General features: G+C 58.6%; 12 protein-coding genes, 1 long non-coding RNA gene and 1 pseudogene across 28 annotated transcripts in view; 3 read left to right on the top strand and 11 right to left on the bottom strand.

The window, feature by feature from the left end:
• Positions 1–1,116: 1,116 nt before the first annotated feature.
• LOC138392280 (uncharacterized) lies at positions 1,117–6,379 on the bottom strand. Its single transcript, XR_011234913.1, has 3 exons — positions 6,190–6,379; positions 4,239–4,356; positions 1,117–1,532 (listed from the first exon to the last, which is right to left on the bottom strand). It is a non-coding gene; the product is annotated as an uncharacterized lncRNA (long non-coding RNA).
• A 12,458-nt stretch (positions 6,380–18,837) lies between these two features.
• LOC138392416 (lupus La protein homolog) lies at positions 18,838–31,198 on the bottom strand (annotated as a pseudogene).
• A 277-nt stretch (positions 31,199–31,475) lies between these two features.
• Positions 31,476–39,412, top strand: GCGR (glucagon receptor). 4 transcript variants are annotated; one of them, XM_069482999.1, is made up of 14 exons: positions 31,476–31,558; positions 35,214–35,361; positions 35,479–35,581; positions 36,367–36,474; positions 36,552–36,673; positions 36,755–36,861; positions 36,938–37,094; positions 37,169–37,328; positions 37,402–37,462; positions 37,707–37,776; positions 38,070–38,158; positions 38,287–38,425; positions 38,502–38,543; positions 38,895–39,412. In XM_069482999.1, exons 2-14 carry the CDS (start codon positions 35,302–35,304, stop codon positions 39,120–39,122), a joined length of 1,446 nt encoding a protein of 481 aa, XP_069339100.1. In that variant the 5' UTR covers positions 31,476–31,558; positions 35,214–35,301; the 3' UTR covers positions 39,123–39,412. The 4 variants fall into 4 exon arrangements, with proteins under 4 accessions (XP_069339100.1, XP_069339099.1, XP_069339097.1 ...); XM_069482998.1 differs by having other exon boundaries at positions 35,217–35,361; XM_069483000.1 differs by lacking the exons at positions 31,476–31,558; positions 35,214–35,361; positions 35,479–35,581 and adding an exon at positions 35,623–35,702.
• Positions 39,413–44,321: 4,909 nt separating this feature from the next.
• MCRIP1 (MAPK regulated corepressor interacting protein 1) lies at positions 44,322–53,064 on the bottom strand. Of its 2 annotated transcripts, none has more exons than XM_069483002.1 (5): positions 53,060–53,064; positions 47,311–47,365; positions 47,092–47,207; positions 46,367–46,468; positions 44,322–46,209 (listed from the first exon to the last, which is right to left on the bottom strand). In XM_069483002.1, the coding sequence occupies exons 2-5, from the start codon at positions 47,316–47,318 to the stop codon at positions 46,145–46,147; spliced, it is 291 nt and encodes a 96-aa protein (XP_069339103.1). In that variant the 5' UTR covers positions 47,319–47,365; positions 53,060–53,064; the 3' UTR covers positions 44,322–46,144. The 2 variants fall into 2 exon arrangements, with proteins under 2 accessions (XP_069339103.1, XP_069339102.1); XM_069483001.1 differs by lacking the exon at positions 53,060–53,064 and adding an exon at positions 48,875–50,975.
• Positions 53,065–53,621: 557 nt separating this feature from the next.
• Positions 53,622–54,574, bottom strand: PPP1R27 (protein phosphatase 1 regulatory subunit 27). Its single transcript, XM_069481803.1, has 3 exons — positions 54,385–54,574; positions 54,125–54,275; positions 53,622–53,816 (listed from the first exon to the last, which is right to left on the bottom strand). The coding sequence occupies exons 1-3, from the start codon at positions 54,572–54,574 to the stop codon at positions 53,693–53,695; spliced, it is 465 nt and encodes a 154-aa protein (XP_069337904.1). The 3' UTR covers positions 53,622–53,692.
• Positions 54,575–59,110: 4,536 nt separating this feature from the next.
• P4HB (prolyl 4-hydroxylase subunit beta) lies at positions 59,111–70,416 on the bottom strand. Its single transcript, XM_069483003.1, has 11 exons — positions 70,200–70,416; positions 69,155–69,361; positions 66,682–66,815; positions 66,361–66,498; positions 62,276–62,380; positions 61,961–62,086; positions 61,496–61,696; positions 61,278–61,398; positions 60,990–61,171; positions 60,767–60,853; positions 59,111–60,049 (listed from the first exon to the last, which is right to left on the bottom strand). Exons 1-11 carry the CDS (start codon positions 70,348–70,350, stop codon positions 59,969–59,971), a joined length of 1,533 nt encoding a protein of 510 aa, XP_069339104.1. The 5' UTR covers positions 70,351–70,416; the 3' UTR covers positions 59,111–59,968.
• Positions 70,417–76,962: 6,546 nt separating this feature from the next.
• ARHGDIA (Rho GDP dissociation inhibitor alpha) lies at positions 76,963–79,566 on the bottom strand. Its single transcript, XM_069481804.1, has 6 exons — positions 79,505–79,566; positions 77,964–78,181; positions 77,775–77,858; positions 77,468–77,544; positions 77,327–77,390; positions 76,963–77,224 (listed from the first exon to the last, which is right to left on the bottom strand). The coding sequence occupies exons 2-6, from the start codon at positions 78,151–78,153 to the stop codon at positions 77,025–77,027; spliced, it is 615 nt and encodes a 204-aa protein (XP_069337905.1). The 5' UTR covers positions 78,154–78,181; positions 79,505–79,566; the 3' UTR covers positions 76,963–77,024.
• A 12,772-nt stretch (positions 79,567–92,338) lies between these two features.
• Positions 92,339–95,987, bottom strand: ALYREF (Aly/REF export factor). Its single transcript, XM_069481806.1, has 6 exons — positions 95,739–95,987; positions 95,100–95,231; positions 93,557–93,704; positions 92,896–92,959; positions 92,632–92,803; positions 92,339–92,524 (listed from the first exon to the last, which is right to left on the bottom strand). The coding sequence occupies exons 1-6, from the start codon at positions 95,973–95,975 to the stop codon at positions 92,510–92,512; spliced, it is 768 nt and encodes a 255-aa protein (XP_069337907.1). The 5' UTR covers positions 95,976–95,987; the 3' UTR covers positions 92,339–92,509.
• Positions 95,988–96,139: 152 nt separating this feature from the next.
• On the top strand, positions 96,140–100,089 carry ANAPC11 (anaphase promoting complex subunit 11). 4 transcript variants are annotated; one of them, XM_069481807.1, is made up of 3 exons: positions 96,140–96,268; positions 96,968–97,094; positions 99,876–100,089. In XM_069481807.1, the coding sequence occupies exons 2-3, from the start codon at positions 96,986–96,988 to the stop codon at positions 100,019–100,021; spliced, it is 255 nt and encodes an 84-aa protein (XP_069337908.1). In that variant the 5' UTR covers positions 96,140–96,268; positions 96,968–96,985; the 3' UTR covers positions 100,022–100,089. The 4 variants fall into 4 exon arrangements, with proteins under 4 accessions (XP_069337908.1, XP_069337909.1, XP_069337911.1 ...); XM_069481808.1 differs by having other exon boundaries at positions 96,140–96,258; XM_069481810.1 differs by lacking the exon at positions 96,140–96,268 and adding an exon at positions 96,287–96,437.
• A 2,886-nt stretch (positions 100,090–102,975) lies between these two features.
• Positions 102,976–103,437, top strand: NPB (neuropeptide B). Its single transcript, XM_069483178.1, has 2 exons — positions 102,976–103,221; positions 103,309–103,437. Exons 1-2 carry the CDS (start codon positions 102,976–102,978, stop codon positions 103,435–103,437), a joined length of 375 nt encoding a protein of 124 aa, XP_069339279.1.
• A 1,256-nt stretch (positions 103,438–104,693) lies between these two features.
• PCYT2 (phosphate cytidylyltransferase 2, ethanolamine) lies at positions 104,694–111,868 on the bottom strand. Of its 5 annotated transcripts, XM_069483004.1 has the most exons (14): positions 111,712–111,868; positions 110,060–110,148; positions 109,372–109,533; positions 109,101–109,167; positions 108,344–108,428; positions 108,125–108,169; positions 107,759–107,812; positions 107,228–107,366; positions 106,926–107,008; positions 106,548–106,625; positions 106,199–106,264; positions 105,960–106,025; positions 105,626–105,714; positions 104,694–105,396 (listed from the first exon to the last, which is right to left on the bottom strand). In XM_069483004.1, the coding sequence occupies exons 1-14, from the start codon at positions 111,798–111,800 to the stop codon at positions 105,285–105,287; spliced, it is 1,224 nt and encodes a 407-aa protein (XP_069339105.1). In that variant the 5' UTR covers positions 111,801–111,868; the 3' UTR covers positions 104,694–105,284. The 5 variants fall into 5 exon arrangements, with proteins under 5 accessions (XP_069339105.1, XP_069339108.1, XP_069339107.1 ...); XM_069483006.1 differs by lacking the exon at positions 107,759–107,812 and having other exon boundaries at positions 104,695–105,396; XM_069483008.1 differs by lacking the exons at positions 110,060–110,148; positions 111,712–111,868 and adding an exon at positions 109,624–109,817 and having other exon boundaries at positions 104,695–105,396.
• A 1,039-nt stretch (positions 111,869–112,907) lies between these two features.
• Positions 112,908–119,079, bottom strand: SIRT7 (sirtuin 7). Its single transcript, XM_069483015.1, has 10 exons — positions 118,941–119,079; positions 118,736–118,873; positions 118,543–118,647; positions 116,446–116,516; positions 116,277–116,349; positions 115,510–115,608; positions 115,202–115,438; positions 114,979–115,059; positions 114,688–114,794; positions 112,908–113,584 (listed from the first exon to the last, which is right to left on the bottom strand). Exons 1-10 carry the CDS (start codon positions 119,031–119,033, stop codon positions 113,386–113,388), a joined length of 1,203 nt encoding a protein of 400 aa, XP_069339116.1. The 5' UTR covers positions 119,034–119,079; the 3' UTR covers positions 112,908–113,385.
• Positions 119,080–123,451: 4,372 nt separating this feature from the next.
• On the bottom strand, positions 123,452–128,317 carry MAFG (MAF bZIP transcription factor G). Its single transcript, XM_069483016.1, has 3 exons — positions 128,156–128,317; positions 124,119–124,182; positions 123,452–124,031 (listed from the first exon to the last, which is right to left on the bottom strand). Exons 2-3 carry the CDS (start codon positions 124,152–124,154, stop codon positions 123,579–123,581), a joined length of 489 nt encoding a protein of 162 aa, XP_069339117.1. The 5' UTR covers positions 124,155–124,182; positions 128,156–128,317; the 3' UTR covers positions 123,452–123,578.
• A 2,815-nt stretch (positions 128,318–131,132) lies between these two features.
• The window catches only part of PYCR1 (pyrroline-5-carboxylate reductase 1), a 4,115-nt gene continuing 2,539 nt past the window's right edge, over positions 131,133–132,708 (bottom strand). For 4 of the 5 annotated variants that reach the window (XM_069481814.1, XM_069481815.1, XM_069481812.1 and 1 more), the window contains 2 exons: positions 132,531–132,694; positions 131,133–131,644 (listed from right to left, as the gene is read on the bottom strand). In XM_069481814.1, the coding sequence (XP_069337915.1) occupies positions 131,479–131,644; positions 132,531–132,694 (330 nt within the window). In that variant the 3' untranslated portion in view covers positions 131,133–131,478. The remainder of the gene's footprint in view (positions 131,645–132,530; positions 132,695–132,708) is intronic. The other variant, XM_069481816.1, reaches the window with a different exon arrangement.

Raw genomic sequence — 132,708 nt, forward strand, 5'->3', positions numbered from 1 at the left:
GCTTCTGGACCCCACAGGGCCACCTCTTCCCAGCAAGTACCAGGTGCTGCAGGCCCCCCAGTGTGAGCGAGCCAGGCTGGGCATCTGCGGGGGCAGGGGCACCCTCCCCCACCGGCTCTGGGGGTGCCCCTCAAGGGAGCCCCAGGCCGTGGGCCCTGGCCAGTCGTCCAGCAAGCCCAGGACAGGCCAGGCAGGGGGATGGGCCGGTGGTCACACCCAGACGCCACCCTAGGCCCGGGCAGGGAGACCCCTGGGGGTGTCAAGGGTGTGGGAAAGCGGCTGAGGCGGCAGCAGTCACACAGCTCTGCCCCGAAAACTGCTGCATCTCAGCAAGTCTGTCGTCTGGGGGGAGGGACCCCCACCGCTTCCCTGTCCCAGGTCAGCTGGGACCATACAGGGCAGCCATGGGTTCCCCAGCCCCACAGACCCTTCCGCGCCCCCAGGGTTAGTTGGAAGCAGGTCTCAGACATGGTGTCATTTACATATGAATTGTAAAGCACATGTCTAAAGATCTTGTTTTTCTGTGGGAGGTGTTCCCCACCCTGTGACCCCCCAGGGAGTGACATGTGAGGCCCTGACATCCTCGAGCCCCACCCCCTGTCACATTTACCCAGGCACCACGTCCCTTCTGTTAGGAGCTGCTTTTATCTGGACCAGAGTCCAACCGGAGCTGTCAGGTTTTCACGGGACAAGGCCCAGCTTGGAAACTCCCACTGGTCAGGTCCAGCGAGTGCGGCCCCGGGAGGCCGCTGCCGCCTTGGGAACTAGGCGAGCCCGCAGGGGCAGCGCTGGCTGGCACAGCCCACAGGCTGCACACGGGGCCACGTTCTTAGAGCTGCTTTGATTTGGCCACGGGAATTGTGCTCTCTCCTAGCCCTTGGGAAGTGCCCACTGGGGGACAGTGCCCGGTCTGGTTTGGCAGGGCCAGGCCTGGCAGCCGCCCCAGCAGGGCAGGGTGCAGGGGTGGGGTGGGAGCGGAGGGCGCCAGGCAAAGCTCCTGGCCAGCCCAGCCCCGGAAGCTGCTTCCTGGGAGGCCAGCAGGACGGGGCAGCAGGGACGGGGCAGAGGGCAGTCCCTCCCTGGAGCGCTTACTTCAGGGGCCCCCGCACTCTCCCTCTAGGGGAACCATCCCCCAGCCTGCAGGTCACGTGACCCTAAGCTGGAAGCCAACTGAGTGCCCCTGGGGCCCTGGGGACAGTTCCAGACCCTGCACTCAGCATTTCATAGTCAACCTCCGCTTTTTCCCCAGTGACTGGGGCTTACCCAGAGTTAGCACCATCACGGTTTATTGTCTTATTGTTGAGATGTTCCCGCGGGGATGCCAAGCCACTCAGATGGGGAAAGGACAGTCTCTTCAACACATAGTGCCAGGGCAGTGGCTGGACCTTGCCTCACACAAGGCAGTGCCCAGGCTGGGCGTGATGGCACCTGTGGTCCCGGCTACTCGGAGGCTGAGGCAGGAGGCTCGCTGGAGGCTGCAGTGCGCTGTGATGCCGTCACTGCTCCGGCTGGGCGGCAGCGAGACCTCATCTCTTAAAAAAAAAAAAAAACAGTTCGCAATGGATCATGGCCCTAAACGTAAAAGTAGAAAACCTGTAGAAATAACTGAGAGCCACCCAAGTGGGAGCAGTCAGGGGCTCTTCCCTCAGCGTGCTGTGGCAGGGGTGTCGGCCACCGCCATTTGCATTTGGCTGAGGCTTAAAGGCAGGCTGGGGGCGGGGGTGGAGAGGTTCATGGCAGGGAAGGGACAGTGGGGTGAGCCCAGCTGGGGGCCGGGGCCAGTGATCGGGTGGCGCCCACGGGTGAGGGAGCGAGTTGGGCTTCCCGTGCTCGGGCCGGGGTCGGAAGGGAAGCTGGTGGTCACGGACCGGGTCTGGTCACTTTCTGCCTGTTGCCACAGAGGCTGTGTGCCTTCCTAGACTGGTTGCTCCAGACCGTGGGTCCATTTTGTTTTATATCTTATACACCCATTGTCTGTTTGTGTATTCACTCAATCAAAATCTTAGAAGGTGGCCGGGCGCAGTGGCCACAACTGTAGTCCCAGCTACTCGGGAGGCTGAGTCAGGAGGATCGCTTGAGCCCGGGAGTTTGAGGTTGCTGTGAGCTAGGCTGACGCCACTGCATTCCAGCCTGGGTGACAGAGTGAAACTATGCCTCAAAAAAAAAAAAAAGGTAACATTCTGAATTATTACATATCTTAGAGGAAAACAGGTAAATCTTGTGACCTCGGATTTGTCACAGGATTCTTAGACACTAAAATCACGAGCAACAAAAGAAAAAATAGATACATTGTACTTCATCAAAATAAAAACTTTTGTGCTTCAGAGAATGCCACTAGGAAAGTGAGAGACTCCACACAATGAGGATATCTGTAAGTCGTACCTGATAAGGGACTCACTATCTAGAGTATATAAAGAACTCTTTTTTTTTTTTTTTTTTTTTTTTTGAGACAGAGTCTCACTCTGTTGCCCGGGCTAGAGTGAGTGCCATGGTGTCAGCTTAGCTCACAGCAACCTCAAACTCCTGGGCTTAAGCGATCCTACTGCCTCAGCCTCCCGAGTGGCTGGGACTACAGACATGTGCCACCATGCCCGGCTAATTTTTTGTATATATATATTTTAGTTGTCCATATAATTTCTTTCTATTTTTTTTTTTAGTAGAGACGGGGTCTCACTCTTGCTCAGGCTGGTCCCGAACTCCTGACCTCGAGCGATCCACCCGCCTCGGCCTCCCAGAGTGCTAGGATTACAGGCGTGAGCCACCAAGCCCGGCCAAGAACTCTTAACAACAAAAAGACTTTGTCTCAAAAAAAAAAAAAGAGTCTCACTCTGTTGCCTGGGCTAGAGTGCCGTGGCGTCAGCCTCGCTCACAGCAACCTCAGACTCCTGGGCTCAAGCGATCCTCCTGCCTCAGCCTCCCGAATAGCTGGGACTACAGGCATGCGCCACCATGCCCAGCCAATTTTTTTTTTTCTGTATATATTTTTAGTTGTCCATATAATTTCTTTCTATTTTTAGTAGAGACGGGGGTCTCGCTCTTGCTCAGCCTGGTCTCAAACTCCTGATCTCAAGTGATCCTCCTGCCTCAGTCTCCCAGAGTGCTAAGATTACAGGCGTGAGCCCCTGTGCCCAGCCCTTTTGCCATTTAAAAAATATTGTCGTTCGTGACCAGCCTGAGCAAGAGCGAGACCCCACCTCTACTAAAAATAGAAAGAAATTATATGGACAGCTAAAAATATATATAGAAAAAATTAGCCGGGCATGGTGGCGCATGCCTGTAGTCCCAGCCACTCGGGAGGCTGAGACAGGAGGATCGCTTGAGCTCAGGAGTTTGAGGTTGCTGTGAGCTAGGCTGATGCCACGGCACTCACTCTAGCCTGGGCAACAGAGTGAGACTCTGTCTCAAAAAAAAAAAAAAAAATATTGTCAACTGGGCACAGTGGCTCACGCCTGTAATCTTAGCACTCTGGGAGGCTGAGGCAGGAGGATCACTTGAGGTCAGGAGTTTGAGACCAGCCTGAGCAAGAGCGAGACCCCGTCTCTACTAAAAATACGAAAATTAGCTGGGCATGGTGGCACACGCCTGTAGTCCCAGCTACTCGGGAGGCTGAGGCAGGAGGATCGCTTGAACCCAGGAGTTTGAGGTTGCTGTGAGCGAGGCTGACGCCACTGCACTCCGGCCCGGGCAACAGAGTGAGACTGTCTCAAAAAAAAAAGAAAAGAATTTGAAAAAACATTTCTCTAAAGTTAAAAAAATGACCAATAAACACATGAAGACACTCATTATAAGTTATTAAGTAAATGCAAATCAGAACCACAATGAGATACTGCTTATCACATGGTTAGGCCGGCTAAAATCAAAGGATAGGTAGTAACAAGGACGCAGAATGATTGGAGTGCTCCTGCTGGCTCTGTGGCGAAGTCTGGCAGTTCCTCAAAATGCTAACCCGGGAGTCGCTGGGAGGCCAAAGCCTGTTGACTTCTGATTAGCCCCAGGCCAGGAATGCCTCTGAGACTTCTGCTTTCACAAGATCCTGCCCTTAGGTCAAAATGACCTGGGTGTCACTGTAAACACAGGCTCTAAATCCCATCCTTAGGCAAATTCCTGCCTCCGCAGGGCTGAGGTCTCTGTCCCTGCCTGTGGTGTGTGAGTCCTGGGTCTGTGGGTGACAGTGCAGCAGCCACCGTCTCATTTCCCCAGCGCCCAGGACACGGCCTCTGTTCCCGGGTCCCTGTTACCTGTTGCTGAGAAACCGGGTTTGCCGCCACTTCCTTTGGTCTCAGTTTCCTCTGCCACTGAGGGTGGGTTTGCACAGACCTGCCCACCACAGACAGTCCAGGAAGTCCACTCCCAGGACTACACCCAAGAGGAAAGAAAACATGTTTCCGGAAACTTGTAAACACATGTTTATAGCAGCATTTTTCTAATAGCCAAAAGGTGGAAACAACCCAAATATTCATCACCGGATTAACAGATAAATAAAATGTGGTCTATCCACACAACAGAGTATCATTTGGCCATAAAAAGGAATGAAGCTCTGGCCGGGCACAGTGGCTCACGCTTGTTATCCTAGCACTCTGGGAGGCCGAGGGTCAGAAGTTCGAGCCTGAGCAAATGAGAGCCCTGTCTCTACTAAAAACAGAAAGAAATGATCTGGACAGCTAAAAACATATATAGAAAAAATTAGCCAGGCATGATGGCGCATGCCTGTAGTCCCAGCTACTCGGGAGGCTGAGGCAGGAGGATCGCTTGAACCCAGGAGTTTGAGGTTGCTGTGAGCTAGGCTGACGCCACTGCACTCACTCTAGCGTGGGTAACAGAGCGAGACTCTGTCTCAAAAAAAAAAGGAATGAAGCTCTGATACGCACAACGGGAAGGGACCTTGGAAACATTCTGCTCAGAGAGAGAACCCAGACACAAAAGGCCACGTGCTGTGTGATTCTGCTCACGTGAATATTCAGCGCAGGCAAATGCACAGGTCGCTGCTCTGTGGTTGCCTGGGGGAGGGGTAGGCCTGACCCACTTGGATACGGGGTTTCCTTTTGGGGTGATGAAGATGTTCCAAAATTTATAATGATAATTGCACAACTCTGAATTACTGAAACCATTGAATTACGCACTTTAAATGGGTGAACTGTATGGTTTGTGAATTTATATCTATGCGTTTTTCTGTTAGACCAAAAAAAAAAAAAGCAAAAACAAAAACACCAGGCAACACAAGCAGAGCAGCACAAACGAGGCCCCTCCACGCCCGCCACTCTGCGGCAGCTGGTTCAGCCTCTGGGACCACCAGCCCGCGGCTCCAGGAAATGCACGGAGGCAAAAGGAAAACTGTCAAAATGGGATCATAGCACGTGTGATAGTTTAGAATGTTAAATGAAAACATTAAATATGTTATTCACTATATAAGAGTAGCTGGGACAGGAATGGGCCACCACACAAGGCTAGTTTTCAGATTTTTACGTAGACGAGATCTGGCTCTATTGCCCAGGCTGGCTGAGAACAGGTGTGAACGCCACACCCAGCCTACGCTCGACTTTAAAGAGAGCATCTGATCAAAGGAAAACGTCAGGAAAACAGCGCAGGCTCCCTGCCAACACTGCCCACACCGTGCCCGACGTGGCGGAGGGCTGGGGACACTGGCCAACGTGTGAGGACACCTTTGTGACCTGCAGGCCCCGCAGAAGTGCTGGTTCCCGCCCTGTGAACCAGCCCTCAGTGGAGTTTTGGGTCCTTGAGTGAGGCTGGTGGCTTTGGGGACAGTCTGGGGACGAGGCCAGATGTGGAAATCAGCCCAAAGGAGCACAGAGGGGCTGGGGCAGGTGCAGGTGGGCAGCTGGGGCAGGAGCAGACCTGCTGGGGCCGGGCAGAGCCACCGGTGTGTTCCCTGCGCCCACTGCACTAGAATTGCTGACTCTATAAATAGGGCTTGGGTTTTGGGCTTTGTTTGTTTTTTGAGACAGAGTCTTGCTGTCTTGCCTGGCTCTAGAGTGCCGTGGTGTCATCACAGCTCACAGCAACCTCCAGCTCCTGGGCTGAGCCTCCTGCCGCGGCCTCCCAGAGCGCTGGGACCACTGGCCAAGCCCCCGCGCCAGCCGGTTTTGTAAAGTGCCTCCCAACTGCACTGCAAACCCAGACGGCACGGTCTCCGCCGCACCCCCAGGCCCCTGCCACAGGCCCTGCCGTTACCTGGACTCCACAAAGGGAAAGGAACACAGTGAGGCGGAGGAAGGAAACTCTGGTCTTCAGAAAACTATTTCCAGAGATGTTAGTTCCCAAAAGATGCTGGAAAGCCCGGGAAGAGCAGAGTGAGGCGGTTCCGTTTTCTCCCTCTGTCCTCTTTCACCTGCAGACAGAAGGTGGCGTCTGACGGACAGCAGGTGTGCGACCTCCCCCCCACTCCCGTCCACCAGCTGAAGACCCCAGACAGGGCCCTGCACAGTCTCAGGGCGCAGCGCCTCCCTCCAGGGGCTGCCGTGAGCCCGGCTCCCCTCCCGTGGGCCCAGGACGCCGCCCTGGGGCCGGCTGGGGACCTGTCTTCCTGCCTGGCCCACAGCCTGTGACGTCCCCCGCCACACTGCTCCTTCCCCTGGGTCAAGGTCAAGCCCCTCTGTACCTCCTCACCCTGCGCCTCGGAGCCCTGGGCGGGGTCCTGCCTGCCTGGCAGCCTGGGCACGGTGGCTTTCGGTGGCCTGCGCCCCGGCCACAGGGAGCCTGGCGCCGCCGCTGCGCCCCCGCCGGGCGAGCCGGGCAGGCGGCTTTGCCCACTTGCGTTCCCGCGAGGCCCCAGGATCACCTGCCGACTGCTTCGTCATTTCTTTAACGAGGACGAGTTGTGCCCTTCGGTCTGTGAATTAGGAATATTGTAACCACCTGGGACAAAACGCAGCGACCCTGTGTGTTTCCTGTAATCCCTCCCCTAACCAACGACCCGGGCCTTCACCTGTTACCGCTGAGGGTTTTTTTTTTGTTGTTGTTGAGACAGAGTCTCACTTTGTTGCCCAGGCTAGAGTGAGTGCCGTGGCGTCAGCCTAGCTCACAGCAACCTTAGACTCCTGGGCTTAAGCGATCCTACTGCCTCAGCCTCCCGAGTAGCTGGGACTACAGGCATGCGCCACTATGCCCGGCTAATTTTTTCTATATAGATTTTTAGTTGTCCATATAATGTCTTTCTATTTTTAGTAGAGATGGGGTCTCGCTCAGGCTGGTCTCGAACTCCTGACCTTGAGCAATCCACCCGCCTCGGCCTCCCAGAGTGCTAGGATTACAGGCGTGAGCCACCGCGCCCGGCCACCACTGAGGGTTTTTCCGCAGGACGAGGGAGCTGAGGCTCTGAAGCCCCAGGTGCGCTCCCGACACCAGGACGCGCCCCCACGGCCCCCAAAGCCGAGTCTCCACTAGCCTGGCTGGGGGGGCAGACTTGGGGGGTGTCCCTCGCTCTTCTGACAAGACGTCTGCACATTAAACATTCCTTTCTTCCTTGGCAGCTCTCGTCTCGATAATTGCACCTTTGTGCGATCGGTACCTGGACCTAGACCCGACCCCCTTGTGGCTTCAACACCACCCTGAGACGCTGCTCCTGATCGTCCCCAACACGCTCCTGCTTCACTTCCAGGGTTTCCGCCCCAGAAACACCTTCCCTGGGTCTTGGTCTCCACGGCCCACGCCCCTGGCCTCAGCCCTGACTGCGTCCCCCTGCGCTCACTCCCTAACTTGACTCGTGGCAGCCTTGGGTTTGTCCTCGATGTCCCTAGCTTACTTCAGGGCTCCCAGGCTCTGGCCTCCTCTCTGAACAGCTGGCCTGGGCGTCGGGACTGGCCCTGGCCGGCTGTGGAGGTTCCTTCTCTCCCTCTTCCCTCCTCGTGTCTGGTCCACCCTGTTTGCACAGACACCGCCCCCCTTTCCTGGTCCTGCTGAGTGTCCAGCCCTTCCCTGGCCCCGTGTGGCCAAGCCCTCGGCTCCTCCACACTGTTCCTGGGCCCTGCTGCCCTCCCCACGCCAGGGCACAGCGCCGGAGCCACCTGGGCTCCCTAGAGCAGGTGGAGCTCAGCCCACGTGAGTCCCAGGAGCCAGGGCGCCAAAGACCACGTGAATCTTTATAACAACTTTATTGAGGCATAACTGACATGCAATACGCTGCATATTTACAGCATGATGTATGATTTAGACATTAGCTCACACGCACGACTCGGGCCTATTGGGAGAGAGGGCACCGGCTCACCCCTGAAGCCGCCCCACCCCCGTCCTCAGGCAACTCCTGGTTAGCTTTTATTACCGCGGATTACTTTTCATTTCCCATAACTTTAGGTAAATTCAGTCACACAGTCTGCCCCCGTGTCTGGCTTCTCCACTCAGCCCGATTGTCCTGAGGTTCACTCACGCTGCGGCGAGCTCACTTGTCCTCGTGGAGGAGGTTCCACTGCTGGCTGAATGGCCACAGTTTGCTCCTCCGCCATGGGCACCCAGCTGTTTCCAGTTTGGGGCGACTACAAACAAAGCCACTGTGTGTACAAGTCTCCATATGCACACGCACTTTCCTTTCTCTTGCTAAATACCCAGAGTGGAATGGTGTTTTCTTTTTTAAGAGACAGGGTCTCTCTCTGTCGCCCAGGCTGGTCTCAAACTCCTGGCCTCAAGTGATCCTCCTGCCTCGGCCTCCCAGAGTGCTGGGATCACAGGCGTGAGCCACCACTGCCAGCCTGAAATGGTATTTTAAAAATACCATTAAGAACCTACTTGGAGCCGGGCATGGTGGTGCATGCCTGTAGTCCCAGCTACTCAGGAGGCTGAGACAGGAGGATCGCTTGAGCTCAGGAGTTTGAGGTTGCTGTGAGCTAGGCTGACGCCACGGCACTCACTCTAGCCTGGGCAACAGAGTGAGACTCTGTCTCAAAAAAAAAAAAAAAAAAAAAAATATTCTCTTCAATGTCACCTTGAACTTTAAATAAAAAAAAAAAAAAAAAAAGAACCTACTTGGGGCCGGGCGTGGTGGCTCACGCCTGTAATCCTAGCACTCTGGGAGGCCGAAGTGGGTGAATCACTCGAGGTCAGGAGTTTGAGACCAGCCTGAGCAAGAGCGAGACCCTGTCTCTACTAAAAATGGAAAAAATTAGCTGGGCGTGGTGGTGGCACCTGTAGTCCCAGCCACTCGGGAGGCTGAGGCAATAGGATTGCTTGAGCCCAGGAGCTTGAGCTTGCTGTGAGCCAGGCTGACGCCACGGTGCTCTAGCCTAGGCAATAGAGTGAGACTCTGTCTCAAAAAAAAAAAAAAAAAAAAACCTACTTGGGAGGCCGAGGCGGGAGGATCACTCAAGGTCAGGAGTTCGAGACCAGCCTGAGCAGGGGCGAGACCCCGTCTCTACTAAAAATAGAAAGAAATCAGCTGGACAACTAAAAATACATAGAAAAAATTAGCCAGGCCTGGTGGCTGTGCCTGTAGTCCCAGCTACTCGGGAGGCTGAGGCAGGAGGATCATTTAAGCCCAGGGGTTTGAGGTTGCTGTGAGCTAGGCTGACGCCTCTGCACTCTAGCCTGGGCAACAGAGTGAGACTCTTTTGCTTTTTTTCTGGAGACAAAGAACCTACCAAGCTGGTTTCCACAGTGGCTGTGCCGTTTCATACTTGGCGAGTGCCGTGGGGTGGCCCAGTTGCTCCACACTCACCAACACTCGGCGTAGTCAGTCTGTAGCTGTGGCCGTTGTAGTAGCTGTGTCGTACTCGCTGTGGTTCCATTTGCATTTCCCTGATAACTAAGAACGTTGCGCACCTTTTCATGTGCTTCCTCATCCACCATCAGTGTAGCTTCTTTAGTGAAGTGCTGTTCAAATGCTTTCACCATTCATTTTAAATTTGATTGTTTTCTTACTAAGTTTTTAAAAATATAACCCCAGCAAACAATATCTTTCAGTATATATATTTACTTTCATTTCCCTTGTGGGAAAGTTTTTAACTAAAATTTCAATTTATTTAATAGATCTAGGGCTACTCAGTTTGTCTACTCCTTTGGGAAGCTTTGGTAGTTTGTGTTTTTCAAGGAATTTGTCATAAAGTTGTTCATAATATTCCCTTATTATCCTTTAAGTCACTTTTTTTCTTTTTTTCCCTTTTTTTCCCCATGTCAGACAGGGAATGTGCCGATGCGGTGGCAGGTCTGAGGGAGGCACGGCTCAGGCACTGGGCGGGGGGGCAGAAACCTACCTCCCGGGTACAACGGACACTGCGGGGCACAGGCAGGTGCCGGCAGCCGTCTTGTGACCATGAGGCAGGTCGGCCTCAAGCTGACGCGGACACGGTGGGAGACAAAGAGGAGAGAGAACTAGATCTTTGGTCGTGCATTGGCTGAGACATCCTGCTGCCTCTCTGCACGTTTAGTTATATTTTTTCTAGTATCTTCTTCTGTCTGCTCTACTGGCTTTGGGCCTGAGTTTTACTTCCTGGATTTATGGTGTGTGCCTGTGCCACGGTGTTGGTTTTGCTCCTGTGTTTGTCGATTCCTGGGTGTCTGCGCTCCTTGGTGCCTTCCCGGCTGCCCGTGTTAGGGACACGAGGGTCTGTGCGAGGCCCCCCACCCCTGCAGGGCGGAGATCCAGCCCCCATGTCTGCATACACCTGCTGCTTTGGTCCCGGGTAAACACCGCCACGGCCCAAAGCCCACCGCTCTGCCCAACGGGGCAGAGGCCACTCGGTAGGGCACAGCCACGTGACCCAGTTTCGGCCAATGAGATGTGAGGGGACGTCCCCCTGGGGGCTTCTGGGAAGAGCATCCTCACCCAACAGACAGACACGGGAGGGGAGGCCCCGCTCTTCTGCTGGGCGTTCCGTTTCGATGTGGGATTTGCTGCTTCCCTTGTGAACCCCCGACGTTGGCCCTCAGTACTGGGGACATTTCATTTCTCTCCCTGTTCGGCTCTTTTCTCCTGTCGCTTTGTGCCCGTGTCCCGGGACACACCAGGTGGATGCTGGGCCTGTCTCCAGCCCCCAGGTCGCCCCAGCTCGCGACTCCAGCCTTCCGAGGGGTCCTTCCGGCTTCCGCCGCCCAGGTCACTCGGCAGCGTCCGTGTGGCTCGTCCGTGTGGCTCGTCGGCCCAGCGCTTTGGGGGGTTTGTTTGAATATTTTTTCACGGTCAATTAGAATTATTTCTTTGGCTCAGATCATGGATATGCCCCCACTAGGGTCTGCCTGAGGGTGTCAGTTCTTTCCAGGAAAAGTCTTTTCAGGAAATGCTACTTAAAGCAACAAGGCATGTCCCTTCACAGCCATCAGATGAGCATAAGATGTCAGTTGGTGTCCGTTGCTGGCAAGATGTGACGCAATGGAAATGTGCTCTGTGGGGGTGTCAGTGGCGAGACCTCTGGAGGGGGCGGCAACAGCTGGCGGAGCTGAAGCTGCGCACACCGCAGCCCCCGGAACCACACGCAGGGGGACGGAACCACACGCAGGTGCACCGCAGCGCACGCGTGTCCAGCAAGAAACCACAGCGAACACCGACAAGTCAAGGAATTACATCCAGTTACATCCACAATCATAATAGGAGATTTTTTTACATAAAACAATTTAATAGAGAAACAATGAATTACATCCGGTGCGCCCAGCCTCTGGTAAGGAGCACAGACCGCGCTTCCCCCAGGAGTCGTGTAAGGGCGGGAGGGTGAGAATCTCCAACACCCTCTCCCATTATTTAAAAGAAACCCTCAAAGATTCCAGGGGTTCACGTTCTCCTCCAGGTTCAGTGCTCTCTGTCCCCAGGAGGGCCCTGCTGGGGGTGCAGCACAACAGGCAAGTTCAGAGACATTCGTGAGTCACACAGATTTTTAGAAATTATCAAGGATGTAGAAGATTTGAACAAGACCCTGAGCTTGAGCTCCAGACGCACCCAGACCCTGCACCCAGGAAACCGGGACGTGCATTCGCATCAGACGCCCACGGACCCTTCGCCAAAACTGATCACGCTTTCGTGGCAGAGGGCGTTAGAGAACTGCCTGTACCTAAACAGGACTGAATTGACTGAATAAAAAGAGAATTGGTTTTCCCTAAAGAATATCATATGTTTAGAAGCTAAAACAAACACCCCTGAATAACCAAGCCGCCGAGGAGAATTATGAACATTTGGAACGTCCGACAATGAAAACAGGACACATCAAAGTCCACGGACTGCAGCGGAACCGCAGGGAAGTGAAGCACTCGGCTCACGGGCATTGATTACGAAACCGAGGGCCCCAGGAAATCCAACTTGAGCAATTAGTAAAGTACCAGGGTAAACCCAAAAAGAACAGAAGGAATAAAATAATAAAGATAACAACAGAAATGAATGAAATAGAAATCAACAAAACCCAAAAAGTGGTAGTTTAAAAAGGTACAGAAAAGAAACCTCTATCATGACCACTCAAGGCAAAAAGAGATGACATAAATCATCCAGAACAGCCCAAGCAAATGTTGCAGACTACACAAGAGAACACTACAAACAACTGGAGCCAACACATTTCAGTGGTAAGATGAAATGGATACTGTTCTAGAAAACGCTCAGACTGAATACACAAACGGTAAACGGACAACGGCTACATATGACGACAGAATTCTGCCCCTTGGCCTCTGCAGCAACCAGCCCAGAACGGTCCGGACTTGGTCAATAACGGCCAGCTTCCCTCGTTTTTGTGCTCGCTCCGGGGACCAGCTGGAGAAAGCCCAGTGTGCACCCCAAACTGATCACATAGAGCCCCACTTGTAGGGAGCCCGCCACAGCATCCAGTCAGCCCCGGGAGGCACCCCTGCCGCCTTCCCTGTGCCAGCTGCAGCTGTCCCTCCTCCGCCTGTCCCCGGGTCCCTGCCAAACGTAAGTGACAGTGGCCGACGCTCTCGTTGTAGCCAGCTCTGAATACATAGGCTCTGTTCTCATTCGGGTGGTTTTTGCTCATATCCACATACAAGTTACCAGAATTCACACACACCCCTCCAACACCAGATCTGGCTGCTTTTACAGGTGAATCTTTTTGTTTTGTTTTTCTCTCTCTCTTGTTTTTTTGTTAGCCACCATAGTGCTGAGGAATTACAGGTGCATGTGTACTAAATGTTCATGGAACAGAAAAATTCATGTCTTAAAATTTTCACAGAAGGCTAGCATGATCTCAACCCCAAAATGAAAATTAAGAGACCAATCTATTTCATGACTATAGACACAGAAAGCCTAAATAAACTATTAATAAATTGAACTCAGCTGCATAGAAGAAAGAAAAATTAGACCTCAAGATCACGTTGAGCTGATATCAACATTTTGCCACCAGGAAACTGACGTCATCTGCATTACACATTAAGATTAAAGGACGAAAATCTGTGACCATCTCAACCGCTGTGGAAGGAGCATTTGAAACAATTCAATATTCATTTGCTATTAAAAAACTCCTTTTTTTTTTTTTTTTTTTGAGACAGAGTCTCGCTCTGTTGCCTGAGCTAGAGTGCAGTGGCGTCAGCCTTGCTCACAGCAACCTCAAACTCCTGGGCTCAAGCGATCCTCCTGCCTCAGCCTCCCGAGTAGCTGGGAGTACAGGCATGCGCCACCATGCCTGGCTAATTTTTTTCTATATGTTTCAGTTGTCCAGCTAATTTCTTTCTATTTTTAGTAGGGGTCTCACTCTTGCTCAAGCTGGTCACAAATTCCTGACCTCAAGCGATCCTCCACCTCAGCCTCCCAGAGTGCTGGGATTACAGGCGTGAGCCACCACACCTGGCCTAAAAAAACTCTTAACAACTAGGAGTACAGTAATCCCCTGGTCTGATAAAAGGCATTTCCTTAAAAGATACCGCAAAATTAAAAATCCATAAATTACAGAAAACATACACGTTTGATTATATCGTATTTTTAAAACTATGCGTGACAAAAGACTCCATAAACAAATATACACACAAATAACAGCCCAGAGAAATGTTTGCAAAGTATATGATAAGTTCCTATTGTTTTAGGATTCAGATTGAAAAAAGAAGTTCTAGCCGGGCACAGTGGCTCACGCCTGTAATCCCAGCACTCTGGGAGGCCGAGGCGGGTGGATCCTTTCAGTTCAGGAGTTTGAGACCAGCCTGAGCAAGAGCAAGACTCCGTCTCTACTAAAAAATAGAAAGAAATTAGCTGGACAACTAAAAATATATATATATAAAAAATTAGCTGGGCGTGGTGGCGCATGCCTGTAGTCCCAGCTACTCGGGAGGCTGAGGCAGGAGGATCGCTTGAGCCCAGGAGTTTGAGGTTGCTGTGAGCTAGGCTGACGCCACGGCATTCTAGCCCAGGCAACAGAGTGAGACTCTGTCTCAAAATAAATAAATAAATAAATAAGTTCTTAATATACTAATTGCATCTACAAAGTACTGAGAACAACCTGATAGAAAAAAATGGGCTAAGATTATAAATCTTTTATGGGTTATAGACCCTGCATTAATCAAGAGTCTTTAGATTACATGGTGCAGAAACCCGGTTCCACTGACTTGTACGAGAGGAAATGTATCGGCTCACGTAAGCAAAAGGTCCGGGTGCATTAGCTCAATCCAGGTGCTCAAAAGATGTCTTCCCTTGTCCTGTCTCAGCCCAGCTTCTCCCGCATGACTTCATTCGCAGCAGTCCCTCCTCCAGAGGTGGCCACGTTCTACCAGCTCAGCTTCCCCAGGGAGAGGGGCAGGGCAGAGCCCCTGCTGACTTCTCCTGACCCCCGAGCCAGGAGCCAGCTGCCTCTCCGAGTCACCCTCAGCCGTTCAGGACAGGTTAGCTGGCCACGCCTGGGTTTCCAGCCTCCCTGGGACTGACAGTCCCCAAGGAAAACCAGGAGGCCATTAACAGACTGAGGGTGGCGGTGGGAGGCAGGAGGAGAGGATGGAGAAGGTTCCACAGGCAAAAGAGGAGTCCTGCCCGGCGCAACCCAACTTAGAAATTAAAACAGTTCTGGATCCTATCCCTGCTCAACGAACTTATTCTTTCACCAAATGATTGGGAGTATCTGTGTGTGCTCCGGAACCCAGAGAACCCACCCTCCGGGGCCCTGCACCTGGCCTGGCTTAACTTGTCACACAGCTCTGACCGAGGAGCAGGAGCGGGAGGAGAACCCGGGCAGAGGACAGGGGCCACCGAGGCCCCGCAGTGGGCGGGAGGGTGGCAGGCCTGAGGCCAGGACAGCTGGGGCCGTGTCCAGGGACTCAGCAGGGCCGGGGCCACGCAGTCAGGACCTGTTAGGGGGTCTTGATCAGGGTAATGGTGGGGTCATATTGGGTATTATTATAAAAGGATGCCCCTGGCTGGCAGTTAAACACAGAGTGACAATATGACCCAGTGATGCCACTCCTGGGTACGTACCCGAGAGAAATGAAAGCATGTTCACACAAAAAGCTGTGCACGCCATGTTCAAAGCGGCTCTATTCAAAATCAACAAAGGTGGAAACAACCCAGTGTGTGCCAGTAGATGAAACATAGACTAAGTGTGGCAGCGGCAAACGGCTATTCAGTCTGGAAAAGGAAGCATGTGACAACGTGGAGGGACCTTGCAGACATGCTACGTGGAATAAGCCGGCACAGGACAAATACTGTGTGATTCAGCACACAGGTGGCATCTAGCGTAAGGACATTCATAACGCAGAAGCCTATCGGTGGCTGCTTTGGGATGGGGAGGTGGGGATGACAGCTAACGGGTAGGGGGAATTTCTTTTGAGATGGGGTCTTGCGATGTTGCCCAGGCTGGACTGCATCTCCTGGACTCAAGTCATCCTCCTGCCTTAGCCTCTTGAGCAGCTAGGACTACAGGTACGTGCCATTGTGCCTGGCTTGGGGGTTTCTTTTTGAAGTGATGAAATGTCCTAAAATTGTGGTGATTCCTGCATAACTCTGAATATACTAAAACCCACTGAATTGTACAGTTTAGACGGGTGAACTGTCTGGTATGTGAATTATGTCTCAATAAAGCTGTTTAAAAAAAGACACCCTTGGCTGGGGAGGACTGCAGTATGCCGGTGACTTGGCCAGTGCTCCCCACTCCCAGCCCGGGCGCCCCCGTCCTGCTCTGGGTCCAGCTCTGAGGTCCAGAAAGGCACACAGGCTCCCCTTGGGGGCCCCCTGCACCCTGCAGAAGTGAGGTCTTGGTGGCACAGAATGGGCGCCCTGGTCAGAGTGGAGGGTGAATCTGGGAGGCCTGGACACACAAGTAGCAGCCCTTCCCCATCCCACCTGCCGCCACCCAGGTGGCCCAGTGACCGGGAGACAAGGGGAGACCGAGGTTTGTCTCAAGGGGCCGCCCAGGGGGCTACCGGGAGGGGGACATGGGGTCCGAGTGGGAGGGACGAGCGACTCCAGAGAGAGGCCCCAAGCTGCAGGCGACAATTTGATATAGGGACTGAGTCGTCCTCCCCCAGTGTCCCCAACCCCCCCGCAGAGAAGTCCCCAGAGGGTGGGGTGCAACCGGGCAAGTCTCTGGCATCTCGGTTCCAGAGACCTGGGAGGCCCCAGGCAGGGGTGGGAGGATGTGAGGACACAGATGAACAGAGGGGAGAGGCTTATAGGACGCTCACCAGAGTCACCACCACCCAGGCCATGACCAGCCCCAGGCAGCATCTCCTATCCCCTGAGCCACCACCCTGCCACGGTTCTTTCCAGCTATTTCCTAAGCACCTACTGGGTGCCGGACGCCTCAGCACAGGTGGGAACCCGAGGACGAGGACAAGATCCTTCTCTTCTGGAGCCACATTCTGAGCCAGAGACCAGCAAATATTTAATAAAATCCGTTTCCACCCTTGCTGGGACCTGCAGCTGCCTCCTCGCTGCGGCCCAGGGGGGCTCTGGAGGGCGTGAGCCCGACCTCTGTCCTCCCCAGCGCTCTGTCCCCTGGTAGATGCGGAGTCCCTGGCGCGGCTGGGCCCACCCACCCTTCATCCCACATCCCGCATCCCGCATCCCGCATCCCGCATCCGGCATCCCGCATCCCGCATCCCGCATCCCGCATCCCGCATCCGGCATCCCGCATCCCGCATCCCGCATCCCGCATCCGGCATCCCGCATCCCGCATCCCGCATCCCGCATCCCGCATCCGGCATCCCGCATCCCGCATCCCGCATCCCGCATCCCGCATCCCGCATCCGGCATCCCGCATCCCGCATCCCGCATCCCGCATCCCGCATCCGGCATCCGGCATCCCGCATCCCGCATCCCGCATCCCGCATCCCGCATCCGGCATCCCGCATCCCGCATCCCGCATCCCGCATCCCGCATCCCGCATCCCGCATCCGGCATCCGGCATCCCGCATCCCGCATCCCGCATCCCGCATCCGGCATCCCGCATCCCGCATCCCGCATCCGGCATCCGGCATCCGGCATCCGGCATCCCGCATCCCGCATCCCGCATCCCGCATCCGGCATCCCGCATCCCGCATCCCGCATCCGGCATCCGGCATCCGGCATCCGGCATCCCGCATCCCGCATCCCGCATCCCGCATCCGGCATCCGGCATCCGGCATCCCGCATCCCGCATCCGGCATCCCGCATCCCGCATCCCGCATCCCGCATCCCGCATCCCGCATCCGGCATCCGGCATCCCGCATCCCGCATCCCGCATCCCGCATCCCGCATCCCGCATCCGGCATCCCGCATCCCGCATCCCGCATCCCGCATCCCGCATCCGGCATCCGGCATCCCGCATCCCGCATCCCGCATCCCGCATCCGGCATCCGGCATCCGGCATCCCGCATCCCGCATCCCGCATCCGGCATCCGGCATCCCGCATCCCGCATCCCGCATCCCGCATCCCGCATCCGGCATCCGGCATCCCGCATCCCGCATCCCGCATCCCGCATCCCGCATCCGGCATCCCGCATCCCGCATCCCGCATCCCGCATCCGGCATCCCGCATCCCGCATCCCGCATCCGGCATCCCGCATCCCGCATCCCGCATCCCGCATCCCGCATCCGGCAGCCCGAATCCCGCGGCTGATCAGACACCCCACCTTCACTCCTCGGCCCTCCTGCCCCCACAGGCCCCCTGTCTGCCCTGGTCCCCACAAGTCCAGTGGGATTTGCTTCCACTCTGTGACACCACCTGTTTTTTTAATTACATGCATCTTGGCTGTGTCCCCTCTCGAAAGTCAGCCCACAGGGAGCAGGGCCAGGGGTGTCTTCTCTGGCTGTGCCCCTCTAGCCACGAAGCCCGTCCTTCCTCTGTGTGTCGCCTGCCATGGCTGACCTTAGTGGAGCTCACAGTCAGCCGTTTGCTGAGGCAGGGACGAATGCAGGCAGGAAGGAAAGAGGAAGGAAGGAGGGAAGGAGGGAGGGAGGGAAGGAGTGAGTTCGTGAGCAGGTGAAGCTGGGAGGAGAAGCTGGGACGGGGGGCTGGCGGCTGGGCCCGCCGGGTTGGCCAGCAGCCACGAGGAAAGCCTGTCACTCCCTGCATAGCCTCTGGGTGGCAGCCATGTGGTGCCAATGGGCCAGGAGTGCCTGGCGCCAGGGGCAGGGGGAGGCGGGCAGGGGTGGGATGGGAGTGCTGCCGGCAGGGCTGCGGCAGGGGCCCCCAAGCCAGCCTGGCCCTGGGCAGGGATGTGGCTGTCCAGAGTTAAACAGGGGCCATTCTGCTGATGGACCTCAGGTTTGGGGGCCCGCCTGGCAGAGGGACCCCTGCACCCAGCCACAGCCTGTTACAGGCAGTCTGGGGACAGCCGACAGAGGAAGAGTTGGCTGAAGTGCTCTGGGTGTGGCTGGGAGCAGCGGTGGTCTGGAGAACGTGACAAAGCTACAAAGCTCTGTGGCCCTGGTCTGGTCCGAGCCAGAGGAGGAGCCCACAGAGCGTCAGAGACGGGGCCAGGCCCAAGCGGGATAGAGCCCAGGCCTCAGGCTCCCCAGCCCAGTGTTTGCTCCACACCCTCGGCCCTTTGGGAACCCAGCCCGCCCCAGGACCAGGGTGACACTAGCTTCCACTGGGCACCTGGCCCCGGCACAGGTGGCAGCTCCGCCAGCACCCAGAGCGGGCGGCACGGCCCTGGGCGCCAGCGTGCCACTGTGCCATGGGAGAGGAGGCAGAAGCCAGAACCCGACCCACGGGGGGTCGCCAGCCCGAGGAAGGGGACGATCAGCCCTTGGGGAGGGGCAAAGCAGGGTGCTGGGTGACCCAGGAGGGGTCCCAAGGGTGACATCTGATCGGGCCTCACAGGACGAGCAGATGACCCCGTGCAGCCCAGAGTGGATTCTCGTGGGTTAAGCCCGAGCTGGAGGAGGAGAGGCCGGGCCAGCCAGACCCTGGGGCCCGTCTGTCCATCTGTCTGTCTGGACTCCCTGCTGGGCAGTGGGCGACAGAGGGGTCGACAGCAGGGAAGAGACCCCCAGAGCATGGACGGGAGGTCCGGGCTGCTCTGGTGGGGAGGGGTGTGTGGGGGGGTGGGATTGGGGGGGCGAGGGAGGCCCGGCAGAGGGCGGCCTCGGAGCTGCCGCAGGCAGGTGCAGACCGGGAGGGTCTGGCTGCGTTCCAGTGTGGGCCCCGGGTCTCTGCACCGCCTTCAGCTTCCGACCCCCCAGACCTGCGACGTGGGGGTCACCCCAGGGTGTCCCAGTTCACCCTCAGGGCACAAGCTGGGTCCAGCCTTGTTTTCCAGATGCCAATCCAGGTCCGTGGTCAGGAAGCTCACGGGCCACTCTGCTCCCAGCACCCAACCCCGAGAGTCCCCCAGGGAGAAGAGTCACAGGGGCAGCCACCACTGCCTGTCACCCCCAGCCAAAGCACAGGCCATGCCTGGTTGCAGGGCACCCAGCACCCCGGTGCCCACCTCCCATGACAGGTCCCTGTGCTGCGGCTCAGCCCCAGCCCACGGGAGCCCTGTAGGCGCCGCAGACCGGCCCCAGTGAGGACAGGCGGAACCCACTGTCCCTTCCTGTGAGTGAGTTCCCCATGCTGTGGGGTGACAGTTCACCCTGCTGGGCCTACTGAGTGGTTCCCAAGGAGCACCCGCCCCTTCCTTCCTCGGTGAGTCTCGGGGTGAGACCCGGCACCCAGCAGAGCAGCTCTGCGCCCTCAGAGTCACCCACTCCAGCCTGCAGCCTGGCCGGGCGTCTTCCCTACCCTCCTCCAGCCAGGCTGGGGCGGGGGCCTGGGAGCCTCCAGGGACAGAATTCCCTGGGTTCACCCCACTCCCTGGCAAGACACTTGCACACACGGCCCCACAGCACAGGCTTCCTCGGTGCCTCGAACCCCCCACTTCCCCTTCCTCCTGCCCAACAGGCCCCAGGATGTCTCAGCACAGTGTCTGCATCAGCAGACGGCATATGATCCCGCTGGTCTCATTTGGGCAACTCAGGACTTCTGTTTGACGGTTGGGGGAGGGGAAGATCTCCCTGATTCTGGGGAAGTGTGTGGCAGACGGTGCGGATGACAAGACTGGCACAGTTGCCTGAGGATGACGGCAGCACACAGAGTGGGCAGAACACAGAGAATCCCTGGGAATCCCAGGGAGATGGAGTCAGAGCCCTGATCAAGCCTCTCCTGAAGCCGGGCTCTAAATCATTCCGTGTGGGATCCATTTGTCCTTCCAACCAGTTTGACTTGAATTTCCAACAACTTACAACCAAAAAATATCTTCACTGATACTCGGTTTTCAAACAGCAGAATAAGCCGGGCGCGGTGGCTCACGCCTATAATCCTAGCACTCTGGGAGGCCAAAGCGGGTGGATTGTTTGAGCTCAGGAGTTCGAGACCAGCCTGAGCAACAGCGAGACCCCGTCTCTACTAAAAATAGAAAGAAATGATCTGGACAGCTGAAAACATATATAGAAAAAAAATTAGCCGGGCATGGTGGCGCATGCCTGTAGTCCCAGCTACTCGGGAGGCCGAGGCAGGAGGATCTCTTGACTCCAAGAATTGGAGGCTGCAGGGAGCGAGGCTGGCGCCACGGCACTCTAGCCCAGGCAACAGAGTGAGACTCTGTCTCCAAAAAAAAAAATCTTCATTTGGATAACAACAAAAGAAGACAAGCTAAACAACAAAAACTCTTCCTTTCTAACAAGTGGCCATTGAAGTGGACCTAATTCGGTTTTCATTTTAAAATCTTCAAAAAACAAAGGCAGTTTAAAACCTAATTAAAATGAATAAAAAATGTGTTCACTAAATTGGTCTTGGGCACCATGTTCTGCAGTTCCGAGCAGGGCCTTGTCTGAGTCTGCACTCGCGGCCCTCACGGTCCAGCCACACCGTCTGGTCACGTGGCAGTCACTGCGGAACTTCCTTGTCCTGCCCTGAAACTGCGCTTTGGCGTCTGCAGAGCCAGGCTGGGCTGTGCCCCCACCCTTTAGATCTCTGACCTCTGATTTCCTTGGTTGGAGACTCGCTGGTCTTCTGTGCGTTTGTTCAAGGCTGTTTCTCCACCCTCCGTCTAGCGCTCCCCGAGTCTCCCCGCTGCTCCCTGACTGTGGGTCACCATTATGTTCTCCTAAACAGGATTGGCCCCTCTTTGCTCCTCTGGCAAAGTCCAACCGCTGCTTCTACCAGGACTGGAAAACAGGATGTGAAAATCTCTACAGTCTGATCACCTAAGTCACCCCCAAATTTCGGCAAGCATCCAGCCTTTTCTTCTAAAGATTTCATTTCAGCATCTTCATCTAACTTTTTTCTTCTTGCTCTTGTTTAGCTCTTAATTTAGCTTCCACTCTATTTTGTTTTCTTTCTCCATTTTTTTTTTTTTTGCAAAGTAATCTTCCTTGAAAAGTGTGAGCAGGTCCGTGTCTTTGTACAAAAATTTTTTTTTTTTTTTTGAGACATAGTTTCACTCTGTCACCTGGGCTAGAGTGCCGTGGCGTCAGCCTAGCTCACAGCAACCTCAAACTCCTGGGCTCAAACCATCCTCCTGCCTCGGCCTCCTGAGTAGCTCTAAGTACAGGTGTGCACCACCAAGCCCAAGTAATTTTTCTATTTTTAGTAAAGATGGGATCTCGCTCTTGCTCAGGCTGGTCTCGAACTCCTGACCTCAAGCGATCCTCCCGCCTCAGCCTCCCAGAGTGATGGGATTATAGGTGTGAGCCACCTCGTCCGGCCCATGTCTTTGTACTTCTGGCCAAGGGTCTCTATGGACCTCTTGGCAGATTCAGTGCCATCAAACACAGCAAATACTGGTCCCTTACGTGCAGTGTGCAATGTTCTCGTCTGCATATTTAGGGCTTGACCTTTATCTTCTACCCATTCTTTTATGTCATCAAGGGCTGCATCGTGGGGAAGCCTTTACTATAAACAGATCTGCTTTTATGTCATTTTTATGCTCATCAGTCAGTTCAGGGAGGGGTTTGCTTGGAGACCTTCTGATTTTAGTTTTATCTTCACTGATTCCCATGAGTTCTGCCTTGGATTTGCTCAGCGCCTCCACAATTACATTAGAGTCTGCTGTGAGGCAGCTTAACCTGTTGGATTTTATCATGGTCTCCAAAGATACCCAGCCTTCATCCAATTTGATCTGTTCCTTTAAACGCTTGTCCCCTGGCAAATTGAAGTCTCCAAAATAATACTCAATTTGATGACAGGCTTTGGCCTCCAGAGCAGCCATTTTTTCATTATCACCACTTTCAGCCACTGTGGCCACTGTGAGGCCCTGGTTCCGAGAGCCACACTACAGGCTCACAGCAGCAACGCCGGGACCTCCCAGCGTCCCCGCCTGGCCTAGGCGCTCAAAGAAGATGGGGGCTGTCCTTAACCACCTCTTTAAAGGACCTATCACCAAGTACAGACACTTTCTAAAGGACTGAGGGTTAAGGCTTCGACATACACTTTTTTTTTTTAGAGACAGGGTCTCGCTCTGTCACCCAGGCTGGAGTGCTGTGGCGTCAGCCTAGCTCACAGCAACTTCACACTCCTGGACTCAAGCGATCCTCCCACCTCAGCCTCCCGAGTAACCGGCACTACAGGTGCGCATACCACCAAACCAGGCTAATTTTTAAATCTTTTTGTTGAGACAGGGTCTTGCTATGTTGCCCAGGCTAGTCTCAAACTCCTGGCCTCAAGCAATCCTCCTGTCTAGGGATTACAGGCGTGAGCCACAGCTCTGGGCCAATACACAAGTTTTGAGGGGACGCCAGGGGCCTCTGGGTCTCACCACAGGCCCTACTGTGCGGGGGCTTTCTGCCTTCCGGGCAGCCGACGCCTAATCCTTAGGTAACCATCGTCCCCATGTCCCTCAAACGCAGGAGACACGGCTTGGCCAGTGAGTCCCCGTCCAGCCGTGCCCCTGGCCGGCCCACCCGGGGGGAGTCGCACCTGGCCAGCAGCCCCCAAGTGGGGAGCGGGTGGGGAAACGCCCCTGACGAGGGCGGGCGTGGTGGGCAGAGCCCAGGGAGGAGAACGGTCCACGTGAGCTGGAGGCTCTGCTCAATCCGGACACAGCTCCTTCCAGGGCTCCTTGCGGGACCCTCCCTGTGGGACCCTCCCGGGCTGCCTGGACGCTTCCTCCCTTCTCCCTGTCCCCTCCCAGTGGCCTGGCTCCAGCTGCACAGAAGGGACAGCAGGACAGCAGTGTCTGTCCTCAAAGGCCCGTGCCACCTGCTTCCCGTACAGCCCCGAAGACCCAGGTGCGGGGGCTGGGCCTTGTCCGCCCCACAGCCCTGAGCCGCCTGGGGAAGCAGCGGGTGCTGCGAACCTCCCTGCCACCTGCCCCCCGCCCCACTCGGTTGAGGGCTGGAGCCAGGCCCCATCCAGGCTGGTGGCCCCGGGGCCCCTTCCTGCTGCCACTGTCTCCCTCTAAGTGGGCTGATTTGATCTAGCCGTGGTGGACGGCACCTAATGTGACTTTGCAGAGCCTGAGGACCCAGACAATGGCTTGGGGCGTGAGACGCTGGCCAGGCAGAGGCTGGGGCACAGGCACCCCCTTCGCGGGAGCGTGGGGTCACTCAGGGAGCAGATGGGTGGCCGTGGGGGGGACTGCATTTCCCTGGGAGCAGCCCTGCTTCCCGCAAGCCGGGGCCAGGCAGTGTAGCACACGCCAGCCGTCCCCTGGGACCAGGCTCCAGGGGTGAGGGTGGCCCTAGTCAAGCCACTTCACCCCCAGGGCCTCGGGTGCCCCATCTGTAAAACGGGGTGGGGACTTGGCCCTCCGCCGTGACCGGCCCCTGGGCATGGTGTCCACTCTGGTCGAGCACACAGGCTCTGGCCTCCAACCACCTCCACCTGAACTGAGGGTTCTTGGGCAAACTTGAGTTATTCAATTTCTCTGTGCCTCGGTTTACCTTCCCTGAAACGGGCTTGATGGGCCTCTGGCCACCCACTTGTAGGAGGATTGCAGGAGGGCCAGTGGGAGGGGCTGGCCAAGGCCTGGCCGCAGGGAGCAGGGAGAACACTGCGTTTCCGCCCGACCCCCCACGGGCTGATGCTCTAGGAGTGGCAGCGGGCGGGGTTAGGCCCTGGGAGCCCCGGATGCTGCCTGGCTTGGGGCCAGTCTCAGGGCCTGGCTCTCCCACTCGGGGTCCCGGACACACTGGGCCCACCACCTGCCCTCTGCGGTGGGGCGGGGGCATGTGCCGGGCACCCGGGCCTCGGTGGCACCAAAGCCTCGGCTACCTGGGAGGGGAGCGGCCTTGGTGGCTGCGGGCAGGGAGGGGTGGGGGATGGGCTGGGGGAGCTCAGGGGGGCCGAGGCTGTCAGGGAGGAGGGGCTGGGGGCGGGCAAGGCCGGCGGGGGGCAGCGTGGGCACTTCCTTTGCAACAAGGAAACAAAATCAGGAGGGGGCTGCAGGGGCAGGTCCGGGGTGAGCCCGAAAGGATGTCAGGGAGGGTGCGCGGGAAGGACCGTGGGCGGGAGGACCCAGGGGCCAAACTGCCCCCACCCCAGTTGCTGCCAGCTGGCCAGTTCTGGGACAAGGGCTGCGCCCCCCGGGCAGGCCAGGGGAAGCAGCGTGAGGATGCAGGGTCCTGTCCTGGGGCCTCCGCGGCCACCTCCCCCGGCCCTGCACGGACCTGCGCTGCTGGCGTCCTCCCCGCTCTGCCAGCTGTGCGGGGCCGGCCGTGGACAGAAGCGCTGCCCCAGCCGGGCCTGGAGGGGTCCGCGCTGCTCCCACACGGCCAGCCAGTCTCCCGGGGGACCCTGCAGGGGCCGAACACCCAGGGGCTTCCACACACACAGACACACAGACACACAGACACACAGAGAGACACGGACACACACACAGACACACAGACACACAGAGAGACACGTACACACAACCAGACACAGACACACAGAGAGACACAGAGACACAGAGAGACACACAGACACAGAGACACAGACACAGAGACACAGACACACACACAGACAGACACATACAGACACACACACAGACACACACACAGAGATACAGAGAGACACAGAGACACAGACACACACACAGACAGACACATACAGACACACACACAGAGACACACAGACACACAGAGATACAGAGAGACACAGAGACACAGACACACACACAGAGACACAGACACATACAGACACAGACACACAGACACACAGAGATACAGAGAGACACAGAGACACAGACACACACACAGAGACACAGACACATACAAACACACACACACAGACACACAGAGATACAGAGAGACACAGAGACACAGACACACACACACACACACAGACACAGACATGCAGACACACAGAGATACAGAGAGACACAGAGACACAGACACACACACAAACACACAGAGAGACACACACAGAGACACACAGACACACACACAAAGACCCAGAGAGACACACACAGACACACACACAGGCACACACAGAGACACACAGAGAGACACACAGATACACGGACACACAGAGAGACACGGACACACAGACACACACACACCGATACACACAGACAGACATGCGCATGCTCTGCCAGAACAAGCCATGGTCCCCAGCCGTGGAACGGCCCCAGCCGTTCCAGGTGTGGGGGGAGCAGGCCCCCTCCACCTGCAGGTCAGGCCAGGTGCCCGGGGCTGGTTGCACAACCGAAGGGCCCAGATGGGAAGGAAGGTCCCCCTAGAGAGGCTGCAAATCTCTGCCTCCGGCTACCGGAACTGGCTCTGGCTGGGAAAGCAGAGCTTGTGGGCTGGCCGCCCGCAGGTTGGGACCTCCGCCCAGGCCTGGGCTGGCTGCGAGTTCTCTCCCATCAGGAGTGACCCAGAGCCTCCGAGTGCCTCACGCCTGTGATCCCAGCACTCTGGGAGGCCAAGGCAGGAGGATCACTTGAGACCAGGAGTTTGAGACCAGCCTGAGCAAGAGCAAGACCTCATTTCTACAAAAAATACAAATATGAGCCACGAGTGGTGGCACACACCTGTAGTCCCAGCTACTCGAGAGGCTGGGGCAGGAGGATCGCTTGAGCCCAGGAGGCTGCAGTGAGCTGTGATGACGCCACTGCACTCCGGCTGGGATGACGAGGGAGACGCTGCCTCAAAGATTTTAAAAAGCTATGAAAACAACACATGCACACATTTAAAAACAACATAGAACCCAGTGTTGGTGAAGATGCGTAACAACTGAAACACTTAAATTCTGCTAGTGACACTGAAAATTGGATAGTAATTTTGAGGAACAATGTGCCAATATCTAGGAACATAGGACTGTATCTATTAAGGAAATTGAACTTGTAGTTAAAAACTTTTCTATATAAAGACAACTGCAGGCCCAGATGGCTTCACCAGGGAATCCTACCAACAGCTAAGGAGGCAACAGTATCAATTCTACACAAACTTCCAGAAAACAGGAGAGGAGGGGACACCTCCCAGCTCGTTCTGTAAGGCCAGCACTACCCTGACGCCAAAACCAGACAATTTCCTTATTACGAGAAAATAAAATTACTGAAATATCCTTAACGGACACAGATGCAAACATTCTCAATCAAATATGAGGAAGTCACAGAAATGGACCCACAACGTAGACAGCCAGTTGACTGTCCCCAAAGGCACTAAGATAACAATGCAGGGAAGAAAGGACAGTCTCTTCAACCAACAGTGTTGGAGCAACCGGATCCATCTCCCCAAAGACGAAAGAAAGAAAGAAAAGGAAGCCCGGTCGCACCACATGCAAAGTCAGCTCAGCACAAAGCGCGGACTTAAGAGCCGAATGGTGAACTTGAAGGGGAAGAGCCGGTGGGAGCAGCCCCTGCGGCCATCCCATCGGTCGGGCAAAGATTATCGCCGGAGGCACAAAGCGGACGCACGAGAGGACGGGACACTGGGACTTCCACGACGTTAAAAGCCGCTCGCTGAAAAACCCTTAAGAAAATGGAAGCGCAAACCATCGAAAGGGAGAAAACATTCACCAAACAAATACCCAGCAAAGCACTTATATCTAGAATGTGTGAAGAGCTCTTACCACTCAAGAACTTAAAAAACCAAGCCAACTGTAAAAATGAGTGATGCATTTGAACGGATGATTCACAAAAGAAGACACACAGAAGGTTGAACGTCATTTGTCATTGGGGAAACGCAGATCGGAGCCACAGGGAGATACCACCACATGCCTGCTAGAACAGACAGAAGATCCATCACACAGACAAGCCCCCGGCATCCTGCGAGCCCAGGAGCAGCCGGAGCCCTGGCCACGGGCTGCCGCAGAGGGGGCGGGAAGAGAGCTCGGCGTTGTCTGCGACGCTGCACACGCACCAGACCCCCAGCCCCCTGTCCTGCTCCCAGGTCTTCACCAAAACACACGCTCACACCAAGACCTGTTCTCAAACATTCACAGCAGCATAGTTCATAGTTCCAAAAGCCAGGACAAAATCCAAATGTCCGTCGACTGGTGAGGTGAGAAAGAAAATCGGCACCTTCATAGAGCAGAGCACTACTCAGCAATGAAAAGAAGGGAAACTACTGTTACACGTTGCAACACGGAATAATGAATCTATACATTATAACAGATTGTGCTATAAATTATTATAATCTATATATTCTATACATCATAATGAATCTCAAAAGCACTATGATAAATTTTAAAAGCCAGATACAAAAGGCTACATATTCCATTCAAATGATATTCTTTTTAATTTTTTTTTAGAGATGGGGTCTTGCTCTGTTGCCCAGACTGGAGCGTGGTGGCGTCATCACAGCTCACTGCAGCCTCGAACTCCTGGGCTCAGGCGATCCTCCCGCCTCGGCCTCCCAGTAGCTGGGACTATAGGCGCCACCACATCCGGCTAAGATTTTCGTTCTATCTTCTGAGCGATTTCCTCATTTCAATCTTCCAATCCTATTAGACTTTACAAATCTCAGATGCTACATTCTAGACTGGCAGGGCCTCTTTCTTGCTCTGCTTGCTTTCCGGTCTAGGTTTATAGTGCATCATGTTTTTGCTTTTCCTTAAGGATAATCGGAGTGGAGGAATGTTCTTGACGCTTTCCTCTGTTCCCTGCACTCGCTGTGTCCTCCCAGGTCCTCTTGTCCGGGCGTTGTGGGGCTCGCTCGTGCATCTGTGGGCTCATGTTCATTCACACCTCACACGGAACAGCGAGGCCCTGGGTGCCCACGGCTGAGCAAACTCCGACAGCCCCAGGCACGGAGTGCCGAGTGCCCACGCGGCGATGTCGGGAGGCCTCCTCACTCACCCAGGAAACACTCGGTCACAGTTGTGGTGAGAAAAGCTGGTTGCAAAACTGTATCAAAAGTAAAAATGGTCTGGGCGCGGTGGCGCACGCCTGCAATCCCAGCACGCTGGGAGGCCGAGGCGGGAGGATCGCTCGAGGCCAGGAGTGTGAGGTTGCTGTGAGCTAGGCTGACGCCACGGCACTCTAGCCTGGGTGGCAGAGCGAGACTCTGCCTCAAAAAACAAACAAAAAACAAAAGTAAAAATGTACTGACACACAGTAAGGAGACCTGGAAGGAAATGCCCCTCGCGTGGCTGTCTCTGGGGAGGCCGCCCCTCCCGCCTGCTGTCCTGGTCGCACATCTCCTGGCCCTGATGCAGCCCTCACCTGTGCTCCCTCCGCCCTGGCTTCCTGGCCACCCCTCCCTTCCCTACGCAGCACCACCCCCACCAGAGCGTGAGGGGGTGTCTGACGCACTGCGGTTTAGGGATGCCTGGGTTAATGTCCTTTGGCTTTGTCCCCAGAGTCCCCGGCAGACAAACCTGCGTCCCAGGGGTTCTGCAGCCTGCCCTGGAGCACAGGGGACCCTGGCACAGGCGGAGGGCAGACCCCCAGACTGCTACGTGGGAAGGCCCAGCCCCTGTCATCCCAGCTCTGCTGTTTCTACGTCACCAGTGTCAGGGAAAACCTGAGCTGGGCAGTAGTCAGCCGGTGAAAACAGGACCATTGTCATAGGGAAGAGACCTCAGCAGAGATCCGGGATCACTCTGAACCCGGCACAGACAAGTAGGGGTTTATAGCCGAGGGACAGGTGGGGGCAGCGATGGAAAATCACCAGGAGGAAACATCCGGGTCAGGGGTTCTGGCCAAACCCACCCGGCAGGGTTCCTGGGAAGGCAGGCCTGGGGCAGGCATGGCTGGGGGCGCTGGGGGCGGTGGAGGCCAGGGCCTGATCAGATAGTGGGGGTGATCAGATATGGAGGGCACCTGCGGTGTTCACATGGGCCTTGGAGAAGGCTCAGAGCCTGCAGGTCATGAGTTCAGTTGTGTCGCTGGAGGGGCCCAGCCCAGGAGAGCGCCTGCCCGCGGCAACCTGAATTGGTTCTTCCAAGTCTCTTCCTGCTGGCCCCAGACCCCCACCTCCCAGCGGGCTGGGCCTCTGCCAGCCAGGGATTGTCTTCAGGCAAACAAGGACACTGGGACAGATGGGCCAGGACCACTCCTTTCTCCACCCCACCTCCGGGAAGAACCTGTCCTTTCCTTGAAACTACCTCGGTGCAGGAGGGCCTGAAGCCCCGTCTCCCCCCAGCCCCCCACAGTAGGTCATTGTGCAGAGCCTAGCCCACCCCTCACCCCTCCACCCTGTTCACAGCAGGGGGCCGAGGCTGGAGTTCCCAACATCAAAACCACAACCCCCACCACCACCCCGCGCCCCCAGAGGGCAGGGGCAGTGAGAGGGGCTGGGTGGTGGAAAGGAAAGAGGGTGGGAGCCGGGGGGCAGCCCTTACTCAGGCAGAAACAGATTTTTATGACCTTTGCCTTCTGACCTTTGCCTCTGGCCATTGCCTGAACCAAAACAGCACCCCATCCCCCCACCCTGCAGGGTTTCGGAGGGGCTGGTAAGAGGGGGATCTGGAAGGCAGATGCTCCCCCAGAGCACCCCTCTACTGGAGCCCTTAAGGGTGTGGGTGGCAGCAGGGGAGGGACCCCGCGGGTTGGGGTTGGGGCAGCCGGACCAGCTTCAGCTCTGCTCTGGGGGCTCGAGGGGGAGAGGCCCATGGGTGGGGGCACGAGTTGTGGGGCACCACAGGTTCCAATGCCCCTAAAACAGAAGGGACAGCATGGGTGGCAGTGGAGAGATGGCTGGGGATGGGGGCAGGATGTGCAGATGAAAGACTGAGGGAGAGGAGGGGAGTGGGGGAGAAGAGGAGAGTGTCCATCTGGAAGTCACATCTCCAGGGAGAACTTTCTAGAAAGAGGGCATGACCATCAGTGTCCCAGGATGCTGGGAGGCCAGAAAAGACGAGGCTCCAGGGCATGCAAAGGGTTGGTGACCCTGCGGTCACTGGCGCAGAGCAGGGACTGGGTGGGTGTGGGGTGGAGCAGTGAGGGGCTGGCAGAGGCTCCCTGGGGGTCTGGCCACAGGGGAGGAGGAGTGTCCTCCTGAGGGCGGCTGGGGAATCCCGGCTCAGGCCTGCCCGGTCCCCTGGAAGGTCCCCTGGAAGCGGGGACAGTAGAGCGCTCACTCTTCTTGGCCACAGGACCAGCAGGTGGAGGAACAGTGGCAGGGGTTAACAGTGGCAGCTAGCTGGGGGCAGGGGGCTGTCGAATGGCAGGTGAGAGGGGGCTTGCCTGAGGGGGCTTGTGGACACAAGCGAGAGGCCTGAGACCCGGGATTGTGGCACAGAAAGGCTAAAGGGCTCCCCAGGGGGCAGCCCAAGACGGGCGACCCCCGCTCCCCGGCCTGCAGCCCAGCCCCCACCGCTCTGCAGGGGAAGAGGCCCCGTCACCCAGGGGCCAGGGTGGGTGGGGGTGTCCGTCCTTCCAGAACATCAGGAAGGCAGCGGGGAAGAGGCGGGAACGCGGGGCAGCGAGGGGAAGGGGCGCCCCCACCCTCGGCCGCGCCCCCTCCGCACACCCAACGCGTCCCCGCGGGGAGACGAGGCCCGGTGACCGCCATCTGCCGGGCCGGGGGTCCACGGCGAGGGTCCACGGGTCAGGGGGCTGCGGGCAGGGTCCGCGGGGCAGGGTCCGTGGGCGGGGTCTGCTGGGACACGGCAGTGGCGCCGAGCGCTCGCGAAGGCTCCCCGCGGGGGGTCTGCAGGGCCACGGCGGGGCGGGGCGGCTGCGCGAGGGGCGGGCGGGGACCCTCGGCTCGGCTGTCCCCCCCGCCGCGGGGCCGCCCCCGCGCCCGCCCCTCCCCATCCCCCGCCGCGCAGCGCCGCCGCCGGGAAGTTTGCGCGCGGCTGGCGCGGACGCGGGCGCGGAGCCGGCGCCGACCCGACCGGGAGCCGAACTGAGCGCGGAGCGGCGCTAAGCGGTGAGCACCTGGCGGCGGCCGGAGGGGACGCTCCGGAGCCGATCGGGCCGGGCAGACGGCGGGGCGGGTGCGTCAGGGGCCGGCGAGACGGGGAGCGGGGAGCCGGCGGGGGCCCCGGCGCTGTGCGGACGGGCTGGGGGCCGCGTGTCGCCGTCCTCACCCCGTCGGAACTTCCGTTCCCAACCCTGAGATGTACCCTCCTGGCTCGGACGGTCGCCCGGTCCTGCACGTCGGGCAGACTCGGGGGGCTCAGCCCCTCCACTATCCTCACGTCCCCGGGAGCGCGGCCTCGGCAGGGGATGTCGGTGGCCGCCGGCGCTGTCCTGCCGCCACACTCCGCGCGCGACTCGCCCCTCCCCATGGGCGCGCAGGCCGCCCGCGGGTGCGCCAGGAGGCGCCTGCTCCGGCTCCGACGGGTCCCTGCGCCCCAGGGCCCCCCAGTAGTACCCGAGTTTGCTCGGGCTGGGATGAGGGGTGTCTGCACCCCGCCTGGCCGGCTCTTTTTCCGCAGCCCACACTTGTGACTTTGACCCGCAGCGAGCGCTGGTCACTGCCCTGCCCTGCTCAGGCCTCTCCAGCGCCCCCACCCTCGGCCGCGGGGGTTTATGCCCCGATCCCAACCGACTGACCTCTGACCTCTCAGCGCCCGCATCCTCGGAGGACCGGCTGGCCGGGCTGTTTTTCCGTCCGCCTGTGTTGGGGGCATGAGGGTTGGGGGTCGAAGCGCACCCTGGCCCGCATCCCAGGCCTGCCCCGCCCCCGCGGGGGAAGGACGCAGGAATCAGGCTTTGTCAACAGCCTGTGGCCACTATCCACCTCCGGGCCCTGACCTTCCGCTGCCTACTCTGGTTTCACACAAACAGCCCCCCTCCCACCTCATAACCCTCAGGGGCTCCCCAAAGCGTCTGGGAAGTCCCTTCCCCAATCACTGGGATCTGGTGTGAGCTTGGGGAGCTCCACCACCACCTGCCTTGGCCCATAGTCTATCCACCCGTCCTGGGGGCCCCTGCCCAGCTCCAGGTCTGTGGGGTCCCTCAGCCACCCCCAGGGGAAATTGGTGGGGCATGGCCCAGCCTCAAGCACCTGAGTCATGGGTTCTGCCAGGGCTGGCACGGGCACCAGCTCAGCAGCAACCCTGCTGTGACAGGTGGCCCCAAGCCCCAGTGACTGGTGTGTTCCGTGGGGCCGGGCGCTCGCTCTGAGCAGAGAATAGAGAGGAGGGGTGTGTGGTAGGGGACCCTCGAGGAGCCCCAGTCCTTGGCGGCCCACAAGGGAGCTCGGACACCTGGTCCCTGAAGCTGTGTCGGGGGAGGGTAGTAAAGTGGAGAGAGGCCAGGCCTGGTGCTGCGGCCAGCGGAGCCGGAGTGCCACCTGCATGTCCACTGCTTCTCACCCCAGGGTTGCAGTCACCCACTCAACAGACACCTATCCTGGGCCAGGGGCTGCCTCTGGGCGTCAGTGTCCCCCTGTGCGGGGCTGTACGTGGTGAACAGATCCATCATCACTTCTTCCCTCAGGGTGGCAAAGCCCTGTCCCCCGTGAGTGGGTTCAGTTCTCAGTGATGGGGGCTCGGGGATCTCCGCTGGGAAGCCCAGTCATTTGCCCCTGGTCCCAGGACTAGAACTGGGGCTCCACCATGTGTGCCCTCTTCTGTGGGTGCTCTGGCAGGGACCCCAGAACTTCCACCTTGCACACAGCCACCCCAGACCGACCCCCATTCAGAGAAGTGTCTAGAAATCTCCTTGCCCACACTCACCTACTGCGCACAAGGGACAGAGAGCTCCCTGCTCCCTCCATGCCACCCCCATGACCCTGAGGGACCTGGGGCAAGGGGCACCCGGACTGGTGCCCACCTGTGGCACTGGGCACTGGGCTGTGTGGGAAGCCCCCTTCCTCCTCCTCCTCACACCTGTGCCCTGCTGCCCTGGGCCCCACTTCTCTCTGGAGTCCTCAGACTGACTGGGTCCCCAGCTGCAAGGCAGGCCCGGTGTGGCAGCCCTGGCGAGTGTGTCCACCCATCTCTTCTCCTAACGGCCCTGGGGCCAGCGAGGCCAGCATCAAAGGCCCCCATCCCCGACAGAGATGTCCAGCTAGCCTGAGCACGCATCCCCCCAGCCCTGGCTGCAGGCCCCGGGCAGGGATTCACTTACCAGCCAGCGTCCTTCCTCCCCATGTCCCCGCCTGCATCTGCACTGTCCACCCTGCTCTGGCCACCGACTGCCCTTCCTCCCCCAGGGCCTCTCGGGGGGTGCAGCAGCCCCTCTGGGTGGTGCTGGGCATAGCTGCTCCTCCCCCAGCCCAGCCCCTGGCCTGAGCCTTGAGGACAGCGCAGCAGATGGGGCTGTTTGATCAGAATCAGGAAAGATAAGGGCCAGTGGGTGACCCCAGGGCTGGGGACACCTGAACTGCCCCTCCTCCCCCACCTGCCTGCTGCCTTCTCCACTGGAGAGGAAGCCCCCTCTGTGGGTCCCTTACCCAGCTCCAAGCCTGGATGGCTCCTCCCCGGTGCAGGGGCTGGGGACCTGGGGCTGTGGACCGTGCCTCGAGCCAGGCCCTGCGTGAGCCCAGGGCCGGCAGCCCCATAGCAGCTGTGAGCCAGGTACCTGCCCGGTCACTCTGCTGTCCCTGCATGGCGCATCTCAGGCCCGTCAGGGGAGGGCGGAAGTGCAGGGCAGCCCCAGGAAACCCTCCACCGCCAGCCTATGCCCCCTCCCGCCACCTCCCACCACCTCTGTCCTGGGTTCTCCCTGGCGCTGCCTTCCGTCCTCAGTCTGTCCAGCCATCTGGCCACACTTACCCTGTTCGAGAGTGCCCAGAAGAAGGGCCCGTCACAGCCCTGGGGGCTCCTGGGGTCACTCAGAGCACCTGTAAACCCACCCCGAGGGAAGCCCCTCCCACTTCCCCATGAGGCTCTGTTGGAGCAAAAGACTGTCAGCGGCAAAGGGCTGACTCAGGGGCTGCTGCCTCTGAACTCCCACTGCAGATGCTGGCTCTGGCCTGGGACCAGGCACTGTGACCCCCACGACACGGGCAGCCAGCAGTGCTAATCTGAAAGGGACGCACTGCCAGCCGGCCTGCTGTGCCTGTGGGACCGGGTTGCTGCGTTTGAGCCTTGCGTGGGGCCCCTGGGCGCACCCGGGCACCCCAGTGCTGTGAGGCAGCATGCGGTGGCAGACCATCCTGAGCATGTGCCCCGCACACCTGGCCCCTGGCGCAGCTAGGAACTCGCCTGGCCAGCTCAGTCACCGTGTCCCTGGGGGCCAAGTCATGGATGGCCCAGGCACCAGCACCCTCGCACTCGCTCCCCGGCCGGCCACCCTGGCAAGGCAGCTTCCCCGGGGCTGAGAGCAGGTGGGGGGCTGGAGCCTACCAAGAGCTGGGGGGTGGTAACCAGGCAGAAGGGTGGCTGCCACCAGCACAGAGGAGAGGGGCCACCAGACAGACAGCCCCAGGCAGCAGGAAAGCCCCTCCCCCTAGAGGAGAGGTGCAGCCCCCATGCCCCTGGACAAGACCTCCCAGGCACGGAGGCTGCCACACTGGCAGAGGACGGCCACTGCGGCGTCTTCTGCCCTCAGCTCCCCTTCGTCAGGACCCCGAGGCTCAGGGAGGGTCCAGGGCAGCAGGACCCCCCAGACTCTGCCACTCTGCCACCCAGCAGCCTGTGGAGCAGCGCACGCCCTCGAGGACCCCGCTGCCCCGGATGTGCAGCCCTTGCCAGATGTGGGAGGCAGCTACCTGGAGGCATGCCCCCTGCCCGGCCACACCGCCCCCACCTGCTGCTGCTGCTGCTCCTGGCCTGCAGGGTGAGTGCCCCACACCCACCTGCCGCGGGTGGGCACTGCGGGGACAGCCTGCGCTGACCCGCGCTGTCCTGGCTGTCTGTCTGTCTGTCTGTCTGGTTGTTCTTCCACCTGCCCCAGCCGCAGGCCCCCTCTGCTCAGGTGATGGACTTCCTGTTTGAGAAGTGGAAGCTCTACAGTGACCAGTGTCACCACAACCTGAGCCTGCTGCCCCCCCCAACCGGTGAGCCCCCACCAAAGCCTTCCAGCCTCCTGGCCTTGAGCTCCCTCCACAGGAGGGCTCTTTCCTCCAAGCAGCCTTACAGGAGGACCTGTCACCCCTCAGGTCCCACCCCCCTTCGCAGGTGAGGTCACTGAGCTCAGAGAGGCTAGGAAGTGACGGAAATGGTAGAGCTGCCCCAAAGCTGGCTGTCCCCATGGAGCCCAGGGTGGGCAGACAGTTCGTGGGAGAGGTGGCAGTGGATCAGCTGGCAGTGCCCAGGCCGGGGAGGGCTCAAGCAGGGTCTGAGTGTCGCGATCTGGACACTCAGGTGTAGGAAGAGACGGGCAGCAGGACCCCCCGGGGGGGCCACCATTCCCTGGACAGGTGGCCTGGGCTGGGGCAGAGGGGAGCCGGGTCTGGGAGCCATAGGGTGGGCACCAGACCACGAAAGGGTGCTGATGGAATTGGGGTTCAGCCCCTAGAGAGGAAGTGCTGGAAGCAGGAGACCCCAGCATGGGTTTGGGACACATTTGAGATGGGGGGGTCTCCCTAGGAAGGTGCCCTGGGTGGAGCTGGAGCTCAGGGCCAGGCTGGGCTGGAGGTGGGGGAGGGCACACTTGGTCTGGGGAGGCCGATGGCCGGGGGCACCTGGTCCCAGGCCCAAGTGGGGAGGGAGCGGCGCTGGGCTGCCTGCTGGGAGAGGAGATGGCAATGCTCAGGCTTCCAGAAGGAGGGTTCTTGCCGGGCCAGGCCCTGGGGAGCCCCGTTTCCCCACAACCCCTGGGCCCCCGGCCCTGCCTCTGCAGAGCTGGTCTGTAACAGAACCTTCGACAAGTATTCCTGCTGGCCCGACACCCCGCCCAACACCACGGCCAACATCTCCTGCCCCTGGTACCTGCCTTGGCACCACAAAGGTAACCACAGGGCATGGGGTGGCTGAGGGGCTGGGCCTGGGGCGGGGGCTGACTAGAGGCTGCCCTCGCGCCCCCAGTGCAGCACCGCCTCGTGTTCAAGAGGTGCGGGCCCGACGGGCAGTGGGTGCGTGGGCCCCGGGGACAGCCGTGGCGCAACGCCTCCCAGTGCCAGATGGACGACGAGGAGCTCAAGATCCAGGTCAGCCTGCGGCGGGATTGGCAGGGCTGTGGGGGTGCAGGAGGTGGCCCCCCTGGCCCTACCGGCCACTATGATCCGCAGAAGGAGGTGGCCAAGATGTACAGCAGCTTCCAGGAGATGTACACGGTGGGCTACAGCCTGTCCCTGGGGGCCCTGGTCCTTGCCCTGGCCATCCTGCTGGGCCTCAGGTAGGCGCCCGCCGGTGCCCGGGCTGCCGTGGGGGCAGGGAGGAAGGCAGCGGGCGCTGACTCGCCGTTCCTGCAGCAAGCTGCATTGCACCCGAAACTACATCCATGCAAACCTGTTCGCGTCCTTCGTGCTGAAGGCCAGCTCCGTGCTGGTCATCGATCAGCTGCTCAAGACCCGCTATAGCCAGAAGATCGGCAACGACCTCAGTGTCAGCATCTGGCTCAGTGATGGGGTGAGCGTCCCGGCCTGCCCCAGCCCTGGTGGGCCGGTGGCGGTGTGACCCTGCTCACGCTGTACCTGTGCCAGGCGGTGGCCGGCTGCCGCATGGCCGCGGTGTTCATGCAGTACGGCGTGGTGGCCAACTACTGCTGGCTGCTGGTGGAGGGCGTGTACCTGCACAGCCTGCTGGACCTCGCCACCTTCCCCGAGAGGAGCTTCTTCCCCCTCTACCTGGGCATCGGCTGGGGTGAGTGGGCTGGTGCTGTGGGGGGCTGGCTGGCCGGCCAGGGCCTCGGGACCACAGCTGCCGCCCCCTGCAGGTGCCCCCATGCTGTTCGTCATCCCCTGGGCGGTGGTCAAGGGTCTGTTTGAGAATGTGCAGTGAGTACCCACTGAACAGGGAGGAAGGCCTGCTCCGGGAGGGGGGGTGGGTGGGCCGTGGGGGCGTCAGGCAGCGGGTGGGGGCTCTGGCTTCAGGCAGTGGGGGTGGCAGTCCTGGAGCCTGGGGGGGGTCACTTGTGACCTCGTGCCTTCCTTTCCTGAGCGCTGATTAGATCCTGGCGGAGCCACTGTTGGGGGGGTGGGGGGGGCGCTGTGTGCCTGAAGACACGAGCCTGCCCCGCAGGTGCTGGACCCGCAATGATAACATGGGCTTCTGGTGGATCCTGCGCTTCCCCGTCTTCCTGGCCGTCCTGGTGAGGAGCTGAGGTGCCTGCTGGCCCCAGGGAAGGGGTGCTGGCAGGTGGCACACCCAGGCCCCTCCTTCCTTGGTGGCCGTAGTCAACCCAAAGGGACAGACAGCATCCTGCCTGGCCTGAGAGTGTGGGAGGGAGGCCCCAGCACTCAGCCAGGACACTGGCCAGGCTGCCCTTCCTTGGCAGGGTGCCCGCCGGGCCCACCGGCACAAGAGACAGATGGAGTCATCCAGGGACACAGAGCTGTCCCCCAGGGCTCGAGGGCTGCCCCAACCTGTGTCCTCCTCACACAGATCAATTTCTTCATCTTTGTCCGCATCATTCGTCTTCTCGTGGCCAAGCTGCGCTCCCGCCAGATGCACTACGGGGACTACAAGTTCCGGTGGGTGTGGTTGGTGGGGCTGGCGGGCAAGGCCGGGAGGCCCTGGAGGGCCAGAGGGGGCTGGGGGGGGTCATGGCAAGGCGCAGGTGGGCGGGCAGCCGTGGGTGGCTGAGGCCCCGCCCCTGCAGGCTGGCCAAGTCCACGCTGACACTCATCCCCCTGCTGGGGGTCCACGAGGTGGTCTTCGCCTTCGTGACCGACGAGCACGCCCAGGGCACACTGCGCTCCGCCAAGCTGTTCTTCGACCTCTTCCTCAGCTCCTTCCAGGTGCCCGCCGGCCCAGCCCCCACCCCTCGCCCCCGCCCCAGGCTGCGGCTGGTACTGACCCGCTCTCTCCCTCCAGGGCCTGTTGGTGGCCGTCCTCTACTGCTTCCTCAACAAGGAGGTGGGTGGGGTCTGAGGCCATCAGCCGTGGCCCTGGGATCAGGGTCAGAGAGGGCACGAGGACACTCAGCCCAGCTCCAACTGGGGTTGAGCTTGTGCCACGCCTGTCCCTTCCGCCTGCGTGCTTTTGAGCACAGTTGCTATGATGTGGGTGTGCACTTGAGGGAAGGAGTTCCCGAATCCGCAGACCTCGGCCCTCGTGGCCATGGGGGTGTCCTGTGCCCAGCAAGGAGCTTGCTTGCCCTGTGCCCCAGGGCCGAGGGCTTGAGCGTCCAGGGAGGCCCACAGCAGGGGCCTGGGGAGGGCGGGACGGCAGGCCCTGGGACTGGCCCGACCCGCTGCACCCCCCCAGGTGCAGTTGGAGCTGCAGCGGCGCTGGCACCGTTGGCGCCTGGGCAAAGCGCTGCGCAGGGAGCAGCACACCGGCAGCCACACGGCCCCGGCCAGGCCTGGCCATGGCACCCCCGCCGAGAACCTGCGGCATGTGAGGGGTGGCAGCAGCAACGGCGTTGGCCAGGACCCCTGTGCGGAGACCCCCTTGGCCAGTGGCCTCCCTGGGTTGGCTGAGAGCCCCTTCTGAACCCCAGGCTGGGGCTGGACTCAGGCTCCCAGAGAAGGCATCGCTGCACAGCCCAGAACGGGGTGCCCGGTGGAGGCTGGAGGGTCCCTGCTATCCACCTCTCCCGCCAGTGTGGCGGTCTGTGGGGTGGGGCTGCCCCTCCCCACACCTGCCTTGTCCCTGGGGACAGGGGTCCGGGGTGGGGGGAGCTGTGCCGTGAACTGCATGCCTGTGTCCCCGTGTGTGCTGGTGTGTCCTGTGCATGTGGAAATGCGTGGTCTCCAACAATAAAGAGCTGAGTAGTGGCTCTGTGCGCATCCCGGAGAGCGGGCTGGAGATGCCCTGGAGCGGTGGTGACTGCGCCAGCTGTAGGTGGTGGCACCGGTGCTGGCGCAGCCCCGGAGGGAGTGCCTGCTTCCCAGGTAGCTGGAGCTGGAACCCCTGAGGGGTCCCCAAGGTGGCCAGCAGTGCCTGTACCCCCCAGCAGGTTCTGGCCTCCCTCCCACCCTGGTTCAGGTGGGTGGCCCTGGGAGCTTTGGCCCCCACCCCCCGAGGGTCACCATTCTCCAGCAGAGACATGAAGGGGGCACCATGTCTAAGGGAGGGCACAGGCATCACAGACCTCCCTATCAACCCCCACAAACATCGGATGTACCAGAGGGCATCTTCTAGAAACCCCTCTCTCTGGAAGCAGCCGGAACGGTGATGCCCTTCCCGGGAGCCCCTGGCCTCCACTTTGTCCCAGCTCCAGCCATCCTGGCAGTTTGCAGGCCACACAGCAGAGTGAAGCAGTGAGAAATGGGCCCCGAAAACTGCCACGAGTCTAGACGAAAGTGGCAGCACAGCCCCCCGCACTTAGCAGAGGCCCCTGCCCAGGCCGTCGTGTGCTGGGTGGGCACCCTGCCTGCCGGGCCGGGGGCTGACGCCGGCCAGCAGAGAGCTGCCTCCCGAGTGTCGGACCCAGGAAGAGCCAGAGGGTGCTTTGGGGTGGGGGGCCCAGTTGTCTGGGGCACAGCGTGTCTGATGCAGGCACTGCTGTCCTGGGTTCAGACACGCTTCCGAGGACCAGGAGTCACGGTGGCTGCCCTTCCAGGTGGTCCCTGCAGCAGGTGCCGTGACACCTGGTAGGGTGCATGGGGTGCGGAAGGGGCCAGCCAGGTGTCCCCACTCCAAGGAGCTGGTGGGAGGTGACCACTGCGCCCTGAGGAGGGGGTGCTCACAGCCCCCCAGACCACGTGGGCGGGAGCCACTCAGGCAGAGCCAGGCTAATTGGAGCTAATGAAAGGACATGAGGCCTCTCGGGAAAGGTAAATAGAATTACTCACCAGGTGCTGGGGCTCTCCTGGGGGGCCCCCACCCTGCCGCCCACTGCAGGGAGAGGGAGAGGGCACAGGCAGGAGGCTGGGTGAGGCGAGGCTGGGCCAGTTGCACCTGCTGGAGGCCCCAGGCCCCTGACCTTGAGGCTTTGGGTCAACTCGCGTCCCAGGCCCCAGCTGTTGACTCTCCAAGCCCTGGATGCTCAGACCAGGTGCCCATGTGGGCACGGGCTGCTCTGAGTCAGCACAGGAGGGTGTAAGTTCTCCTTCACGCCAGCTGAGCTCAGGGTTGGTGACTGCCTTGGGGGTAATGCCACTCACCTGGGGCCTCCTGACTGCCCTCCCCATCTGGAGTCCCTCTGCCCTTGTCCTCCACCCCCGGGAACTGGAGCAGGCTGGTGCAGTCAGGGGCAGAGTCAGGGCCTGGCAGGGGCTGGACTTACCCAGCCAATAGCCCTGGCCCTGACCAGGCCTTCAGGCGGGTGGAGGAGCCACTTTCGGACTTGGCCCATATGGCATCACTCTCCGGCTCTCAGAACCTCTGCCTCTTCCCCATGGTGACAGCCCTCCCACCTCTAGTTCAGGCCTGCACTTCAGTCCCCTCCCCCAGAGGAATTGTGGGTACCACTCAGGAGAGTGTGTGCACACGCATGTGTGCTCTGAGGGGAGGGGCACTGGGTGTGCAATCGTGGAAGGAGGGAAATGCACACACGTGTTAGATGGGGGAGGTGTGTGGACATCCAGCGTCCCAGAGGGAATGTCTGCCAGGGAGCTGTGCATGTGTGCGTGGCTGGGAGCAAGATGACTTCCGTGCAACCCCTGGACACACGCATACTACTAAAATGAGGGTGGAGACCAAGAAAAAGGGAGTATCAGGGGTCTAACTTGGGAGAGTCAGGGGTGGGCCACTGGGGTAGGGGGCCCTGAGCCAGGCAGAAGGCTTGGGAGAGGCCCCTAGAGGGGATGAAAGTGACTGAACACACGAGATTTGGATGACCTGGTGGAGAGTTCAGGACTTAATTAGTGATTAGTGCACAGAAAACTAAGCAAATGAAAAAAGAAGGCAATTAGTAACTCCATGGAAAACAAAAAGTTGGACAGAAAAAACAATCAGATGGTTCAGTTCTGAATATAAACACAGACATAACAAAATTGATGTAATCAAAGTCACAGGAGAAAAAAGAACCATCTGGGAGACGGTGGACAGGAACAGCCCAAGTGTCTACGGGGCAAGGGGGGGGGCGGGAAACAAGATGGGAAAATCAATAAGTAACAACCCACATGTTATTTAGAAATAAAAACACAAATCACAGCATCAGCTGAGTAGTTGAGAGTTGTTTCTAGGCAAGGGGGATGGGAGCAGAAGGCTGGGGCTGTAGGTTCACTCTGAGCTGGCTCCCCCTCCTGGACACTGTGGCCACCCAGGCCCTGGGTGCCCCCTCACCCACTCTTCCTGCCCCCTCCTCTCTCTGGCTGCTGTGCCCAGGCCCCACCCTCCTCCCTGCTTTGTCAATCTTTAAAAACATTCAATGTTTAGATAACTCCTAATTTATATCCCCAGTCCCTGTGGCCCTCCCAAACCCACACTTTATTGGAGATGGGGTCTTGCTCTGTTGCCCAGGCTGGAGTGCAGTGGCATCATCAGAGCTTGCTGCAGCCTCCCAAGTAGCTGGGACTACAGGTGTGCACCACCTCACCCAGCTCCAAACTTGCAGTTTAGACCCAGCTCCCAGCTCCACACGTACATTTGGACGCCCAGCCGTGTCCAGTTGCACAGCTTCTCTCCTGCCCCAGCTCCTTTCTCCCACTGTGCACTGTGGAGCCTCCTACTGGGTCTCCGCTTCTGTCCGGGGCCTGCAGCCCATTCTCCACACCACAGCCGGGTCCCTGGACAGCCAAGGTCTCCTATGACTCCGATCAAGCCTCCACATCTCAGCACAGTTTACAGAAATACCCGGGACAGAGGAGCCTCTTAACACCACAGAGGACATAACCAGGCACACGCAGAATGTGCGTTACTCCATCCAAATGCCCTGGGGGTCTTTGATTCACAAATACAAGGAAAGGAGAGGACTGTCACAGAGAGACTTAGGGGACACATTCACTTTGTCTTCCCATTCCAAGTCAATAACCCATCCGGAATACAATTATTTTAGAGCTTAAGGGAATTTTTTATTTTTATTTTTTTTGAGACAGAGTCTCACTCTCTTGCCTGGGCTAGCTCACAGCAACCTCAAACTCTCGGGCTCAAGCAATCCTCCTGCCTCAGCCTCCTGCGTAGCTGGGATTACAGGCCTGGCTACTTTTTTCTATTTTTAGTTGTTTGGCTAATTTCTTTCTATTTTTAGTAGAGACAGGGACTCCCTCTTGCTCAGGCTGGTCTTGAACTCCTAAGCTCAAGCAATCCTCCTGCCTCGGCCTCCTGGAGTGTTAGGATTACAGGCGTGAGCCACCACACCCGGCCGGTTAAGGGAATTTGAACTGGGTATATGGGATATTAGGAAATTATTGTTCATGCTCAATAAGCATGTCCTGGCTGGGCGTGGTGGCTCACGCCTGTAATCTGGGAGACCGAGGCAGAAGGATCGCTTGAGGCCAGGAGTTCAAGACCAGCCTGAGCAAGAGCGAGACCCCCCATCTCTACTAAAAACAGAAAAATTAGCCAGGCATCATGGTCTACATGACTGTAGTCCCAGCTACCCAGGAGGCCGAGGCAAGAGGATCGCTGGGGCCCAGGAGTTTGAAGCTGCTGTGAGCTAGGCTGACTCTGCACTCCACCCGGGATGATGGAGTGAGACTGTCTCAAAGAAAACCCCAAAACAACAAAAACCAACCATGAACACGGGCAGTAAGTATTCAGTTAAAATTCTGACAAAAATAAAAGCTCAAAAATGCCTTGAAAGAGGTCACTGTTTTCTTACTTGTAAGTCAGCATAGTAAAAACTTGCCCCACAGAACTGCCAACAGTGAACGAAAGCAAACAGGAGCAACGTGTGGACGGGTGATGCGGCAAAGAGAGGGCACTGGCCGGCCCTCGCTGCGGAAGGGGGGTCTCAGCGAGCAGCCAGCCCAGCAGCCCCCAGGGCTGGGCGAGGGGCCCCCTGGGTCGGTGGGCTAGTGCCCACCCTGAATCTGCCCCTACTTTGTGACTACACCCAGTCCAACTCCAGGGATGCGATGCGTGGGCCCCACAGGGTGTGCTCCGCCCCCCTGCCAGCCCTATCCTCACCCTCAGGGCCCTGAAGCCCCCCCCAACATCAAGGGGTCAGGGTTCCTGCCCTCTCCCAGCAGGTGGCCTGACCAGGCCATCCCCCCTCCTCCAGGTGATCTTGGCAGAAAGACCCCCCAAGTCCAGAGCCTCCCGTGGGCAAGGAGAGGGAGTGAAGAGTCTGGAGCAGCGTGTGGGGCAGGGCAGGGCTGGGTGGGGGCAGGCATGGGGCATGCCACCACACCCAGCTAGTTTTTCCTTTTAGCAGAGACAGGGTCTCATTCTTGCTCAGGCTGGTCTCGAACTCCTGATCTCAAGCAATCCTCCTGCCTCAGGTCCCCAGAGCACTAGGATTACAATCGTGAGCCACCACACCAGGCCTCAAGTCCCTTTCTTAACACAGCAAGCTGCCCTTAGGGACCTCTAGGTGTGCTGCCTGTCGGTCCCAGCAGCCCTGTAAAGGACAGGCCTTTGGACCACCGTGGCCCACACCCTCACTTTACATATGGGGAAACCAAGTCAGGCTGGCAGTGTGACGTGCCCCAGGGCTCTCAGCAAGGCCATGACCACAGCCACCAGACTGCAGATCCATGCATCCATCTGAGGACTCGGGTGGCTCTGGTTCGTTTGAGACTGAGCACCGTGTCAAGAGTGCCTGTGAGGTGACTGAGTGGCAGCAGGCACCAAGACTGGGCAGCAACCGCGCTACAGCCTGAGCCCTCTCCCTGCGTCCTAGGGCCTGGGAAGGCACCGTGTGCAGGTGGTCTCACCTTGCAGGACCTCTGCTGGCCCTGGCAGCCACCACTGGGCAGGAGGCCCCGGGGCAGACCCTGCAGCCCCTCCTCTACCCCTCCACCTTGCTAGTGTTGTCCCTGGTGGTCGGGAGGCAAGGACGTGAGCCAGAGCCATGAGCCCAGTGCCCGCTCACCTGCTGTGCTGACCCTTGAGCTGCACCTCACTGGGCCTGGCCCACCCCTGGCCCAGCCCCTCCAGCCCCAGACAGTGGGGGTAGCTTGGGTGACCCCACCTGGTGGGCACGCAACCCCCCTGCAAACACCTCACAGGCCTGAAAAAGGCCACCTGCCCACAGGAGCTGGCTCGGGGCCAGGCAGCAGCGAGTGCTGCTGTCTCACCATAGGGACAGTCCTTCCTGTTCCAAGGCAGCATCTCCTGCCCCAAACCACCCGCCAGGAGGCGCCCGTGGGGCCACCCGGGCCCTGGAATACTCTTCTGGGAAAGGGTGTTCCTGGAACAAATTCCTGTCAGGCCTGCTGGGGCTGCTTCCAGGTTTGAAGGTCAAGTAAAATTGAGTCTCTCCTCAGGCAGCTGCCACCCCTTCATCTGGGCGGCAGAGGACAGACTGTCTGGAGGGTCCACAGTCAGTGCCCTGGGGGGGGGGGTTCAGGGTGGCAGAAAAGTGCCCACTGACTGACTCTGGGACCCCCACCCCACATGGGAGCCCCGCAACTAGGACAAGGGCAGTGACTGTGCACCGTAGCCTCAGCCTCTCCCATCCAGGACGCCCTCCGCCCTACTCTCACCCTGCCCACAGAGGGCCCAGGGCCTTAGGCTGAGAATTCCTGGGCTTGCGGAGCCTTGGCCATGACCTGGGATCTCCAGCCGTGTCGGGGAGTTTCGGCACGTGCGCGCTTTGGGGCAGCGGGGAGAGAGACTGCCATGAGGCCTATCCTGTGCCACCCGCCTTTATTCACGGACCCTCAGGCTCCAGAGCCACACAGATGCTTGGCTTTTGGAGGGCACAGAAAGAAAAAGGGGCCCTGGTGACCCTCCCAGCACACCCCAGAGAGCCAGGACAGGCTCAGCAGCACCACCATCTCAGGGTCAGCCTCGGTGCCCCTGCCAAGGGGCCACAGGGCCAGACACCAGGAGGTCAGGCCTGGTGCTGGGGACCCCGGTGGGGCAGCAGTGTCCCAGGCCCTGAGAGCTGGCTCCACCCTGAAGCTGGTACAGGGAAGGTGCCAGGCTGGACAGGGCCAGGCCACAGGAGCAGCAGGGTCTGCAGAGGACCCAAGCTGGACCGAGGGTGGGGTGGGGTGGGGTGGGGGCTGGTCTTGTTCTGCATCCTGACCACCTTAAGGACAAAACCAGCCCAATGCCACCAGCCTGGGAGACAACAGAGGTGTCCTCTTCTCCCTCCTGATTCTCTGGCCAGGGGTGAAGGCCAAGATGGGGCAGGGGTGGGGAGAGGTGGGGCCAGGGCCCCCCAGGGTGCAGGCGGGGCAGGCAGCTCCAAAGATGCAGCCAGGTTGGGAGCAGGGCAGGGCTTGGTAGGTCCCCGATCCCCAGTGACAGAGGCAGCTTGAGAGCCCCCCCAGAAAGGAAAGGAGGCAGCTTAGGGAGGAGCAGCAGCCCCAACCATCAGTCACAAGGTCCTGGGGTCCTGGGTTTGCAGCCCGCTGGGCAAGGCCCCTCCCCACCAGGAGCAGCCCACAGGACAGGAGGTAACCAAGGTCAAGTGCACCCTGATCTTCCAGAGGTGGGGGAGGGGCTCGGGTGCTCTAAGACTTCTTGGCGTCCTGCATGTTCCGGCGCTTCAGGTCGCTCAGGTCGATGGGTTTGAAGGCTGCCGGGGGACAGTGTGGTCAGCCATGGGCACAGGCCCCCATCCAGCCCCCACCTCCGGCCCTGGGACTGGGCTGTCTTGGAACCAGGACAGTGGGAAGCGGACAGGGGACGGGAAAGGCGGCTGGCCTTCCTGCCCCTGGGGCAGCCCCACTCACTCTTCAGGCTGGGGTTAGGGACCTTCTCCACATATTCCTCCACCAGGCCCCGCTCGCTGCCCGACATCTGGCTCCGAAGGTCTCGCTCCACACCCTGCCAGGCTGAGGGCAAGCAGAGGGCAGTGTGGTCAGAGACCCCACTCTGGCTCCACGTCCGGCAGAGTCCCGGCAGCCACAATCCGGGCCAGGAGAGCATCTGCCCTCAGTGCCCGGCTGCCCAGGCCCGTCCTCTCCCCAGAACAAGGCAGGCACTCCTCCCCAGCGCCCAGCCTCGCCCGCCCACCCTGCAGGTCTGTCCCTCCTCTGTAAATGACCAGGGCCGTGGTCAGGGGCCCTCAGGGCAGTGCCACTTCTTGGGGTCCCCATCCCCGAGCATACACATGCCCACCTCAGCCCCCCACCTCCTGCTCCTGGCCCCTTCTGCTCTGCGTGTGCCGTGCTCACGGCTGGGTGCACCCTCTGTCTCTCCCACAGCACCACTTCTCCCCAGCAAACCTCTGGTGCCGGGAACGGGCTCTAGACACCGCCTCCCTCTTCGAGCTACCCACGTCCGCGCCGCCTGTCGGGCTCCCCACCATCAGAACCAGGTCTCCCCACCAGGGCCCTCGGTCAGGCCAACCCACCCGGGGCCCTGGAGGCTGCAGAAGGGGTGATGGAGACAAGAAAGGGGCTCCAGGAAGCTCCCTGGACTGGCGGCAGGAGCCGGGCGTGGCCGGCACACCCACCTTCGTAAATGAAGCGCACGTTCTCCTCGTGGGCCGGGGTGAAGATCTCACTGCTGCTGGGAGAGCGGGGACTGCTGTTCCTCTTGCCGTTGTAGACAACTCTGGAGACGGGGGAACTGGGGCGAGCCGGCGTGTGACAACGGGGCCAGGAGTGCTCGACAGGGTAGGGGCCCACACCCCACTCCCAGGCAGAGGCCACCCCACTTGCCTGAGACCCACCTGGTCATCGCTGGGGCGCTGGTCCTAGCACTCCGCTGCCAGGTCCCCTCTGCTTCTGAAACAGAAGTCCCAGAACACAGGAATGGGACTGAGCCACCCTCTGCAGCAGCTGCCCCCTCGCCATAAACTGTGAAAAAAACGTGTGATTCTGCTACCTCGGGACCCCCCACAGGCAGGGTTCAGACCCAGGCAGCCAGGGGACTCCCAGCAACCCCACGCAGGCAAGGATGGCACCGGGGCACCCAGGTTGGGGCCAGGGCACAGGAGGTGGGGTCAGCCAGCTGACACACGTGGCCTGAGCGCCATGAGCTCGGCCGTGTCCCCAGCCCCAGCACCTGGACTGGCACTGCCCTGGAGCCCCTTTGGCACATTGTCAGCCGGCAGCTCCGTCCACACTCCTGTGTTCAGAGCTGCGGCTGCCTCTTGAGGGCCAGCGGTCCCCAGTGAGCCGAGCACTGTCCTCGCCGGCTGCAGGGCTGGGCTTGTTTCTGCTGAGCTGCACTTTCCTTCCTGTGAGACAGGATGAGCTTCCCCATGGTCACTCGGGCTCCCCAGCAGACCCCGGGCCCAGCCCCCTGGTCCCCTGTGCTGGGGCTCCTCAGGCTGGGACGTGAGCCCCAGTCAGTGCCATGGAGACGGAAGCAAACCAGGGCGGCGGGTGGGGCGGGGGTGACCCTGGTCCGTGGCCTGTTTACAGCACAGCGAGGGAGGAGTCTATCGCGAGGCTCAGACTCACACCAGCCAGGGGATGGTATGCCTGCTCCAGGTGAGGACACACGACACCAAGGTGAGCAAGCTGGCCTTACAGGGCTGATCCAGAGGGGCAACCCTAGGTGCTGGGGGCAGACGAGTCCCGGGAGCTGTTAGTACAAGCACCTGGTCCGCCCATCCCTGGGGCCCAGGGGCTCCAGACAGCCCGAGCGCACAGCCACAGCCCCTCACAAAGGGCCAGGGGTGTCAAGGCTGTCCAGGTTCTTCCTTCCTGGCCCACTCAGCATCATATAAGGGAGCCAGTGTCTAAACACCCACGTGGTGAACACAAGCCAAGAGCCAAGGGCAAGAACAACAAAACAGTGTAAGAGCAGCTCCCAGCAGAGCACGTGGAACTCTGTGCCCCTCCCAGGCCAGGAATGGCCGAGGCAGGGCCAGTGGCCTTGGCTCCCAGCCTGTGGCAGCACGGAGCTTGCTCACCAAGCGAACTCTCCTTTCCTGGACTCTGGGATTTCTCTGCACACAGTCCTGCCGAGACACTAGCCCAGGGACCCCAGAACACAGAGGAAAAGCCCTCTCTGGCCTGAGGGCCCCACGGGGACACGCTGATGGGGGCAGGATGAGGTCAGGAAGCCGCCACTATGCACTGAGGACAGAGATGCTGGGGCAGACTGGCTGCCCCGCCCGCTCCTTCAGGGCACCTGCCTCCTCAGCCACAGCTCTGCCTAGCTCTTACACACGCCCCTACACACGCCACACCCTCGGTCCCGTCTCAGGCTCAGCTCAGGTGTCACTTCCACTCAGCTCCCACCTCCTCCCAAGTAACCACTGTTCCCAGGCTCCCTTCGCACACCTGCTGTGCACACCTGCCGGCGGGGGTTCTCTGGGTGCCTGCTCCCCTCTGACTCTAGCGCCCAGGCTGGCCCCAGGCGGCTGGTCTGCAGGGAACTGTGCCAGTGACCTGCACTCCAGAGTCCCTGAGACACTCAGTCTTGACGTTGGGGACCCTCCCCAAGCAGCCCCCACTGGCCCATCTTCCTGACCAGAGAAGGGGCTTGCTGAGGACGGCACCACAGCCCCTCTGGAAGGCAGCAGAAAGCCGCCCTTGTTAACAGGGCCAGGCGGCCAGCGTGTCTCACAAGCATGTGCCCTCTGTAACCCACAGGCTGCGCACCTCCCATGTGGGTGTCCTATCACGCCGTACACGAGGCTCTCACACCCTTGGGACTTGAAGGACAAATGAAACATCTCAAAAACAAGCCCCGTCTGCCACCTCTCGATAGGAGAGGACATGTGCCCCCCCAGGCCTGACACCAACAGTCCTGTAGGCGTGACTCCAGACACAAGGAGCCCCTATGACTCCTCCCCAATTATCCCTCCGTCTGAGGTCCCCAGAGGCTCGTGCTGGCCCTGCCTTGCACCCACAGAGACAGACCGGAGATGCAGGCTTCTCCTAGGAGGCACCTGCTGCTGCCTGGGAAGCAGAAGGGACAGCTCTGCAGCCCACTCGCTCGTACCACCTCCTGGGCCCCAATTCTGACCCAGAAGGCAATCCCCATTAAAAACACACTCCTGGGTGTGTACCCCCAAGAAGTGCATGAGGACGGCTGGGGACTCGCACTTGCAACTACCCAGAGAGAAGAAACACCCCCTGAAGGTGACAGTGTATGCTGGGCTCATTCCCACCACGGCAACGCAAACTCCAACCACAGCAATCTCAAGGCAAATCGTACAACTGATGTTGAGCACAAGACGCAGGACCAGGAAGGACGCAGACAGGACCTGGGGACCCACGTGGGCTGGGGGCAGCCTGCAGAAGGCTAAGCTGCAGGCAGAAGCAGAGCCAGGGGCAGGACGGTGTGTTCGTGTTTGGCTAAGCAGCAGAAACATGAGTGTGTCACAGGTGTGGGAAGCACAGCAGTTCATGAGGAGGGTCCTAGGGGACCACAGCAGGTGGGGCGTGGGCTGGGGAGATGGCACAGGCCTGGAGAAGCACCAAAGACGCCTAAAAAGAACTGCCAGCCCTTGGAGGGTCACCAAGCTGTGGAAGGCCATCTGAGGCTGCAGCCTCAGAGCTGACAGGACACCAATTTGCTGAGCAGCCCAGGTAAAGGTGGGGCCCGAGGGAGTGGCTCCACCCTGACGGAGGGGCCCTGCTGTGGAGGTCCTGAGCGAGCCCCAGCCTTCTTCCCACCTGGGCCACCACCAGGGCTGGAGCACAGAGGGTCGGGCGACGCCCCTCCCATCTTTCTTCCCTTTCAGGCACAGTCACCACCAGCGTGATCGGTCCCTCCACAGCTCAGTCTATTGCCTCTAAGAGAATGTTTGTATGTTTTAGTATTTCCGAAACCGGGGCTGCATCTGGCAATCGATAACGTGGAAGTTTAACTGACAGCGTTTCTTCTTTCTCAGTGGACCATGAAATGCAGTGTGGCTCACAATGGTTGGGTCTCAGATGGGGTGACACTCCACGACAGCCCCGTGGCCCAGGGCCCTCCCTCCAGCACCAACTCCTCAGGCCCTCCTTCCCATTCCCACCACCTCCCCTCGCCGACATCCACACCGCACCCCATGCTGAACCTCCCCCAGCCTAGGGGACACAGGGACACTATGCCCCCAAGCCATACCCCAGCAGGGCATCGCCTGCATCCTCTGCTGCCATTAAGCCCACCCTCCAGCCCCAACCTGTTTTGTCAGGTGTCACCTGCTGCTATACCCCACCCCAATCCCAAACACCGGCTTTGCCACAGGACCACCTCCTGCCAGCCCTCCCTCCCTACAGGTGACATTCAGGTCCGTGCATCCTGTGGACTTGACTGCTTGTTGCCTGTGACTGTCTAGCCTGTAGGGCCTGAACTACCCAGTGACTGGAGGTCGTCTACCCTGCTCTGCTGCTCCCAGGCAAGCCCCTCTAAGTGTCAGGGCATCAGCGTCCCCACCCAAGGCAAGGCAGTCCCGGGGGACGCTTGCCTGCTCCAACAAGGATGGAAGCACAGCCACGTGGGGCCACACCTCAGGGAGGTCTCCCGTGGCTCCTTACCCTACATGACAATGGACATAGCAATCACATACTGTATCGTTTGACTGGACACTTGTAAGAATGAAAGGGACGCTGTCGGTTATTAAGCGTGAAACAGAGTGACCTGGGCAACTGGAATGTAGAGCCAGCCCACTCACAGGGAGTTGGGATCCAGGAAAATAAAGGGGACTGAAAGCAAAGACCTCTGGGAGGCTAACTGGAATGTAGAGCCAGCACACACTCGTCAGGGCCACTGACACACAGTGCACAGTCCCCACAACTAGGCCAACAGGAAGGTGCCCTGACAACCCCATTTCAGAGGGGAAGGAGCCTCGGAGTAGAGGCAGACCCCACGTGACTTCTAACTCCTGCCCCTCCCACGCCTCCCAGGGCCATAGCAGTTGGGTCCAAATTCCCCAGCTGGCCTGAGCCTCTCCAGAGCCTGCCCCAGCTCTTGCCTGCACCCCACGGCAGGTTCCCAGACTCCCTGAAACACCCACTCCCACAGACATCCCTGAGGTTCTGCTTGGAGATTCACCCTCCACTCCAGATATGGAGGGGAGTCTCACTGCATGGATCTGTGCAAAATCTTCCTCTTCCATGGGACCCAACGGCTTCAAGAGACTTCCTGGGGGGAGGCAGGGGGTGGGAGACAGAGAACACAGGGTGCAGGGTGGGCCAGAACCCCAGTCTCTTCCCCACACACAGCCATATACCCAGGAACACAACACGAGGTGAGACCCTGTTCTCCAGCAAAATGACAATGGATGTTCCAGAATCAATGATGCCACTGCTGTTCTGTATTGCTTTGGAGTTTCTAATATTCAAATTTTCTTAGACTCCTTTCTTTTCATGTTCTGTGTCTTTTCAGCCAATGAGACTTCTAAAAAAAAAATCTACTACCCAAGTAGATAGCAGCATATTACTGCTGCTACAGCCACCAGAGGCCTGCTGGTTCCTGAAGACCCCCAGGTAGAGCCTCTAAGCACTGCCCCAACCCCTCACCCTCCTTCCTGGGGGCCAGCTGCAGAGCTACAGCCCAGAGACCCTGTACCTGCCTCTGCATCTCTGTCCTACTCGGAAACCACAACATTCCCTGACTCACCCCAAATCCAGCCACATCCTTTAGGGAAAACAGCTCCTGCTTCCTTCGCAACTCACCTCCCACCTTATCTAAATATTCCCAACACTTTCCATCCAGAAGTTCACTCATTGATTCCCATCTCCAGTCGTTGCCCAAGCTGTCCCCTCTGCCCAGAACGACCCTACTCATCCTTGGGTTGAAAGACCACCTTCTCTGGGAAGGCTATTTTGGGGCAGGATGCGGAGAAGCACAACCTGGACTGCTGTAGTAACTAGAGACACGATACCTGCGGCGCCAACCCACCGGCTCTGTGCTCCCACCCCGGCGCCCCAGCCCATGGTCGTGCTCAGTAGCTACTGCCCAGTGAGCTCCGTGGGGCACGCAGAAGCCGGTCCTACCCCGTGGGCCCCGCACCCAGCGCAGCACCACGACACTGGGAGCCCGGGAACGCGGGGAAAACAGGATAACAGACGGAAGGAAGAACTGAGGAAGGGCCTGGAAGGAAGGCTGCGTTCCAACAACCACGAGGCATCCTCAGAAACATTCCTTTTGGAAAATGGGGGCAGCAGGACGTGTGTCCACCTCAGCGGCAAGAGCTTTAGACAGCGCAAAAGGGCGGGCCCCTAGCGAGCGTCCGGCGCGAACAAGTCCCCGGCTTGTCCCTTCGAAGTCCCGCCCCGGCCTCAGGGAGTGCAAGGGGCCGCGCCGCCTGCAGGACACGGGAGCCTCGGCGGCGCCCGGCAGGTGAGAGGCGGAGCGCGGGAGGCCCTCTGAGAAGCCCAGCCGGCCCGGCCTCCCGCCCGGTCACTCCTCCTCACGGTGTTCTCGCCCGGCCCAGCTGCGCTCCCGCGGCCGCGCGGCGACACCAGGGCGGGGCCCAGCCACGCCCGCCACGATCCGCCCCTACCCGCCGCCCGGCGCCGCGCCCGCCTCACCTCGCCCTGAATCGCCGCCGCCGCCTCTTCCAGCTGGGAGGCCCCGCCGGAAGTGACGCCACAGCCGGCGCGCAGGCGCAGGCGAAGCGTGAACCACGTGACTACCCGGCGCGGGGGCGGGGCGACACAGGAAGGCCGGGTGGGCGGGGTCCGGGGCGTCGCGGGAGGGCCGGGGTCCCCGGGGTCCGGGGCCTCTGGGCAGGGTCGGTGTGGGTGGGGCCGGGGGCACTGCGGGAGGGCTGGGGGCGCCGCGGGAGGGCCGGGTCCCCTAGGCGGGGCGTCGCGGGAGTGCCGGGTGTTGGGGGCTCCGCGGGAGGACAGGGGCCTCCGAGGTCCGCTGGGCGGGGCGTCGCGGGAGGGCCCGGGGTCGCCGGGGTCGGGCTGTGAGGCTCTGGCAGCCTGCTCTCCCCCAGCCCGCCCACCCCTGAAGCGGCCAGAGCCCAGTAATGGGGCCACCACTACGGGCTTGGGAATCACTTTTATTGAAAAAGTAAAAAGTGTCACAATAAAAATTCACCTGGAGAAAAAGCCAGGCCAAGGGTGTGGGGCAGGGTCCTGGGTGTGGGGCAGGGTCCTGGCGCCTGGGAGCGGCGCGGGCTTCTCCAGGGAGGCGACTCCAAGGGCAGAGCTGGCTCAGTCCATCTTGGTCCCTTTGAAGAGCTCCACCAGGTCCTTGAAGTCCGGGTCGATGAGGTCAGAGGGCAGGTCGCCATCGTTGTTGGCTGCATCTCTGTCTGCCCCCAGGGAGATGAGGTACCTGGGCGCAAAGGGCAGCTGGCTGCAGCGGGGAGGTGGCCGGGAGGGTGTTCACCTCCACCCCAGGGTAGATGGCTAGCTGCCTGGGGTCACCTGTTTGTTTTCTCCGGGGAGTGTGAGGAGAAGGAAACCTGAGCCTCTGGAAGTGGTGGCCGACTTTTCCAGTGTGCTCCAGTGAGGGCAACTGGGCAGAAACCGTTCAGAAGCCTTGAGAGTTCACTCGGACACTGCCTGGGCCACCTTTTGGGGAGGCCAGTTGAGGCCTGGAGGGGTGGGGACACAGCCTGCGCAGCCCCCAGCCCCTCTCACCTGGCTATGTCAGGGTACCCGTCGCTGCAGGCGATGTGCAGGGGCGTCCAGCCCACCTCGTCCCGCTGGTGAATGTCGGCCCCATATTTGACCAGCAGCTTCACGCACTCCAGGTTTCCAGAGAGCACAGCTTCATGCAGGGCAGCCAGGCCTAGGCCGGGACAGGGCAGGGGTCAGGGTCGAGGCCGAGGCCTGAGCCCCCTGGCTGGCCTTCCCCTCCCCCAACAGACCCTCAGCCAGTCCCTCTGGGGCCTCCTTACCTGAGGGGTGGATGGTGGCCAGGGAGACCTTCCGGGCCCGGAGGAAGCGCCCCACCTGCTCCAGGTCACCCTGACGGATGTGGTCCAAGAACAGGACATCGTTGGGGAAACGCACACTGCGATCGGCCAACAACCTCCGGCGCCGCTGCCGTGGGCTGTAGCGGGCATAGCGGGCAGTTCTGCTGGGCATTGTGGGGGCTGTGGGGTTGGCTGTCCCTCTGAGACCCTACTGCACCAGGGTGAGGGATGTGCCTGGCCCAGACCAGATCAGCATGAGAGTTCTGTCTGATGAGACCTTGCTTGTAACTTATATAGGGCGCAGGGAGCTATATAAAGCTGCGCAGTCATGCTCACCCTCAAGAGGGGCTGAAACTGAGCTTCTCCCCACCCCCTGCGGCCAGGATCATGTTTAGTGACTCATCTTTCAGCCCACCTGTCACCCTGCCCAGCCAAAGGGGTCAGATCTTCCTGGCTCCCCTCCCTGCCCCACAGCTGGACCTAGAAGGTGCCTTACAGAGGACAGACAGAAGCACCAGGACAGAGCCCCTGAGGATGGCCAGGGGATGGGATCAGGGGCAAAGCAGGTCCCAAGGTCATGGGGAAGGCCTGCTGTCTACCTCCTGGAAAGCCAGGGGCCTCCCCCCATGTCTGAAGCAGCACAGGTCCACCCAGCTGTGGAGGAGGTCCAAGCGCCCCCACCTCACTACCCGTCAGTTGCCACCTTCCCACAGGCTTGCATCACTCTCAGCGGTTTTCCCCAAACTGCCTTGAGGGCACTGTCTCCTGCTCAGAGACCCCGCCAGGCTTCCCTCTTGCTCAGCCAGTCCCCAAGGGAGTGGCCTTTCCCACCAGGGGTCCCCACACACTCATACTCCTGCCCTCCACAGTGTCTCTGGGTTGTAGGTTGCAGGACACGTGGCAGTGTCCTGTCTGCTCCCCAAAGACGGAACCATCGCATCCTGGGTGGTGCATTCCCTCTGCCACAGCCCCGTGTGTCCCTACCTCTGGGGACACAACCAGTGGGCTTTTAAGAAAAATGTGTTCCAGCAGGCTGATCTTTGCTGACTGCTGCTGCAGCCAGGGTCCGAGATGCGGCTCAGATTGCAGGACATGAGGAGGCAGGAGAAGGGTACAGGCATTGGAGCAGGGTTTGCCCTGGAACCTGTCTTTGGGGTCAGGGATGGCCACTGATGGTATGGCGTTCCCCTGCAGCACTTGAAGCTGGCTGTGTGAGTCTGCTCAGGCTGCCGTGACAAAATATCCCAGACCTCAGAGGGTGGGACTTAAACAATGGACGTCGTTGCCCTCAAAATTCTGGAGGCCAAAGTCCAAGGTCAAGGTGCAGGGCTGGCTCCTTCTGAGGCTCTGAGCGGGGGTTGGTTCCAGGCCTCTCTTTGGCTTCGGGTGATTGCCAGCAACTTTGATGTCCTTGGCTTATAGCAGCATCACCCTGATCTCTGCCTTCGTCTGCGTGGGGCTCTCCCTGAGTTTGTGTTCGAATCTTCCCTGCTTACAAGGATGCCATCACACCGGAGTAGTCCCCCCACTCCAGTGTTGTGACCGTTTCCAAACAAGGTCAAGTTCTGAGGTCCTGGGGGTTAAAACTTCCACGTGAATCGTGAAGCTGGGGGGAACACAGTTCAGCCCATAACGCTGGCAGCACCCTCCAGGTGGTCACAAAAGGCCAGAGTGAGGACAGAACCAAGACAGGCCAGCAGCCCCCTTCAGAGACGTGGAGGCAGCAAGGTCACTAGCAGGCCACTCTGGATCCAACGGAATCAAGTCAACTGTATCAGATAGCGCCAGGAACAAGGCCTTGGGCCAAATGCTACAGGAGAAGTGGTGTCAACTAAGGGCTCCCTGCCTGACGGGGTCTTCGTGACCTGCCTCAGTGCCCAGATGCACCCCCAGCCTGGCCCCTCAGCCTCACGCCGTGGGCACCAACCCTTCTCCTAGCTGCTCCCTCTATGGGCTGCACACTGTAGTACCAGGAGCCTCGGGCCAGGCCCAGGTCTGCGGGGACCCTGCGGGGGTAGCTCCCAGCATCCCTACGTTTCCTGGGTGCTGGTCAGTCGTGACTCCGGGTCCCCTGGGAGGAGTAGGGTAGCTTTTTCTGTTGTTTACGTGAAGCCCAGAGACTGAACGTTCTGCACTATGGATGGGAGAGAGAAGTCTCCTTTGATGTCAAGATTGCGTTTGCTCATGTTGTGGAAAGTTGTCCTCCCTGCTCAGAGGATCAGATGAAAGCTCGCTGGACAAAGCTGCCACCAGCAGCGTGGCCAGGAGGACCGGAAGGACAGCCCTTTCCAGGAGAGACCGGCTTCGGCTAGAGCCCGGGTTGGGGCAAGCCCACCAGCTGAGCCCCAGGGGACCCTCTGTTCATGCTGCTACAGCTGAGCTGACAGGGCTTGGAGTTTCTGGCTTTGGGGTTTCCATTTAGATCAGAGAAGGGACTGTTGCCCGAAGCTTTCCCAGTCACAACAGGTCCCCCTGAAAGGTATTTATGTCCCTTTGTTCTAGCAAGGACATGGGAACCTGTGTTCTAAGCCATGGAAACTACCTGAAGTGTCATCTCCCCTTTGAAGTGTTCCATGAGAACCCGGCCGTCAGCAGTCCAACCTGCCACAGTTGGCAAAACAGCCCATTCCACGCGTGACATCAGAGCAAAACCGACCTGTATTTACGTAGTTTTGTCCCTGATTCTTCTCAGTCTGTACGAACTTGTGAATTGACCTGGTTTGCATGATTTTAAGTTTCTACCTCTGGAGAACAAACTAAAACATCTAATGCAAAAAGTTTACCATCCAACTTTTTAAAGGCCAAGGAATGCAACCGGCAGTGCTCTGCACAGAACACAGAAGCGGAGGGCCTATCAGGAAATCTCCTGGACGGCCAGCCAGGGCCAGAGAAGGCCCCTTCCCTCCTGGGCAGGCTGAGGCTGAGCCAGAGGCCTGCGGGTACAGGGCACTGGCCCAGCAGCGGCTTTTTTAGATTCCAGGCCAGTGGCTTCCTGGCACCTGGAGAGAGAGGACAGCGAGAGATTGGGAAGTCCCAGCCTGCTAAGCCTTCATTGCCTCCCCCAGAGCCTTCAGAGTTGCCTTGCTAATCCACCAGCCCAGCCAGAGGCTTTGGACACGCGCCACAGACTCTGGCCAAACCCCGGTCCGGAATGTGCTTGCCAGCTGTCCCCGCAGAGGGGAAAGGTATCGGTGCCTCCCGCCCCAGGAGCACATGACGGCAGTGCTCCGGGCAGCTGTACCGGTTCCCAGCACAGCTGGTCAGCAGGGCACAGAGGCCCGGGCACAGCCCACCTCTTTCAGCTGTGACTCTAGACTGCCCCCTGTGCTCAGCCCGTGCTGGCCGCCCTCCTCAGAGACCTCGGCAAGGACCACAGCCCTTGCACCTCAGCTCACGTTTTGGGGGACAGAGGGAACATCCTCCCACCTCCAGATGCCCATGCCTTTTCCGTGAATACACGTCTCATTGTGCCATAAGACCTAGGCGAGACGCACAAACCCTGCTGGGGCCTGGAACTGAACTAGCCTGAAACCAGTCCCAGCAGGGGCCACCCGCAAACTGGCCAAGGAAGCATGGGAGGACTGCTGAGCCGGGGCAGCCTCAGGCCACGGCACGGGCAAGCTGGTCTGGTCGGTGCTGCCCAAGGCGCTGACGCCACAGAGGCGGAAATGGCGCAGCCATGGGTATGCCAGGGCCTGTAGGGCAGACAAGGGCAGTGGCAGGGAGATGGCCACCACCCTTCCTGTGGGCCGCCACCCAGGAGAGAGCTGGGCTCGTGGCGAGCCTCGTGTGGCCTGCCAGCCGGGCACCGGCAGCAGTGACCAGCGCTCCGAGGCCCAGTGTGTGAGCACCAGAACCGGGGGGCGGGGCTGGAGTCGAGCGTGGCCGCTCCCAGCCAGGAAGGCGCGTCAGAGCACGAAGGGCTCAAGGGCCTGGCCGGCTCAAGGACACCTGGCGGTGGCTGTTCTGACCTTGAGAAGGGAGTGCCGCATCTCTGCCCCACCTGGTGCCCACCGGGCCTCACTCTGCCCTGGGGGGCTAGGGGCTGCACCACAGAGCTCCCAAGGCAGCCACACCCGGGCGGGGACAGGACAAACCCGGCCAAGCAGCATCACCCCAAACCTTGAAACAGGCTGGCAGTGTCACGTCTGCAAGAAGTCAATTCTCCACGTGAAGCCTGAGCGAGCCAGCTGGGGCTCTCCAAGTCCAATTACATCTGAAAAACCAGAAGACTTCCTAACACATCAGATCCTTTTTCATAGGTTTGGTGACAGGCACACACTTGTTCACTTTACCACCGAGGAAGCCGGAACACGCCTGCTTGCTCCACAGCCCCCTGCAGAGATCAGAGGGGAAACAGCCTGAGCTCGTGACCTCACGCCTGTGGCTGGAGTGGCTCCAAACGTGTCCACATCCAGGGTCAACGCAGTCACCAGATCCCCAAGGATGTCAATGCCACCTGTCCCAAGCAGTCTAGGTAAGCCCGCATCCCACCGCGCGAACACCTGGTGCCTCCCCTGCCACCTGGGAACTGAGTGCGCACCTGCCGGCCCTGCGTGCACCAGGGCCATGTGCAGCGAGCCCGTCCCTGTGCCAGCATCGTGCTTTGGTGGAGCTGTCTCGCCAACAGCATCCCCAGGGCCTGCCTGGGCTCTGGTGTCAGAGCCTCCCACCCCAGAGCTTGCAGAGAACACACAGCAGATGCAAGGACGGGCAGTAAAATCAACTTTATTTGGCCAATGTGTCCAATTCCATATTGTGATAGAAATGCCTGAAGAAGTGCCAGCGTCTGACCTGGCTCCCTCCTGGGTGTCAGCCCCCAGCCTGGGCCAGGTCCTGGTTCCGCCTGGAGCAGGCCCCGGGCCACGCTGGAGAGTCCAGCAGCCACAGAGCAGTGAGCCCAGGACAGGACGAGGAGCCTGGCTTGAGGAGGAACGCCCCGGCCCAGCCTGGGCCCTGGGGCTGGCCATCGCCTGGCTGCCTCCAAGCGTGGGGCCACCCTGACAGGGCCCAGAGTCCCCTCCTGGCCCAGGTGTGCAAGAGCTGTGCTCAGTCATGGCCACACTGGTACCAGGTGCAGAGTGACCATGTCCAGACTGGCTCTGTCCCTCCCTGCATAGGGGACAGGCACCTCCAAGGAGGCATGGCCAAGGTGGAACAAATACCCTGATGTCAGAAATGTCTAAAAATCCCACAGATGGACTTGTTTTAAGTGATAGTATAAACCTCTCTAACAGGAAGGAACCATTACCAGCGTGAGATTCCAAAACGTTTTAGCGCGCACTCTGGACAAATACCATGTACAAAAAAGTACGTCACAATTTAAAAAAAGGAAAAAAATAGCCCATCAAGATGGGCTGGTCTGGAGATCAATCCCTTTCCAAAATTGAAAAGCAAAAGGAGGAGACGGGTTTGTTTCCGCATGTCAGGATGAAGCGTCTCTTCAGAGAGGTTCCCTGGATTTCCACGATGCCCTCCTGCCGCGCGGTCTGCGGCGTGGGGGCGTGAGCTGCTGGGAGTGCAGCCCCGCGAGGCGCCACGTCTGGGGAGCCCGGCCTGCTCCGCGTTATAGCTCGTCTTTCACAGCTTTCTGGTCGTCGTCTTCCTCCACGTCCGGCTCTTCTGCTTCTTCCAGATCCTCGAGGTCCTGGGAAAGAGGGTGGGGCAGATGCGCTCTCCATCGGGAACCCCGGGAACCCCAGCCTGGCCCTCAGACCCTGCCGGCGGGTGTGGAGGGGATGCCCCCAGCTTGGTCAGACAACAGCCCCGCCCGAGTCGGAGCACGGTAAGCACTGGGTATGGCGCTCAGGCCTGCCAGCCGCCAGCTTCTCCACCTACGCCAGGCCATCCTCCCTCAATCGGGGCAGGCCTGTCGCTATGTCCCACCTCCTGTGGGCCCTGCTGTCCCGAACTGGCTGTTCCCTCCACTCCCAGCCTCAGGTGTCCTGCTATGGTTGCCAACCCCCACCCTCTGGCCCCCGCCAACTCCCCAAGCATGACTGTCACCCCATCTCCAGCCATAGGCTGGCCCCGAGGACACAGCCAGGCCTGCGCTCCTGGTGCCTCCCAGCGCCCAGCAGGTACTCGTATCAGCAACCTCAGCCCGTGGGCTAGAGACGGACGCTCAGGCCCAGGCCAGCTGGACCCTGCGGGACGTGTCTGAGAAGATTTCCTAAGTAATTTCCGGTCGTTAAAGACAACTTCAAAATCGGGGAGAGCCACTTCAACAGGGTGTTGGAGAGCACGTCCCTCGTCCCCCTGGCCAAGGTCTGGGGCCCCAGAGCCCCGAGTGTCCAGATGGACCTCTGGTGGCACCCACCAGCCACCATGTCAGAGCCCAGCAGGCTGTGTGGCAGCCACTTACATCGTCATCCCCTGCCCCATCCTGGCCACCACTCTCCAGGAACTTCTTGAAGCCCTCCAGCGTCCGCTCTCCGCTGTAATCGATGACCTGGGGAGAGGGGATGAGCCTGGGGCTGGCCCCCGCCCCCACCAGCCCCCCGGCAGCGCCCCCACTCCTTTCTGCCCCCGGCTGGTGAGGGCGACCGCTCTGCCCGGAGCCCGCCCCGGCCCCCCTGCAGGCGCACCGTTCTGTCCGGGCTGGCGGGGAAGAACTTCAGCGTGGGGAAGCTGTGCACTTTCACCGCCTCCACCTCGTTGGCCGTCGAGTCCATCTTGGCAATGACAATATTTTCGTGGTCCTTGTAGGTCTCTCCCAGCTTATCCCAGATGGGAGCCAACTGCTTGCAGTGACCACACCACGGGGCATCTGAAAAGAAAGCAGCTCTGAGGCCTGGCCTGGCCCACGCAGCGCCACAGCCCCTCAAGCCATCTGGCGGGGCAGGCGGATCCAAGCCGAGGGAGGCTCCACTTACAGAATTCCACAAAGACGTTCTTTTTCTCATCAAAGGCAACCTCTTCAAAGTTCTTCCCAACTAGCACCTTGACGGGCTGCTTGTCCCAGTCCTCAGGCAGCTCCTGGCTCATCAGGTGGGGCTGGACAGACAGACCGCGGTGAGGATGGTGCTGCCTAGGGGCCCGCAGAGCCCCAGCCCCCTCCCTGGCCAGGGCTGGAGCACACGGCCGCCCACACCTTGATCTTGCCCTCCAGGAAGCGGTGGCAGAACTCCGAGATGGTCTCTGCCGTGAGCTCGTCCGACTCGGGCTTGTACTTGGTCATCTCCTCCTCCAGGGTGATGAGGCGCACGGCCGGGCACTCTTCCTTCTTCAGGCCGAAGAACTCGAGGATGCGCTGGTTGTCGGTGTAGTCGCTGTCGATGAAGATAAACAGGATCTTGGGGAGAAAAGGCACACTGAGACGCGCCCGGCGGGGGCAGGCCGGCCAAGGCTGCCCTCCGCTCTGCCCTCCTCACTTCACTCGGAAGCAGCTCATGCTCCTCCAGCTCGGACTCTGGGGCGCCCCGACAGACCCGCGGTGGCTGGGCGCACAGGGTCTGGCCTGGGGAAGCCTCGGAAGGTGGCACTTCCACCACTGTAGGAAGCGTCATGCCGTCCATCCCTGGTGCCACCCCACCAGCCGGGAGGGAGAACAGCTCACCTTGCCCTTGAAACTCTCGGCTGCCTTTTTGAAGTTGCTCAGTTTGCCATCATAGTCCGACACGCTCTTGGGTAGGAACAGCAGGATGTGTGTCTTGATTTCACCTCCAAAGATCTTCGGGGCTGTCTGTGTTACAAACACGAGTCAGTAGGTCTGAGCCACAAACTAAGCTCTCGATGCAGAACATTCTCCTACTGGCCCCCAAGGCCACCAGACACTTGGACAACAGTGCTGACTGGGGGTCCCTGGCCCACCCTGGGGCCCCTCCTGCACCATCCCCCCACCCGGGGCCATAGGACAGCGGTGGAACCACACCTGCTCAGTGAACTCGATGACCAGGGGCAGCTGGTTGTGCTTGATGAAGTCGAGCAGGTTCTCCTTGGTGACCTCCCCCTCAAAGTTATTCCGGCCTTCGTCAAACTGTGGGCAGAAAGGGGACCCTGAGCCTTGCTGCCGTGGGCACAGCTCCCTAGATGTGGCCGACAATGGCCTGCAGCCCACCCTCCTGCCTGGGAGTTAAAGCCACAGGCCGCAGCAATGAGGACAGGACGAACCTGGTCCCTGACAGCCTGGGCGGCTACAGGTATCACCTACAGCCACTGTTGAGCCCAAAAGTGGTTTCATGCCCACAACGCAAGCCTGGTGTTCACTGCCGCCAGCTGCCCTGGCTGCGGCTGAGTAAGGCTGCGGCAGCCTGAGGTGACCGGACCCCATCTCACTGCTGCCTCTCCACGGAGCTCAGCCGGGCAAGGCGGGCACCGTGGCCTCTGGACGTGGACAGGCCAGGGAGGTCACACAGGAGGTCCACCGCCCTGAGGCACAGGGCAGCCCCCACGCACCTGCAGCCGGCCTCAGACTCCCATAGGGTGCACAGAACCCTGGGACTGGGCAGCAGCCAGCTGCAGACCAGAGCTTTCGCCACAATCAACGCCACTGTCTGCCCACAGGCCTGAGCCTCCACTCCCGTGTGCCAGGGAAGCATCTGGGTTTTACGTAAATTACCTTCCTCATCCCCAGGTTCCTAAAAGAGCAGCCCTCAACGTGTGGTCCACAAGCTGGGGCCCCAGACCCTTTAAGGCGTCCACATGGTCAACACTGTCTTTGTAATCACACTTGGAGGACAGTGTCTGCCTTTTCATTCTGTCTCTCAGGAGACCACAGTGCCATAGAGGCTGCTGGATGCAAGGTGTCACCACGGATGGCAGGAGAGGAGCCGAACCTAGCTGTCTCCCATTAAGCCAGACATGAAAGAGACTAGCAGAAATCTAAAACACACTCTTGTCACTGAATTGTGTTTTTCTTTTTTGAGACAGAGTCTTACTCTCTGTCACCCGGGCTAGAGTGCAGTGGCGTCATCATAGCCTGCTACAGCCTCAAACTCCTGGGCTCAGGCGATCCTCCTGCCTCAGCCTCCCGAGTGGCTGGGACTACAGGTGCCACCACCATGCCCGGCTAATTTTTAACTTTTTGTAGAGATGGGGTCCCGCTCTTGCTCAGGCTGGTCTCGAATTCCTGACCGTAAACGACCCTCCCGCCTCAGCCTCCCAAAGTTTTGGGACTACAGGCGTGAGCCCCTGCGCCCTGCCCCCTCGAACTTCTTCAGTGAGACTTGGAGAAATGACTCATCTTTACTTACTGGCCATTTCCCTTCACACTTCCCCAAAACCCTTCCACAGCAGGTGCCACGTCCCGCTCTCGTGCGTGTCGCCCCTGAGTACCTGGGCCAGATGGACACTCCAGCTCAGCCAAGGTGGACCTGATGCTAAAACTAGGCCACGGGTGGTCCCCCGCTGCGAGCCACGTCCCCCACCAAGCCCCCACCAAGCCTGAGCCGTCACCCCCACACCGGTAAACGTGGAGAACGTGGAAAGGAAAAGGGCAGAGACGCCAAGGCCAGGGCACCGTGGAGAGCACCATTTGGAAAACGAACTGCTGGTCCCGGCCTGGCTCCATCAGGCACAGGGCAGGGCCCAGGCCCAGCCCCTGGGAACGACCTGAGCCACAATTACAGGCGGACACAACGTCTCTGGCTCCCTCCAGGGCACCGAGCACTGTCTGCACAATCCCAAGTCCCAACAATGCTGCAGCCACTTCTGTCCCAGGCAGCAATCTTTTTGGTAGTGTTGCCACATTACACTCATGCACTGTGTGCTTTGGTGAAAAACAGCCCCATTTAGCAGGGGCAGCTGCAGGAGGCCTGGAGGCCTTGGGCAGAGGTCACCGTTGTTTCAGGCCACAACGATGAACATCAGAAGGCGGCCACACACAGCAGGCTGGAGACGGAGACGGAAACATGCAGCAAGTGTCAGAATCAAGAAAGACACAGGACAATTGGCTCTGAAACCAGTGGTCCCATCATCAGTGGCCAGTGACCCCAGCTAGGACTTGACCGGGCCCCATCCTTCCTAGGGAAGAGGGAAAGCGAACAGCACTGGCCACTCCTGGGAGCCGGCCTGTCTGGTCCCATGTGGGAAGTCCAGGCTTAGCCAGGCTGCCCACAGCAGGTCCCTGGGCAGACAGGAGGACCCAGCTCCCCGTGAAGACAGGGGTTAACAGCATGAAGGAAAAGGGACGTGTAAAGGCTAATTCAGCAAAGGAGAACACGAGGCCTGGTAGCACAGGAGCAGCCAGAAACCCTGGAGTCGCCTCCTCTCGTCCATGGAGGGAGCTCTGACTTCAAACATGTCCCCAGATGGCCAGGCTTCTGCTGGAGGCTGCCTGCCACAAGCGGGGCACCCTGAGTGAACAAGAAAGCGCTGCCCCCTGGCACAGGACCCACGGGGGGCTGGCTGGGGCCCAGCCCTGAGCAGACACCAGATAATCGAGGCAGAAGAAAGAGGACACGAAGGGAGCCCACACGAACCTGCCACGTGCTCAGTCCCTCGCAGGTAGGAACGGGCGACGATCCTAACCTTCAGGGACGTGCGATCACCAAACTATCTGCCCACGTTAAAACGGCCTCTCCGGACACAAAGGGCAATGGGAAGGAGCCGTGTGGCCAAACCGCAAACCAGGCTTTGAGTTTCCCTGGGCCTCGAAGAAACTCTCCCTCACAGCTCACGTTTCAGAACGAAGCTCAGGACTGTCTAAGGCCCCAGAGCCAGTTCACTCCACCCCATCCACACACCAGTTCTTCCCTGGTCAGGAGTCCAGGTTCCTAGGCACCTGTGCAATGACAAGTGGCTAACTTAGTAGCTCTGTTTCCTTTGGGGAACAGTGCGGGGATTTCTACGGAGTAGCCTATGATGTCTTGAGTAATTCCGAGGCAGGGGCTATAGCAACAACCCAAGTGACAACAACAAGTACAGGGGAACAAAGCCATCCCAGGTGTACCTGGGCCACTCACACTCTATTTCTGTCTCCAAGAACACTCGGTCCCAGCCTGTCGGGCTGCATCCCACACTAAGCGCGCGCGCGCGCGCACACACACACACACACACACACACACACACACGGGAACCTCAGACCCAGACCCACGCCACTTCCAGACCAAGCAGCTGCTCATTGGCCACGTGGCTGATTGCTCTGATTCTATAGGACAAGAGTCAAATGTCCCCTAACCCCACCCCTGAAGACACCCCCCACTCCTCACTCGCTGGGTCCTTCCCTCCCTTCCTGGGCCACACCTTCCTGTCGGAAGGCACTAACCCCAATCACCTGCGTCCAGGTACGGCCGTGTCCTAAGAGCACGGCTGCTCAGCCCCAGTCCACCCTCTGGTGACTAAGACGGAAGACAAACCACGAGCCCTGTCCATAAAGCTGCGCAAACGTGGTTCCTGTGTGTCCTGATGAGAGGGACACGTGGTTAGGGGACACACGGTTGAGCACCGGGCTTCCCAGCAGCCCTTTTCCCAAGAGGAAGGACAACAGGACCAGGGTTGGTGGCCTTCAAAGCCCAGATCCTTAGGGGTTGTGGTGCCCTTGGGGGTGGGGGGCACGGGTGTGGCTTTGCCAGTGGGGTGGGAACATGCCCCAGGGAGCTAACCCTCCAGAGCTTCCACGTCGGGTGACGGAAAAGTTCGGGAAACAGACGAGTGACAGTTGCACGACACTGAATGTAATTAATGCTGCTGAGTCACACACTTAGAAGTGGTTACGGTGATAAACTTTGTTACATATGTTTTACCACAACTGGAGAAAAAGCTAACAGCCAAGAGCAGCTCCCATCTAACGTCTGAGGCCACTGTCTCCAGCAGCTCCTGCAGTCTGACTGCAAAACTGCAAGACAGCCCCAGATGACAGCCCGATGACAGCCCAATGACAGCCCAATGACAGCCCTCGGTAACAATCTGGTCAGTCGGAGGCTGCAGGGCAAGGTCCTCCGGCACCAGGGAGAGCAACACCACCCCCTGCAGACCAAGCCCTGAATTGCTCTGGGCGGAGCTGCACCAGCGACTCACCTTCTTAAAGAGGACAACCCCGTCTGTGTCCAGCTGGTACTTGGAGAACACATCACTGTTGGACGTGATCCCAAACGGTATGTCATCAACGGCCTCTGCTGCCTGCAAGAACTGCTTGGCAAAGTCCGACTCCACGTCCTGGAAGAGGGAAAACCAGAGGGAGCCATGTGCACCCCTAGGACCCCCGGCCTGGGAAAGCAGGGTGGACACCAGGACACCAGGCTCAGGGGACACATGCAGAACTGCCGGCCAGAGGCCATGGGGACCCGTCCTCAGACAGTGACAGAAGACAAGGTCAACATGAAGTTCTAAAGCCTCTACCTTGAAGAAGCCGATGACGGCCACCTCGCTGGACTCCACAAAGGACTCCGCGGCTGCACCGTCAGACAGGATGGTGGCAGCCGGGCCAGTGCGCTTCTTCAGCCAGTTCACAATGTCGTCGGCTTCTCTGCCAGCTACACCCCAAACAAACAGAGGTTCCAATCCCGAACAGGGAGTGCTGCCCAACCTGCCTGGCCATTCCCATCTCAGCTCTCTGCCAAACGGGCTGGGGACACCTGACCAAGCACCTAGAGCAGGACGTTCTCGCCATGGGAGAGCCCTACACCTGCCCACCTCCCACACTCCAGTGTGTGGGATTGGGTCATCCCAGAGTTACTGGATCACAAACCAGTTTTCAGCCGGGCGCGGTGGCTCACGCCTGTAATCTTAGCACTCTGGGAGGCCGAGGAGGGAGGATCACTCGAGGTCAGGAGTTCGAGACCAGCCTAAGCAAGAGTGAGACCCCCGTCTCTACTAAAAAATAGAAAGAAATGATCTGGACAACTAAAAATACACAGAAAAAATTAGCCGGGCATGGTGGCACGCCTGTAGTCCCAGCTACTTGGGCGGCTGAGGCAGGAGGATTACTTGAGCCCAGGAGTTTGAGGTTGCTGTGAGCTGGGCTGACACCACGGCACTCTAGCCTGGGCAACAGAACGAGACTGTCTCAAAAAAAAACCAAACAAAAAAAACCCAAAACCAACCAAACAAACAAACAAACAAAGAAAAACAGTTTTCCTCTCTAATCCTTCCACATCTTCTAAATTTTCTAAATTTTCTTTGACATCTAACACATTACCTGTCACTCTAGAAAAAAAATGTTTTTCCTTGGGGCCATGGTGTTTTAGTATAAAAATAGAATAAAAACTTTGAAAACAAAATGATCATTTCTAATTTAGTGAAAAATGTTTCATGTAATTATAGAGAGGAAAAAAATGATGAAAAAAATGAAAATTTTAAAAAAACTGTTATTTTTTATTATTTTCTGTGCATGAGTTATATGCAACTTGAAAAATAGTTCTCACGGCTCCCAAAAGGAAGAGATGTGTGAGTTACATGTGCCTCATGAGGCCCCAGGCTCAAAACTAGCATGAGTTAAATACATCTCACATGGCAGTTAATATGTTAAATTCAGTAACACACACATCGTCCCCCAGTGGTCTCACCCCAGTCCTCATCTTAGAGGGGTGGTTCCTAAGTTAATCTTCACTCCAGTTTCCCCCCCTGAGAAAACAGGCCAAAATCTACCCTACTAAACACTCCTAGGCCTCAAAACTTACTCCAGGTGGGTCAGGCACTCTTGCTCATGGCACGCCCTGTACACCTCCCAGACCAGTAGGGAGTAAAGGTCACACACTGGCATGCCACCAAAAACAGACAAAATGACAAGAAACCTGCTTCTCCTAAGAGGTGAGGCCAAAAAGGATAATTAAAGAATTATTCTTTTTCCCTCCTAGAGCTTGACTATCTGGTCCAACTTGGGAAGGGTTGTGATTCTCAGATTTAAAAAGATTCTGACAAGTGGTAACAAAAAGCTGAGTCACTTTTTTGAGTCATCCAGTTACAGGTGGATTTAGGAGTACTTAGCTCATCTATGAAACCTAAGTGCTAGCAACAGAAGCACAGTGACTTTGGACAAAGCGCCTCCCATCCCAAAAGTGAATGCAAGTAAAAAACAGGAACATCGAACAACAGACAGAGAGAAAACCACGGAAGCTGGTGACACCAGAACAACAGGACATGGTTGCTTAAGGGGACACCGCTGCTAACGCCAGGATGCGCTGGTTTCAGGTTGCCCAGCACCCGGGGCTGAGGCATGTGCCACGGAATGGGTTTTATAGACCCAAGAGACTTCTTTTGCCACCAGTAACTGATGTGGCTACCAAGGGGCGCAGACTCCACAAGAACAGCTTCAGAGGCGGCCTGAGAGCAGCTGAGAGCTCGTGCTACAGGTGGAGCTGGCTTGAACTGAGGTCCACCTCCGACAGAAGTGGCCATAACTCAGCTGCTCTAAGCCCCAGCTTCCATCTCTGAAAGGCCACCTCTGGATCCAATGGGCAATCACACAGGCACCAGGCCTAGCAGGCGGCACGCTACGGCAGTTACATGTCACCCTAAGTGATACAGCTGATACCTGACTGATCCTAGACACAGGGACAGCTCCAAGAGCCCCATGTGGTCAGAAGGGCACCAGCCTCCCTCTCCTCACTGGCCAATCTCCAGACAGGCCCCAGCCAACCAGGACATCATCAGACACAGACCCAACACACTTTCCACCTGAAAGGCTCTTCCAGGATGAGAGAACCTTCCTCACAGGACCCTCAGGGGTGGAGCCAGATGGAGAACCCAATCTGGGAACAGGTTCCGTCCCCACCACTCAGCTATGTTACTGCTTGGGTTTTCAGTTATCTTCCAAGGCCTGCAAGGCAAATTCCTCCACACAGGCAACTAAAGGGTAATGCTGCAGCCACACCTGTATATTCTTTGGGAGAAGCCGTATCTCCATTCTTGAAGAACTTGATTGTGGGGTAGCCGCGGACGCCATATTGCTGGGCCAGGTCAGACTCTTCGGTAGCGTCTACCTTTGCCAGTCTGATCTCAGAACCTTCTGCCTTTAGCTTCCCAGCGGCTTTGGCATACTCAGGGGCCAGGGCTTTGCAGTGGCCACACCAAGGGGCGTCTGAAAAAGAACACAGGACAGTAGAACACAGCACTTGACGCAGGTCCACTCCTACCCTTTCCTTCTCCTTCAAGGCTTCTCTTCATAAAACCTTGTCTGCTCACAACGACACCCCTCTGAATGCACAAGGCTGAGCTGACAGCTTGGGGCTCTTAGCAATATGAGGACAGAGGCCACCAGTGAAAAACCAACACCAACCCCCCCCCACTCTGCTACATCACTATCAGCACAGGAAGACAAATCCTTTAATGAATCATAACTTCCTATTATCTGCAGGCAATTAGAGCAAATGTTTTCCTGGAAATTCCCTTTAAGAATTAAGAAGCTAGAAAAAAGTAAGTTAATGCCGTGGTCCGGGACCTAGCAATAACTAGCTGTAAGTATGTGACACACATGTCCTGAGACTTGGATTTAAAACTGGTTCTTTACAGTGTGTGAATAAGACTGTCTGCAAGGAAGGTTGGCAGCTGTGCTGGGCAAAGATCACCCTCCGGAGACAGAGCTCAGGCCCTTACACACACAAGCAAGGGTCCGAGTTCCAGCCTGCAACACCTTCGTTACAGGTGGAGCGGGCAGGGCTGGACCTGGCTCGCGCTCTGGCGTCTGCGCGGCTCACACATCGGTCCTGCTCCCACGCTACGGAGGAGCCGCGCCACGCAACGGCAGGCACAAAGACCCCTCCCCTGGCCCGCGGCCCGCGGGCGCCCTGGGCACAAGCGCCTGGGGTCCGGGCAGGAAGGATGCCCTTCAGCCGGCGGCCCGGCGCGCTGACAGCCGGCGCGCGCCGCTCGGGCCCCGCGGTGCACAGGGGCCTGATCGCGGCCAGCGCGGCACTCACAGAACTCCACGAGCAGGTACTTGTGGGCCGCCAGCGCCTCCGCGAAGTTGCTCTTCCTCAGCACCAGGACGTGGTCCTCCTCCTCGGGGGCGTCGGCGCCCACCCGGGCCGCCAGGGCCAGGGCCAGGCACAGCAGTGCGCGGCTCAGCATGTCGGGCGGCGGCAGCGGGTCGTTCGGTTGGCGCCGCCGGGACAGCGGAGGCGACGAGAGCGCGCGCCGTCCCTGGCCTCGCCTTTATAAATCCGGGCCCAAGGCGCGTCCGGCCCCCGCCCTCGCGCGCCGGCCGCTGCGCGCACGCGCCCTCGGGCCCGCCTCCGATTGGCCGGCAGACTCCGGGGCCCGGTCTCGCCACGCTCTGATTGGACAGCCACAGTACACCTAGCTTCGGCTTCGGAAACTCTACGGCGGCCTCCTTGGCTCTAGCTCAGAATTGGTCGAGGACCTCGCGCTCCCACTGTTCCCCAGTCTCTCATTGGCTGCCGGAGGAGAATTTATTCTCCTTCGGCTTGTGATTGGTGGCCTCCTCCCACACCTTCCGCGGGTCTGGAATGCCTACTACTTGCGTTAGCCCGGAGTCCGCAGTACCTGATTGGCCAAGTGATGCGCGCACCCTGAGCATTCCTTCGTCGAACGTGGCATTGGGGCGGAGTCCCCAGGCAAGGGGAGGAGCTACGCCTGCGCCTCCTAAACTCCTCGTGTTGCATTCTGACTGGACCGCGTGTCCGTACCTGGCACCACCCCCGGGTCGCAGGCCGGAAGCTGGGGTCACGCAACTTCCGGCGCGCGTGTAGCGCGTGAGGCTGCTGCCGGTGCAGCTGGGGACCTCGGTTTAGGCCTCGCTTTTGCCCAGGGCGCTCCGTGAGGTCACACAAGGCGCCTAAAGGCCAGAGGAGGGAGACCTCCGAGAAGATGGGGACTCCGCGTGGGCGGCCTGGGAGAGGCCGGGAGGGGGCCGTCGCCTGGGAAGGGCAGGCGCTAGGAAGCGGCGACCGCTGCGCCCAGGGCCCAGCGCTAGGCCTCCCCTTTATTTCCTCTCTCCCTACTGGCCGCCAATCCTCTGAAGCCGCCCCTCCCGCCAATGCTTTCCGGTGCCTTGGTAGCAGCCTCAGACCTCCCGGTCCCCGCACGGCTGCGGGATACCTTGGGTTCTGCGTCTCCCTCCAGACCCGGCCCCACCGGGCTCCCCAGCACTTGAGTTGTGGCCAGTCTATCTGAGACGGTTACGATTGTGAAATACTCGTTAGGCTTCAAAGATACAGTATTTGGTTAGTAGCTTTATGTTGACTACATGTTGAAATGATGTTTTGTATACATTGAGCTATGTAAGTAGTTTTACTTGATTCCTTTTTACGTGTTAACGTGGCTTCTAGAAACTAAAATTGCACCCGAGACCCGCACTTTGTTTCTGTTGGATGGCCAATCCAGAGCCCTCCCCCCGCACAGTGCTCTAAGCCTGCCACCACCTTCACTTCCCTGAGCCCCTTCCCACCGCCTTCTCCGACAACCTTCCCCTCCATTTCTCCTCACTTTCCTCCCCTGCGAAACGCCACCACTGATTTTTAAAGCTAACCATCAATTTGTAATAATAACTTGGCAGGGAAAAGGGGAAACACTCCCACGTTAAATGTACACATTGACTGTAACAACATCCTGATTTCAGAAATGGCTAAAATACAGAAAAATGTTTTTGTGTTTTTTGAGGGTTTGTATTTGTTGATACATCGTTCTTGAGAGCATATTTCTTATCTTTCCTATATGAAACTCCCTCAACTAGAGTATGAGTTCCTTGTGATCAAGAAGACTAGGCCCTCTACCCCTCCCCCAGTGCCAGTAGAGCAACGGTCAGTCAGAGGTGTTCCTTGTTCCCTTGGGGGAGACCTGTCTGCTTCCCAGCAGTGACTCTACATGCAGGCCTAGGAGGTCTGTGAATGTGTGCAGGCACTGTGCTCCAACCCAGCTTGGCAGGGCCCTGGCCTGGAGTTCACCTAGTGAATGGCAGCTCTTCATAAGTAGCTTTCACTGAAGGCACAGTGCCTTCTGTCTGGACGGGCAGAGATTGTTTCAGGTCTGCTGCACTGTCTCCCACTGTTTCTGTGATTGCCATGACCTGTTTCACAAACCATGATTTGGGGCCCAAGACAAGACATTTGTACCACTTGTAGGTATCAGGTATGAGGTCAGAGTTTAGACGCCTAAATATTGGGGCTTGTGTTTTGTCCACTGATGGGGACAGGGTGAAGGGATTTGACAGCATAATGTTGATTTGCTTGTGATGGTTTGGAGGCAGCTTAGCCCTAGAATTTAATGCTAAAGTATAAAGGAGAAGTGTTCACAGACGATTAGATTAAAACATTGGGACCAAGTGGAGAACACTCCAGGTACACAGACGAGACAAGCGTCAAGTAGCTGCAGTTGCGTCTCACTCGGGTTGGCTGTGGGCCACCAGTGGCCAATGCCGAGCCCAGTTAGAACACACCTCTGTGCTGGTGACAACTTGGCCAGGGTGGCTGAGGGCAGGGATGGCAGTGGCCGAGTTGACATGCTTCTGTGACAACCAGGGTGCCCAATCAGGACTCTGGCTTAGGTGGATCACAGTGTTTTAAACTGGGTTGCCCATCATGTTTCTCAAGGTGCTTCTGCCCTCCTTGAATTGGCCTCCTGTGCCAACCCGTGCAGGAGCAGCAAAGTTAGGTTCTTGTAAAGCTGGAGGGAGGAGGCCTGGTTTGGGGATGGCCTGAAAGATCCCGTCTCCTGGGGTTGTTTAAGAGCTAGATAAGGTGTCCTGCCCCCTCTAATGTAGGCTAGTTCATCCGAAAACCTTTGTAGGCCTCAGCCTGAGAGGAGGGCTGGTGTTTGACTCCTTCTAAGGCCTGCTCACATGTCTTCCAAGAGCAATCCTAGGGAGAGGAGGTAGGATCATATTCACTCTCATGCCCAGCCCTGTGAGGAGTGTGCCCTTAGGGGTCAGGGCCTACCCGGTGGCTGTGACTCTGGCATTTCTTTGGACCATCACAGATGCTTCAGGACATTCTCCAGGGAGGCTCATGCTTGGAGAAGTCCATTAAATATTCATTGAACTGTTGACTAATCTAATGTTTAATATTAGTCTTTGTTTTCCTTAGAGTCAAGGTCTTGCTCTATTACCCAGGCTGGGGTGCAGTGGCGCCATCACACCTCACTATAACCTTGAATTCCTGGGATTCTCCTGCCTCAGCCTCCTGAGTAGCTGGGACTACAGGTGCATGGTACCACAGCCAGCTAATTTTTCTATTTTTTGGTAGGGACAGGGTCTCCTTATGTTACCCAGGCTGGTCTTGAGCTCCTGGGCTCAAGTGATCTTCCCGCCTCAGCCTCCCAAAGTGCTGGGATTACAGGTGTGAGCCACTGCGCCCAGCCTGATTAATACTATTTTTAAAAATAGAGTTCTCAGAACAACTCCCCTTCAGCCCACAGTGTGATCAGAGGTGGCGAGGGGTTAACAGCAGGCTAGCAGGCACCTGGGAAGTGCTCTCAAGGCCCTCCCTGCAGCTCTCGCTGCCAAACAGCAGCCCTGCTGCGCCCGGTGGAGGTGGACGCTGACCATAGTGCAAGACAGTGCTGGGCACAGGGAAGGTTCTCGGAAATCATAGCTGGTGATCAGGTGGTCATGTCACAGACTCTGACCTTGGCTCGGCTGGCACTAGCTGCAACTGGTCATCCTTGGTGGAAGAAGGGTCCGTCTGGGGGTGGCTGAGGAGATGGAAGCTTGGGGGTCACTGGGAGCCACAGGCGCTGGCTCATGGGGGCGGGGAGGCCAGGCTCCGGGGCGCCAGGCTGTACAAACAGGTCCGGGTGGGACCAAGAGGCTCAGGTTAGACTTGGGACCTGATAGACACGTCAGGCACATTTGGCAGGTGCCACCTCATGTTACCCTGCACCAGGGGAGGAGCCAGAACAAAGTCCTGGCTGCTCGCAGCGTGTCTGTACAACTTGGCAGTTGGGGTCTGAGTTCACGTGTCTAACTAAAGCTGGGGAAACCTGAGCACAGGAGGTTAAGCTTCTGGCTCAACATGTGCCTTAGAAGGCCCTTGCCTGCAAACCAAACCACTGACAACACAGACTGATCCTGGGTTTGGAGATTTCCCTGGGCCCTCAAGGAGGCGAGCTGGGAGAGCTGAGGGACTGGCTGGCCCCCCAGGTTGCTGCCTCGAAGCCCACCCCTCCCTAGCAGAGGAAGTCGGTCTGCTCAGGACAGAGGCTCAGGGCTGAGGAGCCAGCCTGACCAGCTCCAGTGAGAGGCTGGTTAGGGTCTTCACCTCCTGCAGAGTCAGAGCCCTAGGGGCTGGCCCAGCCTTCCCGGGGTGCTCTGATCCGCCTCTGGGCCTGCTGTGACAGGAAGGCGCCATTCTGTCTGGGCTCCCAGCACAGGGCAGGTTCCAGGATCAGCCTCTGGCTCCCACAGGAGCCTGGTAAGGATGGCCGGGGCAGCAGCTGAGCCTTTGGGAGCCATCCTGGCACAGGTGTGTGTCAGTGGCCTAGGACGCAAGGGGGCATCTCCTGGCCCACCCCAGCTGCTAAGTCCCTGCAGGGTCCACCCCACTGGCAAGCACCAGGACAGAGGTGGCCCATGTAGGACACAGCTGCCCAAGCATGAAATACAACCACTTTCTAAAAGGCTCAGACAACAGAGAAAGCAGGTTTTGAAACTGACATTAGGCCAGAAAAGGGGGAGTTTCTGGGACAGACCCCAGACCCTTCATCTTGTGCTGGGGCTGCTCATCTGCTCCTCCCCCATCCAGGGCAGGTGGGGGGGGGGACAGTGGTTTGAAGTTAGTGGGAGTTCTTGGGGGTGGTTTTCAGAGAGGCCCCTGCAGACAAGGTGCTGGGCTGGGGCTGGAGCGGGGCTGGCAGGCTCCACAGCAGCCTGCAGTGCGCCTGTAACTGCCTCTGGGCCCCACGGCAGTGAGGGTCCTCGCCATCTCCTCCCATTCACCCTTGGCCTTCTTTCCTGTCCCCCTTATCGGCACCTGGCCCCACCTGGTCCCGGGGTGGAGGGGTGTGCCTGGCTGGGGCTGTGAAGAGCTGATGCCCCTGAGCTTCTCGGTGGCCCCCTCTCCCCCTGGCACTGACTTCTGCCCCAGCCGAGGATTTGCCCAGGCGCACCGCGGCCACTTTTCCCACGGGCTGCTCCACAGCTTGGGGCTGCAGATCCAGTCCTCCCATTCACTGCAGTACCATCTCTGGTGAGGCTCCTGGCCCTCCAGCAAGGCGCCTGGACTGGCCAGTTCTGGACCCCCCCCCCCCAGGCCCTCTGCACCTGTCCGAATCCCAGGACCTTGCTCCAGGGCCAACACTGTGACCTTTGGCCCACCATTCCCTCTGCAGAGCAGCACCACCAGCTGCACGGTTCTAGAAGTGCACCACTGATGGTAGCCGGGAGCCGTGTCACACAGGTTGGGGGGTGGGGGGTGGCTGGCGTGACAAAGGGTTTCACGTTCCTTTCTCATCAAATAGCTGCGGTGGGCCAGTGGCTACCGCACCTCAGGGGACTTAAATCCCAACCCCAGGACCCCCGATCACGTACCCATCTCTTTGTGCCTGAGAGGCAGCAGAGGAATTGCACCCTGTCCGCCCCCCAACCTCCCGCCCAGACCCTGAGACACCAAGCAGCACAAACACCCCGGCTCCTTCAGGGGCATTTATTTCCCGGTCAGAGGAGGAGAAGCAGGGACAGGCACCTCTGCCTGTTGAGGCCTGAGCCTGGCAGACGCTACACAAAGACCGGGGAGGGGAGGGAGGCACAGGAGATGGCTCCCAACTGTGTGCACTTGGTCCCATTTGTCCTGGCTGGGTCCAGGGAGGGCCTGCCCGGGGAGGGTGGCACTGAGAGCCTGGGGGCAGAGGTGGCAGGCCAGCTGGCCCAGAGGACGGCACATTTGGAGGCAATAAATACTGACAGGCCAGGCACGCAATTCCAGGCGGGACGATAAGGCTCGGCCACTGGCTTTGTCTGGGCTCTCTGTGGGGGAGGTGGCTCTGAGCACCCCACTGGCACAGAGAAGGCAGAGGCCTGAGGACACGCGGCCTCCCAGGTGGGACTGGAGGCTACTGGAGTTTTGGCAATTTGGCTTTCCCCAAGCGGCTGGAGCCCCCCTCCACAGCCCTGGCTGGGGGAGAGGGGGGCTGGGCTGGCCAGGCCCAGCAGGCTGGGAAGCCAAGGCAGTGCGCCCCACCCCACCTCCCCAGGCCATCAGATTTGTGGACAAGGCAAGGACAGGGAGACCACATGCTCATGCAGACACAGGGTTAGAGGTTAGTGCGGCCCCCACGGCACGTTCCACATGTTAAGGCATCATGGTTAGACGGAACCGACAGCGATGGATGAACTGGCGGAGTGTGGGGCTGGAGAGCACCGCCCGGGGGGCCCTGTCCTGGCTGCCCAGCTCCACACCGGGTGGAAGGGTGTGTGCCTATGAGACCCCACACAATGCTCTGCTCCCTTGGAGAGCCAGGGCCTCAGGCATGACAGGTAGAGGGGGCCCGGAGGGACACAGAAAGGGCAGCAGAGGCTGGGGCCGGAGCCTCTCTCCCCCACAGCACAGGCAAAAGCAGCAACAAGACACGAGACCACCGAGGAGGCTGGGGGCCTGTGGGCTGGAGGGCTGAGGAGGGGCAGGCAGAGGAGCTCCGGCTGAGCCAGACCCAGAGGCAGACCAGGGTGAGGTGACGGCCGGGGAGGGGCCCTGTCAGCACTTTGGTATGGGGTGGGGAGGGGCTGGGGTAGAGATGGGGCACGTCCGTCCGTCTGCCTGTCCGTCCGCCCTGCCCGCCTCCCAGGCCGGGGCTCAGTCCTTCCACTCCTTTTTGATGGTGAGATTCCACTCCCAGGACAGGTGGTCAGTCTTGTCATCGTCTGTGAAGCGGGACTTGATGTTGTAGCTGCCGCGAGCCAGCATGCCCTTGGGCGCCTCCTCCATGGGGGTCAGGAACTCATACTCCTCGGCCCGGGGCCCATAGCTCCCCACCATGTAGTCGGTCTTGTCGACTGCGGGCCACAGGGAAGGGGAAGGTCACCAGCGCTGCCCATCCGCCCGTAGAGCAGGCACGCCTGGGCTGCCCCTGCCCCACCTCCTGGGGCCTCACTTACTCTTGACGCCTTTCCTGTACGTGTGCTGGATGTATTTCATGCCGGACACGATCTCTCTGTTCACCTGGGGGCACCCGAAGCTAGAGTCAGCCGAGATCCCCAGCCCCCGTCCCCCACTGCCTCCAAAAGCCACTGCCTTACCCGGAATGAGATTTTTATCCGGTATTCCACACCCTCCTTCAGCACAAAGGACTGCTTCTTGAAGCTCTCCAGATCACCTGTGTTAGGGAGGACGCTCAGGGTCACCCAGCAGCCTCCAGGGACGCCCCCAGTCCCACACACAAAGCCAGAGCCTCGAAACACCACTTGGCCGCACCTCCAGTGCTGCCCACCAGAGGGCGCCGGTGCTCCAGGAAGTTATTTTTAGGGGCAGCAACAGGACGCAGCAAGCCCCACCCAGACACCCCCCTCCCCGCCCCGCCTGCCCCGCCCGCCCGCCGCAACTCACCTGTCAGGTCCAGTTCCAGGGGGCCTGGGGCTGAGCTGCACACCAGGGTCAGGCGGGTCACGATGACGTTGGGGACGTTGGGGTCTGGGGAGTGACAACAAGTGAGAGCCCACCCCTTGCTCTGCCCTCTGCCACCAGTGGGGGAAGGGCAGGGAGCAGCCACAGCGCTTCCTGCTGCCCCAGGCTCACCTGCAGAGACGGCCACGCGACCCAGCAGGGCCTCCTTGTACTTGCGCAGGCTCTCGTCGTCCTTGTCCAGCTCCTGGATCTCCTGGATGCTCTTCTGGGCTGGGGGCTTGTAGTTGACCGAGTGCTCATCCTCCTCGTTCTCAGCCGCAATCTGCGCCAGCTGCTCTGCAGTGGGCTCCTGCTCCGCCATGCTCACCTCTAGCCTGGGTCTGTGACACCTGTGGGCGAGGCGGGGCTATGGCAGCCTGAGGGGCAGGTTATGCTAGCAGAGCTTCAGCAGGTGGCAGGCAGGCCTTGGAACCTGGGCCCCAAAGGGAGGTGCAGGAGGGTTGGCTTGGGGAGAGCTTCACAAAGGGCCCAGAGAACAGGTTCCTGCGACTTAAGGGGCTACACTTGCCTCCCTCCACCCCCCACCTACCTTGGGGGTGCCCCTGGGGCAGTCTCAGGGCCCCAGCCCAGCTATGACATCCAGGACTATGTGGGAACTGCAGCCCATCACCAAGGATACAAGTCACACCTCCTCCACCAAGCAGAAGGCGTGCAGGGGGGGCGGTGGATACCTGGCCCCAGACCCAATTCGCAGGTCCCTTGGTCTCTAGAGCCCTGCTGCTCTGAACTGCTCTAGTCCCCTTGCCCCAAGGGACCCCCCCCCCCAGCGGATACCAGAGCAGGGTGTCCCAGACAAGGGATGCTCCTTGGGCCAGTCAGGGACACAAGTCTGTTCTGGCTCAACCTGCAAACACAGGATGCTCCTAGAGCTCAGAAGTCAGGGGCCAGCCAGGGTCCCAAAAGGGTCCAAAGAGGCACAAGGACCCTAAGTGTTTTGAGGTTCCCTCGAGTTGTGAGGATCTGTCACCTAGACCCTAGAAATACTGCATCCGCTCAGTATTCTCAGGACCCTCTTTGTAGATCCAAAAGTGCCCAGGGCAGCACTGACCCAAAAGACACCTCGGCGCAACGCAGCGGCGGGGCTTCTTCACGCCCTGATCCTTCCGGGCGGCGTGGGAGGTGGGTCGGGGCGCAGCCCACCACAGGAGAGGTACCAGCCTACGCCCCAGACCTTCCCCCGCCACCCGCCCAAGGCCCGCTGCTTCCTCCCGACGCCCCCGAAAACGGCCGCAGGCGACCCAACTCGGGGCGCGGCCCACACTTCCGCAGGGCCCGAAATCCGAGTGCTGGGCAGATGGCGCCCCACCCCTGTCCGCCCCGGGGCGCGATGACCGCGGCGGCCCCACCCGGCGCCTCCATCCCCGGGAAGGGCGCGGCCGGCCGGGCCCCGGCCTCGCGGCGCCACGCGAGACGCCCACCGCGGGCCGCCCGCGCTCCCCAGCCCCCGCCCGCGGCGCGCCGTCCGCCCCGGGCCCGCACGTGGGGCCACCGCCCGCCCGCGCCCCGCCCCGGCCGCGCCGCCGCCGTCCCCGCCCCGCCCGCGAGACCCGACCGTGGGCGCAGGCGGGGCGCGGACAAAGGCGGCCCCGCAGCCCTCCCGCGCGGCCCCCGCCTCCGCCGCGCCGCGGCCCCCGCCCCGCAGAGCCGCTCACCGGAGGGTCGGCCGCGCGGCTCTCACTCCCTCCCGCACCGAGTGACGAACGTCGTCGGCCGCCGCCCGCCGGCCTGTCACTTCCGGGGTCACGCGACTTCCGCTGGCCGGGCGGGGCCGGCCGGCGCGCATGCGCGGCGGGCGAGGGCGCGCTGCCGCCATTTTGCGGGGCTGAGGCAGGTGGGCGCGTTCCCCGTGGGGACTGACGTCGTCGCACTTCACTTGGAAATACCTTTAGCAGTCGTCTTTGTAAATGAGGCATCCCGTCACTCGAGCCCGGAGCGCCCCTCCGTCCCGGCCCTTGGTCCCGCCGGGCCTCTTGATCAGGCCTCTCGCCGCGGGTCGTCCGCGCGCGCCCGCTCGAGGCCCGCGGGGGCCGTGGAGACCCGCAGAGGTGCGTGGGCGGCCCCGACCCCGCCGGTCCGCCTGCGCCTCTGGGCGTCGGGGGATGTCCCTGTGTCCCGGGACTTTGAGAGTGAACGCTGGACGTGGCGTTGAGTTCTCACGGAGCCCCTGCGCCGGGGCCTCTCCCGCCAAATCTAGACTCCAGCGCATGGCGGCCCCCTCCCTGCGCTGCTGTGCTCCCCAATGACTGTCCCCCCACGGATGTACCCCCATGGCTGTCCTCCTCAATGACTGTCCCCCACACGGCTGTGCTCCTTCATTACTGTCCTCCCACACACGTCCCCCGTGACTGTTCCCCACACGACTGTCCCCTCCCCAGTGGCTGTCCCCCACCACAGCCGTCCTTTAACATGGCTGTTCCCCCAGCACATTGCTGTCCCGAGTGTCCCCTCATGTGGACAAGGTTGTGTATGGTGGGGCGGAGCTTCTCACACTCCAGCAGTCCCTCCTGGAAACCTGGTCCCTGCGTCAGGCTGGCTGGTGGGACAGCCAGGGCTTTTCCTTCCAGACTGAGTCACAGAATTCCTGGGGAGCAGCCCACTTGGACACCTCACACAAGAAATACTCCAGAGAAACTTCTGTCCCTGTGGAATCCCTGAGCTCTTTCAATATGGAGGGTGCTCCTGCCACCATGAGCAGATGATGGGGCTGCTTCAGCCTGGAGGTCACCACAGGACCCCAGAATTCCCACCTCCTTTGCTCCAGTTGATGAGATTTCAGACATTGGTCCAAACCAAAGAGCATTTTGGAGCATCAGGAAAAGCCACAAGAAACATGGGTGGCCAGGCCCAGCCATACTGCTGCTCCCCTCCCCTGCTGGGGTCCCAGTCCCTAAAGGCTCCACACAAGATATGAGGGTGCTGTGCCTCCCCCAGTCCATGCCCTGCAGCATTTGTTGGGATTGTAGTAACGTCATGATGGACTCTTGCCTGTTTATTTATTTTTAATTTTAGAGACGGGGTCTCTCTGTTGCCCTGGCTGGAGGGCAGTGGCGCGGTCATCGCTCACTGCAGCCTCGAAATCCTGGGCTCAAGTAATCCTCCCGCCTCAGCCTCCCCAGAGGTTGGCTTCCTTTAGTTTTTCTGTACAATGACAAAGGAAGGTTAATGTTATTTTGAACTTTTTATCAAAACAGAAAAACAGCTGAAGAGATGTGAGTGCAGGACACAGGAACGGCCATACTCAACCCCAGGAGCAGCCCAGCAGAAGAGAGAAAACCGTGAGAACCACACCTCACAGCCTAACAGTATTCAGACATTTTGGCTCAGTGAGGTCACTTTTAGGACTGTATGCTATGGAAATAACCTTGGATATGCGTAAAGGTTTAGTCACAAGGACATGTTTGTTGCAGCACTTTTAAATCAAAAATGTCGGCCGGGCGTGGTGGCTCACACCTGTAATCCTAGCACTCTGGGAGGCCGAGGCGGGAAGATAGTTGAGCTCAGGAGTTCGAGACCAGCCTGACCAAGAGTGAGACTCATCTCTCCTAAAAATAGAAAAAAAATTAGCCGGGTGTGGTGGCCCATGGCTGTAGTCCCAGCTACTCAGGAGGCTGAGGCAGAAGGATCCCTTGGGCCCAGGAGTTTGAGGTTGCTGTGAGCTATGATGATGCCACTGTACTATACCCAGGGTGAGAATGAGGCTCTGTCTCAAAAACAAACAAACAAAAAACAACCCTTTGTTTAATGACAACTTGTCACATTATCCTTTTTTTTTTTTTTTTTTTTTCCCCCTTTTAGAGACAGGGTCTTGTTCTCCAAAATGCTGGGATCACAGGTGTGAGCCACTGTACCCAGCCTATTCAATAGAAATATTTAATGACATAAAAGGACAATTTTCTGTTGTTTTTAGAAAGACAATTTTTCAAAGCTTTTTGAGGAATAATTTACAAAATTCACTCACTGAAAGTTTATCATTATTTCTAGTAAAATTGTGGAGGTGTGCAGTCATCACCCCAGACTTTCTTTTGAGTGGTTTGTAGTGATGCCTACTCCCTCCACCCCAGGCTCAGGCAACCATGGACCTGCCTTCCATGCCTAGAAATTTGCCTTTTCTGAATGGTTCACGTGAGTGGAATTGCATAACACGTAGCCTTTCATGTCTGCTGATGTCACCTAGCGGAATGTTGCTGAGGTTCATCCATGTTGCAGAGAATTTTGTCCTGTATTGTATTGTATTGTATTGTGTGAGTATACCACACGTATCTAATCACCAGTTAATGGACATTGGATGGTTCCCTTTAGTCCATTAGGAGTAATGGTGCTATAAATATTTATGAGCATTATAAACATTGTACTTAGCCTTTATGGGAACGTATGTTTTAATTTCTCTTGGATAGATTCCCGAGTGGAACTCCCCAAATGTTTTCCAAAGTGCATGTGCCATTTTACGTTACCAACAGTATTCGATCTATGTGAACATTCCAGTTGGGAACACTCTTGCCAACACTTGCTATTGTCTGTCTTTTTGATTCTTGCTATCCTAGTAAGCATCTTTTCCACATGTGATGCTGGGACAAATGGATATCCTTACACACAAAAAATCTTCAACTCACTCCGTGCACAAAAATTAACACAAATGAATCTCACTGTGGGTTCAATTGGCATTTCCCTGATGAAGATTTTTCCTTGGTAAAAACCCATTTAAGGGCTGGGTGCGGTGGCTCACGCCTGTAATCCTAGCACTCTGGGAGGCCGAGGCAGGAGGATCGCTCAAGGTCAGGAGTTCGAGACCAGCCTGAGCAAGAGCGAGACCCCGTCTCTACTAAAAATAGAAACAAATTATCTGGCCAACTAAAATATACATATAGAAAAAATTAGCCAGGCATGGTGCCACTAGTCCCAGCTACTCGGGAGGCTGATACCATGGCACTCACTCTAGCCTGGGCAACAGAGTGAGACTCTGTCTCAAAAAAACAAAACAAAACAAAAAAAACCCCCAAACCACTAAAAATACATATAAGAAAAAATTAGCCGGGCATGGTGGCACATGCCTATAGTCCCACCTACTTGGGAGGCTGAGGCAAGAGGATTGCCTGGGCCGGGCGCGGTGGCTCATGCCTATAATCCTAGCACTCTGGGAGGGCGAGGCAGGCAGATCATTTGAACTCAGGAGTTCGAGACCAGCCTGAGCAAGAGTGAGACCCCGTCTCTACAAAAAAAACAAAAAAAAAATAGAAAGCAATTAGCTGGACAACTAAAAATATATAGAAAAAATTAGCCAGGCATGGTGGCGCATGCCTGTAGTCCCAGCTACTCGGGAGGCTGAGGCAGGAGGATTGCCTGAGCCCAGGAGTTTGAGGTTGCTGTGAGCTAGGCTGACGCCACAGCACTCTAGCCTGGGCAACAGAGTGAGACTCTGTCTCAAAAAAAAAAAAAAACAAACCTATTTAAGGCCAGGCACAGTGGCTCACACCTGTAATCTCAGCACTATGGGAGGCCAAGGCGGGAGCATAACTTGAGCTCAGGATAAAGTTCAGCCTGGGCAACACAGCGAGACTCCATCACTACAAAAAATTTAAAAATGACCCAGGTGTGGCGGCAGGTGCCTGTAGTCCCAGCTACTCAGGAGGCTGAGGCAGGAGGATCGCTTGAGCCCAGGAGTTGGAGGCTGCAGTGAGCTGTGATCTCATCACTGTACTCCAGTCTGGGTGATGGAGCAAGACCCTGTCTCAAAAAGAAAAAACCTATTTAAGTCTTTTGCCTATTTTTAATTGGATTGTCTTATTATGAGTACTTATATATCCTGTATACAAGCCCTTTATCAGATATATGATTTCTAAATATTCTGTGACTAATCTTTCATTTTCTTAATGGCGTATTACAATTTCAGCTTACATTCAGGTCTACAATCCATTTGGGTTGATCTTTGTGTATGGCAGGAGTTGAGTCAAAGATCTTTGCTGTGTAAGGACATCCATTTGTCTCCGCACCACCTGTTAAGGATAGTAATTTCCTCCATTGAAATGTCTTGGCACCTTTCTTGAAAATTTTTCATCAAAAATTTAAGAGTTTATTGCTGGACTCTTCTGTTCCATTGACACGCTTGTCTTTAATATCGTAATTTCTCGATTACTGTAGCTTTGTAGGAAAATTTGAAATCAGCTAGTATAAGTCTTAAATTCTTTTTCAAAATTGTCTTGCCTATTCTAGGTCCTGTGAATTTCCATGTAAATTTTGAGATCAGCTCTAAATTCCTACAAAAAGTCCTGCCGGGGATTTGATAAGGATTGTGTTGAATCTATAGAACAATTTGGGGAGAATTGCCGTCTTGAGTCTTTTAATCCGTAAAAGAATTTTTGTGCATTTATTTGATCTTCTGAGTTTCTCAGTATTTTAGTTTTTAGTGTATGGGTCTGGCACTTTATTGTTAAATTTGTTCCTAAGTATTTTATTGTTTTTGATGCTAACGTGAATGGAATTTTCTTCATGTCATTTTGGGTTGTTGATTCCTAACATACAAATTTATCTGATTTTTGTGTATTGATCTTGTATCTTGCAACTCTGAAAATTCATTTACTAGTTTGTGGGATTCCTTAAGGTTTTCTGCATGTAGAATTATTTCATCAGGATGAAAAACAACTGGCTTCACCCTTTCTCAGATAGGATGATGCTGACTTTTGCCCAGGCTGGACTCAAACTCCTGAGCTGAAGCAATGTTCTTGAGTAGCTAGGATTAGAGCTGGAAGTATTTTTGTGAACTGCCTATTCATATCCTTGTATGTAAATGTTTCCAGTGTTCTGTTTGTCTTGATTTTCTTGGTACTGCTGGATTTACAGAAGTTGTTAAAAGCTCTTCCTGCTCTGCAAAGACAGGGGCTCTTATTTTTAATCTAATGATACAATGAACACACCTACAAAACTGACAGTGCTTTCTTAGCACCCCTTTTCCCCAAGTCTCAAAGCTGTCTTGTTCTGGTTGTTTGCCCACACCGAGGCCTGGGCAGAGTCCACATGGACAATCCCCGGTGCCCACCTTCATCTCCTTTTCTGTGCCTGGTGCCACTTAGGTGCCCACAAGTCCAGGCAGCTTGGGGAGAACGTCCCGTGTTCTGGATTTGCCGGCTGAATCCTCCAGGTGTCCCATGGTGGCCCCTTCCATCCATCCCCGAGCTCCTCAGGATGAGCTCCAGCTCCAGTTTCAGAGGTGGTGCCATGGGCTTCCGAGTGTCACCTCAGGGACACGTCTTCTGCTTCTACCTGTACTGAGGTGCAGTAGGTTCCAGGAAGTTGGGCTGCTCCATCCATTATCAATGGCCCTCAACTGTTATCATTTCTGACTTGCGTCAATTTAGCAGGCATTGCAAAATGGTGATTTTCTAATCATCTTTCCATTAATTAGCTGGAATTCTTTGAAAGAAAAAAAGAATCTCCAACCTCCTGTCACCACTTAATTCCCCCCAAATCAGTTTGGACAGAAAAGACAAATTAAATGCCTGATTCTTTCCTTTTATTTGCCAGTTTTTAGAATGAGTTAGTGCCCTGGCAACCTCCAAAAGTAAACATTAGATGTTTCTTCTTAAGCATCATTATGAACTCTTGGGTGTTTATACAATTCAACATAAATTTCTTTTAAAAAACAGATATTAAGTCTATGATATTAAAAGTAACTTGAATGACTTGTTTATGAAGGATTTATATACAAATAAAACTCGTATGCTAACATTTTTGTATATAGATATTAATTTATAAGAAATTAACATGATAGAACGTTTGATGTTTCTACAGCCTGCAGAGATAACATCAAGATTAACTTTGCCCTAGCTTAGGCTACACGATCACAGACAAGCTGATGTATTTAAAACGAAAGAGATTTACCTCTTGGTATTCTCATGGCTTTATTTTTACATTAAAATCTTTAATGATGTATTATTTATTGCTATTTTCCACCAAATGGTTGAACAGTCAATCCCAGGGTGACTTGTTATTAACTAACAACCAAAAAAAGAATTTAAATCATATAAACATAATTTATGAAAATCATACAACCTTATATAATTCCATAACAACACATGTAACTTACAGAAAAAAAGAAGGAAAAATCAGCTAGCATGTGGGGAGGCCACAGGGAATACGGTGGACAGGTGGACCTAACGCAGACTGCTCACCCGGGCAGCTCTGACATCCGTACTCTGACAAGGCTAAACACAAAAACAGCAGGACACAAATACTGCACCTAGTTAGCAAATGTTTCTCACAAGGGTACAGGGCCAGCAATCCTGAAGCAGGTTTAGGTGTCTACCTCTGAGCGCCGGCTTCTCTCCCTGTTATAGGAAGATACTACAAACGAGGAGAGAAGGGGGAGAATGAACCCAGCTGTTGGGTTGGAGTCAGAGATGACAGTTTGAACTCATGGTTTTTCAAAAGTATATATACAGCTAGATAGCTACAGATATAAACATACAAGTGTGTGTGCGTGAGCTAGCGCACACGTATGTACTTCCTAGCTGTGTCCCGAGGGGGCCCAGAAGCCACCAGCACACCAGTCTCCAGTGAAAGGGAGGGCTCCTTGGAGAACTGGGGGATTCCAGAGTCAGGGCAGGGACAACAGAAGCAAACCTAGAGCCTTTCACGGAGCTGGAAATGAAGTTAGTGCTTAAGGAAAGATGAGGCCAGGCTCGGTGGCTCACGTCTGTGATCCCAACACTCTGGGAGGCCGAGGCGGGAGGATCATTTGAGCTCAGGAGTTCGAGACCAGTCTGAGCAAGAGCGAGACCTCATCTCTACTAAAAAAAAAAAAAAAAAAAAGAAAGAAAAGAAAGAAATTAGCTGGACAACTAAAAATACATAGAAAAAATTAGCCGGACATGGTGGCGCATGCCTGTAGTCCCAGCTACTCGGGAGGCTGAGGCAGGAGGATCGCTTGAGCCCAGGAGTTTGAGGTTGCTGTGAACTAGGCTGACGCCACGGCACTCTAGCCTGGGCAACAGAGCGAGACTCTGTCTCAAAAAGGAAGGATGGGCATGCAAGCAGCACAGGACACCACCTTGAAGAGCTTCCGAAGCCAAAACTCAAACAATTGAGCAACAAAACAATAACAGCATCAGATTATAATTCATAGAATAAATTCCCGAGTCCATACTGACACAAACAACTAAATAAATGGTGGAGAAAGGACTGCGCTTTCTTAGAGAATTCTAATTAATAAATGTCAAAGAGCCAGGCATGGTGGCACCTGTAGTCCCAGCTACTCAGGAGGCTCAGGCAGGAGGATCACTTGAGCCCGGGAGGTGGAGGCTGCAGTGAGCTATGATTGCGCCACGGCACTCCAGCCTGGTAGACAGAGCGAGACTCTGTCTCTGAAAAAAAAAAAAAAAAAAAAAAACAACTCGAAATAAATAAGGGAAATGCAAAAATCACTATTGAATACCACAGTAATAATTACTGGATCTACCAACAGATGATAAAACTAGTGGGTGTAACTTTGAAAAGATATTCTCTTAGTACCTAAGTATCTCCCCAAGGAATTTACAGATTACAAAGGGGAAAACAGCAACTTTACAATGACGAAACCAAGCAGCCACCACCTGCACTGAGTGAGCAAGGCAGCAAGACCAGGAGGCAGACGGGCCAACAGCAGGTGTCCCGGCACGATGCGCCAAGGAGGGAACATCTAGCTGTGGCATCCACGTCTAAAACATACGACCCTAGTCTAATCGTAAGAAAGGTCATCTTTCACAACTTGTTTGTGAAAAAAATAATAAAAGAAAGGTCAGACAATCCCCACTGGGGGACATCCCATAAAACAGCAGACAGTGCCCTTCAAAAGTGTCAAGGTCACGAAAGACCAAGAAAGGCTGACGCACTAGGAGTCAAAGATGACTAAAGCAGCAGGATGGACATGGACGAGGAAAAATATGCCTCTAAGTGTAGTTGGATCATGAGGAAAAGTCTTATCCTTGATAATAACTTCTATTGGATTCAGACATAAAAGATCATAAAGAAACCGCAGGCAAAACCACGAGAGCGCACTTCACACCCAGTAGGGCAGCTAACTAAAAAAGACAGATGTTAATAACAAGGGTTGTAGAGAATGTGGAGAAATGGTGACCCCACACGTTGCCGGTGGGAATGTAAAATGCCACAGCTGCTTCGGAGAAGTTTGGCAGTTCCTCAAAAAGTTAAGCATGGTTACCCTGGGACCCAGCAATTCTACTCCAAGAGAAGTGAAAACCACGTTCATGCAGAAATGTATACATAAAAGCTGACAGTACCATCATTCTAATAGTCACAAAGTAGAAACCACCCGAATGTCCACACACAGAACGAAGCTCTGACGCGCCGCCACACGGATGAACCTCGGAAACGTTACGCTAAGCCACAGGAGCCAGCCAGTCCCGTAGGAAATGTTCAGACCAGAGACAGAACGCACATCAGCGACTGCCAGTGGGTACAGGTTTCTTTCTGGTGATGGAAATGCTCTGGAAACTGACAGTGGTGGCAGATGTGTGACTCTGCCAATGCACAGAAAGCCCCTGAACTGTGCATTTCCTCTAAGTGGGCGAACTTTCTTTTATGTCAAAACATCTTGATAAAGCTCTTATTCCAGACAACCCTGCAGTGAGTGAGGAACAAGGGCCCCCCGGAGGGTGCTGGGAGGGCAATCTGGTCTGTATCATCACCCTTTCCAGCTGATTGATTGTTACTTTTTCTACTAAAAAAACCTACTTTCTTTAAAAAGCACTTCATATTCCATACACTGTATTAAAACAAAATACGGTCTACTCCATGGCTCTGCCTGTTTTGGCCACTGTGTGGCTGTCACCTACAACCAAGCCCCTCATGCTGGGCCCTGGCCATCCTCTGCCCCGGGCCCTGCCTCCCCACCTTGCTGCTCTCTCCCAGGGCAGACGCACCTCCGGCTGCTGTGCCAGCAGGTTCCCTCCTTCACGGCCCTGCAGAGCCAGAGACAAAGGCCCCAGGTAGCCTGTCCCTCACCCACACCACGCTGGGGTCCTGCTTGCTCCTGAGCTCCCCAAGTGCGTCCCCACCTCAGGGCCTGCGCAATTGCTCTGCTCTGCGCCCCCAGCATCCACGGGGCTCCTGCCTCTTACCCTCCAGACCTGAGGCCAGCGGGGCCCTCGCCACTCCCAGCTTTGTTTCTTCACAGCCTCGTCACCAGCGGGTATCCATATTCCACTTCCTCCTGCCTGTCCTTCACCAGAAGGCAGGCTCTGCACGGCAGGGCTTCTGTTTGGCTCACTGCCGTTCTCCCTGGCATCTGAACATGGTGTCTGGCATGCAGCAGGCACTCACAGGGCTATGGGGTAAGGAGATAAACTTCCTTTTCTTTAAGCTCTAGAATGAAAAGACGGTGTCAGTGGATTCTCAGGAGGGTGAATGAGATCTGTACATCATGGGTCTCAGCAAACACTTGTTGACTGCATAGCCCGTAACAGAGGAAACGGCTCTTGAAGTACTGGAATCTCTCACCTGTTTCCTATACTAGACTATCAGCTTGCTGAAAGCAAGAACAAAAAGTTACTCATTCACACGAAGACCCAGGTGTAGACACAGCAACCTAACACGAGGTTTAATACGATTCAATCCACACCTTTGCTTACACCAACCCGAAGCCAAGAATCCTTGCAGGAGCTCACCACTTCCTCTAGTCACAAGCCACATGACTGCACCTGAGAGCCGCCCTCAAGGACCTCAGCCCAAAGGCAGAGCTGGGCAGGCCGTGTGCCAGCGCCAGGACAAGCTCCCGTGCCCGTGCCAGCGCCAGGACAAGCTCCCGTGCCCGTGCCAGCGCCAGGACAAGCTCCCGTGCCCGTGCCCGCGCTGCCTCTGCTCCCGGGTGCCGGCGAGCTCCTACTCTCAATCCGTGCTGGGCTGGAGAAACGGACAAGAACAGGGCCTTCTTCCCCTCCACGCATTTGAAAGCCCGCAAAGCATAACCCTGGCTAAGCCTGAACTGTGAGGCCACGTCTGGGCCGGTCGCTTTGCCTTCCCACTGGGACGGAGGGCTGCAAGAGGCACGGGGCGTACCCTGTGCCTGAAGGCCGCACGCGGGCTGCCAGGCCAGTCGGTCCGCGACAGCTCACCGCGCAAAGCACGTGAAGAAGGCGCAGGACAACCCCATCTCCCATCCTTTCAGTCCACACCATCTGGGGGACGGCAGCCCGTGCTGGCCCTTCGCTCCCTACTCCAGGCCTGGCACCGCCCTTCGCAAGGGGCCAGAGGGTCTAGCTGGCCAAGGCGCCCTTGGTCTCCACTTGTCCTCTGTGCAATCATAGAGGAGTCTCCTTCTTCCTCCCTCTCAAAAGCATCTCCGTTTGGACACTAAGTTAAATGGTCCTCTGGCCCTTGAAGTAAAATAAGGTTTCCCGTGTTGCACAAATAAAGCAGCGAAGGCTTCATATGCCTAAGAGGCTTGGCCCAGCTCTCCTAGTCACTGCCCACGGGGAGCCCGGGTGGCACCCAGCTCTGGCTGCCCCCATCACACCAGTTACAAAGGCCGAATGCCCCACCGCCCTCCTCTGACCACTTGGCAGCACCTACACTGCGTCCCCCAGGCTAACGGTGGCCTTCACTCCTGTGGTGACATCTTATTTCTAACCTCACCCCCCTCTGGCCCCCGGTACAAAGGCCTCATGATGCTTCACTCCCATGCCCCTCACCCCAAGGCCAACAGGCCCCAAATCCTGGCCATTCTTCCCTCCACTTCCTGTTAAGCCACCAGCCCCTACCCTGTCAGGCCGGTCGGTCCCAGCACCACCACCTCTTGTTCGGCCTGACCTCCCCGTCCACCAGATGTTCTCTTTAGCTTTCCGAGCACTGGGGAACGAGGCCACTCACGCACTCCAGCCAGCGGCCTCCCGGCTGGCACGTGCCTGCCCAGGTCCCGCTCCAACACTCAGGGCCCAGCCAAAGGCGCCTCCTCAGGGACAGCCTGGTTCCAACGGGGTGGACAACTCCCCCCTAGTCACAGCCTTCTCTCACTGCCACAGCAACTAAACCTGGGTATCCGATGATCCTCCCTGGAGACTAGGCCCCTCGGAGAGCTGACATTAGACACGCTGCTCATCCGTGTCTCCAGCCTGTGGCCTCGGCTGGCACAGAGCAGGCTGCAGCCACTCGTCTGTGGCCATACCTCTGTCACTGACAGTTGAAGGCCACTCCTTAGTCATGCTCCCTGCCATGACTCAGTCAGTCTCTTCCTAAACACGGAAGCAATGTGGCCCGGGGCGTGCCCAGCAGGAGCTGCCCGACATGCAGGGAGCGGCTTCAGCAGCGTTGAGTGAACTCCTGGCTCAGTTTGTCCACTCCCGTCATCCCACTCCCGACCCTAGTCCTCCTGGCATCTCAGCCTGGCATTCCAGCTGTTAGGACACTGAGGGTGACACCCGGAGCTCCCTTCTCCCCATCCCCACCTAGCACCAGGTGGTACAGGACAGCCCCACTCACCCCACCCTAAGACATCCTCACAGCTTCCACTAGTCATTTTTACTCAATACACAATTAAGAGACCACCAACCAGGCACGGTAGCTCACGCCTGTAATCCCAGCACTTTGGGAGGCCAAGGAGGATCGCTTTAGGCCACGATTTCAAGGCCAGCCTGGGCAACATAGCCAAGACTCTGTCTTTAAAGAAAATGATAAAAGAAAAAAAAACCAAAACCAGGCGTGATGGCGTGTGCCTGTAGTCCCAGCTACTTGGGAGGCTGAGGCAGGAGGCCGATTCAGCCCAGGAGTTGGAGGCTGCAGTGGGCCATGGTGGTGTCACTGCACTCTAGCCCAAGCGCCAGAGCAAGACCCTGTCTCAAAAAGAAAAAGAGAGTACCCTTAAGCTTTGCTCTCAGACAACATTGAGAAAATAAAAAATTAAAACAAAACTACGCTACAAAGTCAGAACAGCTAAATCCAAGTTTCTCTGAGAACCTGAGTACAAGATAGAAAAGGAACGGCCCAGAGATTTTCTGGTCGTGGGAAATTGCTGGATAGCACACAGGGAGCCCACCCCACCCCCAGCCCCTCACCTTGCGGTGCAGGCTCAGTGAACAAGCAGCTCCAGCAAAGCGCCACTACTGCCCTGGTGTCCTCCCACCTATTGAGTCAGAGAGTAAGGCGTTAGGACTTAGGCGGGAGAAGGGATAGGAAAGAAGGTAGCCATGGTCCTCCAGGAGCACTGACTGACTCCAACCCCGTGCTAGTGCCAGGCAGTGCCAAATGCCACAGATGGGACTACTCCCCACACCCTCCCCTCCAGGTCCCCTCCACTTCCCTCCTGCCTGGACAGACACCAAACTTCTGGCCCAGGTGAGAACTCCAACAGTGAGATGAATCAAACAGTTCCAATTCTACACACATTTCTATTTTATTATGGAAAAGGTGAAAACACCACCTTCTCCACAACAGCAACCAGTAAAATTTATCCCAAAAATAACTCGGTACAAAACAGGTCTGTTTCAGAATTTAAAAAAAAAAAAAAAAAAAAAAAGGAAAAAAAACCTTTACATGAGTTTTTAAATCCTATTTTTAAAACACAAAAGAAACAAATCCATCATTGGCCACACGGCCCCAGCCACCCGCCCCACCCCCCACCAGGGAGCGTGGCGAGACGTCTGGGTCCTGGTCCACGTGTGGATTTGCTGGTCTGTTTAACTGGTGTCCATCTGAAACACAGGAAAACAGGCTCTTGCTCAAGGGAGGTCCTGCTCCCCAGCTCCATCTCTGGCTGGTCCCTAGCCGGGCCGCACCCCACCCCCAGCCCAGGACTTACTCTGGCATTGTAGGCGTCCAGCTGGGCGTCCAACTCCTCTGCAGAAAGTTGCTGCTTTGAGTTTCTGCCGGTGCCTCTGCCTCTTCCCCGGGTGCCTCCACGGGTGCCTCTCCGGGTGCCACCACCAAAACCTCCAGAACCACGGCTTCTAGTCATGCCACCTCTGTTTACACTAGCGAGGAAAATGGGACTTGTTCACACTCCTAGGAAGGCCCAGGACGATGCAGCCACACCACATGCCATTCACCCCACCCCGGAAATCACCTCTGTGCGGGTCTCCGCTGTGTATCAATCTGTGATGTAACGAGCTGAATGTTCATAGGGCGGCCTGTGTCAAAGGATACAAGAAGACACATTCCAATCAGAGGTTCTGAAATCGATCCAGGTGGCACCACACCCTGGTCTCCATGCAAACTCTGGAAAGGGCCTTTGTGCGTCTCAAATGCCCCTGACAAGGGAAATGGCCTAGAGACACTGGTGGGAGAACAAAATGGCAATGACAACAACCCCACCAACACTCCTCACTCCTTCTCAGTCCAGGCTAGGTGGGCTGTTTGCTCAGGTGTCCGGGGTGCTCATGGGTGGACAGGTGTGGGTGACCTGACGGAAGAAGAACCGGTACCTTTGTCTTTACGACTACAGCCCCGCACTCAGAGGTGTACTATGGCGGTTCTGAGAAGGCTTCACAGAAGTGAGTCTTCCGGAAGGAGCTGAAGGAGGGGAGGGATGTAGCTTGCTGGATGGGGGTTCACAAGAGGTTGGTCCAGATGTGTGGGGCAGCATGAGAGGTGGCAGAATGGAAGAGAGAGACAAAGGGGCAAATGCAAAGTGTCCTCAGCCAGGGGCTGGGCCATATCCCTACACGGGCAGGTGCTGGCCCAAACGCCACAGCCCCCAGTCAGCCTGGCTCCGGCCCCAGACTCACCATCCAAAGGGACACCGTTGTACTGTTTCATCGCCTTCAAGGCGTCTGCCTTCCGTTCAAAGTGCACGTCTGCTGTTCCTAAACTGCGGCCGGAGCGATCATAGTGCACAGCTGCCTTCTTCAGCGTTCCAAACTCGGCAAAGAGCTCCTGGGAGTCAGAAAGAGCAGCTGTTAGCAAAGCAACAAAGTTGTTTTCCTTCTGGCAGCCCAGGGACAGTTCCTGGGAGTGTGTGCTGCTTTGGGGTGCTTCCCTGGGAGGCAGGGAGTGGTGATGGGAATGGAGGGAAGGGATGGGGCAGGAGGGACAGCAACTTCCAAGAGCACCTGGGTCTGAGGGCTCCTGCCATCTGTACCATGACACAGGTAAAGGAAGTCGCAAAGGGCACAAAATTAAGTTGTTATCCTCTTAAATAAAGGAAAATTTACAATACACCCAAGGACTGTTCCAAGAAACAGCAGTGGCCGAGATCAAGACCAAGGGAAGCTGCCCGACAGACCAGAGCAGCTAGAAGGGCCTGCTGATTTGGGAGCCCTGACCCCAACCCCTCCCCCAAGGCGGATTCTGGCTCACCTTTCCCTCTCCTCCTACTCAAGCCTGCCGCAAAGTCTGAAGTCAAGCGCTGCCATGGAAACTGCCCTGACCTCAGGCAGGCTGGGAGTTGGAGAGGGAACCCAGAGTGTGGGGCTACTCCGGCCGCAGGCACACAGCGGGAAGTGGAGTTCACCAAAAGCGGTTTCCAGTGGATGCCAGAAACCACCTTAAAAAAAGTGTTGAGACACTGTGAGTGCTCACTGGCCCTCTTCTGTCCTCCCAAGGCAAAGCCAAGTGGCTAGGCTCTGGGGAATTGAACCCAGGAAGCCCCAGCACCCTGACCCAGCCATCTCCAAGACTGATTCCCCAAAAGCCATTTCTAAACCAGAAAACAAGTTTAAATGCCTTTGGGGTCCAAAAAAAAAAAAAGAAAAAGAAAAAGAAAGAAAAAAATAAGCTCAACCAAAGATAGGTCTGAGAACCATGCCACTGACAAACACGGGGTACTACGGGATGCTAAGATTGCAGGGCACTAAATCTGAGACGCAGTGCTCGGGGCAAACAGTGCAGGAAGAGCACACAGGTACGTTAGCTCTTATCAGTTACACTAAGATTCTTCTCACATTAATTTCCTAAAATAGGCACACAATCAAAAAAACAAGTGGCCTAGGTCCAACAGTAACACACGGGAACCACTCACATGTGACCCATCTCTGTCCCTGTGAGTAATCAGAAGCTCTGGCAGAGGACTTTCACTCACAGAACATCTTTCAAAGAGCAGTAGCTCCCCAGGCCACGCTAGGGTCCTGTCTTCCAGTGGACTGGCCTACCTGTCAGACTTGGAACCCCAGCAGACCTCTGCGCTACACCCGCACTGCGTCTGTCCTGCAGCCCCTCAGAGGGGAACAGTGGCTAACCCTTGCGCAGCAGGGAGGGGATTCAGGGCCACACCCCAAACATGATCCATTCTGTGCAGGGTGAATAGCTCGCTAGGAAGCTCCCTGCTCTTACCTGAATATCAGCATCTGACACGCCAAAATCCAGATTTGAAACCAGCAGTTTCCCACCCGTTTCCACACCGGCACCGCTCCCAAAGCCACTGTCAAAAAGATCGTGCTGCCACTTGTCAGGAAGTTGTTTTGGCTGAAAGAAAGAACAGCAAAAACAGAAACAGACCAGTGAGTCTCAGTCCAGGGCTTTCCCTTGCGCTCACAGCTACCCCAGACCCTCCTTCGTCGGAGCCCGGAGGACGTCGTGGAGAAGGGGCCGTCCACCCTCGCCCGGCGATGCAATCCCCCAGCCCGAAGCCCCACGGTCCCACCGCGGCCGCGCAACTTCTCAGTTCCCTTCCACTAACTTCCCGCCGCTGCTGCGGCCGCGCCCAGCATCCCCTCCGCTCCCGCCGCCATGAGGCCACGGCGCCCAGACCAGACAAAGAGCCGGAAAGGGTCTCCGCCTTCCAGGCCAGGCCCCGACCGCACGACCTCGCCCCCGCCCACCACCCGCTCGGCCCCGGCTCGCACCCGCCGGGCTTGGGGGCGGCCCGCTCCAGCGGCCCCCTCAGCCCACCGGGCCGGGCCTCCGCGGGCGGCCCTCGGCCCCGGCTCGCCCTTCCGCGCTCCGGCGGCGCCGGCCAGCCTCCCCACTCACCCTGCTGTAGGGCGCCGGTCGGTTTCTGCCGCCGCCGCCGGCCGCGCCGCGGGCGATGGCCGGCCGGTTCCGGATGGGCCCGCCGCCTCGATTCACTCGCGCGGCGGCCTGCGCCCCGCCACCGCGGCCGCCCTGGGAGCCGGCCCGGCCGCGGCCCCGGCCCCCGCCGCGACCGCCTCGCTGGCTCCGGTTCATTTTAATGATGTCGTCCAGAGACATGTCCATTTTGTCGGCCATGGCGGGCGCGGAATCGGGCCTCGGCTCCAGCCCGCGCGTCAGCACGCCGGCGCGTCACTTCCTGCGCCGCGCAGGCCCTTCCGGAGCCTCGGCCTCGGAGCAGCTGCCGATTGGCCGCTGCAGGGCGGCTGCGCGCACGGGGCGGAGAGGCGCGTGCGCGCTCGTGTGCGGGGCTCGGCGGGCTCAACTGAGCGTGCCGGCTGCGGCCGCGGTCGTTTTTATACCTTCCCGCGCGGACGCCGGCGCTGCCAACGGAAGGGCGGGCGGGGCGGCGCGTGATTAGGTTGGCGAAGGTGTGAGGGCGCAGGGGTGGGACGGCGGCCGTTGGGGGCGGGGCCTGACGCCCCTCCGCCCCGCGCTGCGATCGCGGACCGGCCTCCGGCGAGGGGCGCTGCGGGCAGCCTGGCTCCTGGAGCGGACCGGGGTCGTCACCTTCGTCCCGCGCCGCGGCCGCCGACCGAGGTGGGGACTGGGCTGGTGGGGGCTGACTCCGTCGGCGCGATCCGAGGCTGGTTGCATCCGGGCGCGCACGGGCCGCTCGTTTGGTTTTGGCTTTGTTTTCCCGGGAGACGAAAACGTAGTGAGCTGGAATTTTGGCCTCCACCTGTAACCCCGAAGTTAGTACTTGCTTACTCAGAACTTTAAAAAATATTTCGAAAATATCGTGTGGCATATTTTTTGCAATTTGTTAACGAAAACCAGTGCCCCTTTTCATGGACTTAAGGTATTACTTGGGATTTTTGAAGCGATCCTCAGTGAGTGGCAAAACCAAACTCGGGAGAGCGTCCTGCGCTCCCAAATGTGATCTCCCTGCCCGTGAGCAGCCAGGGGTGTGCCTTTTTCTCTCGGTGGCTAAAGGGAGAAGCAGATTGCTGCCTGGGCGCAGCTGTTCTCCTGTAGCTGTTCTGCAACGCCCACCCCCTGGGCTACTTTGATGCCTAGATGTTGTAGCTCTGCAGACTAAATTTAGCAGGTAATCCTCTTCCCCTCAGCCCGCAGGCTCCGCTGCCATGAAGGTGAAGATTAAGTGCTGGAACGGCGTGGCCACTTGGCTCTGGGTGGCCAACGATGAGAACTGCGGCATCTGCAGGATGGCATTTAACGGCTGCTGTCCCGACTGTAAGTGTCTCCCCCTGTGCTCTCTGAGCCAGCCTCCTGGCCCAGCTTCGCAGCTCCTGATAAATACCTGCACGAAATCCCTGGGTTTTGCTTTCCTTTTTCTGAAGAAAAGTTGACCCAAAAAAAAGCCAGGCAGGTTGGGCCCATCTTTTCATAAAGATCCTGTCAAAAGTTTGGTGCCTTTTATTGTGATCAAACTCAACTGTGAAACAGATGGTAGAAAAAGAGATTTGTTTAAATAGAACGGCTTAAGAGCACCTTCTTGCCCAGCACTTTGAAGGACAATAAATAACATGTTAGTGTGTTTGTTCTTGTGTGTAAGTATTTTAAAGTAAATTATAAACATGACGTCTCACTGCACACTTCAGCCCTATGTCTTTTTTCCCCATGGCTGTTGTAACATGTGACAATGTGAGTCACTCAGTCCCTGTGCACCAAAAGGCTTTTCATGGTTGGATGGTTTTATCATTTTCCCGTCTCTTAGCTCTTTGATCTAGAACAGTCCCTCCTTTTATCCCATTTTACTTTTTTCCAAGGCATTTGACTCTTAAAAGCTTTGGAATGTCATGTTGTAGAATGCCCCCTCTTCAGGTTTTATCAGATTTTTTTCTTTTTAGTGTCTTCTACATTGTTCCTCTATCCCCAGTGTATTCTGTGAAGTGAAAACGATTGATTACATTTGGGGTACAAGCAGATTTTGCACCAGCGAATTTGGTTTTTAGTGATGCCCCCCTCCCCCATGAACATAAAGCAGAACAAATGTCAGGGTTTGCCCAGGGAGGACAGGAGCCATTGCCAAGACGACAGTGGGGCATGGAGAGCACCGAGAGTAACCAGGCCTGTTTCTGTGTGGCCAGGGAAATGTCCAGGATAACAACAGGGCTTTACTTCTACAGCGAAATTCAAATCGTTTGAATTGTAGCACAAATACGTTTTATTCTAGGCTTAATTTTTACATCTGTCCTGGCTGAAATCTCATCACCCAGGAGTTAATCCATCCTGATTTGATCAGACGGGTACAGTGTAATCTCAGGAAATCATTGATTGACTCTACCTGATTTAAGTTTTGCTTACTAGCTAAAGAGATTAATAACTAAACCGGTGAGGTCTGCCTTTGTTTAATCTCTTTAAATTGCTTTTAAGGGTACAGCAAAGACTGTGGGAGCATGAGGGCAAGCACGCTCAACTTCCAGAGCAACAGGTTGTTCACTTTGAGAAAGTCCTCAAAAACATTTTTAGCCATGGCCCTGTGTCTGTGTCTGGTCTGGCCTCACCTGTGGGAGGCAGTGGAGCCCGTGTGGCACTGGTGGGCCCTGAGCTGCCAGCCCCTGCCTGACCACAGGATTGGGCCCACCACAGCCTCAGCCCAGCCTGTGCCAGGCCAGCTGGGCGTCCAGCTAGGGTCCTACACCGACAGGCGTTCAGCATCTCCACATGCACTGTGTGCTCAGGTGTTGTTGACGTGGAGCCTGTTGGCTGTCAAGAGTTGGAAATTTAGTCTAATTTGTGGATCTGCTGGTTGTTAAGTCATAGTGAGTCCATTTTAATGTGCAAAATGTTTGACAAGTCCAATGTGTCAGATTTCTCTTGGGAAAATTGAACCCCTGTGAAAAATCCAGAGTGACTAAGTGCTGCACAGACTGGGAACCTGAGGGCAGTAAATAATAAATCTCCACATCCCACAGGGCTTTGGAAGTAAAGCACTCTTGTTGAGAGGTGTTTTAATTAAAATATCAAGACACCAGTAGGTCCTTGCGTGAGTCATGCTCAGTGTAGTCACACACTCACCAGGTAGCCAGGCAGGCTGCTTGTGGGGAGGGCCACTAGAAGGGAGGTTTCATCCAAACCAGCCCTCCCGAGAGTGGACACAGTGCCCAGGTCCTCCTCATCGGTGGGCTCTCGGGCTTCAACTCTAATTGGAAAGATGTGATTTCACACAGAGTTCTGCTGGAAAGGCCCTGGCAGGGAGAGGGGTCTTAGAAGGGGCCAGAAGCAGGCATGAGGACCCCGATGAAGTGGGGGCTGGGTCCGGGGGGGAGTTGCTGTGCTCTACTGGCACATGGAGTTTTCCAGGTTCTTGGAAATCAGGGACGCTGGTTTCTCTTAATCGTGGGTGATATGGAGTGTCCTTCTCTGCGCCAGGCCCTCTCCAAGGCACAGGCAGAGTATTTCTAGGCACAGGGGCCAGGGCCTGCAGCCTGCACCCTGGCCTTGGGGTGGGACCCGCTACAGACAGGAACAAGATGGAAGGTAGTGCTGTGCTGCTGGCAGGGCTCTTCAGAACTGGTCTGTAAACACCACAGTGTCCCCACGGCCCTTGTAGTGCACTGGATCCTGTCCTAGGGCCCCACCCCTCCTGCTGTTGATCAAGAGACAAATTGACCACCCAGATGGGTGAGGGGAGGCTCCTTGGTGCCTGGACCATAGCACCACAGATCAAGGGTCTGCAGGTGGGACGACACAGGGACACCTGGTGGGCCAGGCCAGAGCTGCTCCTCCCTGACAGTGACTCAGAGGAGGCCCCTGGCCCCTGCCTGAGCATCACTTGCCTGGGTGAGGGGAGACAACTGCTGTGGCACGTGGGGTGAGGCCTCAACTCTCAGAGCCCTTGGTGCTGCGTGTTTGTGTGAAGGCAGGCTGGTCGGTTTCCGTCTCCCCTGAAACAAAACAGGCTCCGGCACCCCATCTGCTATCTTGGGGTCCCTGTGCCTCTATCCCTGCCTGGCTTATCACATGCTCTGTCTGCCCAGCCCTCCCTCACCTGTCCCCCCCGGCCCGCAGGTAAGGTGCCTGGCGACGACTGCCCGCTGGTGTGGGGCCAGTGCTCGCACTGCTTCCACATGCACTGCATCCTCAAGTGGCTGCACGCGCAGCAGGCCCAGCAGCACTGCCCCATGTGCCGCCAGGAGTGGAAGTTCAAGGAGTGAGGGCCCCTGCGCCACACCCGGGCTCGGCCTGCACCCCACCTGGTGTCCTGAGACCGGGTCTTCCTGATGGGCCCCCGGGGGGGACCTGTGACTAGGTTGGAAAAAGGACTGCAGCTGCATCTGTTTTTCCATCACAATGTTGATACTTTTATCCAATAAGTAAAACTCATTAAACTACTGGAACCTTGCCTGAGGCCTCTGGGTGTGTGTTTATATGAAAACTCATGAATAAACATCTCCACGCCTCAAACCCTGAGTCACAACTCTGGGACGACCAGACAGCGGGGCCTGGGGCAGGGCCTGTCTGGGCAAAGGCCCTGGGGCGTGTTTGTGCCGTCTCCCCTGATGGAAGCCCAGCTGGGGCCCTGGGACCCTCCTTCCCTCCTTCAGGCCAGCTCTGTGGGACCCTGGCTGGGCACAGCTGGCAGCCGCTGCTCCTGGTCCCTCCTGGTGGAAGGCCGCTGTCCCTAAGCAGGCTCTGGTAGTGCTGAGGAGACAGGGTGCCCAAGTCTGCCAGGGCATCTGTTCTCTCTGTCCCTTATCCCTCACTTGGACTGAAGGCCGATCCTAGTCAGGGCCAGACCTCCCCCAGTTTAGGGACCGATCTGTGTCCTTTCATCGGGATGTGTGTCTGAGGTAAGGACAGCCTTCTGGAGGCTCCTTTGGGCACCTCTGTTCCCCACAACTCCTGAGGGGTGGTGGCCACAGGGGGCACAGCAGCCCCAGCCCTGGGAGTCTCTGGCAGCTTCTGGATGCAGACTGCTGTGGCTGTGTCCCCAGTAGCCCGAGGGGTCGGTGCCCCATGCCACTGCAACCACTTCTACCCTCATTATCCCTGTCCTCACAGCACCTTGGGAAATAGACCAGGCATCACCTTGGTGGGGCGGAGCCTCCCAGGCACCTGTGTGGCACTTGAGTTGGCTGTGAGCTTTGAGCTTTGTCAGCGTGCCCAAAGGAGAGGAGGCCCTCACCAAACCCAAAGATCACCTGCCCCTCATCCCCAGAAACACAGGTGCCAGGGGCAACGGAATCTAAAGGAAGATGCATTGTGACCAGGATGTTTGGGAAGCATGAAATCAGGGGGCCACCAAGTAAGCTTGATGGCCAGTGTCACCCCAGGGGAGGGCTGGCTCCTACCAGCTCTGCAAGCACTGTTATATCTGGCCAGTGCGGGGCAGACTACGAAGCCACTTGTCCACCTACGGTGTCCCTGGATCTGAGCCCAGGGGGCCCACAGCTCACAAAGGAAGACCACCCCTCACGAGGAGATGGGTGTGACCTGGGCAGGGGCTGCAGAGGGGGTAAGATCTGTGGGTTTGGAGCTTCCTGGGCTTTCCCTGACTGGGGGGGGTCCAAGGACTTACTGGGGTCAGCCACCCCTAGGTCTGGGCGTCATGTTCATCCTGGCCTGTTCCTGCTGTCCCCCTCCCTAGAGCGCCCTGCAGGCTCCTGAGGAACCTCTCCAAGGGAATATGCTGAAACTTCGTCCTCTCTGGAACCTCTTCCCATGTGACAGGAAGTACCCACAAGGACTGTGTGCTTTGAGATACCACCTCACCTCTTAACTCTGGTGTGGCCACACAGCCTCCCTCTGGCTTCCCAGCCACCTGGATTCCTTAAATTCTGGGATTCCTGGGTTCCAGCAGGTTCCTGTGTTCTACTAGAGCTGGACACATGGCTGCCTGACACCCATGTGGACCCGGGATCTCCCAGCCCTGGAGCCTCTGCCTGAGGCTGTCCCTCCCCAGGTGGGCACAGAAGCTCCTGGGCCTCCCCACTTTGTCTCCCGGGAGCACCCCCATCCCCCCCCATACCCTCCACTAGCTCCATGTCCCTGGATGCAGGACTATGTCCTGTTCTCCTCCAGCCTTGGCTGCAGGTGCCTGACCTCCCACTGGGCAGCGTCTCCTTCCCTTGTGACCAGAGTGTTTGGGCTGTTTCCTGAGTGAATGGAGACAAGGCTCAAGGTGCACACACTACAAGGAGCTCCCAGGCCACCCTCCCCCACGGCAGAGCTGGGCAGGGGTGGTGCTTCTGCATCCCAGGCCAGGGGCCTCCAGACTATGGTCTCTTTTTTTTTTTTTTTTTTTTTTTTTTTTTTGTTGAGACAGAGTCTCACTTTGTTGCCCAGGCTAGAGTGAGTGCCGTGGCGTCAGCTTAGCTCACAGCAACCTCAGACTCCTCGGCTTAAGCGATCCTACTGCCTCAGCCTCCCGAGTAGCTGGGACTACAGGCATGCGCCACTATGCCCGGCTAATTTTTTCTATATAGAGTTTTAGGTGTCCATATAATGTCTTTCTATTTTTAGTAGAGACGGGGTCTCGCTCAGGCTGGTAGACTATGGTCTCTTGGTCTGGTTTGCCTGAGGCTGAGGCCTGGCCTCACAGTCCTCCTAGAGCACCCTGCTGGTAGCAGCCCTGTTGGCAGATCACCCCCCATGGGCACGAAGCATGATGGCCATGATCATACCCGCCTGTGGATTTTACCAAGAAGCCCTGGGCCCTGAGGTCTGTTCCCCTTTAGGGTGGGAGAAGTCGCTCCCTGGGCTCGCTCTCCAGCCTCAGGATCGCTGGGCACTCCTGGGGCGGGCAACCCCTAGGGCGGGTGCACCCTCGGGCTGGCCGGGGTCTCATCGCTAACCCTGCTCCCCCACAGCCCCAGCGAGGCCTGAACCAACGCCCGGCGGGCTGGGAAGCAGGAGGGGGCGCCCCGCTCTCACCAGCGCCAGACCCCTCGCCGGCTCCAGCCTCCCCTGCGCCTGCGGGCGCTGACGGGCACAGCTTCTTCCCTGGGATGGGGAGCCACGACAGGTCATCTGCGCGCACCCCCGGCCCGTCCCTCCTGCATCTCCGCCCCTGGCACCTCCGCCCCGCCCCGCCCCGCCCCGCCCAAGATATAAGGTGCGGCGCAGGCGGCGGCCGCTCCAAGCCCCGACGCCCCTTGCCCGCGTCCCCATGGCCCGGCCCGCGACGCTGGCGGCCGCCGCCCTGGCGCTATGCCTGCTGCTGGCGCCACCCGGCCGCGCGTGGTACAAGCAGGCGGCCGGGCCCAGCTACTACTCGGTGGGCCGCGCCGCGGGGCTGCTGTCTGGCTTCCGCAGGTCCCCGTACGCGCGGCGCTCCGAGCTCTCCGTCGGACGGACACCCCCGGCAGTCGCCGCCGCCACCGGCCCGGAGCTGCGCCCCAGCCTGCGGAGCCTCGTGAGTGCAGCTTGGGGCACGGGTGCGGACGGGGGTCTCAGGGTGGAGACGCAGGCGGCCCCCTTAGCCTCCTCCCGCCCACCCCAGGCCGTGTGTGTCAAGGACGTCACCCCGAACCTGCGGAGGTGTGAGCGACTCCCTGACGGCCGCGGGACCCTCCAGTGCAAGGCGGACGTCTTCCTGACCCTGCGCGCAGCCGACTGCCGCAGGGTGTGAGCCCCCAGATGACGCCGGGACCTCTCCTGGCCCCCCACTGTCCACCCCCTTGACGCCGCTGTCCCTCTGGGGGTCCCCCAGAGCCTTTCGGGCACGGGATGGTGCCCCAACTACTACTCTCCTATGCCACCCCACCCGCAGTAAATGGCTAAATGAATAAATAAGCCGGCCCAGGAGTGAGGCTTGCTGGAGGGATGGCAGGGGAGTCATGGAGGGGACAAGGGGACCACACCAGGGTGGCCTGGGCCACCAGACCCACCAACCAAGCTGGGCACAACCCTGGTTCCGCCTGCGGGAGCCCTAGCCTGCCCTCCCCCTACACTACTCAGGTGAACTTAGCAGGCAGGTTCTCACCCCACACTCAGGGGCTCTCAGGTCTCCAAGCCAAACGCTCAGAAGCTGACGTTAGTCTCCTTCCGAGCATGAACGGAGCCTCTGGCCGGGCTCAGCATCAGGGTGCAGGGAAGGAACCCTGAGCCTGCGGTGCACCTGAGGCTGGACCTGACTGCCCCTGCCCAGGGCCAGGGGTGGGTTCTCAGCTCACCTGCATGGACACGTCTCTAGGGCACTGACCTGGGCCCCACCTGCAGCTGAGGGGACAGTCCCCAGTCCCACCTCTGCCCTCCTCCTTGTCCAGTGGCCAGGCAGCTCCTGCACCCTCATCCATCTAAGTCTACAGGGGAGCCCCCAGCCCCGGGGTCTGAGCATGGGAGTGCCGCCACCACCCCGCTCCTGAAGATGGGCCGAGCAGGGCTAGGGCTGGGATGCAGGCGGCTCCTGCGCGGACACGAGGCAGACCTCAAGACAGCCGAACTGAGAGAAAGGGGAGGAAAGGACAGGCCCGTGGGGCTGAGCTGCAGGGGTGCTGACCCCCATGGCTCAGCAGCTTCAGGGCAGAAGCCTTCCTGGAGGGAAGGGGGGTGGGACTGAAAAAAATCACTGTCGCAACCCTCACTGCGAACACACCAAGACCAACCAGTCTGTTGCCTCCCCAGACGCCCATGAGAGCTCTGCGGGCCCCCCATGGCTCCAAGGAGGCCCTGACTGGGCGGCAGGAGATGGAGATTTGGTGGCTCCACAGAGGGACTGCCGGGGCAAGCCCCTCATCTGCCAACTGGGCTCCAGCCCCTCCCTCTTCTAGTGCTGCCTGCTGTTGGGGGCAGCCCAACGCGGCACAGGGCTGGGGTCTGGGGGCCCACTGTCCTCCTCCCTGCCGGGTGGGTGTGTGCTAGGAGCAGGGATGCAGGGTGGGTGGGTCCTTGGTCCTTCCCAGCAGGGCCGGGTGCCCGACACAGCACTGCCCATCAGGCTTTATTAGGTTGTACCAAAGACATTACATCAGCCAGTGAGGTGCAAAACTGAGCAGCCCGTGTGGAGAGCAGCAGAGCTGGCCAGGGAGTGGGGCTTCCAGTGCTGGGACAAGCCACAGGGCAGAGGGCACCCACTTGGGAGGTGGCATGGGCTGCACCCTGAGAAGGGTGACCCTTGGGTCACTGCTCCCTGAAGCCCTGTCCACTGGACCTCCCACCAAAGCTGGGTGGGCAGGCGGTAGGACAGAGGACAGAAGTGCAGGCCGCCGCTGCCCATCCTGCTTGCTGGGCTGCTCCCCTCTGCTAGATGCCCTCTCTGAGCAGCTTAGCGGTAAGGGCTGAGCGCCTGCAGCAAAACAGGCACCTTGCAGGCAGGTGGGAGGCCGAGTCCCTGCCGACCCAAGTGTCCCCTAGCCAGCACAGTTAGAGAGGAGGCACTGCAGCTTCCTTAAGAACCGTGAGGGCCAAACCCTAGTAACGCAGAAGCAGAGCAGGGAGGGTGGGCCGGCTGGCGGCTCTCCATGACTGTCCCCCAGGTTAGAAGTTGCCGTCGTTCTCTGCTGAGGGCTGCGCCTCCTGCCGCCTCATGGCCTCCAGGAAGGCCAGCTCCTTGGCTTCTTTCTTCTGGTTTCGTGCCTCGTACTCTAACCTGGGGGCCAGGCTGGGGTGAGCTGAGCAAGGCGTCACACACGCACCTCCCATCTCACCTCTTTTTTTTTTTTTTTTTTTTTGAGACAGTCTTGCTATTTCCTGGGCTGGGGTGCAGTGGCATCATCACAGCTCACTGCAGCCTCCAACTCCTGGGCTCAAGGGATCCTCCCGCCTCAGCCTCCCAAAGTGCTGGGACTACAGGTGTGCGCCACCTCGCCCAGCCTCACCTGTTCTTGATAATCCTCTGGACAATGAGGTCCGTGGTAAGGTCACTGCCGCTGTCAATCTGACAGAAGATGCCCCTTCTCTTGGGCTCCTGAAGGCCCAGAGAAGGGAGATGAGGTCCCTCCTGACCTCGCAGAGACCAGCCCAGCTTCCCCGCCACGGAGGGACACCAGCACCCGGGGCCCGTGGGTGCAGTAACTCCTGCCGCCTCCCCCCATGAGGCAGTCAGAGTGCAGTGGCCACTGCACCGCTCCCCAGGCAGGCATGGGAGGCACGACCTGCCTGGCAAGTGCCAGACGGCAGCCCCTGCGCCCAGCAAGGGCCAGCACCACCCACCTGGTACGGGTCAGAGCCATCCCTGTCAGGCACGATCTCTGTCTTCCCGTGACATACCAGGTCCACCTGAAGGAGGAGTGGGGGTCAGGTGCCCTCCCCAGGGCACCTGCCACCACTGTCCATGGCCCAGTGCAGCCCCAGGCCTGGGAGGGCTGGCCCTGCCCCTCTTCAGCCCAGGCACCTCCTGGGCCCCACCTGGGGGACAGCAGCATGACACCGCAGCCCACACACAGCCTTACCTTGAAGTGGCTCAGGAGCTCTGCTGTGACCGCATATGGGGCCCCGATCACCACTTCCGACACATACTGTGGGGACAGTGAGCACAACGTCTTGCTTGGTCTCCGCTCCTGGCAAGCCAGGGCCAGAGGATGGTGGGAGATGGCCCTGAGGCCTTCAGGGTTACATGAGCAGGGACGCAGGCAGGACGGCGCGGCTGGAGGCTCCTCAGTGAGGCCCAACCACCCCTCCTCCCGCCTGACCAAACGGGCTGCTGGGCAGCACTGTGCCCTGGCTCAGGGAGACCCTGGAAGGAGTCGCTGGGGGACACTCCCACACCCCCGCCGCCGGGCTGGCTGAGGGCGTGCTCACCCGGCAGGCCAACACGCTCAGGGTCCGCTCGTGCAGGTTCATGATGGGGTAGTTCTTCCCCTTGTAGTGATTCACCTCCTAGGGCAGAGCGAGGGGGCTCAGCTCAGGGACCTCGGTAAGCAGGTACGCTTCCTCTTAGCTGTCCCTTGTGGGAAGTCGGGAAAGGTGACCACCCTCCTGGGGACACCCTGGGCAGGACAACCCTGGACCTCACAGCCCAAGCTCACGCCCCAGGGTCTCCTTTGTTTTCACCAGGCACCTGGGGCCTCATTCCTCCAGAGACCGCCTGTGCCAACACCACCCCGGGAGCCCCTTGAGGGCCTCTAAGCCCACCAGCCGCCCAGGGCGCCAGGGGAGTGAGTGGCACGGGACAGTGACCTGATCAAAGTGTAAGCCGGCAATGATGTAGGGCCTGTCTGCCAGCCTGTGCACCTTCTCCAGGAAATCCACGTGCCCGATGTCTGCACCCAGGTTAAGAAGCAATGTTGGGGATGGGGTGGGGGGCAGAGCCTGCAGGACCCGGGGGCTCTGGCTTCTAGGACAGCTCACGCCCACAGTCTCACCACCCTGCTCCCTGCTGATGGCTGCTCCCCTGTATCCCAGCCTGGTCGGGGAGCCCTGATGTGCCCCGGTCCTGCCCCACGTGGTGTGGGTGTGGAGCAGCAGAGGCCGGAGGATACGGAACAAGTCGAAGGCACCAGCCACATAGATGACTGTCTCCCCTGGCTGCGGCTCCTTCCCAGAAGCAAACTGGATGATCTTCTGCGACGTCTGCAGAAACTGGGACACTCCCGTCCAGGGGTTCCGCCCCCCAGGGCACTGTAAGCCAAGAGAGGACTTGGTCAGCGGCAGAGACCCACCAGGCCTCACCTGGCCCCTGCCCCAGGGCCACTCTTGAGCCTGGGCTGCCTGTGCCCACCCATCCACCTGCCCTGGGAGCTGCTGCAGGTGCACTGCAGGCCAGGGCTGCAAATCCCCAGCAGAGCCTGCCAGCAACCCAGCAGCCCTCGCCGTCCCAGGAAGGGGCAGGAGACACATTACTGCCAGGCCAGGCAGCAGGCAGGACTGTGGCACCGGCCTGTGGCCACCAAAGGCACCGCAGCAACATGACCTCAGCCCGGCGAAGGACCACCGGGAGGAGGCATGGAGCCCTGTGGCGGCAGACACAGCCCTTGGGGGCACCCAGCACCCTGAGGCTGCTGACTGGTCACCTGGGAGGAGCCTTCTGAGGAAAGTGTGTTCCCGGCAGGTGTCGGGTGAGGGGGCTACAAAGGGAGAAAGGGCCAGGCCGCTTGGTTAGAGGCCTGCTGTCCACGGGCAGTCCTTGTTCCGCCTCCAAGCAGTGGCCACTGTGACTGGCCAGCCAAGGCCAGCTCTTGCCTGCCCTCCCTCCCGGCGTCCACCAGCTGGCCGCACCTGGCAGTCAGTACCTGGTCATCGCCAGGAAGGGAGGGCAGAGGGTGAGGCTCTGGGCTGGCCTTTCCCCAAGGGGTGGCCGGGGTGGCTGGGGAAGAGGGCCCCACGGCAGCCGAGCACCAGCTGTATGCCTGGGGGTGGGCAGCACGGGCCACGCTCACCTTGCCAAAACTGTCTGCGTACTCCCGGTACTCAGAGGACATCTCCTGCACAGAAGGGCAGAGCGGGGCTGAGGGGCCTTGCCCTTCAGACATGGCCAAGCCAGGAGCAGGCACGGGAAGAGAGGGTAGGCACAATGGCCCTGAGGGGGCAGAGAGGGGCTCCCTCCCTCCCCACAGCACCCTCCACCCAGGACCTCAGGGATTTGGCCCCCACCTCACCTGGCTACTATGATGGGCCTTGGTCACCAGCAGCATGCGGCCCACAAGGTCTGTGGTAGACACTCCCTGTGTGCGCTTGCATTCCCTGGGGGACAGAGGCGGGCTTGGACTGGGACACACTCGTGAGGCTCGGCCTTCAACTAACATGACCCAGGGACATGGGCAGCCTTGCTCGGGGCAAAACCCATGGCTGCTCTGCTTTTGGCCACAGCAGCAAACTTGGCCCAGGATGTGGGGGCTGCTGTGCTTTCCATGACTGAAGGATTGACAGGAGCACAGAAGACACCCCGAGTGTGCAGTGTGGGGTGCGCAGGCTAGACTGGGGTAGTGGCTCTGGTCCCCCTTCTGCCACCTGCCCCTGGCTGCCCTTATGCCCAGGTCCTGCTTGGCTGTGCTGTGTCTGCCAAGGGCGCTCCAGGCCGCACCATCCCCTGCAGGAGCCACTGGCCATGTGGTTCTTAAAGTTAATTAAGATAAAAAGCCAGCTCCCTGTGGCACCAGTCACATTGCTAGCGATCAAGAGTTGCTCGAGGCCTGTGGCTACAGCAGCACAGCACTGCTCTGGAGCCCTGGGACCACAAGTGGGAACCCCACACCATGACGGCACCTCCCTCCCTCCAGCTCCCAGTCCTGGGCATGACAAACACTGGTCTCGGGCCTGGACGCTGCCCTCATGGGCCACTGGGAACCAGCAAAGAAAAGTTGGGAGGGAACCCCAAGCCCTGTGCACAAATGGCAGGGCCATGTGGGGACTCACCTGTACCTCCCAGCCTGCTTCACCTCCTCGTAGGTGTCCCGGCCGTCTACAGTTAGGGTGATGTCATCTAAGCAATGATATGCACAAGAACAAGGATTCTTAGCCCAAAGCCATGAAAACCTCAGGGGCCCAGGACCCTCAAGGTCCCCAGCGAGCCCTAGTGTACATGTGCCTGTCTCTGGAGAGGGACCAAAGGGCTCGGAGGTCGCATCTGATCTGGAGCCCACCTGGCTTCCCCAGGCCCCCCAGCCCCCAGCTCCTGCCCACTCACTGCCGTGAACACAGAAGTCACAGTTGTACTTGTCCAGCGTCTCCAGCGTGGTGACGTAGGGAGCTGCAGGCACCACCTCGTCCACCCACTTGATGGCCTGCACCATCTTGTACCTCTCTTCCTGGGTGAACACTGGGGGCCCCTTGTGCTTGGAGATCTCCTCTAGGGCCAAAGAGAAGGAAGAGGACAAGGTGACACGGGCTCGCCTGACCCCTTCTGAAGGAGCCCCTTCCCAGCACCAACTATGCTCACATGTGAGAGCTCTTGGTGGGCAGCATGTCTCTCATCAGGCCCTCGGCCCGCCAGGGCGGGACCACTGCTCTGCCCGCGTGGCCAGCACAGGTCCTGGAGACATGCTGCTGCACAGCTGGACACCTCCCTCATCCAATGGGGGTCTCAGCAAAGTCAGGGGCTCCTTCTGATGAGTGGCACTCCATTCCTGAGGCCTTGGGAGCCAGGTCAGGGGTGGTGGGAAGTCGGGGGCACAACCATGGACTCTACCAGCCCCCTCCTCTTTAGCTCAGGACAGCAGGTGCAAGACGGGAAAGGCTTCCTCGGACCATCCTCGGGTGGGGGTGGATGGAGCCTGACCTGCCCGCTCCCAGCATCCTCAGGCTTTTGGTTGACAGGTGTGGCCCCCAGGTGGGCTACGAGGGCAGTGGGTGGGTGAGGCGGCCCCACACCTTACCATCAGTGTGCACACCCACAATGAGGTAGTCGCCCATGGCCCGTGCCTGGCGCAGCTGGTTGGAGTGGCCGTAATGCACCATGTCGTAGCTGTAGAGACAGACAGAACGGCCAGTCTGTATGCTGAGGAGGGTGGAGACCAGGTGGCCCTGTGTGGGGCTGGGGGGGGGGTGGTGGCACAGCTATGCTTCAACCGAGGACTCCTAGGAAACCTCCAGAGAAGCTGTCGCTGGAAACAGCTCCCTGTAACCCAGCTGGGCTTTCAGAAGGGCAATAGTGCTCAGCTCTCCACATTGCCAGTTCCTGGACCCAAGCGTGGGATGTTGCCAGTGTCAGATCTAGCAAGGGTTGTGGGCTCAGGGACAAGGCCTGCTGGGTCCAGAGGGCCAGCGGGTGCAGGGAACAGGCTCGTCCCACACTGCAGATTGCGCTCTGCCCTCACGTCTCCCCTCTGCAAACACAAACTGCCGTGGGCAGAGTCACTTCAAACTTTTAAGTTAATTCTGGTGGCAGGGTTAGAGTCTGCACTACCCTGAGACAAGTGGACAGTCCCTAGGGCCAACATGAAACAAAAAATCCAACCAAAGAACAAGGGCCTGGGAATAACTGGCTTTGAAAATCCCGTTTCCCACTCCCTGGTGGCCTCTGAAACTCAACAAGGCTTAGCTCTCTGGTGAATAACCACTTCATTGTCACCTGGTTCTAAGCTTTTATCCTCAAATCCTGTCTGGCTAACGTCCAAGCCCAAGGCTACATACCGCCCCCTGTACCACCAGGCCCTGGGGCTGCCTCCCTGCGCCCAGAACAACCCCAAGCCTCCCTGTGGACTTGGCCCTGGCTTCTGCGAGTAAATGAAGCCGTCCCTGCTTCTCCACGGAGTAGGGGGACCAGGTGACCTGGGGCAGCCCCACGCATGGACAGAGCTGTTCTGCTCAGTGCCCCCCGCCTCCTCCCAGAGTGGCCACTCACCACCCCCACTACAGCGCCTGGGGCCCTGGCAGACAGCGGGGTGCTCACTGGACAGGCTGCGGGCGGGAGAACAGGGGTCCGAGGCTGGGCCAAGAGGAGCAGAGGACAGAACGGGGGTGGCACTGGGTACAGTCACTGTAACCTACAGCCCACGGGGAACGGGAGCGCAGCCAGGGCCAAGGTCAGAGTCCACTGACACGAAGCCGCTCCTTCTCCCTGAGGTGACTGAGGCACAGAGAAGCACAGGACCTGCCTAGTCTCCTCGCAAGCCCTGCGCCACTCAGGTAGCGGCTGTCTCTCCCCACTCCCACGGAGCAAAGCACGTGAAAACACCACAGGCAGCGAGTTACCAGCAAAGATCAGTCTTCCTTCTACTTGTTGACACCCCCAAACTTGCCTTAAAACGCCGCCCTGCCTGCCTGGCCGGACAGACCGCCGGCGTTCCGACCTGACCCAGCCCGGCTGCGGCGGGCCCAGGAGCCCGCGGGAAAAGCAGCGGCCAGGACAACCCCGCTCCCGAGCCCCCCGCCAAGGCTAACCGACAAGCCGCGCTCGGCCTCTGCCCCAGGCGCCAGTCCCGCCGGGCCGGACGCGCGACGCCACCCAGGCGCGGGCCGGTCCCCGCAACCGCCAGCGCAGCCCCGGAAAGACACCGGCCCCGGCTCCCCGCCCGCCCGCGCTCACCAGCCGTCGCACCACACCCGCACGGGGCGCCTGTCCCCCGGGCCCGGCCGCTCCGCGCCGCCCGCCGCCCTGCGCCCGTTACGGATCATGGCCACGTAGCGGCGGGGCGGCCCGGCAGGCAACCCCCGGCGACTCCGAGCGCCCGGCCGCCGCCTCACCCCGCGCACGCGCCGCCGTCGTCACGCGGGCCTCACCCGCCGCGCGCGGCCAATGGCGTGCGCCGCCCCGCCCCTGACCGCGAAGACCCCGTCCCGCCCCGCCGCGCGGGGCCAACGGCGTGCACCGCCCTGCCGGAGCCCCGCCCCCCCGGCGGCCAATGGCGTGCACCTCCGGCCCGGACCCCGCCCGCAGGCCACGCCTCCTGCTCAGACCCAGTGAAAGGAGGCGGGGCAGCACCGCGGGGTGGGCTTAGTGCCCTTTCACCCTGCGCCACCCACAGGCCCCGCCCCCGGCCCCCTCCTGCTCACACCTGGCCCCACACCTGGCAGCAGGAGGCGGGGCAGCACCGCGGGGTGGGCTCAGCCGCTTTCACCCTGCACCGCCCAAGGCCCCGTCCCCGGCCCCCTCGTGCTCACCCCTGGCCTCACACCTGGCAGCAGAGAGGCGGAGCAGCACTGCGGGGGTGGGCCTAGTACCCTTTCACCCTGCACCGCCCACAGGCCCCGCTCCGGCCCCCTCCTGCTCACACCTGGCCCACCTGGCAGCAGGGAGGCGGGGCAGCACCGCGGGGTGGGCTCAGTGCCCTTTCACCCTGCACCGCTCACAGGCCCCCCCCCCACAGGCCCTCCCTGCTCACACCTGGCCCCATACCTGGCAGCAATGAGGCGGGGCATTACCGCGGGGTGGGCTCAGTGCCCTTTCACCCTGCACCGCCCATAGGCCTCGCCCCCGGCCCCTCCTGCTCACACCTGGCCACAGGGAGGCGGGGCAGCACCGCGGGGTGGGCTCAGCCGCTTTCACCCTGCACCGCCCAAGGCCCCGCCCCAGGCCCCGCCTGCTCAGACCTGGCAGCAGGGAGCGGGGGGCAGCACCAGGCGAAGTGAACCCGTGGCCGCTTGCTCAGTGAGCCTTTGCCTTCACCAGGCGTCGCCCCAGCCAAGAGACTTTTTTAGGCAAGGCCCACGCTGCGTGCCCAGCCTGGGACCGGCGCCCAGCGAGCCCGCCCACCGGAATGAGCCAAGTAAGACGGGAAGACGGTGCAGAGATGTTTAATAGGAATAAAAAGGTCTGCTTAGCGCAAGGCTCGGAAGCACCCCTCTGCCGCATACCCAATACAGAAAAAGGCTTCTACAAAGTTAACACTTTTTAGTAAGAAGTAGTAGAAATAGGATGTGGCCCTGAGACTAGCCTGGCCAGTGAGGTAAGGCAGTCGTGACTTCCTCTCTGCCAGCCAGGTCCAAAATAACCCGAGCTCCGCCGAATGGCATCACTGCCACCTCTTACATCGAGGCCGAGGGGCAGGTGTCCTGGATGAAGGCTGTATCAGGAACAACCACAGCAGTGCAAGGGGGCTCCCCACAAGGACAGATGGTTACACATGTCACGGTGAAAATATCACCCCAAGAGGTCTTCTTGCTGGACCCCCTGGGGACAACCCAGCCTTCACGGTGACACTGGCCCCTGAATAAGAGTTCTGTCCATCTGCAAAGTGCCAATTGTTCTTCAAGCACCAGGTTACGTCACTTTCTTCCTTTTTGTGCGTTTGGTGCAACCCCTGCCAAACCAGCCCCCTAGGATGGGGGCTGAGCTAAGTGGGGCACCACAGTCCCCGGGCGGGGCTTCCTCTCTGCTTCTACACAGCGACTTCCGACTGTGGCTGCCTTCTTCGCCAGCACGCAGGGGAGTTGCCAGGGAGAAGATAGGATCCTGCCACCTACCAAAAAGGGAAAGCTGTGTCAGGCAAGGCTGGAAGCCTCTCGCAGTCACAACCCGCCCCGGCACGGGAAAGCTGTCTGAGGTCCCCTGCCTCCCCACCTCACCCTCCCATGCCTTAAGGTGGCTGGGCTCTGGTTGGCGGCTCCATTGTTACCCAGCTGCAGAACAGCTGCAGGAGAGGTCATCTCCTTGGGTGGTAACTCAAAGGTCAGCACCCTCACCAGCTTGGTCTCCTCAGAACTCAGAGTCCTGGTCTGCCATTGAGTGGCCGTGCACAAACAGGGTGGGGCGGCAGTGGCCCCAGGGACGCCGCCGTGTCCAGGGATGAGTCACTAACAACTCTGGGCCCCACCTTTCACTCGTGCGGCCAGGGGCAGGTGGATCAGACCCTCTCCCCCTTCCCAGCTGACTAGGGAGGCACGGCCTACAGACGACACCATGACGAAACCATGTGTCTGACTGAGATGCAGAACCACATATTATAACTTAGGATACAGATAAGCACTGATAAAGAAAATGAGCTAAGTTAATGTAAAAAAAAAAAAATACAGTACACAATAGGCCCACATTACAGAACACCACAAACATAACATACAAGAATTGCCAGGCCCAGAAGGTGAAGGGATCCTTAATTTCTTGAACCCTTTGATTAAAAGAAGTTACTGATTTCCCCTATAAGACCCTGAAAATTCACAGAGAAAGAAAGTGTAAACTTTTTACTCAATACACACACCAAGTCTAAATTATCACAAATTCTGTATCATGGCACAGTTTAAGCTTCCCCAAAATATGCCAACTCCCAAAACCAAGTGCACTGAGATTCTGTCTGACCAAGGATGCCGGTCCTCTCAAGGCACCTTCCCACCAGGCTTCTCTGCGAGGTCAGCGGGCAGAACCCCTCTCCCCACAGGGCTTCTGCACGTCTCATCGGCCCAGGTGCACGTGGAGTCTCGCTTCTGGAGACCACCACGATTCAGTCACCCCTCAGACACTGCTGGGAACACCTCGGAGCTTCCTCCACGCTCAGCTCACAAGAGAAGACAGACAAGGCCCACCACACAGAGGTGCAAGGAAGTGGGGTGATGTGCTGGGCCCACTCACCTGCTGTAGAGGGGGATCTCCAGGCCCAACTCGTCCATGAGGAGCCGCATGACGTCATCACACTTCCCGTGAAGCTTCAGGGCAGCCCAATCATCCTTCGGGGTCCACTGTGGATGAGGAAAGGTGAGCGAGAGTAACACCTGGTCAGCCATGGCCCCTGTAGGCTTGGTCAGCCCTGCCCACGCAGCCCCTCGGGCCGGTCGCAGGCCTCCGTGGTGCATGTAGGACGTCTCTCTGGCTCCTTATTCTAAGGCCCAGGTCTAAGGACACAGCTCTGGGCAGCTGAGTTACCTGCAAGTTCACAATGTAGAGTTTGGGCCGCCGGCTAGGGGGCTTGGTCATGCACCAGAGGTGTGGATATTTCTTTAGAACCTGCAGAAATGGACAGACACAGCACACGCACACAGAGAACATGGTCATAGAAGGCTGGGTCTGATGCTGAGCTTGACAGCTCTGGGCAAGCAGGGGAGGAAACCTGTTCCCTCTGCTCGTTCACGGTGTTGTCAGCACGTACCTTCAAGCTGGACCCTAAACACAGGATCGTGTCTGCTTTGCTGGCAGCCTCGGTTGCTGCCTCCCAGTTCAGGGGCTGACCCAACGTCCCCCTCTCCCCAAAGTGCACAATGGTGTCCCGCAGCTGGGTCCCGCACTTGTGGCAGGCCCGGCCTGTCTGGTGTCTGTGGAGGGCAGTGCGCTCCGTCACATCAAATACCCGTACGTACTCCCTGTTGGGGACGCAGGAGGTGCAGACCTGAGGGCGAGAAGGCACGGTGAGTGGACCCGCCTGCCCGCCAGGCCCTGGGTCCCCGCAGGACTGCTCACTTCAATGTACATGTTCCCGTGGAGCTCCGAGATGGCCGTGCGTGGCAGCCCACTCCGCAGGTGGAGCCCGTCACAGTTCTGAGACACCACATGCTGCACCTGGAAAGCAGAACAGGGCAGCTGTCAGCAGGATGGTCAGGGCGGCAGCGAGTCCACTCTGAGCCCAGCCCAGTGAGCGCTGCCGAGACCAGGACGCCGCAGAAAGCCTCTGAAGGTGAAGCACACAGCAGGCCTGACCACCAGGACGCAGGGGGCTGTGTCCTCCCCTCAGCCCTGCCGCACCAGCAGCTGCTGGGAGGGCAAGCGCTGGCACTGGCCCTGTGAGGCTGGCCAGCGGCGCAGGGCTCTGTGAGGGCCACTTCTACCCCAGGCTCGTGCTCCCTTGGGTCAATGTGTTTCAGGTCCCTGAGAGCCCAGGCAGATCTGCCCCCTCCCCTCTTGGCTGAAGGTGTTCAGTGGAGGGTCTCCAGAGATTTCCTACCGGCCTGCCCTGTGGCTCCTGAGGTCCACAAGGGGAAAGGCCAATAGCTGCTCTGGGCCAGAGGCTGCTCCCCTGAGCACACTGGTGTGGAGGAAGGGCTGCCCTTTGTTCCTGACAGGGAGCATGGGAGGACCAAACCAGGAGTCCAGGCTACTCAGGGGGTACTCATCCCGGGGGTCAACCAGCAGGCAGAGGGAAGACACAACAATCTACTTGGGTACCAAGGCGGCGCTCCAGGCCCTGTGCCCAGACCCAGGCAAGTATGCCAGCCACACTGGGGTCTTACCAGCTTCTGCTCGTGCAAACGGGCGATGCTCATGTGCGTGAGGGTTGGTTCGGCCTCACTCAGGTCAGCAGCACTGCAGGTGGGGGGAGTGAGGATGAGGACAGCTACACACTCAGACCCAAACCGCCCCTCCCCACCTGCTCAGGAAGGCTGCACTTGGCCTGCTCACCTGACACTCCTCCCTTTCTGAAGCAGCGTCCAGACTCCATTAGGTCCCCGGTAATCTGGGATAGAGGCTGCCTGCATGTTCAGAAAAAAGGTAAGCCAAGTAAAAAGGCATCAGTGTAGGTACTGGCTAAATTCCCAAAAATAGGGAACCAGTTTCTCCCGCCACACTACAGACTGGCCCACAGACCGGCTTCTTTGTTCCACAGGCTGAACTGCCTGATCCCAGAAGGAGTGTCCCCCAGCAGGGCTCCTTCATTCTGCCTGGACTTCCCTTCCCACCTGGCCCAACTCAGCCCTCCAGGCTCAGCAGCGCCCTGGCCCCCTCCAGGAACCTCTCTAGCACTGAGCAGAGCTGGGCTCTGTGACTACATGTGTCCCCCAAACTGTAGGGGGGCTGGTTAGGTCCATGCATGTCCCCAGGACCTGACCCAGTGCTCAAATGTTTAGCAAAGGGTGAACCTCCAGGTTGGGGTACTGCTTTGTCCAAATTCTTACATCCCAATGCTGAGTAATTCCCGCCGAATCTTTTTTATTTTTTTAAGGGAGCCCCCAGGGACTGTTCCATCCAACACCGTTGAAGCAAGAGACAGATCCACAAGACTGTCAAAGGCACTGCCTCCCACTCAATCTTAACAAAGGTAAGACAACCGATCCAGATGACATAAACATCTAATTTGCCAAGTTTCTCATCCAGTGAAACAAAACGATGCCAAGAAGAAAAAAACAGAAGGCATGCCAGGATCAGAGTCTTGTGTTCCCTTGTGGGGAAGTCCTGTCCCTTCACTGCTGCTTAAACTCAGAAAAATGCCCACACTGATCACTGGTTGTAACTGTCACATTCAAGAGGGGAACCCCAAATAGTAACATTCAGATCAAACTGATTAGCGGCAAGTGGCTGTTAGCTGCCCCTGGAAGCTCTGTAAGAAGTGACATTGCTGCTGTTGACTGGATTTGCACATGTGGCCATGGAGGGAAGAGACCCAAAGGCTAGAGCTCCAGGCATCTATGAATTGGAGCAGTGAACTCACCTTGAACACTGTTGCTCTTGCGCCTCTGCTGTTACCTTTGTTTGGAGTGCCTGGCCCCCACCTTTAGTTGTACACGTTACCATTCCTTCAGAGACACCTCCGCAAATCCCCCTACCCCGCCATGGGTTTCCTAGCTCCGAGACAACACAGTGTGTGTCTGGATTTCTGTTTCCGAGACCACAGCACAGTCAGCCTTACATCGTGGGTATGTGCTCACAAGCCTGATTATCATCACCTAAGGGCTTCCTGAGTACGGAGATTACTTGGTGTTCAGCTCTGCTGGTGTTCCGCTCTACTGGGCCTACACATGCCTAAGACCCCACACTTGCCCATCAGATTAGGTGGACAATGTGCCAATCCCACTCTCAAAGACACTGATGTCCCACAGCCCAGGATGCTTTCCCAGTGAAACATCTCCAAATAATGCAGGGAGGCTGAGCCAGGAGGATCGATCATGTGAGCCCAGGAGTTCCACGCTGCAGTGCGCTATGACGGCGTCACTGCACTCCAGCCTGGGCCACAGATTGAGACCTTGTCTCTATAATAAAAAAAAAAAAAAAAAAAACTACGATGCAATTCTCTCCTTTACCTGGTGTATTTGGATTCTTACCGTCTTTATCTTCCTTCAAATGGACAGAACACAATGAATGGCGTAATCAGTAGACAGTTTTGGGCTGAGTTCTGCCCACCTAATCTGGGGTCAATCGACTGGCAGGCTCTATTTCAAGTGAGGAGGAGCCGGCAAGCAGCCAGCTTCCACCCTACACCCGGTTTGTATTCCTGTTCTTTTTCTGCCTCTAACTCGCTGTGATATAGACATCAGGCATTTTAAAAGTGTTTATATCAGTTAAATTTTGAGTTGAGTCATTTCGTGTTTCTCTAAGAAAGGGAAAAACCTAAAGAGGAGATTTTTGCGATTCCTTCGTTTAGTCGTTACCCAACTGGGGCACGGTTCTCCGTCCTGGGGCGGTCCCCCAGAAGAGGGCGCCCCACGCCCGCCGCTGGGCCAGCAACCGGGCCCGCCCGGGACTTGAGGGAGTGCGGGCAGACGTCCACGGCTCCCTCCCTACCGTGCTGATTCCCGCGCCAGTGTAGACGACCAGGTATTTGGCGTTGCGGACGGCGCCGGCCAGCTCCCGGACTTTCCTGCGCAGCTCCTCGGGGTCGTCGCACACCTGCCGAGACGCCGGGGCTGGTCACCTCCCCCCCGGCCGGGCACCCACCCCGGACGGAGGGCGCCCGGCCGCGCCCCGCGAGACTCGCCTCCTGCAGCCGCCGCTTCAGGCCCTCGCGCCGCCGGCTCCGGCCCTGCAGCTCCGTCACCAGGTCCTCGCTCTCGGCCAGCAGCCGGCCCTCCTCGGCGCTGCGCTCCGCCGCCGCCTTCCTCAGGATGCGCGACACCTGCGGGCGGGCGGGCGGTGAGCGGCGGCGGCGGCGGGGCGCCGGCGGGCGGCCGCGCGGGGCGTACCTGGCGGAGGCGCTCGCGCTGCTGCTCCTCCCGCAGCCTCCGGACCCGCTCCGCCGCCTTGCGCTCCGAGCGGCTCAGACCCCCGGCTGCCATCGCTCCCCGGGGAGACCCGCGCTTCCGCTTCCGCCTCGCCCAGCAGCCCGCGCGCCGGCGCATGCGCGCGCCGGCCCCGCCCAGCCCCGCCCACCGCGCGGCCCAAAGAAGCACCTGCCAGTCTCTTTAAAAGGTGTTTATTGATCATATACAAAATAAAGAAAACCTTATATATCACAAACATACACTATGTACAGCAATAAATACCCGGGGGGCCAGGCCCAGTGCTGCCCCTCCTGGACAATAATTTAGCAATAAATACTGCGCAGGGCAGGGGTAGGGCACCCAGGCCACCGCCCTGCCCCAGGTCAGGCCCCTGACCTCCCTACACGAGGCGCGGGGCCTCGGGTCCCACCTCGCATCCGCTTCTCCGATATTTAACCACCCGACCCCACCCGATCCCAGAGTCCTCCACGCACACCAAACTCCCCTGGCTCCAGCCCTAGGCAGGGCAGGCAGGGGCTGGTAACTCTGCTTGGACCCACCTCTCTGTGCCAGGAGAGCACAGGGCAGCTGGACACACGAGTAGCCCTTGTCCTGTTGCCCTAAGATACCAGGAGAAGGCTTTCTGTACCACTCCCATTTGGTTAAAGGCTTCAGGAACTAGCAGACTGAGAGGATGAGAATAAGGGTGGGGCGGGGACACAAGGTTGCTGGAGGGGCCAAAGCCCAACTGGGGTCACTGAGAACAGGGAGGTCTCACAGTTTATCGGGGACACGCTCTCTTACACTCCAGATCAGACTCAAGGGACACCCACGGCATCAAAGCTGCTGCTCCAGGGGTGGGGTGGAAATGTGTGCCACTGGCCACCAGGCACAGCGCATGCCAGGACACGCCATCGGAGTCTCCTGGGTACGCCCCTACCACTGTGTGGCACTGATTACGCCCTCCAGTCAACAGAAGGCGAAAACACGCCAAAAAGAATTATTCAGTGGCTTCTGGGGAAAAAAAATCGTTAATGTGTTGGTTTCTTTCACCAAACCACAGCCTAAAAAAGTAACTCACAAGATCCCAGATCGGAAACGGTGCAGTAGGCTGTGGCTCCAGCTTCCCATATGTGGATGGGAACTTTGGCCAAGTGGCCACTCCAGAGATGGAGGTGGCAGGGACATAATGAGACCTGATCATTGTCCCCAAACAGGCTGCAGCCACTCAGAACTGTGGGCCAGGCACTGACCACCATTGAGGCTGCTGCTGAATGTCAGAGGTGTACACACAGCCCTGAAGCGTGCAGCAAGAGCAGAAGCCTACAGGGAGGCTTGGCCTCCGGCAGAAACCTCAGCACAGGACACAACCACCATGGAGCACCCACCCTAATGGCAGAGCTGCCTGAGTGGCAGTCAGGAGCCATGGGGAAGTCTCCCTAGGGCTATGTTCTCTAGGAAGGGCTGACCTGTTCCTGCTGGGTTTTTCTCTGAAATCTGAGTGTCCACGTTGGGATAAGGGAGGAGCTGGGGCAAAGTCAAGGTGGGAGGGAACACACACATTATGGTTTACTTAGCGGACAATTTTGAGAGACCTGGCCTTGGCCAAAGCCCTCGATTCGCTGTGTCAGAAAAGTTGAGAAGAAAGAACAACACAACATCCGTACAGTAGGAAAATGGAATTAACAAAGATCAGAAAGACAACAATCACATGTGGACACAGGATCTACTCTAAAGAAATCAAGGGGAAGTGGGTGGAGTGGCCCTGCAGGGCTGGCTGGACAGGGAATGGGAACACTCCCCTAGACCCAAAGAACAGCTGCTCCAAACCCAAAACTCTTGAAAGGAAGCATGGCCTCACAAAGTCCATAAGCTTCCTTTATAAACCAAACCAAGGACCTGCCACTTCTGTACCTATCCTCAAACCCTCCTCCTCTTCCTCACCTACTTCCTCCTCCTGCTTTCCAGGTCTGCAGCCTGGCAGAAGTGCTCAGAGATGGATGACAACCCCCAGCCAGGACAAAAGTGGGGGCCATACAAGGACAGGGAGGGCCTGTCCTCCCCACTCCAACACAGGTCACGACCTTTCCTCACTGATGATTCCAACTCATCGCTGCCGCAACCAACATCAGCAACTCACACCTGGATTCCAGTTAGACAAAACCAGATTGAGGGGAGGGAGGGGAAGTCATTAAGTGACTCAGAGGCAACAGTCACATTTCTATCTGCAGGCTGAGCCAGGTACCAGCAGGAGTGTGTTCTCACACCAGGAGCAGCGAAGCCCACTGATGTGACAAGAGTCAATGGCACACCCTGTCCCCACCTCACAGGCACACTGGGTCAAGCTCTTAGATAAAAGTCCTGCTGCCCATGATGACAAACCCTGTAGGCCGCAGTTTTTTGTCTTATCAGGTCACACTTCTGTGCTTTTCAGGGGTCCAGGGCCCCCAGGGCCCCCAGAGAAGACACCAGCAACCCTGCTGAGAGGCCAAGGCTCGCGTGGCCAGAGACAGGACTGTAGCCTCTTGCGGGTGGGTGGGCAACCCCCTCCCCATCACACGCCTACAAGGAGCTTCCTGAGCCAAGCCTGGAAGGTCAGCAGGCTCTGGGACAGAGAGGTGGGCTCAGCCCCCAGAAAGAAGTACCTCCAAAACCCAGCAGCTGATCCCTGGAAGACACAGATCCCTAAGGGAGGCGGAAGAAGGGCCTGAAGCCAAGAGCTGCCAGCGTGGACAAGTGGAGAAGCGGCCCAAGACTGGGCCCTGGAGATCGTAGCCCTTGTCTGCACTGGTGGAGACGCCCCCAGGCCCTCAGAGTGAGTCAGGGACAAGGAAGAAGTGGCCGCCTCAGGGGGGTCTCCCACCACTCTGCCTGGGAAGCACCACCTTGCAGCATGGAAACAGTTCAGGGATAAGTGGGCCCCTGGGGTTCCTTGGCTGAGGCCCCATGTGAAGCCTACAAGAACAAAGCTGAGGCCAGAGGAAGACAGCGGGGAAAGCTTGGCCAGGGCCCCCTGGGCACCCACAGTGACTCCTTGGTCCCTGCAACGCCACCACCCGAGGCCAGAGGTGGTGAGTGTGGAAGCAGCATGGGAGCCCCCAAATGGCCCCCTAATTTCACCTTCTCTGCCACTGGACCAGCCCAAGCCCTAGACTCACACTACATCAAGGCTCAGCATGGGTGGGAGGGGCAGAGCCCCACGTCTGACTTCCTGGGCTGGGGACACAGATCCCCAACGTCCCACATAGCAGGCGCTGCCCGGCAGCCCAGCCCAGCCCAGCCCGGGTCCGGCAAGCCAGCAGAAGCAAAAACACAACTAAATCCAAAAAACACAGGAAAACAGACACAAGAAGTGACACTCACAGGTCAAAGGTCACCAGAAGCACCAGCACTTCACGGCTGCACAAAACCTCACCAGGCACGGACGACACCACGGCACCGGCAAGAGACGGAAGCAGGAAGGGCGAAGGAGTAAGTCACTTTCGGTACAATTGCAAAAGATATCAAAGAGGACGGCCTCTGGTCGGCTCACGGCTTGGCTTTTTTTTGTCTTTTTTAAACTAAGTTTTATAAATAACGTCTGATAACTCTGTGTATATAAAAACTAAACTCCAACAGCCACAAAGAGTTGTCCATGAGTTTACAAGAAAGGGATTTTTTTTGTTTTTTTTTGTTTTTTTAAACTAGCAAAGTTTCTAATATACTTTCTTCCCTTTTCCATTTATATGGTCAAATGTTCTTCTTGCTTGTTCTTTTTTTTTTTAAAGACAGTTTTATAAATACTCTGCAGCTCTTTTCTTCCTTTAGCTTTTAAACATATAATTTAATAACTTCGTAAAAGGAACTTCTCTCTTTTAAATAAAGGGCTATATAACCACACAAATAGGTCATGTAAACAGTGACACGGGACCCATCGCAGGACACACGGGACACACCCTTCACGTAAGCTCACAACCAGTGATTTGGTCTCGTTCAGCGCAACGGGTCAGGCTCAAGTGCCGCAGACCCTGGCCCCTAGCCACACACACCCCCAGCGGCTGCTGTACCCAGGCTGGTGGCACACCCGCACAGGACACTCACGGACACCCTACTCTTCAGAGCAGAGCCCATCTCTTTCGGCTGGGCTGAGCTGCCTGCCCCCTCTCAGCCCAGCAGCCACCCGAGCGTGGAGGGCAGACAGGAGCCCTCCCCACTCAGGGACACGCAAGGCCGGGGGGCTTGCTGGGTTGTGCGAGCACTTGCTCCTCCATTCTCACAGTGCCGGCTCTGGACTCGAAGCCTGCATGGCCTTGGTACAAAGGGGGTTAGGGGCAACCCCACGTCACCGCCAAACTGACCAATCCCAACGTACAAAACACACTACGACAACTAGATCAAAGGGGCTCAGCCCAGTGCCCCTGGGGTGCAGGTTGTGCTTTGCAGGGAATGAAGGAGGGGGAGGGGTGGGAGGGGAGAAGGGAGCGAAGGGAAGGGAAGGGAGGGGAAGGGAGGGGAGGGGAGGGGAGGGGAGGGGAGAGAAGAGGAGAGGAGAGGGGAAGGGAAAGAGAGACGGGGCTGCCGAATTCACCATGCGCCTAGTGGCCCCTCGAAGACCCGCCTGGGCAAACACGCCTCGCATCCCTACGACCGGGCGTCCGTCTTGGACTTTACTATTGTGATGACACTGGTGGCGGCCACCTTGCCAGGGACGAGGGGCCCCAGGCCAGTGGCAAGGGGGCCCCGGGCCGGTGCCACAGGGCTACGGGCCACGGTCCTGGCGAAGTTCTGCAGGGCCTCGTACTTGGAGCGCAGGGCGTCGAGCTCCAGCTTCATGCTTGCGTTCTCGGAGGCCAGCTTCTCCACCTCCTGCTGTAGCTCCGCCTTCTGCTTCTCCAGCTCCTCCTTCTGGGTCACCCGCTTCACACGGCAGCTGGCGGCGTAGCCACGGTTCTTGAGCGTGCGCCTGCGCTGCTTCAGCTGGATGATCTCCTCCTTGGACAGGCCCCGCAGGTGCTGGTTCAGCTCCCGCACCGACATGGTCACCAGCTCCTCATCCGTCAGGCTGGTGCCATTCTCACCCGGCTCCCGCTTCACCTGGGGGTGGCACAGCACACAGGTCACGGCCAGGCAGGGACGCCTCCCCATGCCACTGAGCCCAGAACACCCTTCCCTGCTGCTCACCTTCAAGGCCTTGTTTCCTTTATTGGGGGTCGTCATAACCCGGGGGCACAGCGAGCAGGCACTCCTGCAAGACACGGAGCGGAGGTCAGGACCCCAGAGACCACTCCAGTTCACACTCTCTCTCTCTCTCTCACACACACACACACACACACACACACACACGGGCCTGCTGCCCAGGTGCCCAGCCCCCAATACCTGGTCAGAGGACAGCCCTTGGCCTTGCCTCTCCCAAGCTGAGCTTCTCCCTGCCCACCCTGCCACTAGGGAACCAGGTGGGACGTCAGGAAGGCCAGATGGGGGAAGGGGAACTGAAGGCTGAAAGGGAAGCAGAGCAAGACAAAGGGGCTGGGGGAGAGATTAGGAGGACTAAGATACGGGAGGGGCAAGCCTAGAAGGAAGCCGGGAGCTTTAAAAATAACCCCAGTGCTGCCCCAGAGCTCGGCTGTTCCTGGCGAGTCACGCTGACTCAGCACATCGCCGCCTCCCTCACCGGGCGCTGGCACTCCCCAGGCCCGCCAGCCAACAGCGTCCCAGGAGGGCCGCAGTCCTACAGCCTGGCCAACAGCAGGGACCCTGTGCCTGCATATTCCAGCGTCCTACCTCCTAGAGCTGCCTCCCCTAAGCCAGCCTGGGACAAAGTCCCCACTCCCTTGGAGGCTCAGGGGGACTGTCCCCACCAGGGACTCAGCCAGAGAGGAAGATGCGGGGCAGTTCTGATTCTCCCAGAATCTTCTAACTCTGAAGAGGTGGGAGTGGGTTGCCCAGCAAGTCTGGCTGTGTTGGCAGGATTGGCTGGGGAGTTCCCCACCTTGGAAGCAGCAGGCAATCCAGCTAGGAGGAGTCTGGCCCGAGGCCCCTCCGGCCCTCTCTGTCCACTCCTCCACTGATGGAGTAACCATCCTGCCACACTGGGTTGCAGCATCTTGCACCCTGCCCCACCCCACCCAGGGTGTTTCACAAGGGCCCACGACTGGCCCCTGGGACCTGCTCAGCTGGAGGCAGGGGTGGTCAGCCCCTCTGGTCACTGACTGTGCTCTGGCCCCTGCCCAGCTTGGTGCCCACAGGGCCAGGGAACAAGAAAAGGGTTGGGAGGCCGGACCAGACAGTCACCTGCCACCCATTCAGTTGCCCCTCCAGCCCCCGACCTCACATTCTGCTTTCTGAAGCCCTGCCAAGGACAGCTCCTCCCAGAAACCTTTCTGGGATTATGGGCTCAGTCCAGTCCCCACTAGACCCTTGGGCAAAGACTCCCCCACCACCATGCTCCTTTCCCGGTTAGAGGCAGGCAGGAACGTGGCTGGAAGACAAGACATACTGCAGTCTCCTCCTGAGGAGCTGAGTGCTTCAGGCAATTCTGGCCTAGGGTGGAGGGTTCTCCCCTCATCAGCTGCGGCTGAAGTGTGGGCTGGCTAGGTGGAAGCCTAGGTTCCCACCAGGTAGAGACTCCACCTGACCCGGCCTTGCACCAGGAGGTGGGCTATGGGCAAAGAGTAGGGAAGGAAGCCAAAGACATCTCCCCACTGCCAGGCCACCAGGAGCCTCAGACACAAGACCCCAAGGCTCCAGCCACCAGATTCTTCTAGATCAAAGGAAGAGGAAGACCCAAGCTGGAGGGGAGAAGGTCCTCTGGAGGTGTCTTTCCTGCAAGCTGGCCCCATGCCTCCCCTCAAAGCCAAGCCCTGAGGGCCTCCCCAGCCTGGAGCACAAGTCTGGGTGGAGGGACCTGCTCTGGCACTAGCTTCCCCCCCCATAACCCCCCCACCCGACTGCTATGCACAATGATATAATGGTGACTTCCTGAAGAGATCACACAGAAAAGTGCCGAGTGAGGCGGCTGGGAGCTGAAAAGTGCCTCCTCGACAGATTTCGCCCTGCGCAGAAGGCCTGAACTCAGCACAAGTGCAGCCAGTCGCCTCCTAATCAAAGGTGTGTGTGTGTGGGTGCGCCGTGGGGGAGGGGCACAGCTAAGCAAGCCAAGGCCTCCCGCCTCCTGGCCTGGCCTCTGCAACCCTGGGATTCACACTGCCCAGGCAGAGACAGCCGAAGGGGACAGCTGGGAGGGAAGCCCAGGGCACCTCCTGAAATCAAAGGAAGGGGATCCCACAAGCCAGATCAAGAAGCTGGCCTCCTACCTCAGCCTACCTCCTGGGACTGAAGGCTGGTCAGAGCTGGGGCCCTGTCATCCTTCACCCTCTTCTACCCCGGAGGCAGAGCCCACCTCATGGAGGAGGCACTCAGGCTGAGAGTAGGAAGGGAAGGAGCTTTGGGCAGCTCCATCCCCTTCTGCTGGGGCATGGACACTGGGCAGGAGGCCAGCCTGCTTGCCTTGCTCCTTTGTCCTGGGCTGCAGACCCCAGCAGCCAGAACTCCAGACTAGGTATGGCCTTGACACTATGGCACCCAGGGGCAGGTGGGGCTCACTCTTGCCTGCCCTCCACACCCACCTCCTCTAGAAGCCCTCAGATACCAAAAGTCACTCTTTGAAAAGAATTTAAAACTTCATTTCCAATGAAGCCTAAGTGATTGAGAAGGCTTCAGGAAACACCTCTCCAGGACCCTGCATATTCCAAGAGCATAAAATTCCAGCCCAGAGATCAAGTGAAGTGCTAAAACATCTAGCATCTATAAGCCCAGGGTCCAGTGAGAGTGTGTTTGAGTGTGTGCTGCCTGTGTGCTGGGGAGGCCATCCTAAAGGCAAACCACAGGGTCAACCTAACCTAGTTATAAACTCCTCCTAGGAACCACACAAATGCCTCAGGATGGGGGCTCTGGCCACACCACCCTCGATTGTCATTTCCTTAGAGTCCTGGGCCAGACACCCAGCAGGGTCACACTCTCTTTGCTAACTTCACGAAAAGACACCACCTCAGGTGCATACAATTTTGGCATGACCGGGAGCTGCATTCTGCCACCCGGTGCCCTCCATACCAGCCCATCGGCTGCACCCTCAAAGCTCCCACCACCTGCAGCCTCAACCCAGAGGCCAAGGCAGCTGGGGAGAGAGGGAGGACTGCTCCCCTGCTGTCTACACTTGATTCTCCCTGCTAAGTCCCGCTGCTTTCTCCTCGCCCTGCCCACTGTCACCCAGGACTTTCCCCCACTGCCTTCTTGTCTGGCTAGGGGCTGCCGGGCCGGCCCAGCCAGGCCAGTCACAGGGAAAGCCTACTTCCCCGCCCGGCCAGCACAGCCCACCTAAGCTCCTCCCCTCCTTTCACTCAGGGAACTATTTCCCAGTTTGGGAAACCGCCCCAGACCGCGACCAGGACCAGCTGCCTGAGAAGAGCTGCCTGGGAGGGCGCGGACAGGCTTCACCTTCGGCCCCGGGAGAAAACCCGCCACGAGTCCCCTCCACTTACTTCCTCCTGCTGCACTCTGGCTCAAGTAGCGCGCGCGGCCCAAACTTGCACCGGCGGCCCGGGCCCCAGGGCCCGACCCCTCCGCCCCAGCCCCACGCGCGCCCGCCCCCCAGCCGGCCCTTCAGTCCCCGAGGCCCTCGCGCCTTTCCCCCCCGGCACCAGCTCGAGCATCGAGTGACCTCATGCTGATGACTCAGCAAGTCTCCCCCGGGTCCTGGCACGCGAGTGACGGAGCCGAGCCGGGGCGAGCGGGGTCTTCCCGGCTGCCCCCCGCGCGCCGCCTGCCCCTCCCCGGCCGCGCCAAAGACCCTTGCGCGCGGGCAGCGCCGACGCGGCCACCTGAGGAATCCGCGGTGCGGGGCCCGGCCCCCGCGCGGACCCCGGGGCGCCCCGCTCGGCCCCACCCTTTCCTCCCGCCGCCCCGGCCGCCCCTCCCCCAAGACGCCCGGGCCTCCGCGAGTCGGCTCCGTACACGCCCGGCCCGCGCGCCGCCGCCGCCGCCCGCGGCCCACCGCGGCACCCGGGCGGCAGGGCCGGGGCCGGCTCCCGGCCGGCGGGGAAAGCGAGGCACAGGCCGCCGGCAGGTGCGCGCAGATCCAGAGCCAGGACCCCGCCGCCCTCGGCGCCGCGGGAGGAGCCCGGCCCCCGCCCCTCGGCCCGCCGCCCCCCATCGGCACTTACCACACTGCGGGCCCGGCGGGCCGAGGTCGGCGGGACGAGGCCGCGCGCTCCGAGGCCGCGCGGGGCGGGGGCCCGCGCGAGGGGTCCGGGCCCGGGGCTCGGGGGTGCTGGCCGCCTGGCGGGCCGGGCCGAGCGCGCTGGGAAGGCCGGGCCGGACCAGGCTCGGGATCCGCCACCGCCACCGCCGCCGCCGCCGCCGCCGCTCCACAGACGTCACATGATGTTTGGTCACGTGGGCTCCATTCATGAAGCGGCGACGCGGCCGGCGGGCGCTTAAAGGGGAAGGCGGAGCGGCCGGGGACGGGGCGAGCGGGTCGCACTGCGCCTGCGCGTCCCGGCGCCGTCGCCCCTGGCAACGAGCCTCGCGCTGGGGCTGGCTCTCGCTGGCCTGGCCTGAGTCCTGAGCTCCCGACCCTCGAGGCTGTTGAGTTCTTGCCGCCCAAGGGCACGACCGAGGCCCAGGGGGCCGGGCGCGGGGGTCCCGCGCTCCGTGGTCCTTCTAGGCTGCAGCACCGAGTCCCGCTTCGCGCTCCGTCCCGCAGAGCGCCGTAGGCCGCGTGGCCCGTCCTCTGCGAGGGCCCGCACCCGGAGTTCGCCGGGGCGGCGCGTGATGGCGCCGGCGGCGGCTGCAGCCAGGGTCGCCGCGTGAACGCACCTTTCCTGTCCTGTTTCTTCAGCGACTGGAACGTGGCACTGGCCCACGTCTGCCTCTGCGCTCTCCGCGCGGGCCCTCGTTGCTGTTGAAAACTAGAGGAGGGCGACCCAGGGAAAGAAGAGAACCTGGAGGGGTACACTTTCCACTTGCAGTTTCTGGACTTCCTACTCACCCCCCTTCCCTTCTCAGGTGTAAGGCCAGGAGGGGTGACCCACCCCGCCAGGCTGTTGAGGGGACAGATAGAGAGGCAGGGACAGACTGTGGGTCCTCACGGGATTCAGTGCCAGTGCATGAACGACCAAGGTATGACAGAGGCCAACCCCAAAAGGCTGGGTGCAAAGGCATCAGAGGCGTCACTTGCCAGCCCCAGCCAGCCCCTTCTCTCTGAGTTCCACAGCACATGTCCCGTGTGCTCAGGAGGGCTGTGTGTGGTTCTTGCCCTTATGTGCTCCTGACAGGAGTAGATAGCCAAAGATCTCTATCTCCCCATCCCCGCACTGGGTGTAGCAGAGCCTCAGAGAAAAGAGGGATTAAATATGCTGGTCGCATGACTTCTGAAATCCTCAACTTTTTTTTTCTTTTTGAGACAGGGCCTTGCTCTGTCACCTGGGCTGGAGTGCAGTGGCGTCATCATAGCTCTACGCAACCTCCAACACCTGGGCTCAAGCGAGCCTCCTTCCTCAGCCTCCCGAGTAGCTGGGACTACAGGTGTGCACCACACACCCTGCTAAGTTCTTTTTACTTTCTGTAGAGATGGAGTCTCACTGTCGTCCAGTCTGGTCTCATCAAACTCCTAAGCTCAAGTGATCCTCCCGCCTAAGCCTCCCAGAATGCTAGAATTAAGGCACGAACCACTGCACCTGGCCATCTCCCCTTAGACTTGAAGGGCTGAATTCTTGTCTCCAAGTGTCCATCCACCCTCCTCATACATACCAAGCCCTACTTCTGCAGTGGCCCCATGGGGTCTCTGGAAACAGGGTCCTGTGGTGAAGTTCCTGGAAACCTCTTCTCAGGATTCCTGCCCATCCCCTCTCCCACCTGCAGGGGAGCCCACTGCAGACACCCAGCCCAGCTCCCCTCATGCTCCTGTGTCCTCTGGAGGGAAGAGGCCTCATCTCACTGTGTACTCAGTACCTGTTGGTTGCCTGGAAAAACGAGCACTCCTGGCCCTTGGAAAGGGCCTGCTGCCAACCCAGCCCTCAGCAGCTCCTCTGTTCTGGTGGGCCTCCCAGAAGGGCTAATCTTGTGTGTCCACTTGACTGGGTGGGCTGCGGGGTGCCCAGATATTTGGTCAAATGTTATTCTGAGTGTTTCTGGAAGGGCGTTTTGCATGACACTAGATTAGATTAACATTTTAATTGGTATGATAGCTTGCCCTCCATAATGCAGGTGAACCTCATGTAATCAGTTGAAGGCACGACTAGACGGAAGGCAGATCCTTCCCCAGCAGGGAGGTTTCCCCAGCAGACTGCCTTCGGGCTTCACCTGCAACACCTGTTGCTCGGCCTGCGGACCTCAGACAGGAGCATCTGCTCCCCCTGCCTGCTGGCCCTCTGGGTTGAACTTGCCAGCTTCTGTAACTGTGTGAACCAATTCCTTAGACTCTAATCTCTCCATATTTGCACGTGTCTGTGTGTGTGTTTTGTTTCTCCTGTCTCTCTGGAGAACCCTAGAACCCCTCTCTAGAGGGTTCCTTCCTCACCAGGAACCTGGCCCTGCCTGGCCTGAGCATGTGGTGAGACATCAGGCTGACAGGTGGGGAGGGTGGAGGATGCAGCGGCTGGTGCCCCTCCCACAGCAGAGCACACCAAGCCCAGCCTGCAGTGCCATCCTCCAGGCAGGCCTCTAACAACTGGGGCCTGGCTGCACCCCACCTTGGGAGTGGGAGACTCTCAGCCTCACTGGCTGCCACGCGACCTCGGGGCTCTGGGGTGTGGGTCACTGGCTCAGCCTCTAGTATCCAATCCTCTAGCGTAGGTAGAGGCCTCCCTCCATGCGTGGCAAACAAAGAAGTCGGGGCACTGAGAGCTGGAAACCAATTTATATAACCTACAGGGCTGGAGTGACAGCATCCCGCCAGTTGGGCCAGGAACGGGATGGTGGCTTGAGTGCTGGTGGCTGCAAGAAGTTCATCGGTTATCTGAGGAGCCCTTTTCTCAAATGTTCCATGGGATCACGGGTGCCTGGCAACTGGCCAAGAAGAGCCATGGTCCCTTGTGCCTGGGACCCTCTGGGCCCCGTGCAGGAAGGACAGGCAAATCCCTGTGAGTGGGGGCAGGGAAGGGGCAGCAGGGGTGGGGAAGAGCCAGGCCCGAGCCAGCAGACACTGGAGGTAAGAATGGGTGAAGACCCTCCAGGTCTCCTGAGCTCCCAGAGGAAGGGGGTCCTGACTTGGTTTGGGGGCAGAGGAAAAGGGAGGCTGAGGTCAGAGAATCCACCTCTGTTCTCTGTTCTGGGCTGGGAAACACTTGGAGACCTGGAGATTTCCAGTGGGAAATGAGCCAGGTCACTGGCTCAGACCCCAGCTGACCCCTGAGCTGATCAGGGCCATAGGTGGCTGGCCACTGTGGGGATGCTCCACATAGCCTAGCTGGAGACCTCCAGCACAGGAACTTTGAGTGAGAAGAGCAGAGAAAGTGGAGGCAGGATGATGGGCAGGCCGGACACATCAGTCCTTCTTGCCCGCTGGGGCCAGACTGCGGGGGAACAGCTTGGTTTGGCCAGAAGGGGACAAAGAGGCCTCCGCAGGGGAGTCCAGCTTCACCTTATCTAGGACAGTCTTCTTGATGGCGGCTGGCGAAATCTTCTCCTGGTCAGCCATGGACTGCAGCTCCCTGGAGAGGCAGTGAGGAGTTGGTCCGGGGCTCTCCCTCCTTCTGGAGCCCAAGTGTGCCCCACGGAAGAGGGAGCAAAGCACACAGCACCCAGTGCCTGCTGGGCCAGGGGGTGCCTGTGTTGTCATCCCACCTCCGGGCCTTTGTTCCTGCAGTCCCTCTGCCAGCTACACCCTCCCCGACATCATGCTAGCGCAGGGTCCCCACACCTACCCACAGTGCCCCCAGAACCAAGCCCTCTTCACCAATTATGGGACATGTGCTCATGCCTGTGTCCCAAGGGCTGGTGCGAGGCAGGCAGGCCTGGCGAGCTCTCTCATGGCCATCAGGCAGGGGCACTCAGGGGTGTCTGGACTGGAGAGTGGCCACGTGATAAGGAAGATGCCCTGTCCACCCTGCACCCTGACCTGGGGACAGCAACTCCCAGCTGCAGGATCCCAGGCAAGACACCAAGCTCTCTCCCCGCTGCCCTTTGGTTTTCTTCCAACTTTCACTGAGCTCCCCTCGTGCCAGGACGTCTAATTCACTCAATCCCTGGCAAGGCCAGGAGGAAGGTGTTGCAACCAGGCCCACAGAGGGTCCCTAACATGCCTGGCTACCACACAGGTCCAGCTCCCTGGCTTGTGTGGTCATCCTGGCCATGATGACAATGAAACTGTAGGGGCACCGGGGACGCCCAGAGGAGGCTGCCTGTCACCTCTGTGAACATCCCCTCCTCAAAGAATGATGGAAGGTAGCGAGGGCACTGCAAGCTGTAACCTGGGGAACCAGGACTGGGCCAGAACTCAACAAAAATCTGCTGAGTGAATGACTGGGCAGACAGGTGCAAGACCAAGGGCTCCACTCCACTGGACAGGTGGCTGGGAGCGGGTCACCGGGTGCCCACCGTGTCCGGATGCAGGAGGCCTCCACAGCGTTGATGAGCAGGGAGCGGAAGCCCCCACTCTCCAGCACGTGCAGGGCGTGGATGGTGGCCCCGCCAGGAGAGCAGACGTTGTCCTTGAGCTGGCCTGGGTGCTGTTCTGAGGCCAGTAACATCTTGGCAGCACCCTGCAGCCAGAAAG

Source organism: Eulemur rufifrons, chromosome 9 (assembly GCF_041146395.1).
Source record: "Eulemur rufifrons isolate Redbay chromosome 9, OSU_ERuf_1, whole genome shotgun sequence".
Taxonomy (NCBI): domain Eukaryota; kingdom Metazoa; phylum Chordata; class Mammalia; order Primates; family Lemuridae; genus Eulemur; species Eulemur rufifrons.

Coding starts and splice junctions, on each gene's coding strand:
- MAFG (XM_069483016.1), bottom strand. CDS start 124,154: ATGACGACCCCCAATAAAGGAAACAAGGCCTTGAAG. Junction 124,032..124,118: donor AAGGAAACAAGGCCTTGAAG/GTGAGCAGCAGG, acceptor TGCCACCCCCAG/GTGAAGCGGGAGCCGGGTGA.
- ARHGDIA (XM_069481804.1), bottom strand. CDS start 78,153: ATGGCGGAGCAGGAGCCCACTGCAGAGCAGCTGGCGCAGATTGCGGCT. Junction 77,545..77,774: donor CCTGGAACTGGACCTGACAG/GTGAGTTGCGGC, acceptor TCCCTAACACAG/GTGATCTGGAGAGCTTCAAG. Junction 77,391..77,467: donor GGATAAAAATCTCATTCCGG/GTAAGGCAGTGG, acceptor GGGTGCCCCCAG/GTGAACAGAGAGATCGTGTC.
- SIRT7 (XM_069483015.1), bottom strand. CDS start 119,033: ATGGCAGCCGGGGGTCTGAGCCGCTCGGAGCGCAAGGCGGCGGAGCGG. Junction 115,060..115,201: donor GTTTAGGGTCCAGCTTGAAG/GTACGTGCTGAC, acceptor CCATTTCTGCAG/GTTCTAAAGAAATATCCACA. Junction 113,585..114,687: donor GAGATCCCCCTCTACAGCAG/GTGAGTGGGCCC, acceptor CCTTTTTGGTAG/GTGGCAGGATCCTATCTTCT.
- GCGR (XM_069482996.1), top strand. CDS start 36,195: ATGGCCGGGGGCACCTGGTCCCAGGCCCAAGTGGGGAGGGAGCGGCGC. Junction 37,095..37,168: donor GCATCTGGCTCAGTGATGGG/GTGAGCGTCCCG, acceptor TACCTGTGCCAG/GCGGTGGCCGGCTGCCGCAT. Junction 38,544..38,894: donor ACTGCTTCCTCAACAAGGAG/GTGGGTGGGGTC, acceptor GCACCCCCCCAG/GTGCAGTTGGAGCTGCAGCG.
- ANAPC11 (XM_069481807.1), top strand. CDS start 96,986: ATGAAGGTGAAGATTAAGTGCTGGAACGGCGTGGCCACTTGGCTCTGG. Junction 97,095..99,875: donor TAACGGCTGCTGTCCCGACT/GTAAGTGTCTCC, acceptor CCCGGCCCGCAG/GTAAGGTGCCTGGCGACGAC.
- PCYT2 (XM_069483004.1), bottom strand. CDS start 111,800: ATGATCCGTAACGGGCGCAGGGCGGCGGGCGGCGCGGAGCGGCCGGGC. Junction 107,367..107,758: donor CCTCAGAAGGCTCCTCCCAG/GTGACCAGTCAG, acceptor CTTGGCTTACAG/TGCCCTGGGGGGCGGAACCC. Junction 106,626..106,925: donor CCGGCTTACACTTTGATCAG/GTCACTGTCCCG, acceptor GCTCTGCCCTAG/GAGGTGAATCACTACAAGGG.
- PPP1R27 (XM_069481803.1), bottom strand. CDS start 54,574: ATGCCCAGCAGAACTGCCCGCTATGCCCGCTACAGCCCACGGCAGCGG. Junction 54,276..54,384: donor GGCCACCATCCACCCCTCAG/GTAAGGAGGCCC, acceptor GTCCCGGCCTAG/GCCTGGCTGCCCTGCATGAA. Junction 53,817..54,124: donor GGGTACCCTGACATAGCCAG/GTGAGAGGGGCT, acceptor CTTTGCGCCCAG/GTACCTCATCTCCCTGGGGG.
- MCRIP1 (XM_069483002.1), bottom strand. Junction 46,469..47,091: donor CGTGCGCTTCATTTACGAAG/GTGGGTGTGCCG, acceptor GCTTGCCCTCAG/CCTGGCAGGGTGTGGAGCGA. Junction 46,210..46,366: donor CCCTAACCCCAGCCTGAAGA/GTGAGTGGGGCT, acceptor GTCCCCCGGCAG/CCTTCAAACCCATCGACCTG.
- ALYREF (XM_069481806.1), bottom strand. CDS start 95,975: ATGGCCGACAAAATGGACATGTCTCTGGACGACATCATTAAAATGAAC. Junction 93,705..95,099: donor TGTCAGATGCTGATATTCAG/GTAAGAGCAGGG, acceptor TCTGACTCCCAG/GAGCTCTTTGCCGAGTTTGG. Junction 92,804..92,895: donor CAGCGGAGACCCGCACAGAG/GTGATTTCCGGG, acceptor TTTCCTCGCTAG/TGTAAACAGAGGTGGCATGA.
- NPB (XM_069483178.1), top strand. CDS start 102,976: ATGGCCCGGCCCGCGACGCTGGCGGCCGCCGCCCTGGCGCTATGCCTG. Junction 103,222..103,308: donor GCCCCAGCCTGCGGAGCCTC/GTGAGTGCAGCT, acceptor CGCCCACCCCAG/GCCGTGTGTGTCAAGGACGT.
- P4HB (XM_069483003.1), bottom strand. CDS start 70,350: ATGCTGAGCCGCGCACTGCTGTGCCTGGCCCTGGCCCTGGCGGCCCGG. Junction 69,362..70,199: donor GTACCTGCTCGTGGAGTTCT/GTGAGTGCCGCG, acceptor GTTCTTTTTCAG/ACGCCCCTTGGTGTGGCCAC. Junction 61,697..61,960: donor CCGAGAGTTTCAAGGGCAAG/GTGAGCTGTTCT, acceptor TTTCTCCCCAAG/ATCCTGTTTATCTTCATCGA.